A 144,179-nucleotide genomic window follows, 5' to 3' on the forward strand; every position below is an offset into this window, starting at 1 on the left:
AGCCCGGGAGGGGGGGGGGGTTCTACCCGTACAACATGAGATTGGGAGAGGCAGGAAGATGGTGGCAGAGTAAGTTGGTACAGGAGATGCTTAGGGGTACTTTGCACACTACGACATCGCAACTGCGATGTCGGTGGGGTCAAATCAAAAGTGATGCACATCCGGCGTCGCTGCCGATGTCGTAGTGTGCAAAGTACCCCTTAAAGCCAAACACATGAGGCAGTAAGGTGTGTGTAACAAGATAACATAACTGTTGCTTGATTTACTTATTCATTGCCAGAGGCAGAAGACAACGACTGAATGGGTTACTGTACCTGGTGTTCTGCTGAATGAGTTAATATTTACTTTGAAGAGGAGCGGTGCCCATCGGAGCATTGCTAGATATGCATTTATTGAAATCCTGCCTGCCTTGCAGCTCTAAACAACCGAGGGGAACTGCAGGAGAAATCCAATTTATATCCATTTGCTGACCTGAAATTCATACCGTAGCAAGACAGGTTCATCTATTGGAAAAATATTTTCGCATCCTCTGTACCATCCACACATTTCTTTTATTATTCCTCACAGTGTATTCGCATCGTACGCGGACTGTGCAGGATATACTCCGTAATTAATAGGTTCATTTGTAAATTACTGCTGTGAATATTTGGGAGACAGGCCAGTGAATAAGTGAGCGTATATAATTGCCATTTGTAACGGTAATGAAATATATACTATCTACACATTTGTAATATAAAGAAAATCTTCATCCTACTTGTTTGCCTTTTTTAGATTTTATGGTTTTGGCTTCCATCCAGTAGTTAATACAACATATAGTAGCTTTACAATCCTTTAATATACATTGGTGTGTGCTGAAATCATCACAGTAATAAATCTACACACTCCTATATAGTATTTAAAAATAATATAAAGTATATTATATAATATTATATACTAGTGTTGAGCCAAAAAATTAGCAGCACCCTGGTTCAGGGGCCAAATCAATACTTGTGGCAACCAGATCAGAGCACTCTGAATTTCTTACTACTTGGAGGTGTGCCGCCCCATGCTTGGCAGCAGCCGAGCCATTCGGATCCGGACCTTCAGTGGGTGGCTCGAGGGTTTCTGGACCCGGGAGTCCTGAAGTTACGTCAATCAAAAGGGGTTTGGTGGTTTGGGGACGTAGGTGTACGGCCGTAGCCGTGTTTGAGTTCGTGACGCCACCCATGGGATATGGTGAAGGTGGACACCACCGCTGCAGTTACGGGGCACCCGGGGGAGATGTTATGCAGCAAGTTGTTAACCCCTCTGAGGGAGAGGGATTCTGGCCCCGGGACAAGTTGGGGAGTGTTTGGGTGGTGCAGGGAGATGAGGGCCGGAGGGCACTGATGTACTCGCTATTAGTAAATACACACGAGTCTCTGATAAACCAAGGTGATGGTGGTCGGTGCCTGCAGCTGGCTGCAGTCTGATTCCCCCACCCGGTTGGTGGTCTCTGTCTTTCTCCCGCACCTTTTTGTGATGGTGGACTACCTGCGCTTGCAACTTCAGGAGTCCGCTCCCGGCCTGTGGTAGCCTGAGGAGCCCTTTTGCCCGCAGGCACTGGCCCGTGGGATCTCTGAGCCATGGCATTGGCGTTCTATCCCCCTTGTTGGGCTGTTGCCTTCTTTCGGGACTTTGGGTGGGACAGGACCTCTAGTCCTGGCCAAAATCAGTGAATTAGCTAGGCCCCAGTAGCTTCTGGACCTAGCTTCAGGATCTGAGTACCCCCCTTTGTGCTCCGGTTTCCGAGTCTGTTCCCCGGGTCGGTACCGGCGGGCCACTACCCTGTTCCGGTCCACCACAGTTCCACCGAGCTGTCTTCCTGGCTCCTGCAGACAGAGACCTCCGTCTGCCTTCTAGCCAGCAGTACCAGGGCTCCTACCCTGGCACTGGTTCAGTTTGGGTTCTCGCCTCTGCTGGAGCTGCACACAGCCCCACCCCACACACCTCTCCACTTGACCTCTAGACTTCACTTTCTGAACTAGACTGAACTTTCCCACCCCAGGCTGTCTGAGACTCCTAGGTGTGCGTCTTCCAACTGCCTGGTTCCGCCCCCTGGTGTGTCCATCAAGCACTGAGGGAGGTGACTAGAGTGTTATGTGTTTAGCTGCTGTCACCTGCTAGGGAACGGTGTAATGCGGGGACCTATCTGTGACTACCTGGCTGGCCAGGGCGTCCCACTGGCATACTAGGCACTTCATTTGATTTGTAGGTATTACTAGTGAGAGCCGAGCACGCTCGCCACTGCTCAATACTTGATCGAACATCAGAGTGCTCAGGCAGGCTCGGTACTCGATCGAGTATTCCGGGTGCTGGATTCTCTTCTACGTTATCAGAGACAACCACGCCTGGTTGTAGGTTCAGATCGGTCTTTTATAGCTTTCAACAACTCTGCGGTAATGTGCTGTCTGTCACCTAAACAAATTAGTTTCAGCAGAACCTGTTGCCGTTTCACCAAGGCAATGCTGCAGTACTTCCAGCTTGCGACTGTTATGGACGGCATGCTCCAAGATGACAATTCAGAGATGGAGGATGATGGGGTGCAGGGACTGGACTCCATCAGGGCCATAGGAGGTCACGGGCCCTGATGGAACTAGGGCATGCAATCCTCATGGTTGATAGCACACTTGCCATCCCAGGGTCGGTCTTGATTCCAGCTTTCACAAGGTTCACCCAGTGTGCTGTCAGGGATACGTAGCATCCCCCTGGCCATAAGTACTTGTCCATGTGTCAGTCGTTAAATGGCCCTACCCAGTAACTGTGTTTGTCAGGGCACAGGTGATGTTGTGGAACATGTACTGGTGTAAGGCGGAGATGGCACACTAGGAAAAATGGTGGTGGCTGGGGACCAAGTACCGAGGGATGGCTGCCATCATTACGTTGTGGAAAACCTCAGTGTCGAGAAGTCTAAACAACAACATTTCCAGGACAAGCAGTCTAGAAAAGTGCCTGTTTAGTGTTTGGGTCTGTGGGTGGCTGGATATTTATATTTTCGTTCCAAGACCTGGAATAGGGATGGCTGAATGCTGTGCTGGGACAAACAACTGGACATTATCGCTAATGGTGTTTGTGAATGTGCTATGACAGGTGCAGGGTGGGAGGTATCCATGCCTGTATCCTGGACAGGGGATTGGCAATGACGTAGCACAGGGGAAAAGGCATTGGTGTCAACTACAGTCATTGATTGTGGACCCAGACATTGAGCCCACCTATTTAGGTGTTTTGATGACATGTGCCTGAGCATGCTGGTGGTTGTAATGCTGGTAGTGCTCAGGTCCCTGCTGATCTTGGTAAGGCACAAATTGCAAATTACCATTCTTTTCTCATCCACACACTTGGCCTGGGTACTTGCCGCTTGTGTACCCCATCCGCAGCACCCCACTACCTCTTTCTGCCTGTTGTGGTGCTGCGGATTTCTCCCCCTCTGCGCTGCTGTCCTCACTCTGCATAGCACCTTGTTGGTGACTTCATCATCCACCACCTCATCTTCCACTTCCTCACTTGTTTTGGTTTGTTGACTTAACAACATCACTTATTGGGAACAGAGTCACATCATTATCATCATCATCATCTACCTCTTGAAACACTAATTACCATTCTCTGCCATCATCTTTTTTTGACAGTGGCTGCTCAAATATTTGGGCATCACTACATGAATTTCTTATGCACCTCTTGAAACATGTAGAGCGAGAGGCCGGAATCAATAAATGGAAATGTAAAGAGCTCCTTGGAATGTCCGAGTTTACTTGGGATTACTTGTCTCCTGGGAGTTGCCATGGTGGAAGGGAGTAGCACCATGGAGAGGACTATGTGGTCCAGACTCTTGGTTAATGAGACTGGACCATGTAGAAGACAGGATGGTGCTGGTAAACATACTGGAAGCATTATCTGCCATCCTACCAACCACCTGTTTCCGCTATTAATTGGGGAAAAAATGTTTTAACCCTGAAAAGGACTTTTGTTTTTATGTTGTATCAGCAGTGTAAGTATAAAAGGATTGTAAGGCAATAAACCCTGCCTATATGCCTGTAATCCTAAAATCTCCCTCCTCCACCAGCCAATAACAGTGGTTTTACTAAAGAAAGGACAGTATATAGCACTGAAAAGGACTTTTGCTTTAATGGTTCTGCATTGGTTAACAATTACTGCAATACCAATTCAACACTGCCTATATGCTTGCTCTAAAGTCAGTAATTATGGTCCATGTGGGCTGGCATTTTAATTTTAAAAAGTGAGCACACAGCAACCATGCCTTCTGCAGCAGTGCATCCAGGCCAGAATAGTGCCCTAGAAATAACGGTACAACCAGGTTGATCGATGCAACGCATATGTGATGTCGCCCAGGCGTAGTGCCGCCACCAAGTTTGCACCATTATAGCACAGGCCTTCCCTGGCTCCAGATTCAGTGGAGATAGCCATTGATCAAACTGGGTCTGGATAGTGGTCCACAACTCTGCAGCTGTGTGAATGTTTTCTCCAGTGCATATTAATTTAATCACTGCCTGATCATGTTGACTTACACACAGGATGTGGCCCAGCATTTTCATTTTAAAAATCAAGAGATGCATGAGGACAGTGGCATCAATTGCCCAACCCCCCATTTTCCCATAGTGTGTTTGCACAGCAGGGAGGTATGGTCAATGCAGCACACAGAATGTGGCCTCTGTGTCTCACATGGGTTAAAAACACCAGGCATGGTCACTTCTTAACAGCTGATGGTTTCTCACTCACCTCTGTTACGGGGGGCTGTCTGATAAGAACCTAAAGGAGTATCAGACAGTCAGGGTCCACCGTGCAAAGACTCTGCTGCAGACTATGGCAGAGTGCAATACCTCTGTTAACTCACATAAGGATATAATAAGTAAATAAAGCAATTCCTCCCTTACTTGGAGGGTGTGTGGAATGATCTCTGTTAATAATCACAGAGACAAAGGCAATGTGTGCGAAATGGCACCTACCTAGGTCCGCTCTTCTAGTGGTGCAAAAGAGACGAACAGCAGCGTAAGCCGCACAAAGCTCCTACCTGCATTCGCTCCACTAGTGTGCGAGGACACGAACCACTAGATATGGCACCTGCCTAGGTCCGCTCTTCTAGTGGTGCAAAAGAGACGAACAGCAGCGTAAGCCGCACAAAGCTCCTACCTCTGTTCGCTCCCCTAGTGTGCGAGGATACGAACAACTGCCAGACGCAGTATAAGGAACGTTACCCTAGCGGCAACGTCCACCTACGAGTCGAACCACAAGGCCAGCCAGACCATGTGCCTCAGGCACCTGCCTATGTCCGCTCCCCTAAGAGGTAAGGATACGGACAGCAGCCGAAGCTGTAAGGTATAAGAACGCTACCCTACCGGTAGCGCTCACCTAGCATAGACAGAGGAATGCCTAGAGGAACGCGCACAGAGCGTCTACTCTTATGCATGAACCAAGAGGACTGAGCGCCATGCGGCGTGTGTCAGGGTCTTATATAGACTCTGTGCCTCATCCAAGATGGAGGACACCAGAGCCAATCCGCTGCCAGAACGACAGGAGTGACGTCATGCTGGCCTATCACTGAGCAAGGCATCACAAGCACATGACCAGCGACCAATCGGCATAGAAGGTGTCAGAGACATGTGACCTCGTGTCAGCGATGATGTCACCCGCACATGTGCAATGGCTCCAAGATAGGACTTAGTCTCTGGCGCTCGCACATGTGCAGTAGCAAGAAATCTGGACATAGTCTCCAGTGCTCGCAGCAACCGTAACAGTACCTCCCCCTCAAGGGCCCCCCTCCCGGCGACGCAGGTAATCGGCAACTAAGTCGGGAGCATGGACAGCCTCCTTAGGCTCCCAAGAGCGATGTTCCGGGCCGTAACCCTCCCAATCTATCAAGAAGAACCTGCGCCCTCTAACCATCTTAGAACCAACTATGGCTCGTACCTCATAGCTAGAGCGAGAGGAATCAGAGGCAGGAGAGTGCACTTCACGAGCGTGAGGTAAAATAGCCGGCTTTAGCAGTGAGACATGGAATTTGTCATGAATCCTAAGATGGACGGGTAACTTCAATTGGTAGACTACAGGATTTACCTGTCGAAGAACCTCATAAGGACCCAGGAAGCGAGGAGCAAATTTGACAGAGCTCACTCTAAGTCTCACGTGTTTTGCAGAGAGCCACACAAAGTCCCCTGGAGAAAAGACAGGAGCCGGGCGACGAAACCGATCGGACACCGTCTTCATACGGTCCTTAGCTGCTTGGATCGACTCTTGAGTCCGATCCCAAACCTCTCTGGCATTAGTTGCCCAGTCGGCCACAAGAGGAGGAGGTGCAGCAGCGGGAAACGGTACCGGTACCCTAGGGTGTTGCCCATTATTGAGTACGAACGGTGTCTGCCCAGTGGCCTCAGCCAGCGAATTGTTAAGGGCAAATTCTGCCCAGGGTAGGAGGGAGGACCAGTTATCGTGGTTCTCAGCAACAAAGTGTCGAAGGTATATAATCATAGATTGATTGGTACGCTCAACCAAACCATTGGTCTCCGGATGGTACGCCGAAGAGAGATTCAACTCAATTTGCAGAAGGCTACAAAGATCTCGCCAGAAACGGGAAGTAAATTGAGGGCCTCTATCACAAATGATACGATCTGGCATCCCGTGAAGCCTAAAGACATGCTTGAGGAATAGTTTGGCTAGTACCCTGGAAGATGGGATTCTCGATAACGGTACGAGATGAACCATCCGGGAGAAATGGTCCGTAATGACCCACACAAATCTATGTCCCTGTGAACATGGAAGATCACCCACAAAGTCCATGCCTACCACCTCCCATGGTCTATCTGGCACTGGTAAAGGATGCAAGAGCCCAGCCGGTCTCTGCCGTAATGGACGGTTGCGAGCACACGAGTAGCAGGAACCAACATATCTCTTGACGTGGCTGGCTAAGTGTGGCCACCAATACCACCTCTCCAGTAACTCTCGTGTCCGCCTAATACCAAAATGCCCACCCACCTTTGAGGTGTGGGCCCATGACAGTATATCATTCTGTCGATCAGGCGGAACAAAGGTCTTGCCCGGTGGGATTTGGTCTAACGTCACAGGGGAGAGCGTATGAAAAACCCTGGAGGGTAGGATAAGACGAGGTTCGTCAATCTCTTCCTGGGTAGAAAGCATAGAGCGAGACAGGGCGTCTGCCTTGTTATTCTTACTCCCAGACAGATAGTTGATGGAGAAGTGGAAGCGGGAGAAAAACAAGGACCAGCGGGCTTGGCGAGGATTCAGACGCTGAGCGGTTTGTAAGTACGTCAGATTCTTATGGTCTGTATAGACCTGGAAAGGATGTTTCGCTCCTTCCAGCAAGTGACGCCACTCCTCCAAGGCTAATCTCAAGGCGAGCAGTTCCCTATCCCCAATGGTATAGTTTCTCTCTGCCGGTGAAAAGGTTTTCGCAAAGAAGAAACACGGCCTTTTTCTACCTGCACCGTTCTTTTGATACAAGACCGCACCAGCACCCACTGAAGAGGCATCAACCTCTAAGAGGAAGGGCTTACTCTCATCGGGTCTTTGAAGAACGGGAGCAGTTGAAAAGTGTCTTTTTACTGCCTCAAAAGCCTGAGATGTCTCAGTAGACCAGGCTTTGGGATTAGCACCTTTCTTAGTCAAGGTCACCAAAGGGGCCACCAAAGTAGAAAAATGGGGTATGAACTGCCTGTAATAATTTATGAATCCTAAGAAGCGTTGCACCGCCTTCAAGGAATGAGGTTCGGACCATTGCAGGACCGCAGAGAGCTTTGCAGGATCCATAGCCAGGCCCTCTTGTGAGATAATGTAACCCAAAAAAGGCAATGAGGACTGCTCGAATACACATTTCTCGAGTTTAGCAAACAATGAGTGCTCCCTTAAACGGGAAAGGACACGAACGACATCCTGGCGATGAGTCTCCAGATCAGGAGAAAAAATCAGGATGTCGTCCAGATACACCACTACTGAGGATAACAGTAAATCCCTGAACACATCGTTTACGAAGTCCTGAAATACTGCGGGTGCATTACATAACCCAAAAGGCATGACGAGGTATTCATAGTGACCGTCTCGGGTGTTAAAAGCGGTCTTCCATTCGTCACCCTTTCGAATTCGTACCAAGTTATACGCACCCCGCAGATCCAACTTCGTAAAAACTTGAGCTCCTCTCAGTCTGTCAAAGAGCTTCGAAATTAAAGGTAATGGGTATTTGTTCTTTATTGTGATTGCGTTGAGACCCCTGTAATCTATGCAGGGACGCAAATCACCCTCTTTCTTCCGAACAAAGAAAAACCCAGCTCCTGCGGGAGAGACAGACTTACGAATGAACCCCCTCTCTAAACTCTCTCTTATATAGGTCGACATGGCCTCCGACTCGGGTATCGACAGGGGGTAAACCCTGCCTTTAGGTGGAACCGAACCTGGTATAAGGTCTATGGCACAGTCATACGGCCTATGGGGTGGAAGAACCTCAGCACCCTGTTTGGAGAACACGTCAGCGAAATCCAAATAGGGTGTAGGTATGGGAGAGAGATCAGTAGATGCAACCGCAATGACCTTAGGTGGTAAGGGAAGACATCGGGACTGACATTTCGAACCCCAACTAATAATGCTGTCAGACTCCCAGTCAATGTGAGGAGCATGAGTCCGAAGCCATGGGAGACCCAGAAGGACGTCGTCTATACCCTCAGGCAAAACAAGAAAAGAAATCTCCTCTATGTGACCCTGAGACAGGGAAAGGCGCAAGGGAACTGTCCTCAATGTAATGGAGTCAGACAACATAGTTCCATTAACAACACGGACAGGAATAGGCGCCTCTAACATGATAGAGGGAATATTGTGTCCCTTTACAAATCCTGAGGACACAAAAGTACCGTCAGCTCCGGAATCCACAAAAGCCATAATAGGCCATGTATTCTCAGATAACGAGAGCTGACCTGGGATACAACACTTAGAGGGTGCAGAAGACGTCTCTAGTAACCCCCCTCTAATGGTTACTAGGCCAGGGAGTTTCCCTGACGACTAGGACACTTGTTGGCATAGTGCCCAGCCTGACGACATACGTAACATATAGGTGGACCAGACTTGCGTAATCTGGAAGACGTATGACCTAACTCCATAGGAGTGGGAGATGTTTCAGATGCTGAGGAAGATGGTAGTGGACCCTCAACAACTGGAATAGCCCGATGCTTAGGGCGTAAGGAAGAGACCTCGAGTCTACGTTCCTTATGGCGTACATCGATCCTCGTTGCTACTGTGATCAAGTCCTCCAGAGAAGCAGGGACCTCACGAGTAGCAAGAGCATCCTTGACATAGCCTGCCAACCCTCTCCAGAAGATAGGAATCAACACCTTCTCTGGCCAATCTAGTTCTGCCACCAGAGTTCTAAAAGCAATGGCATAAGAACTAGTGGATACCGAACCCTGAGATAGATCTAACAGTCTCAGGGCCGCATCATGGGTAACCTGCGGACCCATGAATACCGCCTTAAGAGCATCAAGAAAGTCTTGATGTCTCAGAGTAACCACATCAGAGCGCTCCCATAGGGGAGTCGCCCATTCTAAGGCTTTGTCCTGAAGTAAGGAGATGATAAAGCCTACTCTGGACCTCTCCGTAGAGAAGCGAGAAGAGTTGACCTCTAGGTGTATCTGACACTGACTAATGAAACCACGACATGATCTGGCATCGCCAGAATATCTGTTTGGCAGAGCAAGTCGAGGATCATGTGCAGATGTCACCATGGTCTGAGGTTTATCCTCTATACTCTTGAGCCGTGACTCAAGTACTTGTATGTAACGGTGTAACTGCTGATATTCTGCCATAACTGCCAGACCCTTGGCTCAGTCCTAATGTTACGGGGGGCTGTCTGATAAGAACCTAAAGGAGTATCAGACAGTCAGGGTCCACCGTGCAAAGACTCTGCTGCAGACTATGGCAGAGTGCAATACCTCTGTTAACTCACAGAAGGATATAATAAGTAAATAAAGCAATTCCTCCCTTACTTGGAGGGTGTGTGGAATGATCTCTGTTAATAAACACAGAGACAAAGGCAATGTGTGCGAAATGGCACCTACCTAGGTCCGCTCTTCTAGTGGTGCAAAAGAGACGAACAGCAGCGTAAGCCGCACAAAGCTCCTACCTGCGTTCGCTCCACTAGTGTGCGAGGACACGAACCACTAGATATGGCACCTGCCTAGGTCCGCTCTTCTAGTGGTGCAAAAGAGACGAACAGCAGCGTAAGCCGCACAAAGCTCCTACCTCTGTTCGCTCCCCTAGTGTGCGAGGATACGAACAACTGACAGACGCAGTATAAGGAACGTTACCCTAGCGGCAACGTCCACCTACGAGTCGAACCACACGGCCAGCCAGACCATGTGCCTCAGGCACCTGCCTATGTCCGCTCCCCTAAGAGGTAAGGATACGGACAGCAGCCGAAGCTGTAAGGTATAAGAACGCTATCCTACCGGTAGCGCTCACCTAGCATAGACAGAGGAATGCCTAGAAGAACGCGCACAGAGCGTCTACTCTTATGTATGAACCAAGAGGACTGAGCGCCATGCGGCGTGTGTCAGGGTCTTATATAGACTCTGTGCCTCATCCAAGATGGAGGACACCAGAGCCAATCCGCTGCCAGAACGACAGGAGTGACGTCATGCTGGCCTATCACTGAGCAAGGCATCACAAGCACATGACCAGCGACCAATCGGCATAGAATGTGTCAGAGACATGTGACCTCGTGTCAGCGATGATGTCACCCGCACATGTGCAATGGCTCCAAGATAGGACTTAGTCTCTGGCGCTCGCACATGTGCAGTAGCAAGAAATCTGGACTTAGTCTCCAGCGCTCGCACATGTGCAGTAGCAAGAAATCTGGACATAGTCTCCAGTGCTCGCAGCAACCGTAACAACCTCGACTATAGTGGGTTAACAAGTAAAGGTTATGTGGTCGGTGATCTGTGTGAGAACTGTTTCAACAGTGACGCAGGAGGAGGAAGAAGCAGCAGAGGGGTTGATTTGGTGGCTGGTGGTTGGATACGCCCGGTAGTCTGCTTTTTAGCGCAGTAAGATTTCCACAGTGATGCATGTTTCCTGCGCATATGCTGATTCATGCATGTATTAGTCAAATTATTTGAATTTGTGCCTCTACTGAGTCATTGTTTACAACGTTGGCAGATAAAGAAAGTTGGGTCATCCTTTGTGGTCTCAAATTAGGCCCAGGCTAGGCAACCCTTCCTGTGAACTGCAGGCAGTTGTGGCTGAGGATGCAGTGCATTTCATGGTTGCATAACTACGTGTTTGTATGGGAATTGCCAATGTAATCTTCTCTGGTTTTTTTCTCTCGCTTCTCCTCTGCTGAGCTACACAGCAATGTGCCTCTGGGTTCACACCAAGTGGGACGTAGAATGTCATCATCAGGCTTTATGTTGTTCCACTCCTCTTCTTCCTGACCTAACATCACGTACAAGTATGTGTGTGCTTCAGTTATCTGAGTTTCATCATCATCACCTCCACCCCCGGGGGTTAACGTCAGTTGACAAGGGTCGGGATCCTGCTCAGACCGTACTTTGTCCGGGCCAGGATCCAACTGACAAAGATTTTGGGCATCAGTGCAGATCCTTTCCTCCTCTTGAGTTTGGGAATCTTTGGAGCAGATCTCTGATGCCCATGGGATAGAATGCTTGACCAGCTCTGCAGACTCACTCATGTGTGGTTCCCCACATTCAGTTTGCCGGTTAGAGATTTGTGATTCAGGGGAAACAAATCTAATTGAGGTGGCACCTTTGTGGAATTAACTGTTTGTATGTTGAGGTGCAAGAAGAGGAGGAGAGCCTACTTGATGCATCCCCTCTAGCACATGCTGTTTATCAGCCTCATTTGCGAAGTTGAAATGATGTGCAGCTGCTAAAGAAATCTAGTGGTGTAGGCTGTCTAGTGACAGAAGTTATTCTCATTTCTCATGGGATAGGATGACCTGGTGTTTGATCACCAGAGCTTTGAATAACAGAACTTCCAACACGTACACCTCCAACACCCCACCTATTCACTCTTCCACCACAACTTAGTCGTGATTTACCATTCATGTTTGATGTACCCTTCCTCTTTCAAACAGATATTTCGCAACCACATCTGTCAGACACCTGACACAAAAGATGAATTATTTATTTCCTGTCTGAGTTGGCAATATTGTGAAGGCACTAAAAGGTGTCAGTAACCAGAAATGTGGTTTACTGGGTAATTTTGAGCAAATGCTCAAAAGTGCTAAGACCTTTTTGGCTAGGTCACTAGCAAATTTACACCTGGCAGTACTAACTAAAAATACCTAGAAATGTGGTAGGCATTGAGCAGGCAATGAAAAGTGCCAAGACCTTTTTAGCTAGTTCACTTGCAAATTGATAGCAGACAGTACTAACTATCAATACCTACAAATGTGATTGACTGCGTAATTTTGACCAGGCAGTGAAAACTGCCAAGACCTTTTTACCTAGTTCACTAGCAATTTGACAGCAGGCAGTACTAACTTACAATACCTAGAAATCTGATTGACCGGCTAATTGGGAACAGGTTGTAATAAATAGCAATATCTATATAGATCCTTCATTGGCAACTCTATACCTGGCACTCACAAGTACCTATCCCTATGTCTATCATTAAATGCTGATTTGTGGTGCACAGCTTTCTTTACACTCCACGTTCCTATTCTACACAGTTAAGAAAAGAAAATGGAGCTGCACGTGTCTAGCTTTTCCTGATTCCCCACCCCCTAGTTTAAACATATCTCCTCTCCCCATTCATCATATAGCACCACAATCTTATCCAAAAGCATAACATTTATTAGCAAAACATTTTTTTTAAAACGCAATCAGTGATCAAACAGAACCAAACATTTACCGACTTTTAGGGAAAGTGCCGAACAGGGTAAGGCTCGGACCGAATTTGAAATTGGCGAATCTTTATCAAACAAATTGAAGACTACATGCTACACATATTTGTATGCAATTTACAGTATTGGTTCAGTTGTTTGCTACCAATTTGCGATGGCTGATTTTCCCCTTTAGAGCATAGGCTGTCGTCAATCCTTACAAAACAAATAACAAAAAACCCTGAAAATTGTGATAACCAGTGAGGCTCGATCAGACAAGAATTAGCCATCAGGCAGGAACTGGTCCAGAGCTGATATCCAGTTGCTGTGGCCCATGGCGATGAGCAGAAGTATGCAGGGGTCAGCACTGGGAATATTCAACCTTTACAGAATCATCATGTGTTTCTCAACATAAATGTTAAAACTAATAAAATCTTGACGCATCTATAAGGGATAAGCAGGTTACCATGCTAAACACCCCCATACCATATCTACCTAAATAAAGACGAGAACCACGACTTTATTGCAGGAATGGCCACAGTTTTATTTACCATATATATGTATACCATAAACTCGTGGCCCAACATGCCACTCAATTGTTAAACTTAACCTTATACATATATACCCGTATAACCAGAAACACCGATAGATCCGTCCGAGAGGCCAACCATCATTCCTAACCCCCCGGCCGTAACCTCCAAACCGGCCCAGAGGACCACCTCGGCCGTGACCACCCGGCCCAAGGTGAGGGGTAACAACGTTCCATCGATTACCCCTACCCAGAACCTGTGGGACCTCCACCCACAAGTTCCCATCCAGTCCGAAGCCACTCCCCTTGAGCGACTTCGTACCAACAAACCGACTGTCGGTACTCCCAACCTCTCTGACGGACCTATCACCCCACTGTGACAACAACAAAATTGGCAAATCAACCTTGTATTCTCCTTTCTTCCACTTTTTTTTTTTTTTTTTTTGAAAAAACCATCACCTTTTCATTATTTTTTTTTTTTTTTTTTTTAAAAAACCATCACCTTTTCATTATTTTTTTTTTTTTAATAAACATATACATATACATATATCAGGGCGGGCGGGTGGGACACAACTTTCCGGCGACAAAAGGGGAGGTAATCAGTACACCCCCTCTCTTATACCTCCCACAAACCCCCCACCCCTTCCTTGCTCCCCTCCAATCCCCTTACAGCTCCCTTCTACCAATCCTATAGCCCCATATAATCCCTATCCATGTAATCCAATTAACCCCTTCCTAACCTTGCACCCTCCCGATCGTCATGGGGTCCATTCACCCCTATGGGGCTCACTGCCCTTCTTTTTAATTGCATGCAGCCATAGTAAGAGCGAAGAACACGGAAGCAGCAAAATGCGAAAACCCAACTTGTCAGTCTGAAAACTTCTAGCCAAGACCGTAGACATTGGAGAAACTCTCTGGGTAGAGTTTTGTTTGTGGCCTTCTGTTAGCGCCCCCTGTGGTGTACTGCTATAAAGTGTACATATAACAATACCCTCAGGCCAGTGCACTGCCACCAATGTGTAAGTCTTAAGCCTGCTTTACACGTTGCAATTTCGCATACGATATCGTATGCAATTTGCAACGCCCCCATCGTATGTGCAGCACGTTCAATTTATTGAACGTGCCGCACAAACGATTAACCCCCGTCACACGTACTTACCTTCCATACATTCTCGATGTGGGCGGCGAACATCTACTTCTTGGAGTGGGAGGGACGTTTGGGGTCACATCGACGTCACGCGGCAGCCGGCCAATAGAAGCGGAGGAGCGGAGCTGAGCGGGACGTAAACATCTCGCCCACCTCCTTCCTTCCGCATTGTGGGCTGGGAGCCGCAGGAGGCAGGTGAGATCTGTTCATCGTTCCCGGGGTGTCACACACTGCGATGTGCGCTACCCCGGGTACGATGAACAATCTGACGTTCAATTCGTCAGGAATCAACGACGTGCATGCGATGAACGGTTTTTCGTTCAATCGCAATTGCACGTCGCTGTCACACGCTACAACATACCTTACGATGCCGGATGTGCGTCACTTACGACGTGACCCCGCCGACACATCGTAAGATATCTTGTAGCATGTAAAGCGGGCTATACACTAAGATTCTAGGCAAACTTGTATCTTGCTGTGATTGTCAAGGGCTCTGCTTGGTTCTGGGAGTATTTGTTGCTTTTTTTTGTGGTGTTTCCTTTTTTATGCCGTCTTTTGGGAAGTGGCATTTCTTTTTTTTACCTGCATCTGGACCAAGATGATGAGCGCCCACAGTGTGGACCTGAGACATCTTTAAAACTGATATTTAGCCTCTTGCTGATATCTTTTTTATTTCTCCAACGCTTTATTATACTATATGAAGTAAAGCAGCTTTGTGTATTTAGCGCTGTACATAGCGGTGTGTCTCCATGATAACAGATTTAGGTCGGTGTCCCACTTGCAAATGACTTGCGCGAGTCTCACATCGGCATCACCCGGCATGGCCACACACTCTCCTGACAGGAGCAGGTCGGCTGCATATATCTCTATGCAGCTGAGACGCACCTGTCCGGAGAGTGTGCGGCTGTGGCGGGTGATGCCGATGTGAGATTCAGGCGAGTCACTAGCAAGTGTGACTCCGGCCTTATCCTCAGTCAAGATGAAGATGTTTGCAGTCTGTTGACATGGAAACACATAGATTTGCAGAAGTGCGGCATTTATATAAGAAATTTTTTTTCTAAGAGATTTTTTCTTTTTTTTTTTAATGGCAGATGCATCAGAACGATAGAAATGTTTTATTATTTATCCAGCTGCAAGACATTGTCTGTGTAAAAACAGATTGTGAGGACAAGGTTTCAATCCACATGTTAAGTCTTATCACGTCTTGCACTGTCATGTTTCCAAAACCTGTGTCATTGTTTTCACTTTGTTTTGTGGTGTTTTTTCCTTTGATTGTCCATTACCTGCACATTGTATATTAGCAGGAGACTTCTGAGCTGTCGCAGGATAGGCGCAGTCACTCTTATTAGTCACTGATATGTTGTATTTGATTGTCCACTCAGGTCCCGTCACTACCTCCCCTGCCCCTCCACTACTGCTGCTGACCACTGGTGACATGCCCAATACATGACCTTCCTTATAATAAACAACACACAGGATCTGGTGACACTGGCCACAGTTTTTATTTTACATGATCATCAGACAAAACCTTCATCTACATAATCCAGATATGATGCTGTACTCCAACCTCCGGCCTCCAGGGGTGCCACTCACCTCCAGAGGAAAGTATTCACTCACCGTCAGCTGAGATATAAAGAAAACGAGATAAGAAAACAGAGGAAACAGCAAAATAATAGAGGATAAAGGGCGCAAACTTCAGACCCCAGCATCAGGAGCTAAGAGGGGCTCATCCCTGAAATATAGAGTGGTGCAGAATGAACACAGCCCTTGACCTGTCGACCCAGGAATAAACCTATGCTGTCTTAATTACCTGTCAATGACGACTCTCCTCCAGTATTCAAGTAGAATTTCCCAGTCATTGATGTGGACAAATTCAAGTGATATCCCATCTTGACACATTTTCCATTACGTTGGAATCTAGCTCCCTGCTAGGAAAAGATGTATATTATTCTCCAGTCACCTCCAGATCTGCAATCACTATTCTGCTGTTAGATCATGTCTCATCCTTAAATCACATTCAGAGCTGAAGTCACTAATCTGCTGTAACATCATATTTTATAGTCTAGTAACATCCAGAGCTAGAGTTAGAATTTGGTTATATAACATCATATTTTATACACCAGTCACATCCAGAGCTGCAAATAAGGAATAACGTTTGGAACTCCATTCTATGTCTGAACTGGGTGCAAAAACCTAAAAAAAAATCACTATATGGAGATAAGGTATGCACACCAGTGACTATGCAAGGGGAATACATGTAATAGCAGAAACTGCTGTGTGAATACTGACATGAAAAATTCAATAGCTATATGTGAGAATGAAATGTGAAAAATGGAATCTGCATTACTGCCATGAATATATGAATAAAGAGAAATTTAGCTACTGAATTGATCAATGCAATAGAGCCCCAACACTACGCCAAAGTATTTCTCTACGTTGGGGTCCCTAGCTTGTATGTGTCCTCTCATGCAGTTAAAAAACTTACCGTGTATGGGAAGCTGAGACCCAGGCTATATATACGATGTGGATTGGCAATAGGTGTGTATGGGGAGGGTTCACAAACGAAAAACTACTAACAAATAAGAAATAACGTTTGGAACACCATTCTAAGTCTGAACTGGGTGCAAAAACCTAAAAAACATCACTATGGGGAGATAAGGTATGCACACCAGTGACTATGTAAGGGGAATACATGGAATAGCAGAAACTGCTGTGTGAATACTGACATGAAAAATTCAATAGCTATATGCAAGAGTGAATATGTGAAAAATGGAATCTGCATTACTGCCATGACCATATGAATCAAGAGAAATTTAGCTACTGAATTGATCAATGCAATAGAGCCCCAACACTACGCCAAAGTATTTCTCTACGTTGGGGTCCCTAGCTTGTATGTGTCCTCTCATGCAGTTAAAAAACTCCAGAGCTGCAGTCACTAATCTGCTGTTACATTAGGTTTTAACTTCCAGTCAACTCCAGAGCTGCAGTCACTATTTTGTTGTTACAGCATTTCTTATCCTCCAGTCATATCCAATGCCGTGGTCATTATTCTGCTGTTACATAATGTTTTAACCTCCAGTCACCACCAGAGCTGCAGTCATTATTCTGTAGTTACATCATGTCTTATTCTCCAGTCACCACCAGAGCTGCAGTCACTATTCTGCTGTTATGTGAAGTCTATGACTCCCCGACACCAATTTTCCAAAACAAGTAAATATTTGTCAGATACCTTATGTTACTTCCTTGAAAGCATCATCTGAGATAAGGAGAATGTTGTATCCTGCATCTTGGGGATACAGAACTCCCTGATATTTACTATCAGTGACTTACATTTTTAAATTCCTTATAAGAAGATGCACGGTACGCCAGGAAGGCAGCAGGATTGTGAATGCTTTCTCTATACATCAGCAGGCTTCGTGAATGACTACAGGAATCAATGTATATGACCTCTGGGGGACAGAAGACAAAAGAAGCCGGTGACTATTAAAGACTAAGAACCATTGACACCAATGAACATCTAAGAGCACTGACCCCCCATTACCAAAGACCATCCAAAAACAAATCATCATCCAAGACCAAGGAACATCCAAAAGCCAATAACTACCCAAGAGCACAGACCACTCAACATCAAGGACCAATCAAAACCAAGGACCATGCAAAACTAGGACTTTAAAAGACCAAGGACTATTCAAAACTATTCACACCCCTAAATCGGTGACCACCCAAAATGATTCTTAGGTGAAGTTCCCAGTTCTAAAATGCATTTATGACATAACATGAATTTTATCTTTGCTGTGTTATCTATGTAAACTTCAGCTTCAGTTGATTGGTGTGAGGCGAGATAGCAGCACACCCAGAATATGATGGATGTTCTGTGGTTTTCTGCATGCAGACAGTGGCGTAACTAGAGTTTGATGGTACCCGGTGCAAGCTTTGGACATGGGTTCCCCCCAACATACACTGACACATGGTAGTGACGTCACAACGTTCTTCTGCACTGAGACATTGAGCGCAGGCACAGGGCGAGAATGAAGAGGGATGGAGCGGAGCCCTCCATCCTTCATCATTGCTGTGTGCGTTGACGGGCGAAGGGGGCCTGGTGCTGTCGCTTACACCGGGCGCCCCTGACTCACCGGCTCCATAGTGACCGCGTGGTCCGCCACTAAACACTGAACAGCGCAGATCCTCTCTCACTGAGAGGAGGTGGTTGCCTCTCTGCAGGGCGGGCACCAGGCCCCTAACCCTGCCGGACCAAGTTGTGATGGTGACCTCTGCGACAGCGGTCGTTACACCCCTGCATGCAGACAAATATTCTTCACCTTTATATAAACATTTGTCACAAGCTTGCACCTTGGTCTTCACACCTGTTTCTTTTGTTTGCACACATCACCCAAAGTGAATGATCACTAAAGATCACCCAAAGCTAAAGAAAAACATAAACAACCCAAGAACCACCCACAGCCATGTCACCTCCCAAATTTGCTGATCACCCAAAACCAATGCCTTATGTAATAAGCTGTATATTACTGAGGACAGATAGGATGTTGAGCTCGGGGCTCTCGTCACACCCCGGCTGGTTTCTTCCACCATTTGGATAGAAATTTAGATGCCCGGATACATCATTTGTTCCCAAACCTCTGCGCACTGCGAATAAGAAAAAAAGTACATAAAGACACATGTACACATGTACACATATGTAAGCAGAGGTTGGAGCAAGTTATGGACGGTTGGTGGAGGTTAGAGGTGCATACGGTGGAGCAAGGTATGTAGAACTTGGAGGTCTGGAAGGCAGGAAAAAAATGTGTGGAGATAGGAGGTGTGGACACTGTAGTGAAGAATATGGAGGTTAGAAGTATGTTCAATTGAGCAAAGTGTTGCAGTTGGAGGTGTGGATTGTGTAGTCAGGTGTGGAGGTTGGGCATATTTTTGTTGGAGGTATTTAGGTATGGAGGTTGACTGTGTGGATGGGGGAGCAATGTGTGTGAAAAGTTGAGTGAGGTGTGGAGTTTGGAGGTGTGGATGGTGATTGAGGGGTGGAGATTGGTTGTGTGGAGGTTTCAGGTGTTTTGATTTGTGAGCAGGGTGAGGAGTTTGGTGGTGTGGATAGTGGAATGAGGTATGTGAAAGTTCTCGGTGTGGATGATGAAGCGAGGAGTGGAGGTAGGCAGTGTGGACGGTAGCGCAACATGTAGCAGTTGGATCATGGACAGTGAGTGAAGGGTGGAGGTTGGTGATGTGGATGATGAAATGAGATAATGGAGGTTGGAGGTATGGATGGTGGAGGTGAGTGAAGGGTGAAGGTGAGCATAGTGGAAAGAGGTTTGGAGATTAGAGGTGTGAAAGGTGAAGTGTGAGGCAGAGGATGACTGTGTGGACAGTGGAGCATGGGTAAAGGATGGAGGTGTGGATGGTGGAGCATGATGTGGAGGCTGGTGGTGTGGAGGTGTGGATGCTGGAGTAAAGAGTGGAAGTATGACATGTGGATGGTGGAGCAAGGGATGGAAGTGTGAACATTGTAACAAGTAGTGGAAGTTAGAGATGTGCAATGTGAAGGTGTGGATGGTGGAATGAAGGGTAAACAATGGAGGTGTGGTCGGTGAAGCAAGAGGTGGAGGCTGGTAGTGAGAACTGTGGAGCAAAATGTGGAGAATGGAGGTGTGGCTGATGTAGTTAGGGGAGGAGGTTGGTGGTGTGGATGGTGGAGTGAGGTATGTGGAGATTGGTGTTGTGGCTGATGGAGGTGTGGATGCTGGAGTAAAGGGTAGAGGTTTGAAGTGTGCATGTTGGAGTAAGGAGTTAAGGTTGGCAGTGTGGACAATGAAGGTGTGGATGGTGGAGTGAAGGGTGGGGGTGTAAATGGTGGAGCAAGGGGCGATGGTTGGAAGTGTGGACGGTGGAACAAAGGTTGAAGGTGTGGACCGTGGAGCAAAATGTGGAGATTGGTGGTGAGAATGGTGGAGTGAGGTATATGGATGCTGATGGGGTGGAGTAGTGGATGCTGGAGTGAAGGGTGGAGGTTAGAGATGTGGTCTGTGAAAACGGTGGAGGTTGGAGATGTGGCTGATGGAGTGAGGGCTGGAGGTTGGTAGTGTGGATGGTGGAGTGAGGTATGTGGAAATTGATAGTGTGGCTTGTGGAGGTGTGGTTTAGAGATGAGTGAACCTTTCAAGGTTTGGTTCAGGTCTGTTCTCTGCCTTTCCAGGTGTTCGACAGTTTGATGAACAAATCTGAACCCTATTGAATTAAATGGGAGGCAAAACCAAAGGCATAGACAATACCTTCAGGGGGCCCAGAAGCTGCAAAAAACAGCTCAAAGCCCAGCCATTAGCTTCCTAGACTATTAACATAAGAAATATTGAGGTGGATGAGTGTCAGGTGTAGGCCTGGTGGGCAAGGAGCCCTCATATCTCATTCAACAGCTCAAACTGCTTTTCTGCTCATCCACACTCAGGTGGTACCAATGGTAGCTTCATAGACTGTTATTGCTAGACAAATGTAAGGATAGTAAGAGAGGTAGAATAGTGAAAGGTAGGCGCATGGCTGCTAGTCTGGGAGTTCTACTGCTACAGGCACCACACAACAAGGAGACCTCAACTCCTTTTCCCCAAATTAGGGCCAGACACCACTAAAGTGGCATCACTTTCCCCAGACTACAAATAGTATTGGTGCAGTAGTCAGACCTGGGCCATGCATGAGTCACAGTCTGGTTCAGCATTTACAGGATTCAAACTAAGTTAAAATTAAGAGGTAGTTAGGTGAGGGACCAATGTAGGCCTGCTGTGCTGGGAGCTCTCATACCTCATGCAACTGCTCAAACTGGTTTTCTGCTCAGCCACACTCAGCACTCAGGTGGCACCAACATTAGCTTCATAGACTGTTTATGCTAGACACATTTAAAGAGAGTAAGAGAGGTAGATGAGTGAACGATATGTACATGCCTACCAGTCTAGGAGTCCTACAGCAGCACATAACAAGGAGAACCAACTAAGTGTCCCCATCCCCATTTCCCCACATTTTGGGGCAGACACCAGGAAAGTGCCATCAATTGCCCCACACTGCAAACAGTATAATGGCACAGCAGTAAGGTCTGGACCATGCATGAGACAGAGTCTGGGCCAGCATTTACAGGTTTCAAATTAAGTTAAAATTAAGAGGTGGGTGGGTGAGTGACTGGTGTAGGCCTGCTGTGCTGGAAGCCCTCATACCTCATGTAACAGCTCAAACTGCTTTTCTGCTTAACCACACTCCATTGGCATCAATATTAGTGTAGCGCACCTGAGACCCTTAGGGCACTACAGGGAACTGCATCCTCTTAGGGATGAAGGACCTAACCCCTGGGACTTGGAGTACCATTACCTTTTCCACTAAAACACAATCTAAATCCTAGTTTTCCTCTCCACATAGAGGCTTAACCATGTAAAGGGATGGTCACCATGGGAACGAGTCCCTGGGTATAGCAAGCCTGGTGGGAGGGGTCAGTCAGTCTGTAGTGAGTAGAGAGTCGAGCAGCACACAGGAGAGGTGTGCGGACATGCCTGAGCTGGGTCCGTGTAACGATGACCCCAGGGGCACAGGAGAGTGGTCGCCAGGACAGATACCGAGATACCGCTGGGACCGGAGCACGCACGGGGAACAGGGTCCTAGGTCAAGTGCAAGTTTATGGCTGTTTGGCAAATACCTGTCCGGTGAGGACACCTTCACGGACTTCACCGAACCAAATAATCCGGGGGCATCAGCAGTATACTAAGATCGGGGTTCGGACACTACACTTACCTCCCCGCAGGGTCCACACTGCCCGTCGTATGGAGAAGGAGACTGTACCCCACAAGGGACAGTCGGGGTCCCCAAACGCTCCACGCTACGAGGACTCAATCTACAGAGAGTGCCGGGGACAGAGCAACCTGGGTCACTACATTGGCATTAGACCTCCTGGGACCTGAACCAGCACCCCCTGGGTCCACAGTGATTAGAGACTGTTAAAGACAACCTGGATGGAGGTTATTGCCCACTACATCTCCCAGGCACAGCCCTACCTGTGGAGGGCCTACCATCACAGCTGCCACTAGTACCAGCCCAGGGAGTACCTATGTTAAGCAGCGGTGGTTCTCCATCCCTAACCGCAACCCGCAGGTGGCGTCACATGACAAAAACTCTTATCTCCCCTGTAAATACCCCTCAGGGGCCCAGACCGGGCAACGGCCACCAGTGTGACATTCCCATTTGTTACCGCTTGGGACCGAGTACCCCCTTCCCTGGGCGCTACATTAACTTAATAGAGTCTTATTGCTAGTGTCGCGGGCGGAGGGGCCGCGCTCGCTACGCTTGGGTCCAGGGCTGCTGCTCGGTGGCTCGAGGGTGGGCCAGATCCGGGAACTTGAGCAGCGCTCCTCGCCCACGAGTGAAAAGGGATGGTTTGTTTGGGGAGATAGTTCATGACGCCACCCACGGGTCGTGGTGATAATGGACACTACCGCTGCTGGTGACGGGGATCCCGGGAGCGATGGCAGGGAGCAGCTAGGATGTTGGTTCCCCCTCCGTGGGTAGGGGTTGGTGATCCTGGGGCCCGGTGGTGGTACGGGGAGGCAGGAAGGCCAGGGTGCAGGGTTGCGGGGCAGCACGGCGCGGTGCCGGATGGCACTGTTGTACTCACTCAGGCATAGATTCACAGAGTCTCTGGTAAACCAAACGGCTGGATGGACGGGTCCCGCAGCCAACTGCAGTGTCTTTGCTCTCCCCAGACAGGTTGATGGTAGCTGTCTTTCCCTGCACCATTGTAGAATGTATTGACTCCGATGGTTTCCCACTGGTAGTCCGCTCCCCGGCGTGTATGTACCGAAGGAGCCCATTTCGCCTGCAGGCACTGGCCCTTGGATCTCTAGCCTATGGCGGTGGCTTTTTATCCTCACTGTGTGGACAGTTGCCTTCTATCGGGTCCTGGGTGTGAGGGAACCCCTGGGGTCCTGGTCACTATCGGATTTGACCATTGTCGGCGGCTCCTAGCCTGGTCGGGGTCTGATGGCCCTGCCTTTGTGCTTGATACAGATCTGCTCCCCGCCTCGGTACCGGCGGGCCACCGCCCGTCCCCGGTCCTACGGTTCTGCTGACTTGCACCACCTCCTGCAGATGGCCACCACTGTCTGCCGACCTTGCTGACAGTGCCTGGGCTCTGACCCAGACACTCACAGTTTCTCTCCTTCACTTCTCCACTCCAAAACTGAACTAACTGCTTTTTCCCACCTCCAGGCCTGTGAACTCCTCGGTGGGTGGAGCCAACTGCCTGGCTCCGCCCCACCTGGTGTGGACATCAAGCTTGGAGGACGGCAACAAGGATTTTGTTTGACTGTTGTTGACTATCCAGGGGAGGGTGTGTGTGTGATGTTGTGTTTGTGACTACCTGGCTAGTCCAGGGCGTCACACTAGACACATTTAGGGGTACTTTGCATGCTGCGACATCTTTAGCCGATTGTAGCGATGCCGAGCACGATAGTCCCCGCCCCCGTGGGCAGATGCGATCTCTTGTGATCGCTGCCATAGCGAACATTATCGCTACGGCAGCTTCACACGCACTTACCTGCCCTGTGACGTCGATCTGGCGGCGACCTGCCTCCTTCCTAAGGGGGCGGGTCGTGCGGCGTCACAGCGACGTCACACAGCAGGCGGCCAATAGAAGCAGAGGGGCGGAGATGAGCGGGACGTAAACATCCCGCCCACCTCCTTCCTTCCTCATTGCAGGCGGGACGCAGGTAAGGAGATGTTCCTCGCTTCTGCGGCTTCATACACAGCGATGTGTGCTGCCGCAGGTACGAAGAACAACATCATACCTGTCGCTGCAGCGAAATTATGGAAATGAACGATGTGACACAGATCACCGATTTTTGACTGTTTCACGCTCGTTCATCTTCTCTCCTAGGCTTTACACGTTGTGACGTCGTTACCAGCGCTGGATGTGCGTCACTTTCGATTTGACCCCGACACTATCGCAGTAGCGATGTCGCAACGTGCAAAGTACCCCTTAATCTCTTCACTCCCGGCCAATTTTCGGTTTTTGTTTTTTTCTCCCCTTTTTCCGAGAGTCGTAACTTTTTTATTTTCCATTAATCTTGCCATATGAGGGCTTATTTTTTGAGGGATAAGTTGTTCTTTTAAATGAAACCATGAGTTTTACTATATAGTGTACTTGACAACAGCAAAAAAATTCCAAGTGCGAGAAAAATGCAAAAAAAGTGCAATTGAATGATTATTTTTGGGATATTTTATTCACCGTGTTCAGTATATGGTAAAGCTGATGTGTCAGTGTGATGCCTCAGATTGGTACGAGTTCATAGAAACCAAATATGTATAGCTTTATTTTTATCTAAGGGATTAAAAAAATTCAGAAGTTTGTAAAAAAGAAGTGGTGCCCTTTTTGCGCCATTTTCCGTGACCCATAGCGTTCTCATTTTTTGGCATCTATGGCTCAGTGGCAGCTTAGTTATTGCATCTCAAGCTGATGGTTTTAATGGTACCATTGCGCACATGCTATGTTTTGATCGCCAGTTATTGCATTTTGTGCAAAATGTGTGGTGACCAAAAAATGTAATTTTTGGTGTTTTGGAATTGTTTTGCCACTACACTGTTTACTAATCAGATTAATTGATTTTATATTTTGATAGATTGGGCATTTCTGAATGCAGCAGTACCAAATGTGTGCATATATATTTTTTTTAACTCTAATCTTCAACGGGGCGAATGGAGGGTGATTTAAACTTTTATTTTTTTTATTTTTTTTTATTTTTTAAAACAGTTTTTTACTTTTTTTATTTTACTAGTCCCCCCAGGGGACTATAAGGATCAGCAGTCTGATCACTCTTTCATTTTTGTTGATCACAGTTACACAGCTGTGATCACCAGAAATACTCACCTCTTGTTACTGGCAGTGCTCAGCCGGGTGAAACAGGAAGTGAGTCATAACAGTTACAGGAGTCATCACATGACCCTGTGCTACCATGGCAACCATCATCTCACAATGAACATGTCACTGCGTCGCCAATGGGGCCGGGTAAGTGAAAATTTACTGTGGCGGGGATTTAAATCACTCTGTCACATTTTGGCAGCGCGATTTAAGGGTTTAATTGTTAATTGCTGATTGTGGATCCACCCGTGCCTGTAAGGCACACATGTCAGCTGTTCAAATCAGCTGACGTGCAGGAGTCGCCACCGGCTGCCCGCAGAAGCCACCAGTGATTACACTAAGGTGGTGTAGGATGTATCACTATGGCCCATGGTCATTAAGGGGTTAAGAATAGTAACAAAGGTAAAGGAGTGAAGGTAGGTGCATGGCTGCCAGTCTGGGAGCCCTACTGCTACAGGCAACATACAAGGAGACCCAACAATGAGTCCTAATCTCAATTTCCCCAAATTAGGGACAGACACCAGGAAAGTGGCATCAATTGCTTGCCCCACACTACAAATAGTATAATGGCAAAGTAGTCAGGCCTGGGCCATGCATGAGACAGGGTCTGGGCCAGCATTTACAGGTTTGAGATTAAGTTACATTTAAGATGTGAGTCGATGAGTGACCAGTGTAGGCTTGCTGTGCTCTAAGACCCCTGCCACTACAGGCAACACACAACATGGAGACCCAACTTGAAGTCTCCAAATTTCAAAAAATTAGGGGCAGACACCACTAAAGCTAAAGTGGCATCATTTGCTCCAGAGTACAAGTAGTATAATGGTGCAGCATGGATGCATGGGACAGGGCCTGGGAGAGGACTTGGTCAAGCATTTCTAGCTTAAACATTGATCAGTAACATTTGAATGAGTGCCAGGTGTAGGCCTGGTGTTCTGAGACTCCTGCCACTACAGGCAACACCCAACTTGGAGTCTCCACATTTCAAAAAATTAGGGGTAATCACTAGGGATGATCGAATACCAAAACATTTGACTTCGCGAATATCCGACGAATAGGCCGCCACTATTCGACTATTTGTGAATATTCGATGCGCAATGTAAGTCTGTGGGAAACCCGAATAATTTCACGTTGGAACTAACGTCGAGCTGTGGTGACTGAGGAAAAGGCTGAAATGGATGGGAAAAGGCTGAAACAGTATGGGCACAGACTATAGAAGGTGCCTGACTGCATTTCTGGTGTCTTTGAATAACGTGCTCAGAGCAGCACGCGGCTTTTACGTAGTCGCCAGAACAGCTCTCAAACCAAAGTAAAAGAGGGGAAATTGATAAGAAACAGTTTGTAGTTCCTAATCACTTTAATAAAACATAAAATCAAGCTCCGACCTAAAAAAAACAAATTACTTTTGCATATGTTCATACGTTTTGTTTTTTACATTTTTCTCCCTTTTTCGATTAGAAAGGGCTCTAACTTAAACGTTATTTTGGTGTCTGTCTTGCACCTCCTTTTTTGGGACATATTTGACAGCACTTTAAAAGGTTAGCTACAATATGCCCGTTGGGATGTTGGCCTTGCCCTCCTCCACCAGCAACCACCGGCTCCAGTTGACCTCTATTCAAATGTAGAAAGGGCCACTGGCTGTCCTCAAATCTCAAATTGTCTCTCCAGTAAATCTCTCAAATCTCAGACATTTTAAGACCCTCAGGTGGGCCCTGTAACATACATTGGGGAGGGATGGCAGTCATTTATAGTTTTCTGCGTCCCCTATATCATTAGTGTGAAAGTTGGAATGCGTACTTCATAACACTTTACACTGCTATTGCCAATGTGTCCATTTGGGTGTTGGCCTTGCCCTCCTCCACCAACACCACCGGCTCCAGTGGCCCTCTATTCAAATTTATCTATAGAATGTAAGCCCGCAAGGGTAGGGCCCTCTTCCCTCTGTACTAGTCTGTCTACTGTAACTTGTATACGTATTTTGTATGTAACCCCCTTCTCATGTACAGCACCATGGAATTAATGGTGCTCTATAAATAAATAATAATAATAATAATAATTCACATTATACATTAAAGTCTGTTTTATGGACAAATAAATGCCACACTGGGACATCGAGGCTGATGTCATTGATAATGATTGCATCTGGCCAAAAGCAGGTTGAGAGCAGGAGGCATCATCGCCTGCTTCCTAGACCGCAGTTTGGGAAGCATGCAGCACCGTGGAAGTGGCAGTTGTTTCGCTCTGAGGCCCCCTTCACATGTCCGTGAAACACGTGCGTGTTTGGTCCGTTTCCGTATGTACCGGAGACACAGCCAAACATGCACCAATGTTAATCTATGTTTGAAGGCACACGTGCAGTATTTCATAATGTCCGTGTGTCCGTGATCTGTATGTGTTTCCGTTCTGCACGGCACACACACACGCGGACACCATGAAAGTCAATGGTTATGTGCGCACAATACGTGACACGGATGGATCTCTGTATGCTCCGTGTACGTTTTGTGCTTTTTTCTAGCGATGTCGGTCATTCTTTCTTTTCCTGTCTATGTCAGTCAATCTCCCTCAGTCCATCGGTCGGTCTCTCTGTCGGTCTGTCGGTCTCTCTCTGTCTTGTCTGTCCCTTTCTCGTTGTCTGTCGGTCAGTCTCCCCCCTCTCTCATACTTACCGATCCCCAATCACTGGCGCGGTGCTGCACGGCTGTTCACTAAACTCCGGCGGCTTTTCCTCTTTTGAAAAAGCCGGCCGCTCATTAAACAATCTCGTATTCCCTGCTTTCCCCGCCCACGGCGCCTATGATTGGTTGCAGTTAGACATGCCCCCACACTGATTGACAGCTGTCTCACTGCAACCAATCACAGCCGCCGGGGGGCGGGACTATACTGTGCAGTTAAAAAAATAAATAAATAATTAAAAAAAACAGACGTGCTGTCCCCCCCCATTTTAATACCAGCCAGGGTAAAGTCACACAGCTGAATGCTGGTATTCTCAGGCTGGGGAGCTCCACGTTATGGGGAGCCCCCCAGCCTAACAATATCAGCCAGCAGCCGCCCAGAATGGCCGCATCCATTAGATGCGACTGTTCTGGGACTCTACCTGGCTCTTCCCGATTGGCCCTGGTGCGTTGGCAATCGGGGTAATAAGGAGTTAATGGCAGCCCATAGCTGCCACTAAATCCTAGATTAATTATGTCAGGCGTCTCCCCGAGATACCTTCCATGATTAATCTGTAGGTTACAGTTAAAAAACAGACACACCCGAAAAATCCTTTATTAGAAATAAAAAACACTAACAAATTCCCTCGTCACCAATTTATTAACCCAAACAAAGCCCTCCATGTCTGGCGTAATCCACGGACCTCCAGCGTCGCATCCAGCTCTGCTGCATGAAGGTGACAGGAGCAGCAGAATACACCGCCGCTCCTGTGAAGCCCCACAGGTGTTGTATCGGTGCATACCTTCAGGGACTCCACGTAGCTGGTGCTGGTCACAGGTAGGGAATCTTCAGTTTTGATCGTGACGCCACTCTCAGTATTGCGGTCAGTGGGGACCGCCACTGCAGGTTAGGGGACGCCTGGGGCTGATGGTGGGTGCAGTCGGTTATAGTAGCCTCCTGAGAGTGAGGCAAGCCCCAGGGCCCGGTGTGGGTTTGTAGTACCACAAGTCGCAGAATGACTCAAACACAGTCCAAGAAGTCTTTTAACGTGTTTACTCACTGTTTGGAGGTCACGGTGAGATGCCCGGGCGACACTGTGATAACCAGGTGGAACCAGGAATTCCAGGAGGCCGTTCTGAGGGTAGCTGTCCACTCGCCTTCCTTGCACTCTTTCTGTTTTAGGAGGATCCTTTGCTTGAAGCATAGTAGGACCCCTCCAGGGAAGCTGTTACCACCCTGCTCCCCTCTCTCTGGCTCGTCTGCCGGCAGCGTGGCCTTGGTGGGATGGCTTCTGGCCCTGTCCCCTTATGGGCCTGGTGTGCTGCTTGGCTCAAGCTCTGTGTAGTCGTGGTGAGGGCATGAAGTACCCCCCCAACCTGTAGGTTAAGCAGCTCTGGATGATCTGCTGCCTGTTCTGGGGACCTAGTTCCCCTTGTGTGCTCGGATACTGGGATCTCCGTACTCAGCCACCCCTCTTTCTCTGGATGCTCTTCAGGCCGACCCACAGTACTCCGTTCTCCTCCGCTTTCAGCTACAGCACTCCTCAGGACCTGTCTGCACGGGAGCTTCTCTGCTCCCCCCTCCATACACTTCAACTTCTTCCTCTCGACCCTCTCACTTCCTCTCTCTCTCTCTCTCTGCCCTGCTTCCTAGCAACCAGCCCCTGAACACACCCCTAGCTGGGAATTGAAAGTTAACCCCTTCTGGCTACCCAAGGGTCCCCTCTGGTGATGTGGGAGGCCTGATCACTATATGTTTGTGTGTGCACCTCATCCTGGCCTTTGGAGATTACCTGGAAGCATTGCTCCCGCATGGGTGCAATACTCTGTGGTGCCTGACCAGGTCAGGGGCGCCACATTCCCCCTTAGTTATCATCAGCACGTCCTCGGGCTGCAAAGACAAGAGAAAAAAGGTAAATACAAACTTTTCCCACGCAGGGGCAATTATTTACATTTAAACATGCCAGGTACCATTCCACCACCAACCACCCACATGTCCGAACCCACCCAGAAACCTCCAGGAGGTAGGTCACCGGTCCTTTTGGTGACCAGGTCTGGGCCATCACATTCCCCAGACCTTTCCTCCAATCTTCCTCTCCTGAGGGGAGTGGTGTAAGGTAGGCCCCATAAACAGGCGTACCCGCTTCCGAGTGTTGGAGGGCAGGCCCCATAAACAGGCGTGCCCCCTTGTTGGTGCAGAGCCATGCCCCTCAACAGGCAGACTCTGGGGTTGGTACCAAGAAGGCAACTTTTTACAATGCAAAAGTTTGTGGTTAAAGCCAGTTCATAACCAGTGGTCTAACATTTTAAGAAGGTCTCACAATAGTCCTTGTGGGCACATTTCGCTTAAACGTTGCTTAACTATAACCAGGTTAAACATTACATTTCATACAGTCACTTTGAACTAAACTGTACTTTGTCTATAGCGTAATGGGAGCTGACCAAAGTTGCTGCGGGTTGATCTACGCAGTACTATACTGTCATCTGTCTGAGGTTGTGTCCTCCCACCCGATGTATGTGTCTCAATGTGAATTCTGGGTGTACTGGGTACTGATACCAATGCGTTGTTTTCTGCTTCAGCTACATTTGGCACTTCTAGGTTCTGAACAGGTGCTTCTAGGTCTCCTACTTCTCTAGATTGAGTGAATGTAATGACTGGAATAACAACTGCTCCATTGTATTGAGGCCAACTTGCTGGAAAATCTCCAAGCGCAGTATGGATCATCCTTTCTTTTGGTTCCTGAACTGGCAAAGGGTTGGGAATTTCTTCAGGGATTCTTAGTTGTTCAGGACATTTCTTTAGGCGATCTCTAGAAACGACAGCTGTTGTTTTTCCTCCATCTTTGCTGATAAGGCATGTCTTTTCATTGCTAAGCGTTGATGGTAACACAGTATAGGGTTCTTCTTCCCAGTGATTGTCAAGTTTATGACGCCTTCTCTTTCCCTTGAGAACTATATCTCCTGGCATCAAAGGAACAGCAGGTGCTTTTCGATTGTAGGCCTTTTCTTGTTTCTCACGCTGCTGAGTCAGGCTTCGCTCCACACACTCTTGTACTTTCTTGTATTGGGCTTGGCGGTTGGAATCCCAATCAGCACCTTGTAGATGGTCTTCAGGGGTTTCAACTCCCATTTCCAGATCTACTGGCAACCTCCCTGGTCTGGCCCTCATCAGGTATGCCGGTGTGCAGTTCGTGGAACTCACAGGGATGTTGTTATACATGTCCACTAGATCGGGCAGTTTTTCTGGCCACTGACTTCGTTCTTCTAGTGGGAGCGTCTTCAGAAGGTCGAGAATGATGTGGTTCATCTTCTCACACATGCCATTGGTCTGAGGATGGTAAGGCGTAGTACGGATCTTCTGGCAGCCGTATAGGTTACAAAACTCCTTAAACACTTCAGCTTCAAAGGCTGGTCCTTGGTCAGTGAGCACTTGATCTGGATAGCCATGTGGTCGACAGAAGTGTGTCTGGAAAGCTTTGGCTGCGGTTTGACCTGTCAAGTCCTTGACTGGTACTACCACCAGGAATCTGGAGTAGTGGTCAACCATAGTGAGAGCGTAGTTGTAGCCTTGTCTGCTGGGTGCCAACTTTACATGGTCCAGGGCCACGATCTCCAGGGGCCGTTTAGTTTGGATGGGCTGGAGTGGTGCTCTCTGGCGGTGCTGGTCTTTTCTTCTAAGATTGCAAGGCCCGCAGTTTCGACACCACTTCTCTAGGGCAGATCTCATGCCCACCCAGTAGAATCTTACTTTAAGTAGGGCCTCCAGTTTCTTCCAACCAAAATGGCCTGCACCATTGTGATAGGCTTCTAGCACCATCCTCGTATCCTTCTGTGGTACAATCACTTGCCACACCTTCTCATGCGTCCTCGGGTCAATGATGCTCCTGTAAAGTTTGTCTTGATAGATGAATAATCGACCCCTCTCCTTCCATAGGTACTGTGCCTCAGGTGGGGCTCCTTTGTCAAGGCTGGCGCCAGGCTGGCTGATCAGTTTCTTTACCAAGCCTACCGCTGGATCATTTTCCTGGGTCTCCTTCCAGTTGTAATGAGGTAGTGGGTTCAGGGTCACCTCTTGGCGGTTGGCACGCGACTGCCGACACTGTTTTGCTCCATGGCGATGGAACGCTGGCAGCTCAATCTCTTCAAGATCATCTACATCTTCACCCTCGTCTGCTAGGTGAGGCATCCTGGACAGAGCATCTGCGTTGCCGTTCTTGCGGCCAGCTCGATACTTGACAGTAAAGTCATAATTCGCCAGTCGGGCTACCCAACGCTGCTCCATGGCACCCAATTTAGCAGTATCCAAGTGGGTCAGGGGGTTGTTGTCCGTGAAGACAGTGAATTTGGTGGCTGCCAGGTAGTGCTTGAACCGCTCTGTGATAGCCCATACCATGGCCAGGAACTCTAGCTTGAATGAGCTATAATTCTCCGGGTTTCTTTCAGTAGGCCTGAGCTTCCTGCTGGCGTAAGCAATCACACGCTCTTTGCCTCCCTGCACCTGTGAAAGCACTGCTCCCAGTCCCACATTACTGGCATCTGTGTACAGTACGAATGGCAGACCGTAGTCAGGGTAGGCTAGGATCTCTTCACCCGTCAAGGCCCCTTTCATTTGTCTGAAGGAGTGTTCTTCTGCTTCTCCCCAGTGAAATGGCGGGCCGGAGATCTTTCCTCTCTTCTTTGGGTGGCCTACCAGGAGCTCTTGCAAAGGCGCTGCCATTTTCGTGTAGCCCTTGATGAACCTTCTGTAGTAGCCTACCAAGCCAAGGAACTGACGTACCTCCCGGACGGTAGTAGGTGTGGGCCATTCCTGGATGACTGTGACCTTCTCTGGGTCCGGTGCTACTCCTTCTGCACTGACCACATGACCTAGGTACTGGACCTTTGGCTTCAGTAAATGGCACTTGGATGGTTTCAGCTTCATTCCATATCGGGATAGCGCTTCAAAGACTTCAGCCAGGTGTTTCAGGTGGTCCTCGTAGGTCTTGGAGTACACGATGACATCATCCAGGTAGAGCAGGACGGTTTCAAAGTTGAGGTGCCCTAGGCAGCATTCCATAAGCCTCTGGAAGGTCCCGGGGGCATTGCAGAGTCCAAATGGCATGCTGTTGAACTCACAGAGGCCCATTGGGGTGGTGAAGGCCGTATTCTCCCGATCTTCCTCTGCTACAGATACTTGCCAGTAGCCACTAGTAAGATCTAGGGTAGAAAAGTAGTTGGAGGTTTTTAAGGCAGCGAGGGATTCCTCTATCCTTGGCAAAGGGTAGGCATCCTTGTGTGTTATCTGATTTATCCGTCTGTAATCCACACACATCCTCATCGTGCCATCCTTCTTCCTCACCAGGACTAGGGGAGCTGCCCAGGGGCTGCAACTGTCCCTTATGACTCCTGCCTCCTTCATGTCCTTCAGCATGTCCTTTGTGCGCTGGTAATGGGCTGGTGGAATAGGCCTATGTCTTTCCTTAATGGGAGGATGACTGCCTGTGGGTATGTGATGTTGCACCCCTTTGATCCTACCAAAGTCTAGTGGGTTCTTACTAAAGACCTGCTCGTATTCCTGCACGACCCTGTAAACCCCATGTTTCTGGTAGTCGGGTGTAGAGTCAGTCCCCACGTGTAGTTTCTGGCACCAGTCCTCTAACTGCTTTTGGGAGGTCTCGCCCTCTTTTGAGTCAGCTTGTGTCAGGGGACCTACAGGTGTTATGGCGTCATCTGAGCATGTAAACAGTTTGGCTATGGTAGCGTACCTTGGGAGTCTGGCTTCCTCCTCCCCACAGTTCAACACTCGTACAGGCACTCGTCCCTTGTGTACATCAACTACCCCCCTGGCTGTCAGAATCGTGGGCCAGTGGTCTGAATGAGTGGGCTCTAGTACAGCCTGGTAATCTTGTCCTCTGAGACCTACCGCTGCTCTACACCACATCATCATTTCACTCCGTGGGGGTATCACAATGGGGTTAGCATCCATCACCCGTACACTACCAATCTCACCGCCAGTCTGTTTTACCTGTTGCTTCCTCAGAATGATTCGGATCTCCTTTTGCAAGGCTCTTTGCGACCTGCCGTCAGCACCTTCAACAATCTGGTGAAGCAACAACAACACTTCCCCTAGGCAATTTTCTATGACATTAGTGCCTAAAATCATTTGCGGGTTCCTTTCCCTAACATCAGTGTCCACAACAATCAGTCCTTGTCCCTTCATTTCCTGCCTTCCCACCTTTATGGTTACCTCTTTGACCCCGATCTGGTCTATAGGTTGTCCGTTGGCAGCATAGATGGTGAGGGAGGGGTCCGGTGGTCGGAGATCGCCGTCCGACCAAAACCTCCGATACAGGACATGCGGGATCGTGGTGACCTGAGAGCCGGTGTCCAATAATGCCGGGGTAGGGATCCCGTCCAAGACGATGGACAGGACAGGACGTCCACCCACGTACTGATCACAGCAGCGACTTGGGCCTGATCTTCTTAATCCTGAGGACTGGCCCTCGGCCCCAGGTTTGACTCGTTTAAAGGACAGGCCCTTGCATAGTGACCTGCCTTCTGGCAACGACGACAGATGGGTTGTCCAGCTGAGTCATAGCGATCACTGCTCCTGCCTCGAGTTGGGGGACCCCTTCTCCTCCGCATCCAAGGGACGTCCTCTGGGTTGTCGGCTAGCAGGATCTGATGAGGGACTTTGGTCTCTGAGGGCAACTGCATTGCTTTCAGGATTTGTGCGACGTCCTTAGTGAGCTGCTGCACTTGGGAGGATAGCGTACTTATGGTCTCTGCTGGCGCGTTGAGTCCTTTTGCAGTCATCAGGGCCTGCGTGGAGGATTCTGCTCCTGCAGCCGTGGAACTGGCAGGGTCTGTGTCCACAGGGGGTTGGAGTGCTTTCACTGCCCGGTCTTTCAGAATGGCAAAGTCCACGTCAGGGTGTTCCAGGGACCACAGCTTCATCTGCTTCCCATCCTCAGGAGAGCGCAGGCCCCGCAAGAATTGTTCCTTCATCATCCGGTTTCCTTCCTGATCACTGACAGGGTCCACCAGCTTGAGAGCCCGTAGTGCAGCCTGCAGCCTGAGGGCATAGTCTCTTATACTATCTTGGGGCTTCTGACGGCAGTGATAGAAGTCCGTTCTCAGCTCTCCCTCCGTGCGGTGTTCAAAAGCAGCTGCTAGTTTGGCAAAGATGGTCTCAACAGAGCTCCGGTCATCATTGGCCCAGGACTCAGCTTCCAATTCTGCTGCTCCAGTCAATTGTCCCAGCACCACAGCGGCCCTCTGTTTACCAGTCATCGCGTGCATGTCTAGCAGGGTGTTGATCTTTTTCTTAAACCCGGTCAGCGTGTCTATTTTACCGGCGTATTGAGGCAGCCATTGCGCCCCTGGGGCATACAACAAGGACACTGGCATTATGGGGGCGACCTCGGCCGGCGCAGCTGCGACCGCGGCACCGGCACCAGGCGCTGCGGCGTCCAGCGCGACAGGGGCTGGCATCGCTTGGGCTGCGTCGCCCTGACCAGGGGCATTACCTCCTGCAGCGTCCATTTTTCTTCAGAAAATCCGCGCGCTCCCTTTCCACTTCCTGGGTCAGAACGCTCTCTGAATTGTGGGGATTCTGGGGCGGCCACACCTCTTCGTGGGCGGTGCTCTTCTCCCTCGCGCGGGCTGCAGCGCGCGCTTTTGAAGATGGCAATATGGCGGCGGTTCAATTTTTGCGGTCGGACCTCTGAGGCACACGGTCACCTGTCTGAACAGGTCTAGTCCTTATCCTGTTCACAGCGCCAGAAGATGTGAAGCCCCACAGGTGTTGTATCGGTGCATACCTTCAGGGACTCCACGTAGCTGGTGCTGGTCACAGGTAAGGAATCTTCAGTTTTGATCGTGACGCCACTCTCAGTATTGCGGTCAGTGGGGACCGCCACTGCAGGTTAGGGGACGCCTGGGGCTGATGGTGGGTGCAGTCGGATATAGTAGCCTCCTGAGAGTGAGGCAAGCCCCAGGGCCCGGTGTGGGTTTGTAGTACCACAAGTCGCAGAATGACTCAAACACAGTCCAAGAAGTCTTTTAACGTGTTTACTCACTGTTTGGAGGTCACGGTGAGATGCCCGGGCGACACTGTGATAACCAGGTGGAACCAGGAATTCCAGGAGGCCGTTCTGAGGGTAGCTGTCCACTCGCCTTCCTTGCACTCTTTCTGTTTTAGGAGGATCCTTTGCTTGAAGCGTAGTAGGACCCCTCCAGGGAAGCTGTTACCACCCTGCTCCCCTCTCTCTGGCTCGTCTGCCGGCAGCGTGGCCTTGGTGGGATGGCTTCTGGCCCTGTCCCCTTATGGGCCTGGTGTGCTGCTTGGCTCAAGCTCTGTGTAGTCGTGGTGAGGGCATGAAGTACCCCCCCAACCTGTAGGTTAAGCAGCTCTGGATGATCTGCTGCCTGTTCTGGGGACCTAGTTCCCCTTGTGTGCTCGGATACTGGGATCTCCGTACTCAGCCACCCCTCTTTCTCTGGATGCTCTTCAGGCCGACCCACAGTACTCCGTTCTCCTCCGCTTTCAGCTACAGCACTCCTCAGGACCTGTCTGCACGGGAGCTTCTCTGCTCCCCCCTCCATACACTTCAACTTCTTCCTCTCGACCCTCTCACTTCCTCTCTCTCTCTCTCTCTGCCCTGCTTCCTAGCAACCAGCCCCTGAACACACCCCTAGCTGGGAATTGAAAGTTAACCCCTTCTGGCTACCCAAGGGTCCCCTCTGGTGATGTGGGAGGCCTGATCACTATATGTTTGTGTGTGCACCTCATCCTGGCCTTTGGAGATTACCTGGAAGCATTGCTCCCGCATGGGTGCAATACTCTGTGGTGCCTGACCAGGTCAGGGGCGCCACACTCCTGTAAGCTCCACGCAGCAAATGAGGTGAGTAGCGCGATCAGCTGAGCTGTCACTTAGGTTACCCGCGGCCACCGCTGGATCCAGCGGTGGCCGCGGCCTGAAACTCAGGCTTTATTCCACTAGCTAACACCGAGGATTTCAAAAAAATCATCAGAAGGTAATCCCAACTGCTTTTTTTTAAAAAAAAAAATTGGGAGGATCTGCAACAGTGCATAACATGCCGAGGAGTTAAAAAAAATTCTGATTCCGCAGGGGGCCATGTGTAACACACCAAGGAGCGCAGCATCAATAAAGAACACAAATAGACACTGCCTGACCAATTGTTATAGACAGTGTAGCCTCAACAGTGGTTGTGCCAGTGCATAATGTACAAAGGCTTGAAAAATTTTGCCCTGTGTGAATGGGCCAAACAATTAAATCGCAGCAGCATAACAAGTTAGATTAGTCATGACCACTGAGGAAGGACTCTCCGGTTGTGATGGTTAGTATACCCAACTTAACCTAAAAATAACACACCGACTGCATGCGACTTGGTTAAACAAATTGGCCACAGCAGCCTTTATTACCTATTATTAACATACTAACACAAGGGGGCGCCGTCCAACGGGCGACCCCAAACACACATAATAAACAAAACATGAAAACCTTATGTAGGCCTGATCCAGAAACCAATTCCTACGCCAATATCCCTGGCCGCAACACTCCGACCCAGAGATGAGGTATTAATCACCCCACGGATTAATACCTCCAAACTTTGCAGAACCCCGTGCCTGCAATTTACCGGAACCCGGAGACACCATACCCAGACAGTGCCTCTCGGTCCAACTACCAATCCCTTACAACCGCTTCTGGACCAGACCTACCCCCGCTGCTGCGACAAACATACATCCCTTTCAACATTCTTTTTTTTTTTTTTAATATTACTTTTCCCTTTTTTTTTTTTTTTTGAACATAGCTAAAAAAACAAAACGAATTCACAAACCACAAAGGGAGGGTGGGCGGGAATCTGTCGCCATCCGGAGTCAAAAAGGGGAGGTAAGACCCCTCCCCATTACTTATATACTCCCCCCCCCTCCCCTATAGGGACCCTTTTCCACCAATCCCCTTATATCCTCCCATAATGCCCTATTTCAACTTTATTAACCCCCTCACTCCCTTCCTTCCCTCTGGTCATGTCGCCCCTCCCCCCTATGGGGTCCATGGCTTTCTTGACCACTGAGGAAGGATTCTCCGGTCGTGATGGTTAGTATACCCAACTTAACCTAAAAATAACACACCGACTGCATGCGACTTGGTTAAACAAATTGGCCACAGCAGCCTTTATTACCTATTATTAACATACTAACACAAGGGGGCGCCGTCCAACGGGCGACCCCAAACACACAATAATAGGTAACACATAATAAAGAAAACATGAAAACCTTATGTAGGCCCGATCCAGAAACCAATTCCTACGCCAATATCCCTGGCCGCAACACTCCGACCCAGAGATGAGGTATTAATCACCCCACGGATTAATACCCCCAAACTTTGCAGAACCCCGTGCCTGCAATTTACCGGAACCCGGAGACACCATACCCAGACAGTGCCTCTCGGTCCAACTACCAATCCCTTACAACCGCTTCTGGACCAGACCTACCCCCGCTGCTGCGACAAACATACATCCCTTTCAACATTCTTTTTTTTTTTTTTTTTTTGAACATAGCTAAAAAACAAAACAAATTCACAAACCACAAAGGGATGGTGGGCGGGAATCTGTCGCCGTCCGGAGTCAAAAAGGGGAGGTAAGACCCCTCCCCATTACTTATATACTTCTTCCCCCTCCCCTATAGGGACCCTTTTCCACCAATCCCCTTATATCCTCCCATAATGCCCTATTTCAACTTTATTAACCCCCTCACTCCCTTCCTTCCCTCTGGTCATGTCGCCCCTCCCCCCTATGGGGTCCATGGCTTTCTTGTAGTGTTATTATATGATAGAAGACAAAATAGTCTTGAATGAGAAACAATGGCACTTATTTGAACTTAAGAAATACAAATTTTGGGGCTACAGTTATTATTGGGTCTTGTTAACAGCCGGCCTGAGATACTCTGGGGCAATCCATCTATGGTTCATTTTGATCATCGTCAAACTGTCTGCACTTTCCGTGGATAGTCGTGTGCGAGTATCTGTTATTATTGACCCCACTGAGCTGAAAACACGCTCATACAATACACTCGCAGCAGGGCAAGCTAGCACTTCCAAAGCGTATAAGGTGAGGTCTGGCCAAGTGTTGAGCTTGGAAACCCAGTAGTTAAAGAGAACTGTAGACTCTGAAAGTACGCTGATACGGTCACCTACATAGTCCCTCACCAGCTTACTTAAGTGTTCCCCCCTTGTCATAGTTCCCCCAACCGGTATCTGATTTGAAGTTGACGGATTGTGGAAAATGGACCAGTTTTGGCACATTAGAACCCCGCCTGTGTTGCTCCTACTATGCGTAGCTCTCTCTTGTAATCCTGTTGCATGAGATGACAGGCTACCTCTGACGCCAGCATTATCTGAGGGTAATCCTTTCAACTGGTCAATTACAGCCCTCTTGAATATTTCCACAGTACAATCCTTATTTGCCTCGACAAGTAGTGAAGCGAATTTGTCTTTGTAGCGTGGGTCAAGGAAGGTACATAACCAATATTTGTTGTCTGCCAAAATCTGGACTAGCCGACAGTCATGAGAAAGGCAGTATGACATGAACTGTGCCATGTGTGCCTCACTCCAAACTGGAAACCTTTGTGTGTCACTGCTAAGGGTACTTTCACACTTGCGTTGTTTTCCTTCCGTCACAATCCGCCCTTTTGGAAAACAGCGGAATCCATTAACGGATTCCGCTGTTTCCCATAGACTTGTATGGATGACGGATTGTGTCAAAAGGACCTGCGCTGCTTCCGCTGGGCGACGCTGCGTTGCTTCCGCCCAGCGGGAGGAACGCAGCATGTAACTTTTTTTGAGCAGCGGAATTCTTAGGATTTCACTGCGCATGCTCTCTCTGGCTCCCTGCACCCGTAACTAAGGTAAATATCGGGTAACCAAGCAAAGTGCTTTACCTGATATTTACCCTGGCCACGTGTGCAGGGAACCCGACACTTCCCGCTCGGCTCCGCCCCCTCCCACACTCCACTCCGCATGTATATATACACACACATACACATACACACACTCACACTCACCTGTCCTCAGCGCCATGGCCCCGCTCGGCTCCACCCACTCCGCACTCCGCCCCCCGCACACATTCTCGGCGGCCCAGCAATCAGCTGATCACCCGGCGACCGGCTGCTGGGTGCGATCAGCTGATCACCCGGCGACCGGCTGCTGGGAGCGATCAGCTGATCACCCGGCGACCGGCTGCTGGGAGCGATCAGCTGATCACCCGGCGACCGGCTGCTGGGAGCGATCAGCTGATCGTTCACAATAGTCTGCCGCCGGTGAAACTGTGTAAAAAAAAAAAATACTGATTCCGTTGTTTTGTACGATCCGTTGCATCCGTTGTGCCATTATATGCAACACATCCGTTGCATCCGTCACACAACGCAATGCAATGGATACCGTTCAACGCAAGTGTGAAACTAGCCTAAGAATACATTCTGGCTCCCTAAACCTTCTCTCCTCCTCAGTCTGTCTCTCCTCCTCCTGCTCCTCCTCAGTCCATCCATGCTGGACAGCCCTGAAGCTTGGGTTGTCAATCACTTGGTTACCAACTTGAAAGCATTCCTGTTCTTCATCATCTTCCTCATCCTCATCCTCATGATGCTGAGCAAAGGTGGCTTGAGCTTGTTGGCCGAGGTTATGTGGATTACTAGCAACCATTGGGAAGTCTGGATCCACAGACAACTCGGGTGCATGAACACTTTGGTCAGTCAGACCATCCAGAGAGTGTTTCAATAAACAAATCAGTGGAATGGTAATGCTGATAACAGCATCATCACTGCTCACAATGTTGGTACAGTAATCAAAATTATCCAAGACATGACAAATGTCTGCAATCCACACCCACTCGGCAGTACTTATGTCTGGCAGCTGCGTCTGATGGGCATGTTCCAGCTGGAATTGGGATACTGCCCTCTGCTACTCATGGATCCTGGCCAACATATGATAGGTTGAATTCCATCTCGTAGGGAGGTCACATATCAGTCTGTGACGAGGCAAGTGTAAGCGCTACTGCAGCACTGCCAGGCCAGCAAAAGAGGGTGATGACTTGCGGAAATGTGCGCTAATATGTCGTACCTTGGTAAATAGGTCTGGTATCCCAGGGTATTTCTTCAGAAAGTGCTAAACTACTAAATTTACAACGTGGGCCACACAAGGAACGTGTACAAGCTTTCCAAGCTTTAAAGCCGCCACCAGATTACGACCATTATCGCATACTACCATCCCTGGATGGAGATCCAAAGGCTCAAGCCACTTATCTGTCTGCTCAGTTATTGCTTTCAAAAGCTCAGGTGCTGTGTGAGATTTGTCACCGATACAGATGAGCTTCAGTAGCGTGTGTTGACGCTTAGCCAAAGCAGTGCTGCAGAGATCCCAGCTGGGGAATGATGTCGACGGTTGGACACTGGCGGATGTTGAGGAGGATGCACAGGGGCCAGATGAAGAGTAGGAGGAGGAGGGAGTTGTTGCTGTGTAGGAGGCTACTGAAGCTGTGATTGAAGTGGGCCGCGCTATTCTGGGTGTGGGATTATATGGGATGGTGCCGGCTCAGACTCTGTACCAGACGCCACCAGGTTCACCCAGTGTGCCGTCAGTAAGATGTAGCGTCCCTGTCCACTTCCGCTTGTCCACGTGTCTGTGGTTAAGTGGACCTTCCCTGTTATGGCATTGGTGAGAGCCCATTTGATGTTTAGAGACACGTGATTGTAGAACGCGGGGATGGCACAACGAGAAAAATAGTGGTGGCTAGGCACAGAGTACCGATGTTCTAACACCGGCAAAAGGTCACGGAAAGCCTCTGTTCCCACAAGCCGATATGGCAACATCTCAAGGGCTATCAATCGTGCAATATGTGCAGTTATGGTTTCTGCCCTTGGGTGCGTAACGGGGTATTTTCGCTTCTTTTCATAGCTCTGTAAGGACAACTGAACAGAATGCTGGGATATATGCAGCACTAATAAGAGGATTTTTTTTTCTTTTAAAGATGGATCGCTCTCACCTAACAAAGCATTGCACTAACACTGGCCCTATAGCTGGGTCCGCATTCACTGTTTTGCAGCCTGGCGATTTATGGAGCTGCTAGTAGCTACTGACTACTGGCTTCAGCCTTTAGAAGGACTATTTAGGAGTTTGCAGCATGAACGCTATCACTTACAAGGCACTGCACTGTCACTAGCCCTATAGCTGGGTCTGCATTCACAGATATGCGGTCTGGCGACTTACGGAGCTGCTAGTAGCTACTGGATACTGTCTTCAGCCCTTACAAGGGCTATTTATTAGTTGGATCTACGAATGCTCTCCCGCACATGTACCGCCCTGTGCTCGGCCGCAGCAGAGCTGCTCGGGTCCGGGCTCATTTGGTGGGTGGCTCGAGCGCCTCCGGATCCGGGGGTCATGTCGCTCTGCAAGGGGTTGCTGGCGATCTCGATGAGGGTGGTTAGGTAGGTGTACGGCCAGAGCCGTGTTTGAGTTCGTGACGCCACCCACGGGACGTGGTGAAGGTGTAGACACCACCGCTGCAGTTATGGGGCACCCGGGGGAGATGGTCGTGCAGCAAGATGTTAACCCCTCCATGGGCAGGGATGGTGGCTCCGGGACCCATTTGGGGAGAGTGGAAGTCGGGCGGTGCAGGGCGGTGCGCGGCCGGATGGCACTGTTGTACTCACGATTACTGACACACACAAGTCCCTGATGAACAAAGTTGATGGTGGTCGGTGCCCGCAGCCGGCTGCATCTTGTCCCCCACCCGGGTTGGTGGTCCTGGCCTTTTTCCTGCACCTTGTTATGTTTGTATAGACTGCCTGTGCCTTAGCAGCGGGAGTCCGCTCCCCGGCTGTGTTTGTGTCAGTGGAGTCCGTATGCCCGCAGGCGCTGGCCCGTGGGATCTCTTTGCCTGTGCGGTGGCTTTCTATCCCCCTCGGTGGGCTGTTGCCTTCTTTCGGATCTTGGGATGGGAAAGGACCTAAGGTCCAAACCCCAATCAGTAAATTTGACGTGGTCTAGTGGCTTCTGGGCCTCGTTCCGGGTCTGAGTACCCCTCCTGTGCTTCGGTTTCCAATCGGTTCCCCGGTTCGGTACCGGCGGGCCACTATCCTGTCCCGGTCCCTTACGGTTCCACCTGGCCGTCTTCCCGGCTTCTGCAGGCCAGGCCACCACCTGCCTCCTAGCCAAGGTACCAGGGCTACGACCCTGGCACCCGTCAGTTTCTGCTGCAGACCTGTCACCACAGGCCTGCTGCACTCTACTTCTCTCCCCTCCACTGAACTGAACTGACTCAGAACTTGAACTTGACTGACTACTGTTTTCCTGCCTCAGGCCCTCTGGACTCCTCGGTGGGCGTGGCCAACCACCTGGCTCCGCCCCGGGTGTGTCCATCAAGCTCTGAGAGAGGTGACTAGGTTTTAATGTGGTTGGCTGCTGTTACCTTTTTAGGGGGACGGGTGATGGTGCAAGGGCCTACCTGTGACTACCTGGCTAGTCCAGGGCGTCACACACACAATACAGTCTATCTACACTGCCAGCTCCCCAATGACTGCATGTTCATAAAATGGCCGCTGGCTTATATAGCCCCTTTGACGCTGTGCGGCCAAGCCAATCACAGTAACACCATAACAAAGATGGCTGCGGCATTACTGTGAGGGCATGCAACATCAGATGTGTTTATTGGCTGGAAATCAGGCACCAGGAAGTCAGAAATGAAACTGAAAGTACCGGAGCGAATGCTGTTTTATTCGTCAGCTAGCGAATGGTGCAAATAGCCTGTTATGCGTCGAATACCGAATAGTGGTGAATACATTCGCTCATCCCTAATAAACACCACTAAAGTGGCATCAATTGCCCCAGAGTACAAGAGTGTAATGGCGCATTATGGATGCATGGGACAGTGCCTGGACCAAGGCCTGGCTCAGCAGTTCTAGTTTAAACATTGATAATAACAGGTGAATGAGTGACAGGTGAAGGCCTTGTAGAGCCCAAGGCTGCTGCAGCGATCTGGTGCGTTACCTTCAGGGACTCCACGGGACGGTCTGGTCCCAGGTAGGGAACCTTCTCTTTAGGATTTCGTGACGCCACTCTCGGTATTGTGGTCAGGGGACCGCCACTGCAGGTTAAGGGATGCCTGGGGTTGTTGGTAGGTGCAGTTAGAGGGTGTGCCCCCCCCCGAGAGTAGGGCTGGCCCCAGGGTCCGTTTTGAGTGGGTAGAACCACAAGGCGCAGAATGACTCAATCACAGTCCAAGAAGTCTTTTAACGTGTTTACTCACTGTTTGGTGGTTACTGTGAGATACCCGGGTGACACTGTGATAACCAGGTAGAACCAGGAATCCCAGAAGGCCGTTCTGAGGGTAGCTGTCCACTCGCCCTCCTTGCACTCCTTTTTGTTTGGGAGGACCCCTTACATGAAGTATGGTAGGATTCCTCCAGGGAAGCTGTTTCTGACCGCCGCTCCCCTTTCTGGCCCGTCTGCCGGCAGCGTAGACCTTGGTGGGATGACTTCTGGCCCTATCCCCTTATGGGCCTCCTGGTTGCTGCTTGGGCTCTGACTCTGTGTTGTGGTGGTGAGGGCGTGAAGTACCCCCACCTGAAGTTTGAGCAGCTCTGGATGATTAGCCGTCTGCTCTGGGGACCTGTCTCCCCTTCCGTGCTGGAATACCGGTGATCCCCTTACTCGGCCACCTCTCTCTGGGTATCTTTCAGGCTGACCCACAGGTACCCGTTCTCTCCCGTTTTCAGCTACTGCACTCCGCAGGGCCTGGCTAGCATGAGAGACCCTCTGCTCCCTTCCATACTCCTGAACACTCTGCTCCATACCCCTTGCTCCTCCTTCCCTTCCTGTCTGCCCTGCTTCCTAGCAACCAGCCTCTGACACACCCATTGCAGGGAATTGAAAGTTAACCCCTTCTGGATACCCAAGAGTCCCTTCTAATGGTGTGGGAGACCCGGTCACTTATGTGTTTGTGTGTGCACCTCATGCTGGCCTTTGAAGATTACCTGGAAGCACTGCCCCAGCATGGGTGCAATACTCTGTGGTGCCTGACCAGGTCAGGGGCGCCACAGTCTGGTTCTCTGAGACTCCTGCCACTACAGGCAATAGACAACAAGTCTCCATTTACAAAAAAATGTGGCTTGTTATGAGTCAGGAGGAAGCAAAAAGAGGAGGAATATTAGGCGCTTCATGCATTCAAAAAAAGCCAAACTTTAAAAGTATGGCGGGCTTTGCACGTTGCGACATCGCAAGCCGATGCTGCGATGTCGCACGCAATAGTCCCCGCCCCCGTCGCAGGTACAATATCTTGTGATAGCTGTCGTAGCGAAAATTATCGCTACGCCAGCTTCACATGCACTCACCTGCCCTGCGACCGTCGCTCTGGCCGGCGACCCGCCTCCTTCCTAAGGGGGCGGGTCGTGCGGTGTCATAGCGACGTCACACGGCAGGCAGCCAATAGCGGTGGAGGGGCGGAGATGAGCAGGATGTAAACATCCCGCCCACCTCCTTCCTTCCATATAGCCGCCGGCGGCAGGTAAGGTGATGTTCCTCGCTCCTGTGGCTTTACACACAGCAATGTGTGCTGCCGCAGGAACGAAGAACAGCATCGTACCTGTCGCGGCAGAGTAATTATGAAAAAGTCGGAGCCTGCAACGATGATACGATAAAGACGCTTTTGCGCTCGTTAATCGTATCATCTAGGATTTACACACAACGATGTCGAAAGTGACGCCGGATGTGTGTCACTTTCGATTTGACCCCACCGACAACGCACGTGCGATGTTGCAACGTGCAAAGCCACCCTAACAGTGGTGGACACACCTTTTGATTGTTGCACAACCAAGGCACTTGTTAGTAACATTAGCAGCAGTAGAAACAGCAGCCACAAATGCCATGACAAAAGGTGTCACAGACAAGGATGGGGACAATACTATTGGATGGGGACATTGCTATAGGATGGGGACAAGGTGGGCACATTACTATAGGATGGGGACAAGGCTGGGGACATTACTATAGGATGGGGAGAAGGTGGGCACATTACTATAGGATGGGAACAAGGTGGGCACATTACTATGGGATGGGGATAAGGCTGGGGACATTACTACAGAATTAGCACATTACTATAGGATGGGGACATTACAAGGATGGGCACAATACTATTGGCTGGGGACATTACTATAGGATGCGGACAAGTTGAGCACATTACTATGGGATGGGGATAAGGCTGGGGACATTACTATAAGATTGGGACATTACTACATTACTATAGGATGAGGACATTAGAAGGATGGGCACAACACTATTGGATGGGGACATTACTATAGGATGGGGACAAGGTGAGCACATTAATATAGGATGGGATCTTTAAGTCAGGAAAAGCGGCACTTCACAATGGAGCATTTGCGGTATTTTTATTGCCCAATAGTAAGCACAATTACAACATAAATGGGGAGGGAGGGGTGCAGGTACGCCGGACGACAGACGTTTTGCACCGTAACAGGTGCTTCCATAGGTCCGAATTTACTATAGGATGGGGAAATTACTATAGGATGGGGACAAGGTGGGCACATTACTGTAGGAGGGGCACCCTACTATTGAATGGGGACATTACTACAGGATGGTGACAAGGGTGAGCACATTACTACAGGATGGGGACAGGGATGGCCACATTATTACGCACATTACTATAGGATGGGGACATTACTAAAGGATGGGGACTAGGATGGGCACAGTACTATAGGATAGGGACATTACTACAAGGGGACAAGGATGGGGAACATTACTATAGGATGGGGATAAGGCTGGGGACATTACTATAGGATGGGGATATTACTATAGGATGGGCTCTTTACTATAGAATGAGGATATTACTATAGGATGGGGACATTACTACAGGATGGGGACAAAGATGGGCACATTACTCTAGGATTGGGGGACATTACCATAGGATAGGGACATTAGTACAAGGGGACAAGGATGGGGAACATTACTATAAGATGAGGACAAGGATGGAAACATTACCACAGGATGGGCACATTACTATAGGATGCAGATATTACTATAGGATGGGGACAAAGATGGACATATTACTATAGGATGGGGACATTATTATAGGATGGGGCCAAGGATGAGGCACATTACTACAAGATGGGGAACATTACTAAAAGATGTTGGCCAAAATTACTATATGGTGCTAATTGTAACACTATTAGTTACAAGAAAGGGATAAAATGTAATTAAATAAATAAATTCAAAATAAGGCATTTTTTTCACCATCAAAAATGTTTTTGTTTTTTTTTTTTTATATTTAAACAAATAATGTGCATGTTTGTTATAAACAAGTGAAAAATGTTCAAAACCAGTGATCCAAAGTTGTGTAAAAAAAGAAAAAAAAATATGGTACCAATAAAAATGTCACTTTGTCCTGCAAAGATAGCGGCCCCCCAAATTATTTTTTTTCCTCTGTGCGGCCCATACACCCAGCCGAGTTTGAGACCTCTGGTCTACACTCTGTCAGGGGACAGCCGGATGCGCTTATTTGTCAGAACACCACCAGCAGGGCTGAAGACACATTCTGAGAGAATACTGGCTGCCGGGCATGACAAAACCTCCAAGGTGTGACTGGCGAGCTCAGGCCACTCTTCCATTTTTTTAAGACTAAAATGCAAAAAGAATCCAAAAATTGTATGAAAAACTGAATATTGCTACAACTGTCAAACATATTGTTGTCATGTGATGTAATTATTATCCATTTATCATTAATGTTATATTCATGCAATTGGAAACGTATTCATATTGGGGTTTTTTTTTGTTTTTCTTTTTTCTTTTTGTTTTTTCCCCTCCATGAATTCTTGTAAATTTGTATGAAAAACTAAACATTGCTACAATTGTTAAACATATTGTTGTCATGTGATGTACCGTAATTATTATTTATTTATTATTAATGTTCTATTCATGCAATATATATATTTCTATGACTGTTTAAATTATTGGAGTTTTCCATTATTATTGTATTATCAATGATTAAGAGCGCTCTTTGCACTTGAAACGCATAAGAGAGCCACCATGCTTTTTCAAAATGTTTTGATATAAACTTTATTCTTTTATCCTGGTGCCTATCCTTCACACTTTTTTCATGGTTTACCTGTGGTCCCAGGTGGAAGGCACATGGAGCAATAGAAGTGAGTGCTGGAGATGTGTGCTTTGTTTTTGCTGCATCCTCGACAGTTGTTCACTATTGTCACGCTCTCCGGGTCCCCTGCTCTGCTCCCCGGCTCACCTGCCACGCTCCCCGGCTTCCCTGCTTCGCTCCCCGGCTCCTCTGTCTGGCGTCCCCTGCTCCCCGGTCTCCAGCCTCCATCGCCTGCGGTCCCCAGGCGGCCCGGTCCCCGCTCCCAGCGCCCGTCGGCTACTCAGCCCCAGCCCGGCTCTCCTGCTTCCTGCTCACCGCTCCCTGCCCTGGCTTCTGGCACCCGGGCCTCGCGCATGCGCATTACGGCGCGCGCGCGGTCATTGACCCTCTCTTAAAGGGCCAGCGTCCACTGACAGGAAATTGAACACACAGGTACAGGGTATAAAGGGGTTTAATGTCCAAGTGGGCGGGGCCTGTTCTTCGTGTTTCCTAAGCTAGGAGTCAGGTCTCCTTGTGTCTCTGTGATATACTTACCTATCTCTCTTCTAGAGCCGCTCCTGCCTCGCCATCTGGTCCTGCCGATCCCGAACCCCGAACGCTGACTATCTGCCATCCCATCAGTCCGTTCCATCTCTGATCCCTGTGGTGACCCGTCCTCTCGCTCCATCGGTTCCGGACTCTGCCTGACAACATCTCGGCCTCCGAACGTGAGCTCCGTCACCCGGACTACCATCAGTGACTCCGTGGTCCCAGGGACTTCTACACTCCACTCTTTTGCACGGACTGTCCTGCTACCCGTAGTGCTCCGGCTACCGGACCCCTTGCCTTCATTAAGGAGTTCGGCCCAGTGGATCCACCTCCTGGGTCTGCCTGTCCACCTGGCCCTAACAGTAAGAACAGGCCATGGATCCCGCCCAAGCACTAGCGGCCTTGCAGGAGGAACTCACACGCCAGCGTGAGACCGAGACCCGCATGCTGAACTTCATGTCTTCTGTGGACGCCCGCCTGAACACGCTGCAAGCGTCGGTCACATCTTCGGCATCTCGAGCTTCCACTGTACAATCCACGGCCACAGCTCCCGTGGCAGCCTCCTCGGATGCTTCCAGACTTCGTTTGGCCTCACCACCCCGGTACGCCGGAGATCCCAAGACCTGCAGGGGATTCATAAACCAATGCTCCCTCCATTTCAAGCAGCTGCCGCACTTGTTTGCCTCCGACCAAGCCAAGGTCGCGTTCATGATGTCCCATCTAGAGGGTGAGGCGCTGGCCTGGATGAACCCCTTGTGGGAGAAGGAGGAACCGGTGACCACCAACATCCAGGAGTTCCTGCATGCATTTCGTGGCACCTTTGACGAGCCCGGACGCGCCTCCGCGTCTGCCTCATCTCTCCTCCGGCTACGTCAGGGGACTCTGACGGTGTTTCAATATGCCATCCGTTTTCGCACCTTGGCTTCGGAACTCGGGTGGAACAATGAGGCTCTAACCGCCGCCTTCTGGGAAGGTCTCTCGGGTTGTATCAAAGATGAGCTGGCTGGTCGTGACGTGCCGTCCACCCTGGATGCCCTGATTGCCCTAGCGACTCGAGTGGATCTTCGTTTTCAGGAGCGATCCAAAGAGGTGTCCCGTGAGAGACGTCCGATACGGCATTCCTCTCCTCTGCAGAAGCCCGCCGTACTTCAGTCAACGTCATCTGGTGTCTCCGTCCACGAGCCCATGCAGATCGACCGTTTGCGGCAGTCTGAACAACGCCGAGCAGAACGGCTGGCCAAGGGCCTCTGCTTCTACTGCGAAGAGGGCACACACCTTCTACGCTCCTGTCCAGAGAGGCCGGGAAACTCCAAAGCCTAGGGTTGGTAGGAGAGGCCACCCTAGGTGCTGGGATTCTCTCAGACCCGGTTACGTGGACTGTTCAAGTGACAACGGGAGAGACGCGGTTCATGGCCGAGGCATACCTAGATTCCGGGGCAGCAGGCAATTTCATCCAGCAGGCCACGGTGGACAAGTACCAGGTGCCTGTTACTCCACTCGACAAACCCCTCGTGATTGCCTCTGTGGATGGGAGACCCCTCTCTGACACCATCTCGTGGATCACCAAGCCGGTGGAACTGCGTATCGATGCCCTGCACACCGAGAACATCGCTCTCTATGTCCTCCCACACATGTCCCATCAAATCCTGCTGGGACTCCCCTGGTTACGGACACACGAACCCTCAGTCAGCTGGGGTACTGGTGAAATCACCCGATGGGGCTCCTCTTGCCACGAGAACTGTCTGAAGACTATTCAACCCATCCGACGACCTCCGGTTCCGGAGTCCCTACCGGGACTGCCCTCGGCCTATTGGTCCTTCGCGGACGTCTTTGATAAAAAGGAGTCAGAGGTACTGCCGCCACATCGTCCTTACGATTGTGCCATCGACCTGCTCCCGGGAACTACACCACCTCGAGGACGGATATATCCGCTGTCTCCTGCCGAAACAAGGGCCATGTCTACCTACATCACAGAGAACCTGGCAAGGGGATTCATTCGGAGATCCTCCTCTCCTGCTGGAGCAGGCTTCTTCTTCGTTAAGAAGAAAGAGGGCGACCTACGCCCATGCATTGACTACCGGGGATTGAACCAAATCACCGTGAAAAATAAATACCCCCTGTCGCTCATCCCCGAATTGTTTGATCGGCTTAGAGGAGCTCGTGTGTTTACCAAGTTGGATCTTTGGGGTGCCTACAACCTGGTCCGCATCCACTCTGGGGACGAATGGAAGACCGCGTTCAATACTCGCGATGGGCACTATGAATACTGTGTGATGCCCTTCGGCCTGTGTAACGCACCAGCAGTCTTTCAGGAATTGGTGAACGACGTGTTCCGGGACCTTCTCTACATCTGTGTGGTGGTGTATCTTGATGACATCCTGGTCTTTTCTCCGGACCTCCAGACCCACAGAGAGAACGTGCAGCTGGTACTACAACGACTGAGGGAAAATCGTCTGTACGCCAAGTACGAGAAGTGTGTCTTCGAGCAATCTTCTCTTCCCTTCCTGGGTTACGTAATCTCCGATACCGGACTGCAGATGGATCCGGAGAAGGTCTCTTCCATTCTCAACTGGCCCCCTCCTTCCAGACTGAAGGCAATCCAACGCTTTCTGGGATTCGCAAACTATTACCGTCAGTTCATCCCTCACTTCTCGGCTCTGACTGCACCTCTCTCCGCCTTGACCAAGAAGGGGGCTAATCCAAAGGACTGGTCACCTGCGGCCGACGCCGCGTTTGGCTCTCTGAAGCGGGCATTTGCTTCCTCCCCTGTGCTCCACCGTCCGGAGTTAAACCGACAGTTCACCTTGGAGGTGGATGCCTCCTCCTCTGGAGCCGGAGCAGTGCTCATGCAGAAGTCCTCCTCCGGGAGGATGGTTACTTGCGGTTTCTACTCCAAGAGCTTCTCAGCGCCTGAACGCAACTACACCATCCGTGACCGAGAGCTATTGGCAGTCAAACTGGCTCTGGAGGAATGGCGCTACCTTCTAGAGGGAGCAGTGTACCCCGTGATCATTTACACGGACCACAAGAACCTGGAATACCTGCGGTCCGCTCAGCAACTGAACCCACGGCAAGCCAGGTGGTCCTTGTTCTTTGCCAGGTTCGATTTCCAGCTCCATTTCCTACCTGCGGACAAGAATGTACGCGCAGATGCCTTGTCCAGGTCATTCATGCCCATGGAACAGGAGGACGAGACATCCCAGCCCATCATCTGCCCTAGTAAAATCATTCCGGTGGCCCCTGTCACCCTGGCCCAGATACCGCCCGGGAAGACCTATGTCTCTGAGACTGACAGGCAAAAAGTGTTGCACTGGGGCCATGCCTCGAAAACAGCCGGCCATGCTGGTCAGAAGAGAACATGGAGTACGATTGTACGTCATTACTGGTGGCCATCCCTTCGCACGGACGTCGCTTCTTTTGTCTCAGCCTGCTCCTCTTGTGCCAGGAACAAGACGCCCAAACATCTGCCATATGGCCGTCTTCTGCCTCTGCCTATACCCTCAGTTCCGTGGCAACACATTGCAATGGACTTTATTACGGACTTGCCCCTCTCCTCCGGACACACAGTCATATGGGTCGTGGTGGATCGGTTCTCCAAAATGGCTCATTTCGTCCCTATGGCTGGACTGCCCTCTGCCCAGGAACTCGCTGACGCCTATATACAACACATCTTCCGCTTGCATGGCTTTCCATCACACATTGTGTCCGACAGAGGAACTCAGTTCACCTCCCGCTTCTGGAGGTCCCTCTGCAAACATCTGGGAGTGACTCTGGACTTTTCTTCAGCCTACCATCCTCAGTCGAATGGCCAAGTGGAACGAGTCAGTCAATCAGATCTTGACCTCCTTCTTACGTCACTACGTCAACGCCCATCATGACGACTGGTCCACGCTTCTTCCTTGGGCTGAATTCTCCCATAACCTCCACGTCAGTGAGTCCTCCTCCAGCTCTCCCTTCCATGTCGTTTACGGACTTCAGCCTTCCGTCCCATTACCTGTATCCTCTTCCTCGGATGTCCCTGCTGCTGATGCTGTAGCCCGTGACTTTGCAACAATTTGGGACTCTGTCAAGGCGTCCCTTGGACGTGCTTCCCTGCGGATGAAGAGACACGCAGACAAGAGGCGTCTGGATCCTCCGTGTTTCTCTTCAGGAGATCTCGTCTGGCTTGCTTCCAAGTACGTCCGATTGAAGCTACCATCCTACAAGCTGGGTCCTCGCTACATCGGGCCGTTTAAAGTCCTCTGCAGAATAAATGAGGTCTCCTACAAGCTGCAGCTCCCGGCCACGATGAGGATACCCAACTCCTTCCACGTCTCCCTGCTCAAGCCGGTTGTCCTTGGTCCCTTCTCCGCTGCTGCCAGTGCGGCTCCTCCTCCTATTGCCGATGATGACATCTATGCGGTGAGGGATATCGTGGCCATGAAAACCGTACGGGGCCGACAGTTCTTCCTGGTAGACTGGGCAGGGTATGGTCCTGAGGATAGGTCCTGGGAGCCCCGGGAGAATGTGGGTACTCCCCTGATCCGTGCCTTCCTGTCCCGGTTGCGGGGAGGGGGGTGTGGGGGGGTACTGTCACGCTCTCCGGGTCCCCTGCTCTGCTCCCCGGCTCACCTGCCACGCTCCCCGGCTTCCCTGCTTCGCTCCCCGGCTCCTCTGTCCGGCGTCCCCCGCTCCCCGGTCTCCAGCCTCCATCGCCTGCGGTCCCCAGGCGGCCCGGTCCCCGCTCCCAGCGCCCGTCGGCTACTCAGCCCCAGCCCGGCTCTCCTGCTTCCTGCTCACCGCTCCCTGCCCTGGCTTCTGGCACCCGGGCCTCGCGCATGTGCATTAGGGCGCGCACGCGGTCATTGACCCTCTCTTAAAGGGCCAGCGTCCACTGACAGGAAATTGAACACACAGGTACAGGGTATAAAGGGGTTTAATGTCCAAGTGGGCGGGGCCTGTTCTTCGTGTTTCCTAAGCTAGGAGTCAGGTCTCCTTGTGTCTCTGTGATATACTTACCTATCTCTCTTCTAGAGCCGCTCCTGCCTTGCCATCCGGTCCTGCCGATTCCCGAACCCCGAACGCTGACTATCTGCCATCCCGTCAGTCCGTTCCATCTCTGATCCCTGTGGTGACCCGTCCTCTCGCTCCATCGGTTCCGGACTCTGCCTGACAACATCTCGGCCTCCGAACGTGAGCTCCGTCACCCGGACTACCATCAGTGACTCCGTGGTCCCAGGGACTTCTACACTCCACTCTTTTGCACGGACTGTCCTGCTACCCGTAGTGCTCCGGCTACCGGACCCCTTGCCTTCATTAAGGAGTTCGGCCCAGTGGATCCACCTCCTGGGTCTGCCCGTCCACCTGGCCCTAACAACTATGTGTAAGACTTGAACTCTATTCTGCTGGTGCACGGGATGGTCTAAATAATATGTGCCACAACTCACAGAAATTGCTTCGGCCACTTAAATTGCTGCTGTTGCTAATGTTTCTGCGATGACGACTCAACATTACCGGGGTTGGAAGTCTAGAACTGGGATGCACACTGTGTGTCTCACTGCTGTCTTGGGGAAAACCATTCTTAAGATTGTGTGCAAGCTGGTTTCAATACTCCTGCATGTGTGCGTCCCTCTCCAGAGGGGAAGCATCTGGCAAAATTTACTCTTGTATCTAATAGAGTGGCAACCCATTATTCAGCACTATTTCTAATTATAACAACACATGTATTGTTGCAGCAAGAAGGCGCTCATGTGTTGGATGCTCCCATGAGGTGAAGTCCATGGTGTGTTGGTGGCGGGGTAACACTCAAGCTTGCTTCCTACATCCCCTCCCACCAACCACGGACAATGGAGAGAGGATCAATATCTTGTTCATCTGACTGTTGCTCGCCCGCCCATCAACTCTTCCTCCTCCATTTGTTCCTTAGCTCCTACAACTTCAACTAACAGTTTGCCTAGTTCCATGAACCTCCCCCTCAATTGCTATACTCCACCCTCCCATGCAATCCGTCGATGTGACAACAGTCCGAACCTTAGAGATCTTGGTATCCTTTCCGAATCCTCCCCTGCTTCCTCCTCTTCCTCTGGGACCATCATCTCCTCCTGTAGACTATTCAAATTTATCATCAGCGCTAACCATCTTAGTAGCCATTTTAAAAATATGCAGAAGGGTGCAGAGGTCTTCTGTGCCTACTCCGCCAGCATGATTTATGCCACGACCGAACTGCGTTGGCCCAGGCTTTGTGTCATGGCATACTGCATCAGGGCTCATCACTGCTGCCACAGTCGCTAAAATATGCGCAGAGTGGAACTGCACTCTGTCGGCACATTGCACATCAACCATTTAACCGGTAGACTGAAAGACCTCTGTACCGATGCAAGTCGATGAGCCGTGGGGTGTGAATGGCGGAAGTGAGCACACAGTGACTATGCCTTCTGCAGCAAAGCATCCAGGTCGGGATAGTGGCCTACAAATTGCTGTACAACCAGGTTGAGGACGTGAGCCACACAAGGCATGTGTGTGAGTTTGCCCCAATGTAAGGCTGCCACCAGGTTCACGATGTTACTGCACATGACCTTCCCTGGCTCCAGGTTCAGTAGAGACAGCCATTGTTGAAACTCGGCCTGCATAGCTGTTCACAACTCTGCATCTGTGTGACTGCATTCTCCAATGCATTCTAATTTCAACAGTACGGCGGTGGGAGGGATTCTCTCTGCACTTTTTGAATGGGTGTTACTTTAAGGGAAAGGTTGAGGGTGCAGGTTGAAGCCTTAGAGAAGGTGGAGGAGGCAGAAGCAATGAAGAAAGTGGTAGATATAGTCGTTTGTCTCGCAAGCCTTGGGGACTTCAAGACTTGTGGAGCAGTCTCTTCCCTGCCTGCCCCTGTAGTCACCTAAGTCACCCAGTGCCCAGTAAGTGAAATGTAATGCCCCTGGCCATGCTTACTTGTCCAGGTGTCAGTGGTGAAATGCAGGAAGGGGGAGGACATGCACCCGAAATGCGTTGTGGCTTTATAACATTACCAAATAAAAAAATTTATATTAGCAACATCTATCTCCAATCTGAGCAGTGCGGCCGTTACCGCGGTTTTTACACTGAACTCTTAGTGTAACATCCACACAGTGAGTTAAGAAAAAAATAAAAACAAAAAAAAACCCCTGTCTGCCACTCCTTTTACCTTTTTCCACCCCCTCCCTTCATCAAAGACTTTCTGTCAAGCTGCCACCAGGGGGAGCCGGAGCTCTGTAGCAGAAGACACTACACGGAGCAACAAGAACCAAGAAGTAGATACAGTGTGTGCTTGTACACTGCTTCACAGCACAGTTGGGGAGCAGAGCTGCGGGGCGTGTGAGGAATGGTCAGGCGGGCCGGGTCAAGCACAGTACGGGCAGAAGGAGGACCGGAGGAAAGAGCAGAAGCAGAGTAGAGGTCAGGCTGAGGTCAGTACCAGATGAAGCAACCGAGTGGGGAGGTAGAAGAGGGGACAGAGGAATGAGGGGACGACTAGGGGATGGAACACAGACAGGGCACAGGGGCACAGGCACAGACGGATCAGGATAACACTTACAGGACCAGCAATCACAGGCAAAGCAGTGCTAAGCTTATAGTCAGCGCTGGTTAACTGGAGATGTCAGTTTTTAAAGCATCCAAGCTCCAGAAGTGAGGCTCGGGAGATGGCTCTGCCCCCTAGCAGTGTGGACTGGGAGGCGGAACCGTGACACTTTCCCCCAGCTCATCATACAGCACAACTATTCTAGCCAAAGTCATAATGAGGTAGAAGAAAAGCATTAGTCCAAATGCAAAGAGTTACTGAACAAAGTCCAAAATTTACCGATTTAGAGAAAAGTGTTCGGAATCCAAACCTGAATGGCAAGGCTCGTGCTGAATTTGAGATTTGCAGACTTTATTCAAACAAGTTCTCTCATCTCTAGTGTGGCTGCTGGAGTAAAGGGTAGAGGTTGGAAGTGTGGATGATGGAGCAAGGAGTTGATGTGTGGCTGGTAGAGGGGTATGGATGTTGGAGCAAGGGATGGAGGTTGGCAGAGTGGATGGTGGAGTGAAGGGAGGAGACTGAAGATGTATATGGTGGAGTGAGATGTGGGGGTTGGAGATGTGGACAGTGGAAGGTGGGGTGGAGTTTGGTGGTAGGACTGTGGAGGTGTGGATGGTGGAGTGGAGGTTTGGATGGTGGAGTGAAGGGTGGAGGATGGCAGTGTGGATGGTGCAGGTGTGAAGGGTGGAATTTGGAGGTGTGACTGGTGTAGCAGTGTGGACAGTAAAATGAGGTTTGGAGGTGTGGACAGGGGACCAACATGTGGAGGTTGGTGGTGAGGATGGTGGAGCAAAGTATATGGTAGCTGGTGGTGTAGATGTGTGAATGCTGAAATGAACGGTGGAGGTTGGAGGTGTGGATGGTACAGCAAATACTGTGGATGGTGAAGCAAAGAATGCAGGATAGCAGTGCAGTTGGTGGAATGAGGGAGGTTGTTGGTGTGGAGATTTGTGGTTCTGCTGGTTGGGATGTGGTTGCTGGAGGTAAGGATAGAGATTGGAAGTGTGAATGGTGGAACAAGGAGTTGAGGTTGGCAGTGTGGACGATGGAGGTGTGGATGGTGGAGTGAAGGTTTGAGGTGTGAACAGTGAAGCAAAGAGTGATGGTTGGTTGTGTGGACGGTGGAGCGAGGGTTGGAGATGTGGTGCAAAATGTGGAAGTTGGCGTAGATGCTAGAGGGAAGGGTGGAGAGGGAGGTGTGAACATTAGAGAAAGGAGTGTGAACAGAGGAGCCAGGAATGCGTTGTGGTTGGTGAAGTGAGGTGTGGAGGTTGGTGGTGTGAATGGTGGAGTGGAGGGTGGACAATGGAGGTGTGGATGGTGCTGTGAAGTTAGGAGGTTGAAGGTGTGTTCGGTTGAATGAGAGGTAAAGATTGGAGATGTGAACTATGGAGCAAGGTGTGTCTGGTGGAGTGGGGTATGTAGAGATTGGTCGTATGGCTGATGGAGGTGTGGATGCTGGAGTGAAGGGTGGAAGTTAGAAGTGTGGTCGGTAGAGCAATTAATTAAGGTTATTGGTGTCGACAGTGGAGGTGTAGATGATGGAGTAGAGGTGGACGGTAGAGCAAGAGGTATGGATGGTAGAGCAAGGGATGGAGGTTGCTGGATAGATAGTGGAGTGAGGGGTGGAAATTGGAGGTGTGTTATGTGGATATTGTTGGTGTGGCTGATGGAGGTGTACACTCCCTGACAGAAGTTCTGTCGCTTATTTATGTTATGTAAATAAAAGCTTATAACCTGGTCTTAAATTGATCCATTGGTTTTATAAATTACTCTTTTGAAAGCTGAAACCCTCCCAAATTTGGTTTAGGTTATGAAAATAAAGTTGCTGCAAAGCTGAAATATTGATCATTTAATAAACACAGAAAGGTCAGATTTTGGCAAGACAAAGGTTTTTCCGCCTTGTCATATACTGCACCCAATCCTAGTTTACATCCTCACCTGTGCTCACTAAATGATCGGTTAATTAGTGGGTGTGTATAAAAAGAAACCCAGCACCCGAGACCTTCACTTGAACTGCAACTTGACCTCTGACAACATGCCAAAAATCCACCCTGCGACCAAAGCCTTGATTATCAAGAGGTTGAAGACCAGATCCATTGCAGAGGTGGCTGGCACATTTAATGTGTCTCAGCGTCAAGTACAAAGAATTAAAAAAAGATTTGAAGAGACTGGAGATGTTTTTGACAAGCTCAGGTCCGGCAGACCCCGCAAGACAACTGCTCAGGAGGAACGTTTGTTGGTTAGAAAATCCAAAGCCTGCTCCTCTTCCACTACAGCAGAGCTCCAACAGGCCTAGTCACCTTAAGTCCCTGTGTCAACTAGAACAGTTTGTAGGATTCTTTCTCGAAATGGCCTCCATGGTCGAATCAGTGCCCAGAAGCCAGCACTAAACAAAAGGCAATTAAAAAAACATGTGGCGTTTGCCAAGTTCCACAGCCTGCTAAACAGATGGACGCTGGAAATGTGGCAGAAGGTGGATTTCTCTGATGAATCTTCAGTTGAATTACACCACAGCCACCGCAAATACTGCAGGAGACCTACTGGAGCCCATATGGATACAAAATACACCCAGAAAACAGTTAAGTTTGGTGGTGGAAAGATCATGGTCTGGGGTTACATTCAGTATGGGGGTGTGCGAAACATTTGCAAGGTGGAAGGCAATATCAATAGCCTAAAATATCAAGAAGTATTAGCTACCTCTTACATTCATAAAAGGGGTCAAATTCTGCAGCAGGATGGTGCTCCATCTCATACATCCATCTCTACAACAAAGTTCCTCCTGGCAAAGAAGATCAAGGTGCTCAAGGACTGGCCAGCCCAGTCACCAGACATGAACATCATTGAGCATATTTGGGGTAGGATGAAAGAGGAAGCTTTGAAGACAAAACCAAAGAATCTGGATGAACTCTGGGAGGAATGTAAGACTGCATTGTTTGCTATTCCTGATGACTTTATGAATAAATTGTATGAATCATTGTTGAACCACATGGATGCAGTCCTTCAAGCTCATGGAAGTCACACAAAATATTAAATATGGCTCTAATAGCACCACAACTTCATTTACCAATGTTATGCAACATATCTTTGTATTAGAAGTTAATTATTTGTTTGAATTTCACATTACTTTCTGTGGGCGACAAAACTTTTGTCTTGCCAAAATCTGACCTTTCTGTGTTCATTAAATGATCAATATTTCAGCTTAGCGGCAACTTTATTTTCATAACCTAAACCAAATTTGGGAGGGTTTCAGCTTTCAAAAGAGTAATTTATAAAACCAATGGATGAATTTAAAGTCAAGTTATAAGCTTTTAATTACATAACATGGATAAGTGACAGACCTTCTGTCAGGGAGTGTAGGTGCTGGATTAAAGGATAAGGTTGGAGTGTGGATGGTGGAGCAAAGAGTTGAGGAGTTGAGGATGTTGTAGTGATTTTGGAGGTTGTAGGTGTAGACGGGGATGGTGGAACAAGGGGTGATGATTGGCAGTGTGGACAGTGGAATGAGGGTTGACGTGCGAACAGTGGAGCAAATGTTGTGGTTGGTGCTGAGGATGGTGAAGCAAGTTATGTGGAGGCTGGTGGTGTGGAGGTGTGGATGCTGAAGTGAAGAGTGGAGGTTGGAGTGTGGATGGGAGAGTAAGGAGTGTGGGCAGTGGAGCAAGAAATGGAGCATGGTGCTGTGGTTGGTGGAGTGAGGGATGGAGATTGTAGGTGAGGACGGTGGAACAAGGGGTGGAGGTTGGTGGTGTGGATTGTGGAGGTGTGGATGGTGGACTGAAGGATGGATGATGGAGGAGTGGATGGTGGAGCAAGGTGTGGTGGTGGAGTGATGGGTGGAGGTTGTTGGTGTGGATGGTGCAGCGAGGTATGTGGAGATTGGTGGTGTGGTTTGTGAAGGTATGGATACTAGAGTGAAGGGTCAAAGTTGGAAGTATGGACGGTAGAATAAAGAGTGGATGGTGCAGGTGTTTATGGAGAAGTAAAGGTTGGAGGTGTGATTGGTGGAGCAAGAGGTCTGGTTTGGATGGTGAAGCAAGGTATGGTTTTTAGAGGTGTTTACAATAGAGCGAGGTGTGGCTGGGGAGTGAAGGTTTGAGGTTGGTGGTGTTGATGGTGGAGCAATGCGTCTGGAGGTTGGTGATGTCACTGGTGAAGGTGTGTTTGCTGGAGTGATACAGTAGATGGAGGTTGGAAGTGTGGACAGTGGAGCAAGAAGTTGAAGGGTGGAGGTTGGAACTGTGGATAGTGGACCAAGGGGTGATGGTTGGAGGTGTGGACAGTAGAGCGAAGTGTGGAGGTTGAAGATGTGGATGTGAAGTGAGAGGTGAAGGTTAGTGGCGTGGATTGTGGAGAGAAGTATGTCGAGCTAAGTGGTGTACCTGGTGGAGGTGTGGCTATTGGAGTGAAGAATGAAGGTTGGAAGTGTGGATGGTGAAGAGTGGTATGTGGAGGCTGGTGGTGTGAACGGTGCAGATTAGAGATGTTTTGGTTGGAAGAAGTAAGGACAAACATGGCCAGTACTTAGTAAAGAGGTGGAGATGAAGGTGTCGGTGTAGATGACATCTACGAGTTTGGCATCTGATGCATCGAGTTTCAGGTAATTTTTGGCTCCTTCGAACAAGGGTCCAGCCGGGTCCAGTCCTACATCATGGAAATCATAATCAGTATTTTCAATAAGAAAGAAAAATCAGTAGATGGGAGGAACAAGGTGCTTCCCGCAAAAGTCTGGCACTTCAGACCACTATGACAGTGATCACTCGAATTTCGCAGGGAAATTAGAAATATGATGAATTATTCCCTTTTTAGACAAGTGCCTAGATCTAATTGAAGGAATCGAGGAGAAGGATAACAGGAGACCACTGAAATCAAGAGGCTTCAAATGTGATGCTGTTCCCATCTTCACCCACTGTTACCACCATTGACCTAATAAGGGTCTATGACACAGGCAATGAGAGTTTCACCATATTCCATCCTCAGGCTCCTACACAATACCCTTGTGTATGGGTACAGTGTTGGAGAGGATCTTCATATACTACGCAGCCAAGTAAGCTCAGCGAAACGTTGTGCAGCGGATACTGGAATCCTCATCGATCAATACTGTTGCCCTTTTGCTGCCATCTCTCTGCTACTGACCTCTCTGTTTAGTACCTACCGGTTATTCTCTGCACACGAGGATACGCTTTCTGCCCTGCAAATCCGGCAATGTGAGCTCCCAAACTGTAACCGATGATGTGCACATTAAATGAGGTCTTTTTATACATGACCTAAGGCAGGAGAATATCATCATCAAATTTACAACCAGTTGCATGTGGGGAACGTAAAAGTATTCAACCTTCAGCATATAGAGGAGCATGGCATCAGTGTCCCGTCATTATCTACTTACCTGTAGTGAAGCCAGGAACTTGGCCACCTGCACCCCCACCACACGAGCGTTACTCACAGCTTGGACATAGCTTATGAGGGTCCTGTCCCCCCAGTAGACCCCAAAACAATTTGCATCTTCAACATCCAATATATCCTGAGAAAAAAAAATAATCAAGGGCATGCAGATGAGCAGTCCGGTGACAAGACCACAGTCCCCCTATGCTACAATTATACACTCTGGGAGTGCCTGGTAGACAAATAGCAAATACCCAAAGGGTTCATTGTGAGTAGCTTATAGTCAGGGAGCCCTTACTCCTTATATCTATGGTCAGTGCAATAGGTCATCTGCCGTGGCAGAAGATAACATCTGTAATATCCACCTGAGCCACCACAGATGGCCATGTAACAACTCCAGTTCTGTATCCATGGATGATGAACTTTATTGACTTGTCTGGATCAAAGCTGGAATCCTGGACCATGGAGATATTTGTGGCTCTTATGACCTGAGAATCAGACAGATTTCCATAATTATTGCTGGTTACAATGTATCTATCATCATCATAACAACTGCATAGATTTTATCTGTCTGCATACCTCCCAAATTTGGAAGAATAGACAGATGGACAAATTATGCAGCGAGCAAGCATAGCGCTCCACAGCACATTTTGACCATTACCCTAGCCACACCCCATGTCACACCCATTTGCCATTTCTTTCTACCCTTGCAGTAGATGTTAAGGAGGTTGGTGGCAGTGATGGGCATTCAGCAGGGGCCCAAGACTGCAGAGCGTAGACCCAAAATTGGGACGGTACCATAGTATTCAGGACGGTTGGGAATTGAGATGATGGATCGGTTCCCGAGGCTCCGGTCCACCATAAAGGTAGTTGGTAGCCAGTGGCTGGATAGTAGGCCTCGAATCTCTTACCTTCTGTCGTCCCCAGAAGGTAAGAGAAGATGGGGCTTTTGATTAGCCAGGGCTGGAGCACCGTCATCTGTGTATCATGCTCATCTCTAGTTGGAACGTATGGATTTATTTTTTGTTCATTCATTCATTGATTCATTCATAGTTGTAGCAGACAAAATGTCCTTGTTTTTATGCAGCTTCACTATGTGATATCTGGCTTTTTTGTGTCTCTAGGGCTGTGTTCACACGTTTCAAAAATACTGTCTTTTTTGTTTTCTGCAGAAGTTCACACCAAACTATGTAAGGCCAGTGTCCCACTAGCGATTGCCTCGCGAGTAACTCGCGTGAGCTTCGCGGTGCATTACACTCACACTCTCCTCACAGGAGCTGCTTGGTTGTATGCATCTCAATGTAGCTGAGATGCTCCTGTGAGTCTGTGCCGGGTGATGCACCGCAAAACTCACGCGAGATACACGCGAGGAAATCGCAAGTGGGACACCGGCCTTATAACAATCTTCTCTGATTATTGCATTTTTGCAGCATTTGTTATGACTTTTCCCCTCTGCTTGATGCATTTTTGGTGCAGATGTGAAGCCATGTTTTTAAATGTTTTTTTTATAGCACAGAAAAGCTTTGATTCTGTATTTGAAAAAGTAACTGCAGTTGTATATATGAATTTTTTTAGGCTCCACCGAAAAAAGCACCAAAAGTGTACAGTGGGCACTGTTTTATGAAATCACCTCCACCTTGCTTGGACAATAAACTCCGCAAAATTTTTAGTGCAAAAGCAGCAAAAAAAAAAAAAAAAGCAGCATTTACGCTACATATGAACATGGCCTAAAACACCTTCTCTGTAGTATTAAGAAAAAATTAAAAACATGGACTAACATCGGCACCAAAAATGAATGAAATAGGGGGGGAAATGCACAAAAGAAACGCAGCAAACATGTAATTAGAGAAGATTAGTATTGCATCATGTGATGCTGACACCTGGAGAAAATCTGCAGAAAAAAGCAGCGGAAAAAATGCAGCATTTACGCTATGTATGAAGATAGCCTCAGTGTTACATTTTTATTACTTTTTTGTGCTTTAATAGAGAAAAATAATCAGTCATGCCATGTTTTTACACCATTTACCAATCACCATAATTAGAGCCCAACAAGTATAGTAAACTGCAAGTTACAGAGATAGCCATCAGATATACAGTATATATATATATATATATATATATATATATATATATATATATATATATAGATCGTGTCTTGAGTGTGTAGCTTACTATACTTGTTGCTGAATTTTTAAATAAATGAAAAACCTATGTTGAGTCCTTCCTATTTTGATAACTAGTCAAGGAAAAGCAGACAGCTGAGGGCTGAGATTATCAAGTTGGGAAAGTCCGTGGACATTGGCCCCTTCCCAGCCTAAAAATACCAGCCCGCAGCTGTCCCAGAATTAGATGCGCCGATTCTGGTGCTTTGTCCAGCTGTTCTCGATTGCCCCGGTGCGGTGGGATTCATAGTAATATTTTGGGGGTTTGATGTCAGCTATGTAATGTCATGAAGCAAAGGGGCTGGTAATGGAAAGGTGTCTATCAGACACCCACATTACTAACCCAGTGATAAAAAAAATAAATACACACAGGGAAAAATAGTTTATTTGAATAAAGACTCCCCCACACTATTTCTTAACACCAATTTATTATCAAAAATGTTCCCACGAAGCTCCTCTACCATAGTTCACCTTCCCCAAATACAGCTCCAGCGACTGTGAATAGTAGTATAGCTATTCACAAGCACCAAGTAGTGACAACAACACTTATCAGCGTTGCAAGGTCTCATTGAGTGCAGCATTGAGCCGGCGGCACTGATAATCTGATGAGAGCTATTGCCACTACCCTGCACCTGTGAAAAGCTGTACTTTACTGCTATTCATAGATGCCAGAACTGCATTCAGGGAACGTGGACTACGACGAAACTTGGTAAGAATATTTTTGATAATTAATGAACAAGGGATTTTGTGGGGGAGTATTTATTCAAATACACTGTTTTACCTTGTGTGGGTGTTTTTTTTTTATCACTAGGTTAGTAATGGGGGTGTCTTATAGATGCCTATCCATTACTAACACCAAGGCTTGATGCCAGCTGACATTACACAGCTGACATCAACCCTGAAAAATATTACCCCAATTACCACAGCACCAGGGTAATCAGAAGAGTCGGGAAAAGTGAGGAAATTGGAGCATCTAATGTGATGGGCCAATTATGTGGTTGCTGATATTTTTCAGCTGAAAGGGTCAAATAACCATGGGCTTTCCCAGACTGAAAATTCCAGCCCACAGCTGTCTGCTTTACCTTGGCTGGTGATCAAAAATAGTGGGGATCCAACACCGTTTTTTTATATTATTTATTTATTAGGTTAAACAATGTTAAAAACGTCCTTCATTGCCACATGAAATGCACTAAAGGGTGCGCATGCACAAAATGCAATATATTGCAACAGCAATTAAACAATGTCTATATGCCTGCTCTAATCTAGGCTCCTTCTCCTAGATCAACTCTCCCTGATCTGCCTCTAGAGGATAGTAAGCCGAGCATCATGCCACTTGGTCTCATATGAGACCCGATGCGTCTGACCAATCAAAGTAATGTGAATAACTAACATGGTAACAGTATAACCGTGTATGACAGGTGATCCCTGCATGTTTATTAGCTGTCTAACAACTACAAAACCTGTGAGGCAGCGACTCGAGAATGCCACTTGAGCACCCATGATGTTCAATCAAGTTATGAGTGTGCCTGAGCATCCCGATGCTCTATCGAGTATCAAGCAGTGGTGAGCATGTTCACTCATTACTAACAGCCCTGTACAGTATATAATCTGAATGTGGAGTCAGAGGCTGCAATGCAGCTTCAAGTATGCAAAATCCCTCAAATGACATCAGTAGAGCCTGTGTCTCATCACTTTATCACTCATATCATCACGCATCCTGCCTGCAGTTGTAGAGGTTGTGGGTTCAAGTCCTAGGACACTCACAACAGTAAAAGAAATTACATTTTTGCAATTTTTTAAAATAACGTTTTAGTAATTTTATAGTAACAAAATAATCTGACTCTTTCTTCACCTCTAGGAAACAGGGACATAGAGATACATAGCTTTGTACAGATGTATCTCTGTGTACATGTATAATCTGCTTCTGGATTCATTGTCTGCAATACAGCTCAAGTATACCAAATTCTCCTTTTGTTCTCAATCTGGACTGTGACGCATTGTTGAAGCTGCTGCCTGTGCACATAGAGTTCATAAATAAACAATTTTCTTTTCTGGGGAGATCAGAGAAGAGAACTGTTTATTTACATTATGTGCAGAGAGATGCTGTCCTTGCCCCTGCTCTCCCAGAACCAACCTTAAGGAGGAGGAGTTACGGAGCTGGTGAGGAGAGGTGGGAGGGAGTCAGGACAAAGCCCTGATGTGCTGAGACAGTGGGACTAAGTCGTAAAATCGGGACAGTCGATCTAAATTTGGTATGGTTGGGAGCTATATGTCTGTTCTGGGATCTCCTGTGAGATCATTAATGAGTTCACCTGTGGGATTACCAGAGGGATTTTTATAGCACTCTATATGAAATTGCTGGATAATGATGAAAAGTAAAAATATTAACTACTTTGACTTTTTGTAAGCTTGAATGTTTCATGGATGGTCATAAATACCACAGTGATCCTTCCACCTGAATGATGGAGAGAATTTGTACATGCAGAGCAGGGGAAACAGGCGAGGAGCCAGGAGTCACATCAAATTGAATGTTACCTCTGTTTGGCTGAGAACTCACCTGGAAGCCATGGCCATGTTTTTGGGTGTGGAGCAGGAAGTGCGTATTGATCATCTCTGGAGATTCCGGTAGTGGGATGCGAATTGAGTCCTTTGGTGTTAACAAAGCTGTAGTTCTGGAGTAGCATCCGAGGCCATTGAAGCAGATTTGATCAGCTGCACAAAGAACATGACAGCTGATACAGGTACTATTACTGGTTCAGAACATTAGAACATTTTGGAGAGCAATTGACTCAAATCAGATGCTGCACTACAATATTTTGGGATTTGTAGTCACAGAGCTCTGCTGTAACTTATGTAGAATTTACTTGTGTGTGATAGAGTGGGGGTTGGAAGCAGCTGCGTAATATATAGGGTATGTACAGGATGTATATGCAGAGTATAGACAGAGTATAAAGGCTATGCATATGGACAACTAGAGTACACACATATATATATATATATATATATATATATATATATATTATATATATATCTCAAAAAAATAAAAGCAACACTAAAATACCATTTTATTGCGTAAGTGTTCCCTTTATTTTTTGCGCAGTATGGATATATATATATATATATATATATATATATACTGCTCAAAAAGTTAAAGAGAATACTCAAATAACACATCCTAGATCTGAATGAATGCAATATTCTCATTGAATGCTTTCTTCTGTACAAAGTTGAATGTGCTGACAACAAAATCACACAACAATCATAAATGGACATCAAATGTTTTAACCAATGGAGGATTTGAAGACACACACAAAATGAAAGTGAAAACAAGTCAAAATGAAAATCAAAACAAGACAAAACGAAAGTGGAAACAAGTCAAAATGAGGCTCAGTATTGTGTGTGGCCTCCACATGCCTGTATGACCTCCCTACAATGCCTGAGCATACTGCTAATGAGGTTGCGGATGGTCTCCTAAAGGGATCTCCTCCCAGACCTGGACTAATGCATCCGCCAACAACTCCTGGACAATCTGTGGTGTAATGTGACGTTGGTGGATGGAGCGAGACATGATGTCCCAGATGTGCTCAATTGGATTCAGGTCTGTGGAACGGGCGGGTCAGTCCATAGCTTCAATGCCTTCATCTTGCAGGAACAGCTGACACACTACAGCCACATGAGATCTGGCATTGTCCTGCATTAGAAGGAACCCAGGGCCAACCGCACCAGTATATGGTCTCACAAGGGGTCTGAGGATCTCATCTCGGTACCTAATGGCAGTCAGGCTACTTCTGGTGAGCACATAGAGGGCTTTGCAGCCCTGTAAACAAATGCCACTCCACACCATTACTGACCCATTGCCAAACCGGTCATGCTGAAGGATGTTGTAGGCAGCAGATCGCTCTCCATAGCATCTCCAGACTCTGTCACATCTGTCACATGAGCTCAGTGTGAACCTGCTTTCATCTGTGAAGAGAACAGGGCGCCAGTGGCGAATTTGCCAATTCTGATGTTCTGTGGCAAATGTCAAGCGTCCTGCATGGTGTTGGACAGTGAGTACAACTCCCATCTGTGGACGACAGGCCCTCATGCCATCCTCATGGAGTCGGTTTCTAACCGTTTGTGAAAATTCATGCACATTTGTGGCCTGCTGGAGGTCATTTTGCAGGGCTCTAGCAGTGCTTCTCCTACTCCTCCTTGCACAAAGGCGGAGGTAGCGGTCCTGCTGCTGGGTTGTTGCCCTCCTATAGCCTCCTCTATCTCTCCTGGTTTACTGGCCTGTCTCTTGGTAACTCCTCCATCCTCTGGACACCATCACATTTTTGTAAATATTTTACATCTTTTATTTTATTTTATACTGATACCCACTCTCATACTGGTCACTAGAAGTTCAACATTCTACATAAAAATGGCTTTGGCTAGAAGAAGATTGCCATCTCCCTGAAACTGAGGGCTCATTCAGACGACCGTTCCGTCTGTCTTGTTCAGTTCTTGTTTTTTTGCGGACCTACTGATAGGACCATCTTTTCAACGTCTTTTGTGTAGGATCGGATGGCACAGGGAAGCACTTCCGTGTGCATCTGATCCTACAAAAAACACATTGGATGCCATATGTCTGTTCTCTTATTATGGAACATGTCCTATTCTGTTCCGTAATAACAGACTGTGACTCAATACAAGTCAATGGGTCCGTAAAATCCCTGGAAGCCACAAAGAACCACTTCCGTGTGACTTCCATCGGGTGCCCCTGCAGTTTGTGTCCCGCTCCTGCACCAGCCCCGTGGCTTTTCGCAATACTCGCGATACTTGAATTGTGAATGTGGTGGTCATTGAACTCAGTGATGAGCGCTGACGTCAGGAGTGCAGCGGCATCCATTACTGCAGGTAAGGTACCTCGCTAACCTCCTGAAGTCAGCACTGGTCATGCCCTGAGCATGAGCTGGGCTAACCTATTGATGTTAGCTCAGGTCACTGCACTGCTCTCCCAGCCAATTGGGAACATTCTGTTCTTCATTGACTGAGACAGTGAGTGTGGATCTTCGTGGAACCCCCCGTATTGAATTACGCCGAACCTGGATTTGTTTGTTTGTTGTGAAAGAGGGAATGTGTTGGGGACTGTTTTTTCAAATAAAAATGTGTTTGTTATCTTTTTTTTTATTACTGACTGGGATAGTGATGTCGGGTATCTGATAGACACCGTGGCATCAACCACCCCAGGGCTTGATGCCAGGTGACATTACAGGTATCAACCGCATATATTATCCCGTTTGCCACCGCACCAGGGCAATGGAATGAGCCGGGTAAAGTCCCAGGACTGTCGCATCTAATGGATGTGGCAATTCCAGCCAGCTGCAGGCTGATATTTTTAGGTTGGGGGGGCTCCCAATGATGTGGGTCTCCCCAGCCTGAGAATACCAGCCAGCAGCTGTGAGGCTTTATCTTGGCTGGTATCAAAATTGGGGGGGACTGCACACTGGTTTTTTTTTAATTATTTATTTATTGACCTGTACGATATAGACCCGCCCACCGGTGGCTGTGATTGGTTGCAGTCAGACAACTGTCACTCAGTGTGGGGGCGCGTTTAACTGTAACCAATCACAGATGGGGGAGGAGTGAATATGTATGAGCCTAATGAGTGGCCGGCTCAGGAAGATCAAAGAGCTTCTTCGGGAGCAGTGTGACAACCGTGTCGGTGATTGGTGAGTATGTAGCGTTTGTGCCTACCCCTTTACCCCAGATTCTGTTCCCCATAGATTTTATATGGGGACCAGCATCTGGCCAGATACCCTGGACTGCATGTAATTCTCCTTCTGTTGTTTTGCGGTCTGCAAAAAAAACTGAGTCACATGGATGACACACGGACCATATACAGAATGTAACGGGATGGATGCGGTTGTCACACGGATGCCACACAGATGCATCTGTGAAAAAACAAGACCGTTTTTTGCGGACCGCAAAAATGGAACGGTCGTGTGAATGTAGCCAAAGCTGTAACACGATGGCCAAACACATACAGCAGTTTAACAAGCTTCTACTTAGAGGAGACCTCACCATGGGCGACCAAAGAAGTTGAGTGTCATATCCAGAGGTTGTCTTTTCAAAATAGAAGAATGAGTGCTGTTACTCCAGAGGTTAAAGGGGTGGGGGGTCAGCCTGTCATTGCTCAGACCATATGCCGCACACTGCATCAAATTGGTCTGCACAGCTGTCGTTGCAAAAGGAAGCCTCTCCTAAAGATGATGCACAAGAAAGTCTGCAAACAGTTTGTGAAGACCAGTAGACTAAAGACATGGATTACTGGAACCATGTCCTGTGGTCTGAAGAGACCAAGATAGACTTATTTGGTTCAGATGGTGTCAAGCATGTGTGGCTGCATCCAGGTAAAGAGTACAAAGACAAGTGTGTCTTGCCTACAGTCAAGAATGGTGGTGGGAGTGTCATGTTTTGGGGCTGCATGAGTGCTATTGGCTGTGAGGATCAACAGTTCTTTAAGGGAACCATAAATGCCAACATCTACTGTAACATACTGAAGCAGAGCATGATCGCCTGCCTTCAGAAACTGGGCCCCAGGCAGTATTCCAACATTATGATGACGCCAAACACAACTCTAAGATGACCACTGCTTTGCTGAAGAAACTGAGGGTAAAGTTGCTGGACTGGCCAAGCATGTCTTCAGACTTAAAACCTATTGAGCATCTGTGGGGCCTCCTCAGACAGAAGGTGGAGGAGTGCAAGGTCTCTAACATTCACCAGCTACGGGATGTCGTCATGGAAGAGATGAAGAGGATTCTAGTGGCTCCCATGATGATGTATGAACTCCATGTTCAAGAGAGTTAAGGCAGTGCTTGAAAATAATGATGGCCCAAAAAAATATTGACACTTTGGGCACAATTTAACCATTTTTACATAGGGATGTACTCACTTGTGTTGCCACCAGTTTAAAGGGAAGGTGCCACAATTGTGATTTTGTATTAATAATTACTGAATATGGAACCAATTATTTTTAATTTAATGCAAAATTAAATTGTTTATTTAGTTTTCATTTAATTATATTTTTACTCAAACACTGGAGGCTGCCGTCCTGCATTTGCAATATGTATCCTGTGCATAGGATCTAATAGTCGGGCTCCGACCCTATCTCCTACATTATAGCTGCTTTTGTGCTATTGTAGCGCCCCTGAGACACTCAGGGCACTATAGGGAATTGCATCCTCACGGGGATGCAGGACCTACCCCCTGGGACCTGGAACACCAAGTGCCAGCAACACCCACACACACCAAAATCCTAGTTACCACCCCACACCAGGGGGTACTGCCTAGTCACACAAGGGAATGGCCACCTAGAGAGCGGAGCCTGACCAGGGAAAAAGACAGCCTGGTGGGAGGGGACAGCAGGCAGAGAAGCAGTAGTAGTGAAAGTGGGGAGAGGTGCCAGAGAGCTGGGTTATGTAATGACCCAGGGGCAAAGGAGAGTGGTCGCCAGGGCAGGTGCACCTGTGTACTGCTGGGACCAGAGCACGCACGAGGCACAGGGCCCTAGGTCAGGCGACAGTTTCAGACGGCCTGGCAAATACCTGCACAGTGAGGGGACCTGCACGGACGTCACTGACCAACAAATCCGGGGGCATCAGCAGTAAAGCAAGGATCAGGGTTCGGACACCTACCTCCCTACAGGGTCCACACTGCCCGCCGTATGCAGAAGGAGACTGTTACCGCAAAGGGACAGTCGGGCCCCAAACACTCCATGCTACGGGGACCCAACCACACTGAGAGTGCTGGGGACAGAGCAACCGAGTCATGAACTGGCACTGGCTATCCAGGGACCCGAACCAGCCGTCCAAGGGTCCGGAGTGAGTAGAGACTTTTAATTACAACCCCAGTGTGGTTTCCCTTATTATTTCACCATACATCTCCCAGCCTCAGCCCTACCTGTGGAGGGCCTACCACCACAGCTGCCATTGTCGCGGGTGGAGGGGTTGGGAACGCCGCTCGCCTGGGGATTGCTGGCGCTCGGGTCCGGTGCTTCTGCTCCTCGGTGGCTCGAGCACGGGGCCAGACCCGGGGGCTCGAGCAGCGCCTCCTCGCCCACGAGTGAAAAGGGGAGGTTTGTGGTGGGATGTCGGTTGTGACGCCACCCACGGGTTGTGGTGATGGTGTGCACCACCGCTGCTGGTGACGGGGGATCCCGGGAGCGATGGTGGAGAACAGCTAAGGTGTTGAGCCCTCCGTGGGTAGGGGCTGTTGGTCCCAGGGCCCCAATGGGTAGTAGGGAGGAGGGATAGGTGCAGGTGCCGATGCCGGTGCCGGATGGCACTGGTGTACACACTCAGGTAGACAAGAACAGAGTCTCAGAGTCTGGTAAACCAAACGGCTGGATGGACGGGTCTTCACTCTCCCAGGACGGGTTGATGGTGGCTGTCGTTCCCTGCACCTGTGTGTAAGTGTTTGACTTCTATGGATTCCCACGGGTAGTCCGCTCCCCGGCTTGTACATGTCGGGAGAGCCCGTTTTGCCCGCAGGCACTGGCCCTTGGATCTCTGGCCATTGGCGGTGGCTCTTATCCGGACGGGTTGGGCTGTTGCCTTCTGACGGGACTTGGTTGGGAATGAACCCATGAGGTGCAGACCGCAATCAAAGAATTCGACCTTTACGGCGGCTTCCGTGCCTAGTCGGGGTCTGAGTACCCTGCCTTGGTGCTTGGCTTCAATCCGCTCCCCGGTTCGGTACCGGCGGGCCACCACCCGACCTCGGTCCTACGGTTCCACAGACCTCCACCAACTCCTGCAGATGGCCACCACCGTCTGCCAACCTTGCTGATTGTGCCTGGGCTCCAACCCAGACACACACAGTCTTTCCTCCTCTCACTACCACCTCTCCACTTCAACTCCAAAACTCAACTCCACTAAACTGACTACTTTTCCCGCCTCCAGGCTTGTGAACTCCTTGGTGGGTGGGGCCAACCGCCTGGCTCCGCCCCACCTGGTGTGGACATCAGACCCTGGAGGGAGGCAACAAGGGTTTTATTTGACTGGTGTTCCTGACCAGGGGAGGGTGTGTGTGTATGTGGTGTTATTCTGTGACCCCTGGGGTCCAGGGCATCACACCATTACTACCAGCCCTGGGAGTACTTCAGCAGCGGCGGTTCCACAATATTAACCGCAACCCGCAGGTGGCGTCACACAAATGACTTTATTCTCCCCTCTAAATACTCCACATTAAAAAGCACCCAGGGCACGGGACTGGGCAACAGACACCAAAGTGACATTCCGCAGTGATACACTGCCCGGGACCGAGTACCCCTATCCCTGGATGACACACTTTGACCTGGTCATGACCATTGGGCTGTCCAGATCACAGCTCAGGGAGGAGACCATCGTCCTCTTTATGAAACCCACAGCGCATGCTGTGGGCTTCACTTTCCCCTTTGCCGAGAGTGGTGATCCAGGAATGGGGTTAGTACTTGCAATGGGGGGGGTGATCGCAGCTGACATTGATACAGTACCTGGTGTCCCTGCATCTGCTCCTCTGACCGCTCTGTACTCAGCACAAGCAGAGTGGTGACAGGAGAAGCTGCAGAGACTCCAGGCTCACAGGAGGAGGTGCCGGGAGCGGAGGTCCGGGATGGGGTGATTACCAGTGGCAGGGAGCGGGTATCGCAGCCTAAAGCCTGCTTCACATTTAAGGAGAGAAAACTCCACAACACCATACTTTAGGATAAAGGGTGGGTCCAGACTGTATTGGATCCCCACCCTAAGCACAAACTCAGTATCATATCATGCAAAGGAGGACAAGAGTTTTTTGAGGTGCAAAAGATACATACCTCCCAACCGTCCCGGATACAGCGGGACAGTCCCTCTTCTGAGCCTTTGATCCCGGGTCCCGCCCGTGAGGCTGTTTGTCCCGGCTCCACCCACCCACTGTAGCCCCGCCTCGCTGTTTCTCCCTTCTACTATTCATTACAGAGCCGAGCGCGCACCTACTCCTGTGACTGCTGCTGAGGTATGAATCACCCCCTGCAGCAGAGCGACCCCCCTGCAGCAGAGCGACCCCCCCCTGCACCAGAGCCTCCCCCCCCTCCCCCAGAGCCGACATCCCCAGCCCGGAGCTTCCCTGCAGCTGTTCTCTCTGATTCCCCGTGCGCGCTTCTCACTGCTGCAGACACACGGGGAATCAGGAAGCTGAGGAGACCGTGCAATCAGCACTCCTCTCTCCTGCAGATAGCAGTGACAATAACCTATGCAGAGTGACATCTGCAGGCTTCTATTACCGATCAGTGGTCTCCTGCCTGTGGAGCTGCTGGGTCCTAGCTTCCCAACAGCTTCAGCTCTGCTTTATCCTGGCTCCCCTACCAGTTAAAGGGAACATGTCAGCAGAAATTTCACAATAAAAGTAATAGATTCCCCTCTGCAGCTCCTGGGCTGCTTCTAGAAAGGTTCCTGTTGTTATTGTGCCCCCTTTGAGACCTACAAAAATACTTTATGAAGTCTTACCTTTTTGTATGCAAATGTGTTTTTATGGTCACGGGGGCGGGCTGTCTGGCGTCCGTTATTCCCCCTCCTGCCGCTTTACGCAGTCCCCCATTGCTCATTTACATACACAAGGACGCCTTCCTCATGTAACTGTCCTCCCGAAGTTTTGCGCATGTGAACGCTTTTTCAGGTGATTGCGCAGGCACGAGATTATGGGCGGCGCTGTGATTGTCATCAGCAGCGTTAACCAAGTACCCGCCCATAATCTCGTGCCCGCACTTTTCCCTCTGACTCCACCGTTATGCGCAAGTGCTGGCCATATGAACCATGTTACCTATTACTGCTTGCACGAGATTATGGGCGGGTACTTGGATGACTTTGCTGATGACAATCACAGCGCCGCCCATAATCTCGCGCCCATGGTAATAGGTAACGTGGTTCATATGGCCAGTGCTTGCGCATAACGGTGGAGGCAGAGTGAGAAGCGCGGGCACGAGATTATGGGCAGGTACTTGGATGACGCTGCTGATGACAATCACAGCGCCGCCCATAATCTCGCGCCCATGGTAATAGGTAACGTGGTTCATATGGCCAGTGCTTGCGCATAACGGTGGAGGCAGAGTGAGAAGCGCGGGCACGAGATTATGGGCGGGTACTTGGATGACGCTGCTGATGACAATCACAGCGCCGCCCATAATCTCGCGCCCATGGTAATAGGTAACGTGGTTCATATGGCCAGTGCTTGCGCATAACGGTGGAGGCAGAGTGAGAAGCGCGGGCACGAGATTATGGGCGGGTACTTGGATGACGCTGCTGATGACAATCACAGCGCCGCCCATAATCTCGCGCCTGCGCAATCACCTCAAAAGCGTTCACACTTTGCACAGTGCTTACTCCCGCGAGAGTGGCACTGGGCATGCACAAAACTTCAGGCGGACAGTTACATGAGGAAGGCGTCCTCATGTATGGAAATGAGCAATGGGGGACGGCGTACAACGGCAGGAGGGGGAATAACGGACGCCAGGCAGCCCGCCCCCATGACCATAAAAACAGATTTGCATACAAAAAGGTAAGACTTCATAAAGTATTATTTTAGGTCTCAAAGGGGGCACAATAGCAACAGGAACCTTTCCAGAATGCAGCCCAGGAGCTGCAGAGGGGAATCTTTTATTTTTTTTGCTAAATTTCTGGTGACAGTTTCCCTTTAAAGGGAACCTATCAGGTGCAATCTGCACTCAGAGCCAGGAGCAGTTCTGGGTGTATATTGCTAATCCCTCCCTAACTGTCCCTGTATACACTAGCATAGATAAAGGCATCTATAGAAAAAGTATTTTTAAAGAGCTTATATCTTATGCTAATTAGCGCGGGGACTAGTCCCAAGGGCGTTACTTCACTTGGCTAGTCGGCTCATATAGCGTGTTAGTACTCACACAGGGGCGTAATAACATGCTAACATGCTATGCGAGCCGACTAGCCAAGTGAAGTAACGCCCTTGTGACTAGTCCCCGCGCTCATTAGCATAAGATATAAGATCTTTAAAAATATTTGTTCTTGATCTCTTTATCTATGCTAGTGTATACAGGGACGGTTAAGGCCCCGTCACACTAAGCAACATCGCTAGCAACATCGCTGCTAACGAACAACTTTTGTGACGTAGCAGCGATGTTGCTAGCGATGTTGCTGTGTGTGACATCCAGCAACAACCTGGCCCCTGCTGTGAGGTTTTTGGTTGTTGCTGAATGTCCTGGGCCATTTTTTAGTTGTTGCTGTCCTGCTGTGAAGCACACATCGCTGTGTGTGACAGCGAGACAGCAACAACTAAATGTGCAGGCAGCAGGAGCCGGCTTCTGCGGAGGCTGGTAACCAATGTAAACATCGGGTAACCAAGAAGCCCTGTCCCGCTCTGACGGTCGGCATCTCGCGCGATTTCCCTGGTCACCTGACGCGTGCGCCGACAACGTGACTTCCGGGTTCGGACACATGGAACCGCTACTTAAAGCCTGGTGTCAGGGGAGAATGGTAGGAGATGCCTCTTCCCTGACGAAGATTTCATTAAATTGAAACGTACGTAGGCTCCTCTGAGGCCCCTCTCTAACGGAGGCCCCCCCTTCCATTTTTTCCACCAGTTGATGCGTTTGGCTCTTCTGCCACTATCTACAGCTTGCCTGCGCAGGGGTCCCTACGGGACCGTGGGTAATGTGGTTATATGCAATGCATTCATGGCCATACCTTTGTTTCAGGCTATGTTGTAATATAGAAGCTCATATGTTATGAATGCTTTTCTGACATGTAACCCTGTCTTTAATCTCATGTATTGCATTTATGATTGTGTCTAATGCCATATTACACTGCAGAAGTTCGCATGTGCATCAATGCGGTCTGCTTGACACGCAAGCTCTGCATTTTTCCCTGTGACTCGCAGTGTATGGCTGTATTATCATGAGCCAACATGTCACAGATGGTTTGATTATCCACCACATATGGGGGGTCGCCCGTTTATTACGTTTATTACTTTTAACATGTTTTTATGATGTTCTGGATGTTTATCCTCACAGTGTGTTGAATAAACTTTTGTATATCTTTTGCACCTCAAAAAACTCTTGTCCTCCTTTGCATGAGCCTGCTTCACATGTTGCAATTTCGCATACGATATCATATGCGATTTGCAACGCCCCCATCGTATGTGTGGCACGTTCAATTTGTTGAACGTGCCGCACAAACGATTAACCCCCGGTCACACGTACTTACCTTCCATATGACCTCGATGTGGGCGGCGAATGTGCTGTTTCTATTTGTTTTAGTTAACACTGTTATTTAATGTTTTTCATGCTTGTCTTTGCTGCCATCTACTGGTCAGACCTTTCGGCTCCTCTGTTTCTTTTGTCCAGCCCATGGGAGTGTCTGATGACCCTCTTGCATCACATCCTGGTATGTTCATTCCAAACCAGAGTTTGTGAGAACAACATCCCTTATTGGATTGGAGCTACTAGGAGCAAAGTCTTCTGACCACGTAGTAGCTTCAGAGGCAAGCATCACTGGAGAATTACAATGCCAAGTACTTGGATTACTGCACTCTGCATGTCCTAACCTTTGGAGAAAATAAACCACCATTGTTTCATCTCAGCATGTGCATGTTTCACTCTGGAACCCTCTGGTCCTGTCTGCCCCACCTATAGGAAAAACGAAGGTAAGATTCTCACAACCTCTCACAACTACGCACCTTCCATCGCCTTTAAGTGGGGACAGAACAGTCAAAAGACTGCTTAAGAGCCCAAAGCAAAAACTGCTGGAGAGCCCAATCAGTCAGAAGACTGATTAAGAGCTCAATACCCCGGCTACAGATCCCTAAGAACCCTGTAACTTCCCATGTAATCTGCCTAGCAACAAGCCTTGTGCACTAGTCTGCCTGCACAGTGCATGCCTGGACAAGCCTAAGGGGAAGCTCCCCCATCTGCCATGTCCTGTGTCACCTCTGCTTGCATTGTAAAGGGACAGTTTATGCACCTGCTGTTTCCCTCTAGCCATACTACTTCTATAGACTTGCAATACATTATACCTCATTACTGCACATCGCTGCACTGCGAACCCCAAGTTTTGCTAAAGACACCTTGGGAATCTCATCAGGGAGTCCTTGCAGAGCTGCACAACGATTTTTGGACCCCTATTCAAAAGTCAAGTTTCTTAAAGAGACAGTACACCTTAAATCAAAATGGCCGAAAAAGACCTTGGACAGTTCCCCACTGCTGAAACAGAGCAAATACAATCTGATACTGTCCGTTATGAAGCCCAGGAGGCAGAGCCCACGCTTTCAGCAGACCAAGTTGTCCGACCGAAGCGCTCTTCCAAACCCACGATAAAGGCCACTGAAAACTATCACACTATGAAAGATGAGCTATGTGAACACCTGGAGGAACAGTGGGAACGAGTCACCTATTACATGTCAAGACTTGAATCCTCATCAGGTGATGCCACATGCTTACAAACCGCTCTGGAACGGCTGAACACAGCTCATGAAAGATAGAAGAGACTGTCAACAAGGTACATTACCTTTCTAAAAGACTCTAAAATTGATGAAGCTCTTTCAGACCTAAGCAAGGCAGAAGAGGTAGACAAGGAAAGAGATGCCAAGGTGCAAGATGCCATAGACAAGGCAGAACACCGTATCTCTCACCAGCAAGAAACCAGATCACACCGATCAACCTCATCTAGACGTTCCTCTCGGTCATCCGGGTCATCATCCTCAAGAAGTTCAGCCCTGAGCGACAGGATACTAGAGTTCCGCATAAGAGCAGAGGAATCCAAGGTGAGACGTTCCTTCACAGAAAGAGAAGTAGAGGAAGAAACCAAAAGGACAGAAGCAGAAGCCCTTGCAAGAGCAGAAGCCGCTAAAGCAGAAGCCAAAAGGACAGAAGCAGAAGCCGCTAAAGCGGAAGCCAAAAGGGCAGAAGCGGAGGCTCGGATAAAGATTCTTCGGTCACAGATGGAAGAGGAAGTTGCGCTAGCTAAAGTGAGACTACTTGAGCAAGCATTGATCCAAGGTCCTGATCCAGCTCACTCGCCACCACTGGAAGCAGACAATCCAGTTGATCGCACAAGAGACTATGTACTGAATCAGTTACCTGTAGCAACCCCGGTTTGCAGTACCGTCCAAGCCGACAACACCGAAACCTCCAACTTACCTCTACCAGTGCCAGTGCCACCTAAAGCACCCGAGAAAATTAATAACAGTCACCAGAGGTGCACTCTCAAACACAGTCACCACGGCAAGATGGCAACCAAGTGTTTCCTGACCCACTTCCACAGCTCAAGCAGCGGTCATCAGAATCTACAGAGGCTAAACCACAGCTCAACCCTGCAGCAACGTCATTTTACCCAGGAACATCTCATCCATGCACGCCAGGCAGTCCATACACCCCAGGGGCATCACGAGTCGTCGTGGCAACAAGTGGTGAGAAATCAGATATGTCTGAGTTTGCCAGGTTCATGGTGAGCAGAGAGCTAATCAACACTAGTCTCACGAAATTTGATGATCATGCAGAGAGCTACAGGGCCTGGAAAGCAACTTTCAAGGCAGCCATTGCCAATCTCAACTTCACTGCAGAACAGGAGCTCGACCTCCTGATCAAGTAGTTGGGCCCAGGCTCTACAAACCGTATCAAGAGCCTCAGAACCGTCTATGTGGGACAAGCAGAAGCAGGTCTCGCTGCTGCATGGCAGAGACTGGAACGCACCTTTGGCAGCACAGAAGCAATAGAGAAAGCCCTATTCAAGAGACTGCAGGACATCCCAAAGATCAACCTTAAAGAAGTCCACAAGCTTCAAGACCTAAGTGATCTGCTCATGGAGCTGGAGCTTGCTAAAAGAGATCCTCGTCTGTCTGGGCTGTGCTACCTGGATACAGCCCATGGAGTGAACCTAATCGTGGTAAAGCTGCCATACAGTCTGCAGGAGAAATGGGCAACGTCAGACTCAAGGTACAAAAGAATGCATGACGTCACCTTTCCCCCATTTATTCAGTTCTGCAAGTTCATCGACGAGCAGGCCCAAATGAGGAACGACCCCGGCCTCGACTTCCTAGAGTTCAACACTTCGGCAGCTGCAACATCATCATCAAGGTATGAAGGTGCCATACACAAACGCAGAGACATTAAGAACACTGTGAGTGTTAGGAAGACTGAGCTACCATCACCTGCAGCACGCACAGATAAACAGAACACCATCTCATCACGAGATAAGTCTTTCAATCAAGAATGTCCCATCCATAAAAAACCGCATTCACTGAACAAGTGCAGAGGGTTTAGATCCAAAACCCTACAGGAGTGCAAGAAAGTCCTCACAGAGCTTGGGATCTGTTTCAAATGCTGCGCATCACTTGAGCACATGGCCAAGGACTGTAAATCCATCGTCAAGTGTGAGGAGTGTCATAGTGAAAAACACGTTTCAGCCATGCACCCAACCCAGCTAGCTAGAGGCACACCGGCTGCAGTCACCACCACTCCCACTCCAAGTCATGGCGGGGAGCCCAAGAATCAGACTGACACCACCACAGCCGTCTCCTGCTCATGCTCAGAGGTATGTGGAGAGGGCTAAACACAGCAATATATTCACATATTGAGACTAGAGATGAGCAAACCTGTTCAATAAAGGTTCGCCAATTTCAAATTTGCTACTAGCCTTATCCTGTTCGGCTCAGGCTCAGTAACCTGAGCACTTTGCACAAAATTCGTCAATGTTCAGTTTTGTTCAATCACTGATTGCATTTTCCAAAAATGCTTTTCGAAAACCATGCTATGGTATTAGTAGGATTGTGGTGCTATAATATGAATGGGGCGATGTGTTTAATAAGTGGAGGGGGTGGGGACTCAGGAGAAGCCCGAAACACGTGGTGCCATTTTTTTTCTTAACTTTATTTGCAGATGTTCCTGCAGCCAATGACGGCATAGAAACCATCCACAAGATCAGACACAAGGGCTTGTGTCATTGGCTTACTAAGTCACATGTCCATCTGCATATAAAATGCGGACATGTGGTGTCAACGCCATTTTGTGAATGTTAAACATTAGAGAAGGTGCTGCCGCTGGTGCTTCTAGACAGGTAGCTTAGCTAGGGGTTTAATGATAGGTAGTTGACATAGACAGGAGAGCAATAGTGTAGAATAGGGACCTACAGTGTAGAAAAATGTGTGCCACAAATCGGCATTTCATGATAGAAATAGGGATTACTACTTGTGAGTACCTGCTAAAGCAGGGGTCTCAAACACGCGGCCCATGGGCCGCATGTGGCCCTTCAGGCGGCTTCTTGCAGCCCGCAGGCCCGTGGACCCAGTAAAGATGGCGACCGGTGCAGGGGCTGCAGCTGCCAGCTATTTATTTCAGCTTACAGTTTTGCCTTTGCCGCGCAAAGTGAAGTTCTCGCTGCAGAATGCAATAACAGCCGCCTGCCAATCAGAGGCAGGCACCTGCTGCATATGACTTCAGATGCTTGCCTGTGATTGGCCAGTGGCTGTTGTGTAGTGAGAACTGCTCTGCACGTGCCGGCAGAAAGTTCAGCGGTAACAGCAGCTGTGACCATTACCGGGTCCACATGGCTACGTGCCACCGATGGAGGATAGGTGAGCAGAATGTTTTATGTGTGTGTATGTGTGTATGTTTCTGTTGCTGGCTAAGGCTGCACAGGGTATGTGTGTGTGTGTGTGTGTGTGTGTGTAGCTGAACAGGGTGTGTGTGTTACTAGCTGAGGCTGAACAGAGTGTGTGTGTTAACTGAGGCTGAACTGTGTGTGTGTGTGTGTTGCTAGCTGAGGCTGCACAGGGTGTGTGTGTGTGTGTTTTGATAGCTGAGTCTGCACAGGGTGTGTGTGTGTGTGTGTGTGTGTTAGCTGAGGCTGCACAGGGTGTGTGTGTGTTGCTAGCTGAGGCTGCACAGGGTGTGTGCGTGTGTGTGTGTTGCTAGCTGAGGCTGCACAGGGTGTGTGTTGCTAGCTGTGGCTGCACAGGGTGTAAGTTCGTGTGTGTGTGTGTTAGCTGAGGCTGCACAGGGTGTGTGTGTGTGTGTGTGTTTTGCTAGCTGAGGCTGCACAGGGTGTGTGTGTGTGTGTTGCTAGCTGAGGCTGCAAAGGGTGTGTGTGTGTGTGTGTTGCTAGCTGAGGCTTCACAGGGTGTGTGTGTGTTGCTAGTTGAGGCTGCACAGGGTGTGTGTGTGTGTGTGTGTGTGTGTTTTGCTAGCTGAGGCTGCACAGGGTGTGTATGTGTTAGCTGAGGCTTCACAGGGTGTGTGTGTGTTGCTAGTTGAGGCTGCACAGGGTGTGTGTGTGTGTGTGTGTGTGTGTGTTTTGCTAGCTGAGGCTGCACAGGGTGTGTATGTGTTAGCTGAGGCTGCACAGGGTTTGTGTGTCTGTTTGTGTTAGCTGAGGTTGCCCAGGGTGTGTGTGTTGCTAGCTGAGGCTGCACAGAGTGTGTGAGTGTGTGTTTTGCTAGATGAGGCTGCACAGGGTGTGTGTGCGCGTGTGTGTGTGTTAGCTGAGACTGCACATGGTGTGTGTGTTGCTAGCTGAGGCTGCACAAGGTGTAAGTTTGTGTGTGTGTGTGTGTGTGTGTGTGTGTGTGTGTGTGTGTGTTAGCTGAGGCTGCACAGGGTGTGTGTGTGTTTTGCTAGCTGAGGCTGAACAGTGTGTGTTAACTGAGGCTGCACAGGGTGTGTGTGTGTGTGTGTGTGTGTGTGTGTGTTTTGCTAGCTGAGGCTGCACAGGGTGTGTATGTGTGTGTGTGTGTGTGTGTGTTAGCTGAGGCTGCACAGGGTGTGTGTGTTGCTAGCTGAGGCTGCACAGGGTGTGTGTGTGTGTGTTTTGCTAGCTGAGGCTGCACAGGGTGTGTGTGTGTGTGTGTGTGTGTGTTAGCTGAGGCTGCAAAGGGTGTGTATATCTGTGTGTGTGTTAGCTGAGGCTGCACAGGGTGTGTGTGTGTTGCTAGCTGAGGCTGCACAGGGTGTAAGTTCATGTGTGTGTGTTAGCTGAGGCTGCACAGGGTGTGTGTGTGTGTGTGTTTTGCTAGCTGAGGCTGAACAGAGTGTGTGTGTTAGCTGAGGCTGCACAGGGTGTGTGTCTGTGTGTGTTAGCTGAGGCTGCACAGGGTGTGTACGTGTGTGTGTTAGCTGAGGCAGCACAGGGTGTGTGTACGTGTGTGTGTGTTAGCTGAGGCTGCACAGGGTGTGTGTGTATTAGCTGAGGCTGCACAGGGTGTGTGTGTATTAGCTGAGGCAGCACAGGGTGTGTGTGTTAGCTGAGGCAGCACAGGGTGTGTGTGTGTTAGCTGAGGCAGCACAGGGTGTGCGTGTGTGGGTGTGTGTGTGTGTGTTAGCTGAGGCAGCACAGGGTGTGTGTTAGCTGAGGCTGCACAGGGTGTGTGTGTCCGTGTGTGTGTGTGTGTGTGTGTGTGATTACTACAAGAAGACATGCATGGGGCACATTAGCACAAGAAGGGGACCTGCATGGGGCACTTTACCACAAGAAGGGGACCTGCATGGGGCACATTGCTCCAAGGTGGGACCAGGATGGGCACATTACTACAAGCAGGAGTCTTGCATGGGGCACATTACTACAAGAAGGGGAGTTGCATGGAGGCATATTAATACAAGAAGGGGAGCTGCATGGGGGAACATTAATACAAGAAAAGGACCTGCATGGGGCACATTGCTTTGTGGTGCTTATTGTAAAACTGTATTACTTACAAAAAGGGGAGAAAATGTAAAAAAAAAAAAGATTTATATATATATATATATATATATATATATATATATATTATACACACATACAAAAAAAGTACACATTTGTTATAATAGACAAATGAAAAATGTTCAAAAACAGTGATTCAAGGGTATATAGAAAGAAATAATGGTACCATTACCAATGTCACTTTGTCCTGAAAAGTATGCGGCCCCTCAAATTATTTTTTTTCTGTGTGCGGCCCATACACTTATCCGAGTTTGAGACCCCTGTGCTAAAGAGATGCCTGTAAACAATGTAAATACTTATTACTGCCTGCTTCAATTTAGGCCTCAAACTCATTTTTTTGTATTGTTAGTAGAGATGACCGATGTTCGAGGCTTGAGGTTCGCCAATTTCATGTTCGAGTGATTTTGGGGGGTGTTCGAGACGTTCGACGAACTCGAGCTTTTTGCTAAAAGCTCGACAGTTTGAGTAACGTTCGAGAACGGTTCGAGCACCAAAAACGTGGCTTTTCACAGTAAGGCTATGTGCACACGTTGCTGTCTGCATGTGTCCTGCGTGCCTAGCACAATCCCTCTCTCTTTTCTACTCACCGATCACGGGCGTCTCGCTGCATGGCTGTCACAAATCTGCGGCGTCTTTTCCTCTTTTGAAAATGGCTGCCGCTTCATTATTCAATCATTTATTCCATGCTTTCCCCGCACACCGGCGCCCATGATTGGTTGCAGTCTGACACGCCCCCACGATGAGTGACAGCTGTCTCACTGCAACCAATCACAGCCGTCGGCTGGCGGGTCTATATCGTGCAGTAAAATAAATAATTACAAAAAAAAAAAAATGCGGTTCTCCCATATTTGATACCAGCCAGGATAAAGCCGCACGGCTGGAGGCTGGTATTGTCAGGATGGGGAGCGCCACGGTATGGGGAGCCCTCCAGCCTAACAATATCACCCAGCAGCCGGCCCGGAATTGCTGTATCCATTAGATGCGACAGTCCCGGTACTCCACCCAGCTCATCCCGAATTGCCCTGGTGCGGTGGCAATCGGGGTAATAATGAGTTAATCATGCCAGGCGTCTCCCCGAGACACCTTCCATGATTAAACTGAAAGTGAAAGTAAAGAAACACACACAGCGAAAAATCCTTTATTTGGAATAAAAGACAAAAAAAAAACCTCTTTCATCATTTTATTAAAATCCCCAAATACCCCTCCAGGTCCGACATAATCCACACGACACTGTCAGCTCTGCTACATGAAGACGACAGGGAGCGTTCTGTGTCCTCTCCACGTAGCACCTGAAGTGAACAGCGCTGTAATCTGAGACTTCAGTCTGCAATGCAGAAGTCAAGATTACCAAATCTCCCTATGTTTTTCATTAGAGCTAGTGGCTGAATGGTTACAGTGCTTGCCTAAGAAGCATTAGTTCACAAGTTCTAGCCCCAGCCGTCCCGGTAAAAAATTTAATTTATTTTTAATTTGAAATCAGAATTTTTTTATTTATAATTCTAATTTAATTTAATTATGCACTGAGGGGAGGAGTCGGACATCAGCTGTGAGACGCGGGACACACCTCTAAAATCTGAGCAGTTCACGGAATGAGGCTGCATTGCTCTCTCTCTCTTTCTCTCAGTCATATAGTCTCTTTCAGTCAGTTAGTCTCTCTCTCTCTCCTCTCTTCTCTCTCTCTCTCCTTTTCTCTCTCTTCTTTCTCTCTCTTCTTTCTCTCTCTCAGACCTGGCAGTGATCAGCTGATGCGGTCACCTGACGGAATCAGCTGAAACTATAAGTCGAGCGGTGAGGGCGGCTTTTTACCGCCCAGCCGGCTAAACTACCAGCTGATGCTGTCGGACAGGAGTCTGCACAGAAGTGTGTAGTTTTGTTTTTTTTTGCACTGATGCATCATCTGATTGTATAAAAGCCGTTTATACAATCAGCTGCTGTGTCATGTGATTCAGGCCCTTGAATCTGACACATCATCTGATCGCTTTGCCTTCCAGCAAACCGATCAGATGATATTGCAGCTGCAGAACTACAAGACTTAGCATACTCCATCCAGGACTGTATGCAGGAGTTTTTTGCCCACCAAAAAAATGACGTGGGCTTCGCCATATTTTTGTATACAAGCCAGGTTCAGCAGGCAGGTACGGCTGCCCCCAACCCCCAGCTGCCTATTTGTACCCGGCTGGGAACAAAAAAAATAGGGAAGCCCTTTTTTTAATTATTTCATAAATTTCATGAAATAATTAAAAAAAAAAAATCGACATGAGCTTCGCCACATTTTTGTGTCCAGCCAGGTACAACTAGGCAGCTGGGGATTGGAATCCGCAGCGCAGGTTGGCCCGAGCTTTCTGGGCCCCTCTGCTGTAATTGCAGTTTGCAGCCGCCCCAGAAAATGGTGCTTTCATAGAAGCGCCATCATCTGGTGCTGTATCCAACTCTTCCAGCAGCCCTGAAGCCGGGTGGCTTGCTGGGTAATAATGAGTTTTTACTAGCTAGTATTCAGGTTCAGATTCTTAATGTCAGGCAAGTTTGATCCAGCCATTAAGAATCTCCAATAAAGGGTTAAAAAAAAGACACCACACAAAGAAAAAATACTTTAATAGAAATAAATACACAGACACATTAGAGACTCCATGTTTATTAATCCCTCTCATCCCTCCATGATCCATGGTCTTCTGTCTTCTTTCTCCTTCAACCCATGCAGCTGTGCTACATCAGACAGCGCTGCATGGGAGGAAGGACGCTGCTGCTCCCTGTGCAGTCTAATCACTCAGTCAGTGAGCAGAGGCTGCAGGCTGTAAGCGGTGACGTCACCGCTGACAGGCGGGTTGCTATAGCAACGGTGATCTCCGTTATTGACCGGCTGTGGCAGCCGGTGAATAACGGAACGGGGAAGCAGAACAGGGAAGCCGACCATGTGCCAGAGCATTTCACCGGTATACGGAGATGCTGGAACGATCACCGCGTACCAGAGAGATGCAATGACAGGACCTAGCATGACATCATAGCCATGTGACCAGTCTGTAGCCAATGAGATAATAGACACGTGACTGGTCACATGCTTTTTTTGACGTCACGGAAGGTCCTATCATCAGTGCTGGTTATCGGGAGGACGCAGCGATTATCGGAAGGAAAAGCGGCGGGAGACAGAGTGCAGGATGCGTCGTGGGGACCTGTAAGTGTTATGGCAATGTTTATTAACTGTATGTGTACATTTATAATGTGTTTTTATGTGTTTGTGTTTGCCTGCCATTGGTTTCAATGGGGCTCGAGAGCTTCGTCGAACCGAACTCGAACGGGGTCTCCGTCGAACCAAACCGAACTCGAGCCTTCAGAGGCTCGCTCATCTCTAATTGTTAGTAGTGCCTGCTGTAAATTGTTAGTGAACTAGCTAAATACGCCTTGGCAGTTTAGAGTTCATTATACAAATTATGCAATGACCCACATTTCTAGGTATTGTTAGTTAGTAGTGCATGCTGTAAATTTGCTACTGAACTAGATAAATAAGTCTTGGCACTTTTGAGTGCATTGAGTGCATTGACCCACATTTCTAGGTAATGTTAGTAGAGATGAGCCACCCCCCTAGTGTTTGAGTTCGGTTCATCGAACGGCGGGTGTGTTAGTCGAACCCCATTGAAAACAATGGCAAGCAAACACAAACACATACAAACACACAGAAAACACAAAAAAAAGGTTCAGCTTACCAGCGTAGAAGTCACAGGACAAATCAGGAGGTGCACGGATCGATCCAGATGAGCCAGTTCTGGTATGAAGTACGTATACACAGAGTAAACTCCTTCTACGGTGTTCAAAAGTGAAATTACGCAGAAGTCCTTATAGGGCAAGGACATGTGACATACACAGCCAATGACACATGCCTTTGCTTGTGTGCAAAAAATGCACTTTGCTGTGTGTGTGGGTGGCTGACAGCTTGCACCGCCCCACTGTTCGAGCGGTTAGGAAAAAAAAAAATAGAGAGCGCTATTATTTCAGGAACCCCCGCCCCCTCCCCGTAGTGTCCATGCATATAATTCTGCAGCGATTTGGCAGCACATGTGAATGTATTGTGATGCAGAATGTATGCGCGCTGGATGCTTGCTCTGCCATTTAGCTCGGCTCCATGGCCACTGACAGCAGAAGGTACTTTCACACTTGCGTTCAGCGGCATCCGTCACAATGTGTTGAGTGACACATGTGACGGATGCGTTGTAAATAGTGTGATATAAAGGCAACGGATTCCTGGGAAATAACACGCTGCGTTAAGCCGAGAGAGAGAGAGCGCGCGAGTCCCCATCATCACCGCACAACCGGTACTACCGCACTCATCATCACCGCACACACCCCGGCACTACCATCCCCATCATCATCACCGCACACACCCTGACACTACCGCCCCCATCATCATCCCCGCACACACCCCGGCACTACCATCCCCATCATCATCACCGCACACACCCTGACACTACCGCCCCCATCATCATCCCCGCACACACCCCGGCACTACCGCCCCCATCATCATCACCGCACACACGCAAGCACTACCGCCCCATCATCATCTCCGCACAAACGCAGTCACTACCTGAGTGAAGTCTCCGGTGACAGCCTGGCTCACTTCAGTTGTTGCGTGGAGCTGACACAGAGCGGTCGTGTTCTACGGCGTTCCCTGTCAGCTTCATGTAGCAGAGCTGAAAGCGTCGTGTGGATTACTTTGGACCTGGATGGGTGTTTGGGGATTAATAAAGTGGTAAATGAGGGGGGGAGGGTTTTGTCTTTTATTCCAAATAAAGGATTTTTCGTTGTGTGTGTTTATTTACTTTCACTTACAGGTTAATCATGAACGGTATCTCGGGGAGATGCCTGCCATGATTAACCTAGGACTAAAGGGTGCTTTACACGCTGCAATCTCGTTAGCGAGATTGCTAGTGAGCATACCCGCCCCCGTCTGTTGTGCGTCACGGGGAAATCGCTGCCCGTGGCGCACAACATCGCTTACACCAGTCACACGGACTTACCTTCCCTGCGACGTCGCTGTGGCCGGCGAACCGCCTCCTTTCTAAGGGGGCGGTTTGTGCGACGTCACAGTGACGTCACACAGCAGCCGTCCAATAGAAGCGGAGGGGCGGAGATGAGCGGAACGAACATCCCCCCCCACCTCCTTCCTCATTGCGGGCGGCCGCAGGTACGAGGTTGTCCTGCAGTGTCACAAATAGCGAGTTGTGCTGCCGCAGGAACGACAAACAACCTCGCTACTGACCAGACAACGATTTTTGGTAAATGAACGACGTATCACAGACCAATGATTTTTGCCTCTTTTGCGATCGTTTAAGGTCGCACATAGGTGTTACACGCTGCGATGTCGCTAACGACGCCGAATGTGCGACATACATACAAACATCGTGACCCCGACGATATATCGTTAGCGATGTCGCAGCATGTAAATGGCCCTTTAGTGGCAGCTATAAGCTGCCATTTAACTCCTTATTACCCCGATTGCCACCGCACCAGGGCAATTCGGGATGAGCCGGGTAGAGTCCCGGGACTGTTGCATCTAATGGATGCGGCAATTCCGGGCGGCTGCTGGCTGATATTGTTATGGTGATGGGCTCCCCACAACGTGGCGCTCCCCATCCTGACAATACCAGCCTCCAGCCGTGTGGCTTTATCTTGGCTGGTATCAAAATTGGAGGGGACCGCAGGTTTTTTTTTTTTATTAATGATTTATTTATTTCTTTTACTGAACAATATAGACCCGCCCACCGGCAGCTGTGATTGGTTTCAGTGAGGCAGCTGTCACTCAGCGTGGGGGCGTGTCTGACTGCAACCAATCATGGGCGCCGGTGGGCGGGGAAAGCAGGGAATACGAGATTGAATAATGAGTGGTGCCATTTTCAAAAGATGAAAAGCCGCCGGAGCTTTGTGACAGCCGTGCAGCTGATCGGTGAGTATGAAAGAGAGGAATTGTGCTGGGGACGCATGCAAATATGCAACGTGTGCACATAGCCTTACTGTGAAAAGCCACGCTTTTGGTGATCGAACCGTTATCGAACGTGAAGCAAATCGTTTGAGTTCGTCGAACGACTCGAACATCGCCCAAAACAACTCGAATTTGAAATTGGCGAATGGTTCGATTCGAATATCGCTCATTTCTAATTGTTAGCAGTGTCTGATGTAAATTTGCTAGTGGACTAGCTAAATACGTCTTGGCACTTTTCATTGCCTGCACAAAATGATGCAGTGAACTACATTTCTAGGTATTGTTAAGGCCTAGGACACACGGCGATAAAAATGGTGCGAGTGGAATGCAATCAAAAAATTGCATTCCTCTCGGACCAATATTATTCTGTGTCAGCACCCATCAGCGATTATTTTCTCAGCCCTAATCGGACTGAGAAAACAGTCGCAGCATGCTGCAAGTGGAATGCGATCTTGTTCCACTCGCACCGATGCAAGTCTATGGGGCGAGAGAAACATTGCAGTGCTCTCGCGTTACACCAGTGTAACGCAAGAGCAGTGTGATTCTCGCATCAGCTGGCAATGGAGGAGATAGAGATAAATCTCTCCCTCTCCTTCACAGCGCCGGCCCTCCCCTGCGCAGCGCCGGCCCTCCCATCCGCAGCGCCGGCCCTCCCGTCCGCAGCAACGGTCCCTCCCTCTGCCCCCCGCGGCCCCCCCTCCACAACCGTGGTCTGATTGCACGATCGAACCACAGTCTCATGACACTCGCATGACGGCTCCCGCTGTGCTGCAAGCGTGCGCAGAGTGTCATGCGAGCACTCGCACAAATCCCCGTGTGGCCTCGGCCTAATACTGCATGCTGTAAATTTGCTAGTGAACTTGCTAAATACGTCTTGGCAATTTTGAGTGCATTGACCCACATTTCTGGGTATTGTTAGTTAGTTAGTAGTGCCTGATGTAAATTTGCTAGTGAACTAGATAAAAATGTCTTGATTAGTGATGGGCTATACACTATAAAAGTCCGGATCCGCGCGGTTTCAAAGGTGCCCAGGTGCTGAACCCGGGCCCAGGATTCTAGATAAAAATTAAAAAGAAAATAAGAATTAAGTGATCGCTTCATACCTACCGAGGCTCCATCGCGGCTGTACACTGCTCCCGCAGCCTCGCTTTTCCTTTCTGGGCCGCTCATCATTGCTCATCCATATGTACTGCTTTGCCACCCCACCGGCCGTCCTGGTGTCTGTGATTGGTTGCAGTCAGACTTGAGCCCAGCCTGAGTTACAGCATCTGACTACAACCAATCACAGGCGCAAGGACGGTCGGTGAGCGAGAAAAGCAGTGCAACTGCGGGTCAATATCGTGGTTAAAAATAAATAAATAAAACAATTTGTATGGGGTCCCCCCATATTATGGTACCCAGCACAGATAAAGCATATAGCTACAGGCTGCAGCCCCCATCTGTGTGCCTATCTTGGCTGTGTAGTAAAATAAGAAGAACCGCTTGTGGATTTTTTAAAAAAAAATAAATTAAATAAACAGCTTGCAGTTCTGCCCAATTTTGATACCCAGCGATGATAAAGCCCAATAGCTGGGGGCTGCTATTCTCAGCCTGGTTATTAGGACCCTACCAGGCTAAGAATAGCAGCCTACAGCCACCCCAGAATTGTCACATCCATGACAGAATTGTCACATCCACCTGAGCTGTATGTTCCACCCCATGATCTGTATGGGGCCCTCATCCTGAGCTGTATGGGCCCCCACTCCTGAGCTGTATGGGCCCTCTTGGAGCAGTAGGTGCCCCCCCTTGAGCTGTATGGGACCCTCAGAGCCGTATGTGCTGCCACCCCAGAGCCATATGCGCGGCCCTACAGAGCCGTATGTGCGACCCCCCAGAGCTGTATTTTCGCCCCTACCCCCCCCAGAGCCGTATGTGCTGCCAACCCAGAGCCATATGTGTTGCGACCCCAGAGCCGTATGCGCTGCTACCCCAGATCTGTATGCGCTGCCACCCCAGAGCCGTATGTGCTGCCACCCTAGAACCATATGCGCTGCCACCTCAGAGCCATACGCGCTGCCACCCCAGAGCCATATGTGCTGCCACCCCAGAGCCATATGTGCGGCCCTATAGAGCTCTATGCCACCCACCACAGTAATGTGTATGCCCCCCCATAGCTGTATGTTATTCCAGTAACATGTATGCACCTCAGTAACATGTATGCCCCCCAGTAATGTCTATGTGATGCCCTGGCAAAACCAGGTTGTCACAGAGCCTGCACAAATCCACCAAAATGCAGGCCATTCTCCTTTTTGGCACCAACACAGTCCCCACACGGGTATACACCAGCCAATAAGGCCTTAGTGACCACCCCTACCCCATGACAATGGGAGGGAACAAGACAGGACAATGAAGTGGAGGAGGAGAGCAGAGCAGTCTGTGTCAGGGAGAGGAAGAGAGAGGAGTGGAGAGCTAACAGGAGGGAGTTGGCGCTCCCTGGAGAGCGTGGTAGTCGGGGGTTGGAGCCCCGGACCACCGGACGACTGGACTAGCAACGCTGACTAGGTGGCAATGAGGGCCACAGGTGACGGAGATCCGGTCGCGGGGAACCTGAGGTAGAGCGGGACAGGGTTGTAGCCCACCGGTGCCGAGAGAGGGGATCCGGTCCGGAGGTCGTTTCAAGTGGACTAGTCTAGACAAGAGAGACAGACAGAAAGTGCAGGAGAAAGGGGCCCTGGCTGTATATCTGCGTGCGTAATCCAGCACACTCCTCCAGAGGCTCCCGGCATCTGGTCTTGGTTTACAATAAGGACTCTGTGTGTTTACCGAACCTCCAAATCATCAGCAGCTCATCCAGCACCACGACAACCGAACTGTGAGTTTCCTGCTCCCTGCAATCCCTCACAATACCCTGGGCCCCGGGACTACACCTCCCCTACCCGTGGAGGGGATCCCACTTTGCTGCCCCGCTCCATCAGCCCCGGGCACCTACATACAAGGCAGCGGCGGTGTTACCATCCCTCACCATAACCCACGGGTGGCGTCACTGACAAAGACTCTGTCCCCTGTAAATAACCCCTTTTCACTCGTGGACGACGGACGGCTGCGTGAGCCCTGGATCCGGCTGCCACTTGAGCCACGACCACTGCCCGGATCCGAGTGCCTCGAGCGGCCCCCCGGTTGTGATCTGTCCCCCGCCTGCGACATCTATGCCCCCAGCTCCTACTGTTATTTATATACTGTGGCCCCCAGCCCCTCCTGTAATGTATATACAGCAGTGTCAGTGTGCTCCGTGTGCAGCCATGTCTGTTAGAGACGGCCACCAATTAGCGTGGCACAGCTACATGCCCAAGAGATGCTGGACGGGAGACAAGTGGGGAGGTGAATGAGGCTGCTGCAGGCTTCCCAATATTAGAAATATCTCTAACGTGTCAGTGTGTGTATGTATGATGTACAAATCTATGTATGTTGATGCATATGACTGTGTATAAATGTATGTATATTCCTATGTATTTTTGTGAATTTGTCTTTAAATATGTATATGTACGTATGCTTATATGTGTATGTATCTGTATGTGCGTGTCTGCGTGTGGATGGGGCCCACTGAGACTCTTTTGCCCGGGGCCCACAAAAACCTGGCGCCGGCCCTGTATATAGATATAGATATATATATATATATATATATATATATATATATATATATATATATATATATATATATATATATATAGTACATGTGGGATTATATACAGGTTATGTATAGAGTGTATTTATACAGGGTATACGACGGGGACAGACATCCGCTTGCTTTGTTACTTTACCCTGTAAGGCTGTAGAGATGGAAATTAGGATGATGATGGCAGTGATCATCTAGGAATAGATAAGATGCCATTATACACTTATATACACTTTGGGGTTCATTCACACGTCAGTTTTTTACAATGGGAGCTATTACCTATATATGGGTGTTAGCAGCGGGTTATTGACGATACTCACCAAGTGTGCAGCAATAAAGGTTCATTTATTCAGGAACAGTTAGGAACAAGCATAGTAAGCTTAATAGATTGCAGGAAATCATTTCTATGTGTCTCTGCAGCGTCTGCAAGCAGCTTCCTTTCTCATGGACGCAAGGATGGTTGAGGTTAAATCCCAGTGGCTAGAAGGACGTTGGGCATGGCTGGCTTAGATAGTGGGTGTGGCTGACATCTTTGGTGGGCGTGGTGAGGTTTCTTCCCATCCACTATAATCATACAAGGGGGAGATTTTCCCCCCCTGCAGCCCCTCCAACTGGGGGTCTTACCCCTAGAACCCCACTTCTATTATAATCAACTCAATGCCCACATGGACTTAGAAAAATAATGCTACTTCCTGATATCAGCTATGTTGGAAGAGGCCACGCCCCCTTCTGGTCACATGGGCATGACGTCAGCATAGGTCCTTCTTTCCACTGGCATTTAGACGCTACCACGCAAGGATCAGAGTCTTTTTCACATCCTCTTCTACTGAGACCTTCTGGAGGTTTTTTTTGTTGTTAACAACTTTATTCACAGGATATAAACCTAGCAACTAAACACTCATAGGTTATGTGCCCACACTACAGTTTTGTTTCTCCAGCGAAAAACACACTTTCTGCCAGAAAAGTGCATCCAAAAAATCCATGCATTTTTGCAGCATTTTGGTGTGTTTTTGATGCATTTTTACCTGCGCGTTTTTGTTAACATTGTCAATGGCAAAACGCAGGGAAAAACGCAGAAAAGAAGTGACATGCTGCTTCTTTTTTCTGCACCCAAAACTGCAGTCAAAAAAGAAGCAACATGCGCACAGCCTTTCAGATTTCTCATAGACTTTGCTGGGGAAAGTCATACATGCAGTTTAGGGCCACAAACTGCACCCAAAACTGGACTAAAAAAGCAGCAAAAACATAGGGAAAAAAAGCAGCATGCGCACAAGGCCATAGACAGGAATGGAGTTGTTGCACTACACATATTCCAACAATGGGACTCTTCATATATTCGTGTATTTTCGCCGACTGATTTTCAGCAGAGTCTCAGATTAAGCTCAGCAATACAAATCTACGGGTTTGGGAAAACATTGGACAGCATCCGGATGCCATTTGTGTGACTGATATAAGGAGGTGGAGAAAGCTCCATCAGTGGCTTTGTTACATCTGATAAAAGCTTATAAAATTCTGACCAACTGCTGCTGAACCTCGCACTAACTCACTGATGTGTGAATGAAGCCCTTGACTACACACATTATATCATCTGCGCATTAGTCGCCATTTGTAGAATGATACTCACTGTGGGTCCCAGATGTGGGATCGTATCTGATAGATGGACACAAGTCTCTGGGTTCAAAATAAAGAGAAAAAATGAAAATATATATAGAACACGAAAACCCAAAAGTACATGGTGAAACGTATGTGCCCCTCAACATCTGAAAACTCTGTCAGGCAATACGTGCTTCATTCAGGTAATGCCTCAAAGTCTCCATTATCTTATGTTCCTCCGATCGCTAAATAGTGAGGTATGAATCTGTAGCGCCCCTGAGCCACTCAGGTCACTACAGGGAACTGCATCCTCTAGGGGATGCAGGATCTACCCCCTGGAACCTGGAGTACCAGTGCCGATACCACCAAAGCACAACCAAAATCCTAGTTCCCCACTCCACAGCAGGCATAGAGGGTTAACCAAGTAAGGGGATGGTCGCCATGGAAAGGAACGAGTCCCTGGTATTAGCCAGCCTAGAGGGAGGGGTCAGCAGTCAGTAGAGAATCTAGAGAAGGGTGGCACACAGGAGTGGTGTGCGGACGTGCCTGAGCTGGGTCTGTGCGATGGTGACTCGGGGGCAAAGGAGAGAGGTCGCCAGGACGGGTACTGAAGATACCGTTGGGACCGAAGCATGCACGGGGCACAGGGCCCTAGATCAGGTGCCAGTTCTACACGCCTTGATAAATACCTGCCCGGAGAGGACACCTTCACGGACTTCACTGAACCAAATAATGCGGGGGCATCAGCAGTAAACTAGGATCGGGGTTCGGACACTTACCTCCCCACAGGGTCTGCACTGCCCGCCGTATGGAGAAGGAGACTGTAACCCAAAAGGGACAATCGGGCCCCAAACGCTCCATGCTACGGGGACCCAACCAACAGAGAGTGCCGGGCACAGAACAACATGGGTCACTACATTGGCACTGATACTCAAAGTGACCTGAACCAGCAACTCCTGGGTCCAAGGGAGTAGAGACAGTTAAAGACAACCTGGTGTGGTCTCCATTATTATCCCTACCTGTGGAGGGCCTAACACCATTGCTGCAATCACCACCAGCTCTGGGAGTACCCACATTTAGCAGCGGCAGTTCTCTATCTTTAACCGCAACCCGCAGGTGGCGTCACGTGACATTAACTCTTATCTCCCCTGTAAGTAACCCCCTTTTTACAAAAGAAGCCCCAGGGCACGGGAACGGGCAACGGCCACCAGAGTGACATACCCAATTGTTACCGCCCGGGACCGAGTACCCCCTTCCCTGGGCGCGACAAATCATTGCTCCAGAGGACATTGTGTCTTACATGACTTCCAGCTTAACGACATTGTCTATTGGAGTCTGATCCATGCTTTACACTGCATCTCAGCTTCACAAACACATAGCGCTCATTAATAATTTCATTTCAGCTGTAAGGGGTGTCAGAGATTAGCCCACCCTTGCATTAGTAGCTGGCACACGAGTGTTTAAGGTTTAATCTATGTGTTTGGTGTAAAATGCCACCAGGTGGCAGGCTGGCTCAAGTATCGCAGTCCAGGCACCTGGGTTGGTAGTGTAGGGTTAAAAGGGGAGGAGGACACGTCTCTATAAATAGGGCAGTGTGTGGAAAGAGGAGTAGGAGAGCCCTCAGGAATAGGAGTATACAGAAGAAGCCACAGTAAATACAGACTTAATTACGGATCTTAAAGGTCACACCTGGATCACGAACACTCGGGGACCTGCACGTAGAGGTCTGTTGAACCAGAAGCGGGTTTGGTCAGTCGGTCTTGGAGGCGTCCATTTCCTGGAAGTAATAATACCCAACGAATCCCTCTGCAATCTCAAAGGTCAGTTGCGCCCTCAGGTGTAGGGTATGCCTTGTTCCTGGCCTAAGCACGGACAAAGGAGTGTGTAGCGCCCCTGAAGCCATCAGGGTGCTACAAGGTTCTGCATCCCCACAAGGATGCAAGCCGACCTGTTAACACCTGCACAGCAAGGGGACCATCAAGGACCTTGCTGACCCTAAAAATCCAAAGACTCAGTGGCAAAGGGATAAGACCAGAGACTCCAACCCCACAGGGTTCACGGTACCGTCAGGCAGACAGAAGTGGACAAACCACCGGACGGGGACCCCCAGTTGCTCTACGCCACAGGGACCCATTTACCCGAAACAGGTGCAGGGGAAGAAGGTATCAGAGTACTGAACTGGCACTGGGACGAAGGGGACCTGGAGGTGAAACCAGCCGTCCTCGGGTAACCTGTTACCATCAACCAGCAGTGAGTAAAAACCAGTTGCACTATACCTCTGTGTGGACTGCCTTCTTCCAACACCCGTCACAACACCCATCCTCTGGGGCCCGGACCTGCTTACAGAGGGCCTACCATCCAGGCTGCAATTAACACCAGCCCCAGTAGTGACATTCTCTAGCGGCGGCTCCACATATATAGCCGCAACAATACAAGTGGCATCACGTATGAACACTAATCTAAAGCGGGCTTTACACACAGCGACATCGCTAGCGATGTCGCTGGTGAAAGCACCCACCCCCGTCGGTTGTGCGTCATGGGCAAATCGCTGCCCGTGGTGCACAACATTGCTAGGACCCGTCACACATACTTACCTGCCTAGCGACGTCGCTGTGGCTGGCGAACCACCTCCTTTCTAAGAGGGCAGTTCGTTTGGCGTCACAGCGGCGTCACTAAGCGGCCGGCCAATAGAAGCGGAGGGGCGGAGATGAGCGGGCCGAACATCCCGCCCACCTCCTTCCTTCCTCATTGTGGGCGGCCGCAGGTACAGTGATGTTCCCCGTTCCTACGGTGTCACACATAGCGATGTGTGCTGCCGCAGGAACGATGAACAACCTGTGTCCTGCAACAGCAACGATAATCGGGATAGGAACGACTGGTCAACGATCAATGATTAGGTACATAATTTTGATCGTTAATGGTCATTCCGGTGTTTCACATGCAACGACGTCGCTAATGAGGCTGGATGTGCGTCACGAATTCCGTGACCCCAACGACATCTCATTAGCGATATCGCTGCGTGTAAAGCCCCCTTAAATCCCCTGTAAATACACCCCATTACAAAAAGGGCCCAGGGCATGGAACCGGGCATCGGCCACCACCGTGACATTCCCAAGACATACAGTATACTGCCCGGGACCGAGTTCTCCATATCCCTGGGCGTGACAACCCTTTTTCTGGCGCTGTGAACAGGATTGAACTGGTATCTGTAAAACCAGGTGAATTGTGCCTTAAAGACTGTGTTTCATGGACTGTACGTTATTGTTTGAAAAACCGCCGCCGTTTTGCTGTGAAAAATAACTGCGCCACAGCAGACCAAAAGGCATGAAAAAGAAAGCCCTGCCCCCTGGGAGTATCCGGAATGTAAAACGAAACCGGAAGCAGGGAGCCCGGAAGCCCTGCACCAGAATGCCTCCAGGACTTTATCCAGCAACATGTCTGCTCCAGGTGATCGTGCCAGTGCACCAAGTCAACCAGGGACCTGGACCACGGAGAGGCTAGAGGCAGAGGTCCATCCGCTGTGCTGGACTCTGTGAGCGGAACACCTGCAGCGAGTTGCGATTGGAAGGCGGAGATGATGGAAGTGGTGGCAGCCATGCGGGCTCAAGAGAGTAGAGCACCGCTTGACCAGGCTGCACCGACCCAGCTACCGGAATCTGTCCTCGACCAGGCCATGTCACTGCCAGAACCAGAGAGACCAGAAACGGTTGCATCACCATTTCTGCTGGAGAAAGGCAAAGTGGCCCCAGCTTCCCCTGCCAGACCAGAAGCGGTTGCATCACCTCCGCTGGAAAAGGAGCAAGCACCCTCTAATCCAGTGACGGCAGCCCAGACGATGACGTCATCGGGAGCCACGGAGGAGACCGCCGCCAGTGCTGACGACTGTCCCCAGGTACTGTATCCAGTTGCTGTCGGGGACCCGGCAGCGAGCTACCCTGAACCAGGTAGCGGGAAGTCAGCAGTTGTCACCTGGGAGCGGGCACGGGTTGAAGAGGACATCCGTGGACCAGGCTATGATCACCCAGTTGGCTCGGGAGCGTGAGCAGCGGGAAGCGCGGTGGGCACAGATGGAGGCCAGAGACCTCCAGGAGAAGCAGCACCTACTGTGCCCGGGGCCTGATGTACCAGGGTGTTGTAGAATGTTTCAGCATTAAAAGGGATGGGGTTTCATTGCGGAGCCCGGCCTGAAGGAGGGAGTCTTCATCTCCCGCTGGTATATGAGACCCCATCTCCCCAGAGGACACCCTGACAGGGATCTACATGTGGGTGACAAAATGGCCTACACCCAGCACTATGGAGAGCGGGGCTGGTACGCCCTTGATGTGGAGGTCCTTGCTGAAAAGCCAGCCCCCGCTATCACATCAGCACCAGTCCCCCAGCTGCCACCAGGAGGCAGTGCAGGTGCACTAGACCAGTGCACACAGACTCTAAGTGCTGATCCCAGGAGGCCAAGTGAACCAGATGGCCCCTATCCAGCAGCTTGGTAGCCGTTACCTGCTATGCTACCAGTTTGTTTGTTTTGTTTAATGTTGAACTGTTCCTGATTTACAATTGATGAAAAATTGAAAAGTTACCAGTTATGTGTTGATAAAAATGGACCCCAGGCTGCAGGACTGGCAGCAGCCGAAAACTCTTGACCTGTACAAAGATGCACCAGTTGTGCATCACCAGCGTACCACCAGTGGACCCTATTAAGCACCGCCATCAAGGAGAGGCCGGGCGCAGGAAAGGTCCGGGACAGAGATGGTCCGGACCTGGTCACCAGCGGAACCAGTGACCTGCCTCCTTAGAGGGTTCTGGGACCAGGATCTTTGGGTGGTGGGTGCAAGGAGGGGTACTCCAGTTGAAACGTTTAAGTGATGAACCTCCCCTGCGAGGGAAGACCTGTTATGTTTATATATTAAAAAAATAAAAGTGTAACCAATTTCCCTTGCAGCCCGAGAACGTGCTGGAATTAACCAAGGGGGAATGTAGCGCCCCTGAAGCCATCAGGGTGCTACAAGGTTCTGCATCCCCACAAGGATGCAGGGCCTACTCCCTAGGGACCCAGAGACCCAGTGCCGGTAACACCAAAAACCCAGGTAATCCCAGTTTTCCCCAACAATCCCCCATACAATGGTACTTAGCTAGGGTCGGACTAATGGATGGCCGCCTAGAGGTGGAGCCAGACCAGTCCACTAGTTGATCAGGTGGGAGGGGCAGACTGTGGAGAAAAGTCGGACAGTAGCAGGCGAGGAATGAATGTGGAAGAGAAGCGACGTCCTGACTCAAGTTAACGGTAACCTGGTACCCATGAGAGTAGTTGCCGGAGTACAGTGGAGTACTCCCGGAACTACGCACCGACGAGGTAAAGAACTCTTGGACAGGAAAGAGCTTCAAGCCGACCTGTTAACACCTGCACAGCAAGGGGACCATCAAGGACCTTGCTGACCCTAAAAATCCGAAGACTCAGTAGCAAAGGGAGAACCGGGGACAGGACCAAAGACTCCAACCCCACAGGGTTCACGCTACTGTCAGTCTGACAGAAGTGGACAAACCCACCAGTTGCTCTACGCCATGGGGACCCATTTACCAGAGACAGGTGCAGCTGGGGAAGAAGGTACCAGAGTGCTGAACTGGCACTGGAACGAAGGGGACCTGGAGGTGAAACCAGCCAGCCTCGGGTAACCTGTTACCATCAACCAGCAGTGAGTAAAAACCAGTTGCATTATACCTCTGTGAGGACTGCTTTCTTCCAACGCCCATCACAACACCCATCCTCTGGGGCCTGGCCCTGCTTGCGGAGGGCCTAACATCTAGGCTGCAATTAACACCAGCCCCAGTAGTGACATTCTGCAGCGGCGGCTCCACATATATAGCCGCAGCACCGCAAGTGGCGTCACGTATGAACACTAACCTAAATCCCCTGTAAATACACCCCATTGCAAAAAGGGCCCAGGGCACGGAACCAGGCAACGGCCACCACCGTGACATTCCCAAGAGAGACACTGCCCGGGACCGAGTACCCCATATCCATGGGCGCGACAAGTGTAATGCGTGGCTTAACCGGTGCGAAAGCAGTCCCTGTGGGTGGGATGGAGCGGCCCAATAGACTTTTGATTCCGCCCGTGTGAGCGTGACGTCAGACAGAGGGATGAGGGGCCTAGTGGTGTCCTATGGAGCCCAGGTGCCAGGAACGCGGTCGGCTGCTAAATTGTGTATTGTGAAGGAGGGTGGAATTAACCCCAGTGAGACCAGTGATGGTGCTTGTAAACAGAAAGTGAATATGATGGCTGTAGAGGAAGGAAGTGTAAATGTAGAAGCAAAGACTGTAACTGAAGAGAAGAAAAGAAGTAAACTATGGTTGTGCAAAAAGAACTTTGTGAAGCGTGCCTTATTGTCTCCGGGTGAACGTGGAGTGAAAGAACTGGCTGGAAGTCATCCTTTAAGTGGCGTGGTCACAGGAAGGCAAGGGGTTAAGAAGCGGTTACGCTGCAACCTGGTGGTGACCCCTGATACACAGCTACCATTGCTTGACCCGTGCCTCCCACACAGCTGCAATATACTGTCTATTGGACTCAGGTCATCTGAAACCCCCTCCTAATTTTAATTAAAGGGAATGTCAGCAGGTTTTTACTCCCCCATCTGAGAGCAGCATAATGTAGAGACAGAGACCCTTATTCCAGCAATATGTCTCTTACTGCGCTGTTCGCTGTCATTTTAATACAATCAAAGTTTTCTCTGCTGTAGATTTAGCAGTTATACAGAGCTCATGAATATGATGGACTACCTGGCAGAATACCAAGTAGTCCTCTAATGGTAATCTACTGCTGACTAATAGTGATTTTATCAAAACTACACTAAGCAGCTCACTAAGTGACACATTGCTGGAATCAGGGGTCTCTTCTCCTACGTTATGCTGCTCTCAAATTAGGTGGCAAGAACGTGGTGACAGATTCCCTTTAAAAGCTCCTGCTCTGTCCTCCCCATGCTTTACTCTGCAGCTCTGCTTCTCTTGTCCGGATTCTGCAACAACAAAAAAAATCAGTGGAAGTGACATGCCTGGGGGTTACTCATTACCGAGCCGGCTCTGTGCTGCTCTTTGGATGTCACGGCGTCAGGGCCTAGTTCCGTGACCCCGGCAGTGTCGTTTTAATAAATGGCGGTGGGGATAATTATATGGGATATGTCGTGATGCCACCTGTGGTATGCGGCCAGATACCGGTATGTGCCGCCGCTGCTATTCAGTTCCCTGGGGGTCGGTGTAATGCAGCTGAGTTGGTATAGCTCTCCACAGGTAGAGCAGGGCCCCAGGGCTGTTGGGAGTAGTAGTGTTTTCAAATGATGGATTAACATTGGGGTGCAGAACTGAGGACGCCGGCAATAACTGGACAACAGAGGGGCCGTAGTTTCCTCTACCTTTTACTTAGTAGTAGATGATACAGGCCCGGGAGACTTGTCCAGCTAGCAATGGATGTCCGGAGAGCCTGGAAGAAATTGAGAGGATCCACCTAGCCGGGTGGGTTCAGAGGCGTTCCTTCTTGCGCTGATGTGTGGGTCCCTGCAGCTTGAAGCTACGCTGTAACTCTCTTCCTTGTGTCAGTTCTGGTTCTCACCCGTATGGCAGGCAGCGCGAGCCTTTTACTGGTGCCATTTCGCTGATCACGGCTTCTGGCTCTCCTATGCTTCTGTGCCCCGGGCACTCTGTGGGCCAGAAGACCTGTAGTCTCCTGCCCTCCAGATTCAGCTCTGGGGACTTCAGAACCCACACAACCACGGACTCCGGTGTCTGGTACTCTGCGCTCGGCCCTGAGGAAGCTATGGCGCAGCTCCCTTCTTAGTGACCATCTTCTCTCTACTCCTGACTTGTTCTGCTCTTTCAGTTTCACTTCTGTGTGTGTGTGTTTTTGTGTGTGTGTGTACTAACTCCTCCTCCAGGCCAGAATGCATAGAGAATCTCCCCAAAAACCGGGTTCTTGAGCTCCCCCTTCTGGTCTGGAGTTAGGAATTGTTGAGTGTTGGTGCACCTAGCATGGGAGACCCCCCTCTTGCTTCCAGGTATAACGTCATTCCCTGTGAGGAGGGCAATGTTACTGTGGCAACCGGACCACTAGGGTGCCACAGAAGTATCAGAACAAGTGGAGGAGCCATAGGGCAAAGTATAAATGATAAGGACCTTCCATAAATCACGTTTTTTAGGACTACCATAGATCAGAGTATTCCTCTATAAGACCCTCATAGATCACAGCCCCTTCCCATATTCCTCTTCGGGACCTTTATAAATCACAGCCCCTTTGCCATATGCCTTCTAAGGACCTCTATAAATCACAGCTCCCTCCCCAAGACCCCCAAAGTTTAACAATGGTTTTCCCATGAGCCCCTTAAATCTCAGACTCTAGAACCACCATGAACATAAGTCATGTGGTAAAGGGTGACAATGAGGGTCAGGTGTAAATTATCCATCTGTACTGTTCTCTGATCTGTGGAAAGCTGGGTGACAAACCTGTATGGACTATGGATTCCAGAAGGTCAGAGACTACAACTTCCAGCAGTGGCAGCTGCAGGGAGTGGACCATAGGTGAAGAGAGCCTAGGTCTTAAAGAGAACCTGTCAGGATAATTTTAACTAACGACACTGACAGTCCAGCTGTAATTAAAATGTAGACTGTCCTGTAAAGAAGGGCAATGAGCCCCATAGGGGTGAATGGACCCCATGACGATCGGGAGGGTGCAAGGTTAGGAAAGGGTTAATGGGTTTGCATGGGATGGGGGATATGTGGGAGTACAGGATTGGTAGAAGGGAGCTGTAAGGGGATTGGGGGGGGAGCAAGGATGGGGTGGGGTGTTGTGAGAGGTATAAGAGAGGGGGGTGTACTGATCACCTCCCCTTTCGTCGCTTGATCTCTGTGTCCCAGGACGTACTGCTGCCTCCTGCCATGGCTGCCCTTGCTGAACTGCTGGAGATGGTGCGGGGGGCCTCCGAGGTATTAGGTGTGGATGCCCTGAGGCAGCAGCTGGCAGCGGTCTGTGGGGCTGGAGCGGCGCCACCTGCTGTACCAGCGCCCGGGCCGATGCTACGTGCTCGGCGGGTGCGACCGCCGGAGCGCTACTCCCCCAGCGGGAGGGGGAGAATACGATCAAGGAGCCCCTGCGGGGACCCTCCGGAGCAGCGGCGGAGCCCTTCCACTCACCTAGGGGAGCAGCCGGCCACCGGGAGGAATCCGCTTCGGAGATCCCGTGGGTCGGGGGTGGGCGGAGCCTCGGCGAGGCCCACTTCCGGTCCGCGGCCTGCGCAGCATCGGACCGAAGCAGGGATGACGGCAGCCCCCAGTGATGTGCCGGCTGGGGGTGGCGCTCGGCGTGCCGGATGGCCGGAGGAGACTCCCTGCAGGCCGCAGGGGAGAGCTACAGGACGGAGGACGGGAGCGGATGCGCGCGGCGAGGGCAGGAGATCGGAGGAGGGGTATGGTGGCCCGCAGGCACGGAGGAGATCGGTAGTCACGGTCCCCCCCGGCGAGGAGCGTGCTGGGGGAGGGTCCCGGCGAGGAGCAAGCTCGGCACGGCCTTCCTGCAGTCGGCAGGGAGAGAGCCCTCTGAGGACGGCAGGAGAAGTGGCGGCGCAGCAGGATGGCACGACTACAGCGAGGAAAGACGGCGGCAGGGCGCCACGGCGGGAGAAACGGAAGAGGTCAAGCAGGAGTCGCCCGGACGAGCAGGGTGCGGTGACCGTGGGGGTCGACGGCCGCCAGGTGCGGGCTGTCCCCTCGCTGGTCCCCCCTGAGGATTTCGGCAGCGCATCTGACTCCAGCGAGGAAGAAGGAGCAGCGGCGGGTCGGATGGAGCGGCAGCAGGAAGATCGTGGCACGGCTGTTCCGGGGTCGGCGCAACGGCAGCCTGGTGAGCAGACAACAGAAATGTTTCATGCTGTGGGTAGTGCGAGCGGGGGCGGGGGTTCCGTCGCGGGACGCGTTGCGCTGGGGGCGAGTGCGGTCGGGCAGTCTGGTTTACCGGGTCCGGAGTTTTGGGGGCAGCTTATGGGGGTGTTGCAGGGGTTGTCTGCGGAACGGGTTAGTCGGACTGGGCCTGGGGCTCCGGTGGGGGCGTGGGTGGGCCCCACGGAGGTGGTGCGGACAGATGCGCCGGTGCGCGAGGTTGCGGCGGGGGACCCGACCTCGGCGGCAGGTACGGGACAGGAGGCAGGTGGGGCGGCTTCCGGGGGCGCAAGTAAGGAGGCGGAAAAGGAGAAAGAAAAGGAGGATGAAGTTGTGCGCTTGGATGATAGGGCGAGGAGTGAAATTTATGTGTGTTTTGAAGGTCAGTTAGGGGTTCATTTGAAAAAGGAGGTGAGGGAAAAGATTTGGAAAGGGGAGTATGTGGAAATTTTTTCCCTGCTTCCCTTGGAAAAGTTTAATTTGGATAAGGTAAAGCCCAGTGATACAAAAAAGGAGAAGGAGGATGAGGAAAAACGGAGGTATAGGTTGATTCCGAGGACGTTTACTAACTGGCTACAGGCCTTTGCGATCTTAGCCAGCGTGATCGGGGAAAAGGAGCCGGAGCATTGTTCCGCCCTATTTGGATATATGGATGCGATAGGGGAAGCGTATAGAGTATACGGCGGTTTAGGGTGGTTGAGATATGATGAGCAGTTCCGGCAACGGAAGGCTCTGTGGCCGGGAGTCCAAGGATATTTCTTTGTGGATGCGGTTAATGACGGCGCCGGTTCAGCCCTTTCGAGGGGGTGCCGGGAGCCCGGGTGCGAGCGGCGGGTCCTCGGCTGGACAGAAAAAGGGAGCTTGTTGGCAGTATAACGAGGGACAGTGTAAGTTCGGGGCCTCTTGTCGGTTTAAACACGAGTGTTCCGGATGTGGAGGGTCCCACCCTCTGGCCAGGTGCTTCAAGAAAGGGAAAGGAAAGGCGGGGGATGGATCTGGAAAAAGGGAGGACGCCAGTGAGGGTCGAGGCGATGCTTCCCTATTTAAGTAGATACCCGGATGTTCGGGCGGCGGAGTTGTTGGAACGGGGTTTTACAGAGGGCTTTCGGATTCCGTTTGAATCTGAGGCGCCGGTGTTTCGCCCGGGAAACCTGAGGTCCGCAAAAGAACATCCGGCGGTGGTGAAGGAAAAGCTGCAGAAGGAGGTGGAGTTGGGAGGGATGGCGGGCCCATTCCAGGACCCGCCATTCTCCAATTTACGGATTTCCCCCCTTGGGGTGGTTCCTAAGAAGGAGCCGAACAAATTTCGGCTCATTCATCATTTATCTTATCCGGCGGGATTGTCGGTGAATGATGGGATATCACCGGAATTGTCGGCGGTATGTTATGTATCGTTCGATAGGGCCTTGGAGCTGGTAAGGGTAGCGGGGCGGGGGGCCCTGATGGCAAAGGCGGATGTGGAAGCAGCTTTTCGTTTACTCCCGGTGCATCCAGAGAGCTTTCATCTCTTGGGGTGTATGTGGGATGGTGAATACTATGTGGATCGTTGTTTGCCGATGGGCTGTTCCATTTCGTGTGCTTATTTTGAGGCATTCAGTACATTTGTGGAATGGGTAGTCAAGGAGGTGGCAGGAGTCCATTCGGTGATTCACTATTTGGATGACTTCTTTTGCGTGGGTCCGGCCGGCTCTTCGGTTTGCTCCTTGTTGTTGTTTACGTTAGAGCGGATCGCGCGGAGCCTGGGTATTCCATTGGCAAAAGACAAAACAGAAGGGCCGGTGACGGTTTTATGTTTCTTAGGTATCGAAATTGATACACTGGCAATGGAATGCCGGTTGCCGGAGGGGAAGCTGTTGGATTTGAAGGCGTCGGTGCGGTTTTTGTCTCAGGCCAAGAAGGTGCGGTTGCGCGAGTTGCAGTCAGTGCTCGGAAAATTGAATTTCGCTTGTCGCATTATGCCAATGGGGCGGATATTTAATAGGAGACTGGCGGGCGCAACCGCGGGGGTAAAAGCTCCAAATCACTTTGTCCGAGTGACAAAAATGATGAAAGGGGATTTGTTGGTGTGGGAGGAGTTCTTGGACCGGTACAACGGTCGGACCCTTTGGATGAGCGAGGCAGTGTCCAATAGCCAGCTGGAATTGTACACTGATGCTGCTGGGGCGACGGGTTTTGGAGCAATTTTTCAAACACGCTGGTGCGTGGGAAAGTGGCCGCAGCGTTGGGTGGAAGCAGGTTTGGTAAGGAATTTGGCGCTGTTGGAATTGTTTCCCATTATTGTGGCGGTGGAGTTGTGGGGCCCTGTTTTTGCTGGAAGAAGGGTTTGCATGCATTGTGACAACATGGCGGTGGTGCATTCCATCAACGCACTGTCGGCAAAATCCCCGCCGGTTGTGGGGTATTTAAGGCATCTCGTGTTGCGTTGCTTGGAGTTAAACATTTGCGTGGTGGCTCGGCATGTGCCTGGGATTCACAACGAGGTGGCTGATGCGCTATCACGGTTTCAGTTTTGCAGGTTCAGGAAGCTGGTGCCGGAAGCGGACGCGGAGGGAGAACCTTGCCCGAACTGGCTGTGGGACCTGGCATCGGTATAGCATTTGAGGGAATTCGGAGATCGGTGTCTGAGGCTACTTGGTGCCGATATCAGGCGGTATGGAAGGAATGGGCAGAGTTGGAAAGTAGGGAGTTCATGGAGTCGGGTTACAAGGGTCGAGTATTGGGGGTACTGATGTTAATAAGTGGGGATTTTTCGGAAGGCAGGTCGGTTTCGGTGATTGGTTGCAAGTTGGCGGCGTTGGCCTTTTTGTTCCAGATGCAAGGGGTTCGGGACGCAACTAAGGATTTTCTGGTGCGACAGGCAATGAAGGGTTTTCGGAAAGGGGCTCAGTCGCGTGACTCTAGGCGGCCAGTGTCATTGCCATTGTTGGTGCGTTTAGTGGGGTGTTTAGGGGAGTTATGTTCGTCTCCTTATGAGCGGGTGTTGTTTTCGGTAGCTTTTGTACTGGCGTTTTTTGGGGCCTTTCGTATTGGCGAATTGGTCAGCCCGACTAAGCAAGCGATGGGTGGTTTGCTGTTGGGTGATGTAATGCTGGGGGAGGATAGAGTGGAATGTCGGCTTCGCTTTTCTAAGACGGATCAGAGGGGCCGGGGGCGCTTAGTAGTGTTGTTCGCTTTATCGGGGCACCAGTTGTGCCCAGTGTTACGTGTCAGAGTTTTTAAAAGTGCGCGGCGGTTACCCTGGTGTTTTTCTTAGACATGCGGACGGATTGGCTTTGTCGCGGTATCAATTCAATGCGGTGCTGAAGATGGCTCTAGCAAGGGTGGGGGAGGAGCCACGTGAGTACGGGTCTCACTCTTTCCGGATTGGGGCGGCAACGGAGGCCGCCAGGTGGGGTTTGAGTGAGGACTGTATCCGGTGGATTGGGAGGTGGGAGTCTTCCAGGTTCCGTTTGTACATTAGGCCTCACTTGGTCAGGTGATGGTCAGGGGTGGGGGATTCAAGGTTGGTGTTTGATGCCGGTTTTGTGGGGCAATTTCTTGTTCTGTTGCTGTTTTTATTCGTGGTCTTTGTATTTTAGGTCCATGTCTTGTGTGGATCCTCGGGCACTCCTATGTGTATTGGGGAGCGTTACGGGCGGATGTGCGACGTGACGGTCGGCAGCTTGGAGTGTCGGTGTCGGAAGCTCGAGTAAAGTGGCTCGGTATTCGGGGCATGACCTGGGGTAGAGTGCGCCCTGAGGTGGCTTATTATAGCCGGATGATCGGGTCCCTGATGTGTTAATTTTGCATGTGGGGGGGGAACGATTTGGGAGTGAGGTCGGCGAGGGAATTGAAAAGGGATATTAAGCTGGACCTGTTGCATTTGTGGAGGGCGTTCCCGGGCATAGTTATCGTTTGGTCAGACATTATAGCTCGGGCGCAGTGGCGTTTTGGGAGGTCGGTAGACCGTATTAATAGGGCCCGGAGCAAGCTGAACCGGGCTATTGGCAGGTTTGTGGCGAGAAATGGGGGGTTGGTGGTGCGGCATAGAGAATTGGAGGAGTCCACGGAGCAGTATCTGAGGAGAGATGGGGTTCATCTGACTGATGTGGGTCTGGATTTATGGATGTTGGGTTTGAGGGATGGCCTAGAGCAAGCACTGGGGGTGTGGGGGGCTCGGGCCAAGTAAGGGTGTCACTTGGCCGGCCTGTGGCGGGGTGATAGGTCCGTCTGAGAGGTTGGGAGTACCGACAGTCGGTTGTTTGGTACGAAGTCGCTCAAGGGGAGTGGCTTCGGAGTGGATGGGAACTTGTGGGCGGAGGTCCCGCAGGTTCTGGGTAGGGGTAATTAACGATGGAACGTTGTTACCCCTCACCTTGGGCCGGGTGATCACGGCCGAGGTGGTCCTCTGGGCCGGTTTGGAGGTTACGGCCGGGGGGTTAGGAATGATGGTTTGCCTCTCGGACGGATCTATCGGTGTTTCTGGTTATACGGGTATATATGTATAAGGTTAAGTTGAACAATTGAGTGGCATGTTGGGCCACGAGTTTTGGTATACATATATACGGTAAAATAAAACTGTGGCCATTCCTGCAATAAAGTCGTGGTTCTCGTCTTTATTTAGGGAGATATAGTACGGGGAGGTGTTTCTGCAGGATAACCTGCTTATCCCTTATAGATGCGTCATGACCTAATGTGCCAATATGCCAAAGGTGAGAAATCCAGAATTGAAGTTGTCTGCATATTAGGCTGGTTGTGCAGTCCGTGCATGTAATATCGTCATAACGTGACCCACATCAGAGGTCAAATCCCCTGGTTGTCCCCTCTGTCTCTGCTTTAGTTGCTGGGGTGACATGGGGCAGAGAGGTGGCAATACTGTGTAATTCCTGGACTTTTGGTGCTGCTCAATCAGGAAACTATGGGGTTTGTTCCTAAAGCGGGCTTTACATGCTACGATTTCGCTACAGCGATCTCGTTGGGGTCACAGATTTTGTGACGCACATCCGGCCGCTGTAGCAATGTCGTAGCGTGTGACTCCTAGGAGCGATTTTGGATCGTTGCAAAAACATCCAAAATCGCTCCTCGTTGACATAGGGGTCCGCTGCCAGTTATCGCTTCTGTCGCTGGGGCGACATTGATCCTCGTCCCTGCGGCAGCACACATCGCTACGTGTGACGCCGCAGGAACGAGGATCATCTCCTTACCTGCCTCCGGCCACAATGCGGAAGGAAGGAGATGGGCGGGATGTTACGTCCCGCTCATCTCCGCCCCTCCGCTTACATTGGGCGGCCGCTTAGTGATGTCACTGCGACGCCAAACGGACCGCCCCCCTTAGAAAGGAGGCGGTTCGCCGGTCACAGCAACGTCGAAAAACAGGTAAGTATGTGTGACGGGGGTGCGCGATTTTGTGCGCGACAGGCAGCGATATACCCGTCGCACACAAACGATGGGGGCGGGTGTCATGCTAGCGATATTGGGCCGGATATCGCAGCATGTAAAGCCACCCTAAATGTTTAGATTGCTCCTATCTGGGCAGGGCAATCTTCTATTCAAAGGGAATATGTCAGCAGCTTTTCCCTCTAATCTAAGAGCAGCATGATGCAGAGGCAAAGAACTTTATTTCAGTGACCTGTCACATAAGGGTGCTTTACACGCTGCGACATCGCTAGCAATTGCTAGCGATGTCGAGCGCGATAGCACCCGCCCCCGTCCTTCGTGCGACATTTGGTGCTCGCTGCTGTAGCGAATATTATCGCTACGGCAGCGTCACACGCACATACCTTGTCAGCGACGTCGCTGTGACCGCCGAACAATCCCTCCTTCAAGGGAGAGGTGCGTTCGGCATCATAGCGACGTCACTACGGCGTCACTAAGCGGCCGGCCAATAGAAGCGGAGGGGCGGAGATGAACGGGACGTAACATCCCGCCCACCTACTTCCTTCCGCATTGCCGGTGGATGCAGGTAAGGAGATATTCGTCGTTCCTGCGGTATCACACAAAGCGATGTGTGATGCCGCAGGAACGACGAACAACATCTTACCTGTGGCAGCAGCGATATTCAGGAAAGGAGCGACGTGTCAATGATTACCATTTTTTAATGATTTTACGATCGTTGATCGTCGCTCCTTGGTGTCACACGCTGCGATATTGCTACCGGTGCCGGATGTGCGTCACTAACAACGTGACCCCGACGATATATCGGTAGCGATGTCGCAGCGTGTAAAGCACCCTTTACTGGACTGCTTGCAACATTTTTATCACCTGTAGATTATCACTAGAGCTAGTAAACCTGCCGCCACCACTGATTGGCAACTTTCTGCCTGTGCATAGTTATTAAAAATGTTTTACAAATCTTCCAAATTACTGGCTGACCTGACTTAACGGTACTTTACACGCTGCGATATCGGTACCGATATCGCTAGTGAGCGTACCCGCCCCCGTCGGTTGTGCGTCACGGGAAAATCGCTGCTCGTGGCGCACAACATCGCTTACACCCGTCACACGTACTTACCTGCCTAGCGACGTCGCTGTGACCGGCGAACCGCCTCCTTTCTAACGGGGCGGTTCGTTCGTCGTCATAGCGACGTCACTAAGTGGCCACCCAATAGCAGAGGAGGGGCGGAGATGAGCGGGCCAAACATCCCGCCCACCTTCTTCCTTCCTCATTGCCGGCGGGACGCAGGTACGGTGAGTTTCCTCATTCCTGCGGTCTCCCACATAGCGATATGTGCTGCCGCAGGAACGACGAACAACCTCGCTACTCACCTGTCAACAGTTTTTGGTGTTGGAGCGACCTCTCCAATACCAACGATTTTTACCTCTTTTGCGATCGTTTTAGGTCGCTCAGAGGTGTTACACGCTGCGATGTCGCTAACGACGCCGGATGTGCGTCACAAACACCTTGACCCCGACGATTCATCATTAGCGATGTCGCAGCGTGTAAAGCACCCATAAGAAGGGGGCAGGTGTCGGTGCCTCCACGGAGTTCAAGGGAATCTGTTACCAGGTTTTTTCTATGTAATCTGAGGACATGATGATGTAAGGGTTAAAACACAGAATTCAGCGATGTGTCTCTTATCACAGTGTTTTCTGTTTTTACTTATAATGAAGGTTTTATCACTATTTGATTATAATCAACTTAAAATTATAATTATCATTGCCAGGACGGCTAGTCCCACCACACCTGCTCCTCTTATAAGCAGCTCACTGTCAATAGACAATGTACATAGCGAGCCTGGTGTGGGTGTGATTAGCTTTCTTAACTCTGCTTCATCCTACAGTTAAGAACTCTGATTATGTCATAACTGCTGCACCCAGTAAACTAAGTGATACATCTTTGGATCCAGCGTTAGTGATGAGCAAGCACTACCATGCTCCGGTGGTTGATACTCGAAACAAGCAGGTCGGACTCTTGGATGGGCCCGACTCGAGAAACAAGTATAATGGAAATCAATGAGAAACTCAAGCATTAAGGCCCCGTTACACGCAACGACGTAGCTAACGATATATCGCCGGGGGCATAGATTCTGTGATCCCCTGGAAAACCCAGGTAGTCACAGAAAGAGTTAAACCTCCCTGGTACCACCTGATCCCACACTGGTACAGTGAAGCAGCCGCACCCCCCCCCCCCACAGTGTAACTAAAGGAGCATGAGGAGTTGAGTCAGTCGGTGGAAGGAGGCAGAGGAGTGCAGACAGGGGTTGTAGCTCCTGTGCTGCAGGGGAAGTGAAAAACAAAAAGCAGAAGTCTTGGAGCTGAAGTGGAGAGTAGGCTCAGGAGAACCCGTAATGGACTGGGGCAGGGTAGTGGCCTGCCGGTAGTGTGCACGGGACCCTGGATTTGTGCAAAGAGAGGACTTCCCCTGTCCGAAACAGAGAAGGTGACTCTTAAGGTCCAGTCACACTAAGCAACTTACCAGCGATCCCAACAACGATAGGGATCGCTGGTAAGTTGCTAGGAGGTTGCTGGTGAGATGTCACACTGCGACGCTCCAGCGATCCCACCAGCAACCTGACCTGGCAGGGATCGCTGGAGCGTGGCTACACAAGTTGCTGGTGAGCTCACCAGCAACCAGTGTCCAGCCACACGTGCAGAGAGCAGGGAGCAGCGCACACTGAGCGCTGGCTCCCTGCTCTCCTAGTTACAGCACACATCAGGTTAATTACCTGATGTGTGCTGCAGCTACATGTGCACAGAGCAGGGAGCAGCGCACACTGCTTAGCGCTGGCTCCTTGCTCTCCTAGTTACAGCACACATCGGGTTAATTACCTGATGTGTGCTGCAGCTAAATGTGCACAGAGCAGGGAGCAGCACACACTGCTTAGCGCTGGCTCCTTGCTCTCCTAGCTACAGCACACATCGGGTTAATTAACCCGATGTGTCCTGCAGCTACATGTGTACAGAGCAGGAGCCGGCACTGACAGTGAGAGCGGCTGAGGCTGGTATCAAAGGTAAATATCGGGTAACCAAGGACAGGGCTTCTTGGTTACCCGATGTTTACATTGGTTACCAGCCTCTGCAGAAGCCGGCTCCTGCTGCCTGCACATTTAGTTGTTGCTGTCTCGCTGTCACACACAGCGATCTGTGCTTCACAGCGGGACAGCAACAACTAAAAAATGGCCCAGGACATTCAGCAACAACCAACGACCTCACAGCAGGGGCCAGGTTGTTGCTGGATGTCACACACAGCAACATCGCTAGCAACGTCACAAAAGTTGTTCGTTAGCAGCGATGTTGCTAGCGATGTTGCTTAGTGTGACGGGGCCTTTAGCTGGAGTGCAGGAGAGAGAGAGGGCCCTGCTTCTTGTACCGAGTGTGGGATCCGAACACCCCCGTACCAAAGGCTTACAGACATCGGCAATTTCTGGTTAAGTACAGGACTCTGTGTTTCCTGACCCTCCACATCAATACAGCCTCATCCAACACCAAACCGAGCTGTGAGTGTACTATTCCCTGCAATCCCTGCCACCACCACAACTCCCACTGGGCCCCGGGGCATCCATCCCTACCCATGGAGGGTTAACAACATCCAGCTGCCATCCCAATGCCCCCGGGAGACCCCTCAATGGCAGCGGTGGTACCCCATTTACCACATACCGTGGGTGGCGTCACGTACAAACTTTCCAAAATCCCATACACCATAACCCCCTTTTCAATTGAAAGGACCGCAAGACCCCCAAGTCCGGAGACCCTGGAGTTACCCACAGAAGGACCGGATCCGAACAGCTCGGCTGCTGAGAGCGGGGCGGTACAATTCCGTGACGCAAATCCGGCATCGTTAGCGACGTCGTTGCGTGTGACACCAACGAGCGACCGTTAACGATGGAAAATACTAACCTAATTGTCCATCGTTGACACGTCGTTCCTTTTCAAAAAATCGCTGCTTGTTGAGGAAGCAGGTTGTTCGTCATTCCTGAAGGAGCACACATCGCTATGTGTGACACCTTGGGAATGACGAACTACAGCTTACCTGCGGCTGCCAGCAATGCGGAAGGAAGGAGGTGGGCGGGATGTTACGCCCGCTCATCTCCGCCCCTCTGCTTCTATTTGGCGGCTGCTTAGTGAAGCCACTGTGACACCGCACGAACAGCCCCCTTAGAAAGGAGGTGGTTTGCAGGCAACAGCGACGTCGCTAGGCAGGTAAGTCCTGTGTGACGGGTCCTAGCGATGTTGTGTGCCACGGGCAGCGATTTGCCTGTGACGCACAACCGACGGGGGCGGGTGCTTTCACCAGCGACATCGCTAGCAATGTCGCTGCATGTAAAGCCCCCTTTATTCTGAAAGATCTTTCGAAAAACTGCTTGAGATTCCCATTACCATCCATTCTACTAGGTACTCGAGTTGAGCCCATCCAAAAGTCCGACCTGCTTGTTTCAAGTTCTCAGCACCTGAGCATGGTAGTGTTCGCTTATCACTATTCAAGGTGTCTTTTCCTACATTATGCTACTCTCATCAGATGAGGTAGCAAAAACATGGTGACAGACTCCCTTTAAGGGTACGCTCACACGAGCGTGAAAATCGGACGAGTGCAATGCGAGAAATTCTCGCATTGCACTCTGACCAATGTTAGGCAATGAGGTTGAGCTGTTGGTCAGCTTTTCTCGCATCCAGATTCTGGATGCGAGAAAAGCGGCAGCATGCTGCATTTTGCTGCTACCGCCGTATCTCTCGCACCCATTCAAGTGAATGGATGCGAGAGATACATCGGACTGCACTCGGATGTTATCCCAGTGCAGTGCGATCTACGCACAGGCTGACAATGGAGGAGATGGGAGGATTAACCCCTCCCTCTCCTCCGCAGCGCCTGCACTCAGCTTCACAGCTGTGACCCGATCGCAAGATCGGGTTACAGTCGCATGACACCCGGCTCACGCTCGCAGCAGAGCCTGAGCCGGGGGACATTAGCATATCGCATCCGATGCTCTCGCATCGGATGCCATACGCTCGTGTGAGTCCAGCCTAAGGGAACATTTCTTATCTGACCTGGTACTTGTGCAGCCTGATTTAGTGCCTCCTGTTACTGTTGAGGTCTGTTGTTGGAGTTGGAGCAGAGCTATCACAAGGTGCCCTGTCTCTCACTCATCTGCACCCGTGTGCCTTCTTGTCCCAAACGTTTCCTTCCACTGAGAGGAATTATGACATTGGTAATCATGAACTGTGGACAATTAATTCAGTTTTGTGGAATGGCACCACCTTCGAGATGGTACCAAACATAAAGGCACAAATGTCACAGAGCACAAACAGAAACAGCAAAGAGACTGAAACCGAGACAAGTAAAATGGGCACCTCTGTTCTCTAGGTTGGACTTTATGGTGACATTCAGACCTGGTACTAAGGCCAGTAATGCCGATGACCCATCCTATAGTTAGTGCCCATCTCAAACTGGATGTCAAAGTATCTCCCCATTTTCTAGATCTGGTTAAGGAGATCCTTAAATCTAGGTCTATAGTATTGATGAGTGAGCTCTACCATGCTCAGGTGCTTGGTACTTGAAACGAGGAAGTCGGAGGCTTGGACGGGCTCAATTCGAGTACTGAGTATACTGGAAGTATATGGGAAATTCAAGCATATTTTTGGAAGATCCTCTTGAAAAACGCTTGAGTTTCCCATTGAATTCCATTATACTTGGTACCCGAGTTGAGCCCGTCCAAACATCCCATCTGCTTGTTTTGAGTATGGTAGTGTTCACTTATCACTAGTCTATAGCCCATTTTCTAGTGTCTCCTGCCATATTTTGGTGTTTATACCCAATGTTCCAGTGTCTCTGGCCTGATGCCAAGGTATATACCCTATTTTCTAGTGTCTTCTGTCTGAGTCAGGGGTCTATACCCCATTTTCTTGTGTCTCCTGCTTGAGTCCAACATCTATACCCCATTTTCTACTGTATACTGCCTGAGTCCAAGGTGTATACCCCATTTTCTAGTGTCTCCTTCCCTGCTCCGGCATCAATACCCCATTTTCTAGTGTCTACTGCCCAAGTCTGGGTCTCTACCCCATTTTATTTTTGTATTTCTTTAGCTTTTCAATGTAATAATTGAATAATAATACTGTATATCTGCATTAAAACGATGCTTCTTACAGATTTAGACATGAGGTTTGTTGAACCTCCAGTCATATCCCTCCTCCCTGGTATAATATTACTTTAATGTTAGGTTTCATGTTCCTTGAGATTGTGGGGTGTTCATAATTGACCTCATCTTTTTTGTGGATGATCTTATTTGGATTTATTCACACATCTGTGTGTACTGTATGTGTTCTAGTAATTTTTTATGGATGGTATATTATATTCTAGCCACTTTTTCACATGTCATATTTTTACAGATGGAGGGTCCTGAAAAAAAGGATAACAGAACCACAGCTCATTTTGCTCTGGACTTGTAGATCTCTTGGTCTGGAAATGTGAATGCACAGCCATATATGAGGTATCTATGTGCTGTTCCCACTAAAGCTGATATTATTTCACCCATATTCTTGATTCTATTGTAGAGCCCAGCACTGGGGATACTCACCGGTAGATGGCTGTGAACCCTCACCTTTATGGATCCGTTGGATCAGGAACTTACTTTCAGTGTCATGGACAGGAGGAGAGATCTGAAGTCATCAGGATGGAAGTGTGCAGAGAGAAAAAGCTGCATGAGTATTAATAGAGTAGCATGCAAATGAGATGAGTCTAATGTACACATCATAAATGGCAGGACTTCCTCATTGGCTGGAAAAAGTACAAAAAATATAAGCTCAAATTTTTCACTCACTCTCAGCTGATATGCTGTCCCATCTAGAACAACTTCTCACTATGGATTAATCTTGTCTACAGAATCCTGCCATCATAAGAACAAATACAGATGTCCAAATATAACAGTCCACTATGAACTCCACAGCTTTATAAGCACATAGGCTGATAGGTTCAAGGCCGTGGCAAGTCACATTGTGTAATATATAGACTTCTGTCCACTAAGAGAGTGTGACCCAGTAGCGTAGCTAGCGGGGGGGCAGAGGGTGCGGTCACCCTGGGCTCCGTGCTCAGAGGGGGCCCACTCGGAGCTACAATACAGCTAACTATATCAGTGACACTGCACCTTTAAATATATCGGCTTGGCCCCGTCACAAGGTTTAGGTCCTATCATACAGCAGCGTACTGTGTGTGCAGAGGATTCCTTGCTGTTCTTCCAGGACCTGTGCCGGCTCCGCCTCCCTCTTCCTCTGCTGCACACGGAGCGCTGGGCTGATGGTAAGGCTGCTTTCACACTTGCTTTGTGAGGCATCCGTCACAGTGCATTGTGTGACACATCTGACGGATGCATTGCAAATAGTGTGCTAGTAAAGGTAACGGATTCCTCTGAAAGAACGTTTTGCGTTTTTTTTTGTTTTTTTTTTAATGTTTTGCCGGGAAAGGAGATTTGCATGAGGGCGGGTCTGACTGCAACCAATCATAGGCACCGGAGGGCGGGGGAAGTAGGGAATGTGAGATGGAATAATGAGCGGCCGGCATTTTCAAAAGCAGGAAAAGCCACCAGAGTAGTGTGACAGCTGTGCAGCGCCGCGCCAGTGATCGGTGAGTATTAGAGAGGGAGAGACCAACCGACAGAGAGAGATAGAGAGACCAGGAGTGATTTTAAACAATTTAGATCATTCTGCTGGACATGCTGAGCATGCTCAGTAGAACGTGACGGAATCCATCAGCGGATTCTGCCGCTTAGCGCATAGCAGCGGAATCCGCCACCATAGACAATCATTAGACACATTGGCGGATTCTAACAGAATCCGTCAAGGTGCGTTATTTTAACGACCCAAAACTCGCTACATGTAGCGTTCCCTCTGCCCGACGCTGCGTCAAAATAACGACTCAGCGTCACCCAGCGGATGCAACACAGACACTTCCGTTACAGTGCGTCGCCAATACAAGTCTATGGAGAATAGCAAAGTGCGTTAACGAACTGCGCTATTCTCCACAGTGGCGGATTGCGCTGAACGCAAGTGTGAAAGCGGCCTAAGACGCAGAGAGGATCTAAGATTGTGTGCAGCGAGGAAGGGACGTAACTTACTGTGGTGACAGGTGGCAGAGTATTCATTACTGTGCAGTGTGGGGGCCCGATACCATGTATACAATGAGGTGATGTGTGTGGTGGAGGGGGCTATTACACTGCAGTGTGGGGGCCTGATAACATGTATGTAATGAGGTGATGTGTGTGGGGGAGGAGGGCTATTACACTATGCAGTGTGGGGGGCTGATACCATGTATAACACACTATAAGAAAAAGACAGGGATCACATGTACTGCCCCGGGGCTTGGCTGGCAGCCGAGACGCTCGGATCCGGACTCGTCGGTGGGTGGCTCGAGCGCCTCCGGACCCAGGGGTCACATCGCTCTGAAGGGAAGCTAGCGCTACGTGAGGGGGGTGGTCTTCGATGGGGAGGTTCACGGCCGGGGCCGTGGTGTGTAAGGTCCCCGGTTCAGTACCGGCGGGCCACCACCCGTCCTCGGTCCCTATGGTTCTATCGGCTGTAATCCCAGCTCCTGCAGGCAGCCACCACTGTCTGCCTCTTTGCCAGAGGTGACTGGGCTCCAACCCAGACACCTGGTGTAGATTTTGGCAGGCCTGAGCACGGGTCTGCCCTCGAACTTGACTCCACTTCACTCCACTGTCAAGACTAGACTACTCTCTACTGTTTTCCCGCCTCCGGGCCTGTAAACTCCTCGGTGGGCGGAGCCAACTGCCTGGCTCCGCCCTCCTGGTGTGAACATCAAACCCGGAGGGTGGTGACAAAGGTTTGTAGTTTGGCTGCTGTCACCTTTTAAGGGGAGGGGTGTGGGTGCATGGAACTACCTGGGATGACCTGACTAGTTCAGGGTGTCACACTTACCGGTTCCTAAAAGCGGCACACAGCAATCATTCTTACCGGCTCCAGTCCCGATCAGCAGCTAAACAAGCCAGGGAGGCAGAAACATGAAGGAGACCAGAAACTCCAGAGGAAAAGTGAGAAAAAGCCCTCTGAAGCTGACACAGTTCTCGGCGGCAGATGGCTTCCAAAATGGCACTGGGTGGTCACAGCGCGGCCTGTCAGCGCTGAAGATTAGATCCCCTCGCAGGCTGGGTGAGTCCGAGGATGGGAGCAAATGGACCCAGGCTGAGAACAGACCCCGGGAAAGTCCGGTCTCACGGGGGGAGGACGACGCAGACTGGGACAGTACAAGGGAGCAGACAGGACAGGGGGATGGGGGCACACCGAGGCCTTTGAAATCCAGTCCCAGGCCCCCCCCCCCCACAGCAGGCCTGCAGGCCACAGGCTGCAGCACAGAGAGAAGCGGACAGGATATGGATGAAAGAGTCTCAGAGCCACTGACAGAAGTTACCATGTGGAAGCTAATGGCTGAGCTAATGTCCTCATTTAAAAGGGACTTGCAGAGTATACTCAGATCTTTGCAAAAGGACATCACTGTAATAGAGGAGCGCACATCCCAAATAAGAAAACAAGATGGCAGAACTTACAACTAGGCACAATGAAGTGGTGGACTCTGTGGTATCTATAGATGAAGAAATGGATGCACTGAAGCCTAAAATAGCTGATATGGAAAATAGATCACGCCGAAACAATGTTAGATTGAGGGGTATTGCAGAATCGGTTAAAACAGATGACCTTAAAGAATTCCTCACAGATTAATTTTCCTGTCTGGCTCCGGAGGCTACACAGTTGGACCTGGTGCAGGACAGAGATCACAGGCTCCCTAAACCGAAACAATTGCCCATAGAGATGTCATAGTGAAAAAATTTTTTCTTCCATATAAAAGAAAAATTACTGGAAGCAGCCCGCAATCCACCCTCACTGCCAGAGCGATTCCAAGGCATTACTATATTCACTGACCTGTCAGCAGTCACCCTAGCCAGCAGAAGAGCTTTTATAACAAGCACCAGAACCCTCAGGGAATACAGCATCCCATACAAGTGAGGTTTCCCAGTAAAGTTAATCATTACTAAAGCGGGGCATAAGCATGTGGCAAGCAGCCTGGAACAAGCCCTTCAACTTTGCAAGGAATGGAATCTACCCATCATCACCAAGGAACACCAAGGAAGAAGTCCCTCACCACGCCAAATCCGAGAAGAATGGTCCGAAGCCTAAGGGGCACTTTACACACTACGACATCGCAGGTGCGATGTCGGTGGGGTCAAATTGAAAGTGATGCACATCCGGCGTCGCAGGCGATATCGTAGTGTGTAAAGCCTTATTGATACGTTTAACGAGCGCAAAATCGTCGTAATCGTATCATCGGTGTAGCGTTGGTCATATCCATAATTTGGAAATGACCGATGTTACGATGTTGTTCCTCGTTCCAGCGGCATCACACATCGCTGTGTGTGAAGCCGCAGGAGCGAGGAACATCTCCTACCTGCGTCCTGCAGGTCACGCCAGCTATGCGAAAGGAAGTGGGCGGGATGTTTACGTCCCGCTCATCTCCGCCCCTCCGCTTCTATTGGCCGCCTGCCGTGTGACGTCGCTATGACGCCGCACGACCCGCCCCCTTAATAAGAAGGCGGGTCGCCGGCTAAAGCGGCATCGCAGGGCAGGTGAGTGCATGTGAAGCTGGCGTAGCAATAATGTTCGCTACGCCAGGTATCACCATGATATCGCAGCTGCGACGGGGGCGGGGACTATCACGCTCGGCATCGCAAGCATCGGCTTGCGATATCGTAGTGTGCAAAGTGCCCCTAAGACTGATGGAAATCTGGCCAATGCAAGGCTAGTTTCTGGCTTATTATGGAACAAGACTGTTCAAGATCAGAGGAAGGCTGAAGTGACTGTTGGTTAATAACCTCGTCATTTGTTCCTCCATGATGCATCCCATTAATCTCCTTTTTTGCCTAATCTCTCCGTTTGGGGCTATTGGAGTGTGGTGTCCACCGTGGCATGGACCCCAGTCCCTCCAGGAGCTCAGACCTGAACATTGACCTTTTTATTTTTTTGTTCCCTTCTGAACTCTTTTTCTTTTTTCTTATTCTCTTTCACCATTCTTAGCTCCTCCCCTTTTGAGTTTTTTTTGGGGGAATTTTAGGAGCTTCACACAGTTTTTATTTTCTCAGCACCATGTTTGGATTTTGGTGCCTGGCATGGGAAGCCTCAGTTGGCGTCCTGTATTTTTTCTCAATTGAGCTTAGTTGATTGTTTTAAGTTTACCAGTTATGTTATTTTGCAGATTGAGAAACTCCCAGTCTGGTTTGTGCAGTATGGACTGGGAAGCAAGTGTAGCGGGCGGTGGGGCGCTGCGCTCGCCAACGCTCGGGTCCGGCGCTGCTGTTACTGCTGCTCGGTGGCTCGAGTGGTGGGCCGGATCCGGGGACTCGAGCGGCGCTCCTCGCCCGTGAGTGAAAAGGGGGATGGTTTGGTTTGGGGATGTTGTCCGTGACGCCACCCACGGTTGTGGTGAGGTTGGGACACCACCGCTGCTCTAGACGGGGATCCTGGGAGCGATGACAGGGAGCAGCCGAGATGTTTTTCTCTCCCCTCCGTGGGTAGGGGGATTTGGTGGTCCCGGGGCCCGATGATGGTGACTGGAAGGTGGATGGCGGGGTTTGGTGAGGTGCAGTGTCGCGGGAGGACAGCGCGGTGCCAGACGGCACGATGTTACTCACTCAGCCAATGATGTAGACGGAGTCTCTGGTAAAACAAACGACTGGATGGACGGGTCCCGCAGCCGGCTGCGATGGTCACACCCGGTAGGTTGGCGGTGACTGTCTCTCCCTGCACCTGTGTCGTGTTGTCGGCTCCGATGGCTTCCCACCGGTAGCCCGCTCCCCAGCGGTGTATTTCCCAGAGGAGCCCCTTTTTGCCCGCAGGCTCTGGCCCTGGGAACTCTAGCTGTGGCGGTAGCTGTATTTTCCTTCACGGTTGAGCGGTTGCCTTCAGTCGGGTCTTTGCTGCTGGGAAACCCCGGAGGTTCCCGTCGCTGATGGATTTGACCGGTTTAACGGCGACTCCAAGCCTGGTTGGGGTCCGTAGGCCCTGCCAAGTGGTGCTGGCTTCTCTTCGCTCCCCGGTCTGGTACCGGCGGGCCACCGCCCGTCCCCGGTCCTTACGGTTGTGCGTCAATCACCCTCGCCTGCAGACGGTCACCACCGTCTGCCAACCTTGCTGTTTCTGTGCCCGGGCCACGTACCCGAACACGGCCAGTCTGCTCCACTACCACTTCCTCACTCTCCAACAACAACTGCCTTCCTTTTCCCGCCTCCAGGACTGTGAACTCCTTGGTGGGTGGGGCCAACTGCCTGGCTCCACCCCACCTGGTGTGGACATCAGCTCCTGGAGGGAGGCAACAAGGATTTGTGTGTGTGACTGATGTGCCTAACCGGGGTGTGGGGTGTGTTGTTGTAGTACCTGTGACGTCCTGGCTTGTCCAGGGCCCCACACAAGCAATATTTTTGTGAGATGGACGTGTGCACCTGTTATCTGGACACTCATACTAGGTTATGTAAGATAACGTACCTTTCAGCAATTATTTTCTCCACATATTCCCTCTTACAAAATTGGGATAATGAGCCTAAAGGCCACTTTGCACACAGCGACATCGCTAGTACCTGCCCCCGTCGGTTGTACGTCACGGGCAAATCGCTGCCCGTGGAGCGCAACATCGTTAGGACCCATCACACATACCTGCCTAGTGACATCGCTGTGGCCGGCGAACCGCCTCCTTTTTAAGGGGGAGGTTTGTTCGGCGTTACAGCGACGTCACTAAGCGGCCACCCAATAGAAGCGGAGGGACGGAGATGAGCGGGCCGAACATCCCGTCCACCTTCTTCCTTCCTCATTGCGGGCGGCCACCGGTACGGTGATGTTCCTCGTTCCTGCAGTGTCACACATAGTGATGTGTGCTGCCGCAGGAACGACGAACAACCTGAGTCCTGCAACAGCAACGATATTTGGGAAAGGAATGACGTGTCAACAATCAATGATTAGGTAAGTAATTTTGATCGTTAATGGTCGTTCCTGCGTTTCACATGCAACAACATCGCTAACAAGACCGGATGTTCGTCACGAATTCCGTGACCTCAACAACATCTCGTTAGCGATGTCATTGCGTGTAAAGCCCACTTAAGGCAGGACAAGGCAACTATGTAAATCTCCTTGATGGTGGTTAGATTTATGTCTATTAATGCTAAAAGGTTAAACTCATCATTTAAAAGGTCAGAGCTGTGGAAAGAGGCACTCCAAAAGAACATAGATGTGTTATGCATCCAGGAGACCCACTTAAACAGCGCTGACACTTTTAGATCCGGACACAAAAATTTCCTACATACCATAGTGGCACCTGCAAATAGCAAAAAGGAGGGGTGGCAATAGCTGTGAGAGACACAGTGGCCTTTTCCCAGGATGAACAAATTTTAGATCCTTTAGGCAGATTTATAATACTAAATTGCCTGGTTAATAATATCCCATAGACGATTGTTAATATACTGTATATGCTACCAACAGGCGACAGTAAACATACATTCATAAAATTATCACCAAAGCCTGTAAGGTTAAAAAAGGGTCCTTCATTATAATGGGAGACTTCAATTTAGCATTATGGCCAAATATGGACACCACATCCAAGTCAAAAAAACTCAAACCTAGCCCACCCACAAAATGTCTTCACTTACATGAGCTATATGACATATGGAGACTAAAAAACCCAACAGCATGGGATTGCAAATTCCTCTTTAACCCCCACAACATATACACAAGAATTGACTACTTCTCGGTAGACAAGGCAGTGATACCAAAAGTGCTGAATACAAAAAAAACAAACATAACCTGGAGCGATCATGCCCCTATCACACTAGACATAGAGGAAAGCTTTACAACCGCTACATCCCAGATATGGCGCCTAAACACATACATATTGAACTATCCTTCATATACAACTCAAACACAACAAGCCATTCAAGATTACTTTGAAATAAATGATAATGGAAATGTCTCAGACACAACATTTTGGTGTGCACATAAGGCGACCATGAGAGGCCATTTTATGAAAAAGGCCTTGCATTATAAAAAAGTTTATCAATTAATGATTATGTGACGCCCTGGGCAAGCCAGGGGTCACAGGTCATCACATCACCACACCCTACACCCCAGTTAGGAACACCAAAGCTAACCCAAAATCCTTGTTGCCTTCCTCCAGAGGCTGATGTTCACACCAGGGGGGTGGGCCAGGCGGTTGGCTCCGCCCACCGAGGAGTTCACAGCTCTGGAGGCAGGAAGAACCAGGCAGATGAGTTTAGGAGGAGGAAGTGAGAGGAAAAGCAAGTAGTGAAGAGAAGGAAGTAAAGTGGTAAAGGAGGACAGTAAGAGTGGTGACAGGAAAGAAAGAGTGTGAAAAGCCTGAAGTAGTCCAGCTGTGTGCAGGACGGAGTCAGCAAGGTCAGCAACGGCGGTGATTGTCCGGACGGGTGACCGTTTGGAAGTTCCTGGAAGGACCGCGGACGGGTAGTGGCCCGGCGGTCTGGAGCAGTGTACAAAGGACAGTCAGCACCAGGGCAGGGGCCTCTCGGACCCCGGCAAGGCTAGGAGTCGCCATAATTTGCCAAATCCGTCAGTGAAGGGGACGTAGATCCCCCAACAACCAAGTCCCGATTGAAGGCAACAGCCCAACCATTACAGTAGAGACACCGCCACCGCCAGGGCACCAGTTTCTAAGGGCCAGCGCCTGCGGGCAAAGAGTAGAGCTCCTCCGGTCCAGCTTGAAGCCGGGGAGCGGGTTACCGGTGGGAACCCATCGAGACCATCAACAACATCAGGTGCAGGGAAAAGGGACATCACCATCACCTACTGGGGAAAGCAAGTGCAGCCGTCCGTGGGAACCGTCTTTCCAGCCGTGTGTTTTACCGAGAACTGTGTCAACGTCTCAGGCTGAGTGAGTACCACAGTGCCGCAAGGCACAGCGCTGCCCCCGCCTCCCTGCGCCCACCAAGCCCTGCATCTCCCACCTCACCACTGGGCCCCGGGATCACCAACCCCTACCCACGGAGGGGCAACACAACAACTTGCTGCTTCACACCATCACTCCCGGGATCCCCACACCGAGCAGCGGTGGTGCTAACAAATCACCACAACCGTGGGTGGCGTCACGGACAATAAACCATCCCCACACCCAACAACCCCCTTTCACTCACGGGCGAGGAGCGCCGCTCGAGAACCCCCGGGATCCGGCCCACCGCTCAAGCCACCACTGAACAGCAGCAGCCGGACCCGAGAAGAGGGGTGAGCGCAGTGCTGACACCCTCCTCCCCACCCGCGACAACTTGGCATCACGAACAGGATCTTACCGCTCTGCCGTCTGGTAGAGGTGCGCCTTGTCACCGCCGGAGGTGTCCGGCAGAAAAATTTCAGAAGCCGCCATCTTTGGCGCGAAAAGTTCCCGCTCGAGCGTCTTCTCGAGTAGCAGAAGCGCGAAGGCCAAAACCCCGCCCCGAGTGAGGAGGGGCCAGAAAGAGCTAAGGGGGACGGAAACAAGATGTCTGCGCCCGACGGAGCCGCTGGAGGAGCGGCGGTCGCAGCCGCAGTGGCACCCGTGGATGGGAACGGGCCTGCCCAGGCCACGGTGGTGCTAGCGGGAGGTGCCGCGGCCCCCGCGCTCGCTCAGGTGATGCCATTCTCCTTGCCCTATGCGCCCGGAGCTACCTGGCTACCGCAGTATGACGGGAAACCTGACGCTTTGCAGGTCTTCCGGAAAAAGCTTAACCCGTTGCTAGAACTGTACCCCCTGACCGATAAGCAACGTGCGGCGGTAGTGCCAGTTAACCGGCGCGGCTGAGCAGGAGGCGGAGACCTGGGCCGAGGGGGACCGGCTCTCTATAGCCACCATCTTTGAGAAGCTACAGACTGCCTTTGAGACCCGGACTGAAGCTGAGCTGAGGATGCAGTTTTACCAGTGCCGGCAACGGGCTGTGGATAGCATTCGGGACTATGCTTTACGTTTGCAGACCGCCCTCCGCACGCTTAAGCGGGTGAATCCTATCAATGAGGCGGATAGCAACAAGATGTTAGTAGAGCAATTTGTGCAGGGGATGAGATCCCCCGAGGATCGCAAGCAACTTCGGCTGTGGGCCCTGGAACACCCTGATGTGGACTTTGCTGTGTTAAAGGAACGGGCCATTAAAGCACTAGAGCCCCCAGCTGCAGAGGTCCTGGAACCTGCCCCGTGGCCCGTCGAGACGGCCCCCGTTGTGGCGGCCTTTGCCCTACCAACCTCTCCAATACCTGCAGCCCCAAGCAGCACAGTGGAAGAACTGGCAGCCCAGGTCCGTCGCATGGACGGAGACCTCGCCAAGATCCTCGCTGCACTCCAACCTTTGACCAGATCTCAGCCTTCAGCACAGATACAGCTTGCTGACAGCCCCGAGGATGTTCCCTGGATGCAGCGGAGAAGTGCTAATAACCCGCGGAGCAGACCTCCAATGTGCTACAAGTGCCGTACGCCTGGTCATTACTTCCGACAGTGGCCGTTAAACGAGCAACCCCTGGGGCCCCGGGCCAATCCTCAGGAGTAGAACATCGTGGCCCCCCGGACTGGCGGGACCGATATATCGGGGCCCGCCCCATCATCCCCGTGGCTGTGGATGGCATACCAGTGATGGCTCTCTTGGACACTGGATCACAGGTAACCACCATACCATACACGTTGTACCAGCGGTATTGGGGAATAGACGAGCTGGCACCCCCAGATAATAGTATAACGCTAATTGCTGCTAATGGACTCCCATTGACCCAGGTGGGGTATAAACAAGTGGCAATGACAGTGGGGCAAGCTGAACTGCAACACCAGGGTATGATTGTGATCATGAATGAACCCAGTGATCATAACCCGAAGATAGTGCTGGGAACCAATGTAATGGAGCACTGCATGGCTGATGTGTTGACCTTATTGCAACAGCTAGCCGCCACAGCAGCGGGAAGCCGGCAAAGAGCTGTGCAGCGTGAGATCCGAGCTCTGATGTACCGCCAGCATGTAAGCTCAACAGGAGGAGAGATTGGTGGAGTGAGAGTGATGGATGTTGCTCCATTGACTGTGCCCCCTAGGAGTGAGATGATGATTTGGTGTAGGGCAGCAGTAGGGCCTCAGGGGCGTGACTACCCTGCCATGATGGAGCCCATGCCCTCCGAGCACTGGCCCACTGTAATGGCCGCCCGAGGGGTGGTGGATGTAAAAAAAGGGAGAGTGCCTGTGAGGGTGTTGAACTGTGGGGAGGAAGAAGTCAGGCTTCCCCGGTATGCCACCATCGCCAAGCTGCTCACCCTGGATCCGCACACCATTCCTGAAGCCAGTCCCACCTATCACCAGCACTCCCCCGCCTCAAGGGGTAGTAAAGGAGTGGCACCAACAGCTACACGTGGGTACTGACGAAACTCCTACACATCACAAAGCAGGGGTGTACAGGGTGGTGCAGGAGTATGAACAGGTTTTCAGTAAACATCCACTAGACTTTGGGCAGATCAAAGGCGTCCAACACCACATCCCCACCGGTGAACACCCCCCTATCAAAGAGAGGTACAGGCCTATTCCCCCTCCACATTACCAGTGTGCCAAAGATATGTTGAGGAACATGAAGGAGGCAGGGGTTATTCGGGACAGCTGTAGTCCCTGGACCGCTCTGTTGGTACTGGTCAAGAAGAAGGATGGTACCATGCGGATGTGTGTGGACTACCGGAAGATTAATCAGATAACCCATAAGGATGCCTACCCACTGCCTCGTATTGAAGAGTCTTTGGCTGCACTGAGAACTGCAAATTACTTCTCTACCCTTGACCTCACCAGTGGGTACTGGCAGGTGGCCGTGGCCCGGGAAGATCGGGAGAAAACCGCCTTCACCACTCCGATGGGGCTCTGTGAATTCAATAGTATGCCGTTCGGGCTGTGCAACGCCCCAGGAACCTTCCAACGGCTGATGGAGTGCTGTCTGGGACACCTAAACTTCGAGACCGTCCTATTGTACTTGGATGACGTGATTGTTTACTCCCAGACGTATGAAGCCCATCTGGAGCACCTGGCCGAGGTGTTCGCGCCCTTGCCAAATACGGGATGAAATTGAAGCCTTCTAAGTGTCACCTGCTGAAACCTAGAGTGCAATACCTGAGGCACGTGGTAAGTGCAGAAGGTGTCGCCCCCGACCCTGAGAAGATCACTGCCATCCAGGGCTGGCCGAGACCAACCACAGTGAGGGAAGTAAGGCAGTTTCTGGGTCTGGTGGGGTACTACCGGCGCTTTATCAAAGGGTACACGAAGATGGCTGCTCCCATGCAAGATCTCCTCGTGGGACAGACCAAAGGTGGTAGGTCCCTAGGGGCCCCACTGGTGTGGGAGGAGAAGCATGAAGAATCCTTCTGCCAGCTGAAAACGGCTTTGACTGGGGAAGAGGTCCTAGCGTATCCTGACTATGGCTGCCCATTCATCCTCTATACCGACGCCAGCAATGTGGGACTGGGAGCAGTCCTGTCCCAGGTCCAGGATGGGAAGGAGAAAGTGATAGCTTATGCTAGCCGGAAGCTTAGGCCAACCGAAAGGAACCCCGAGAACTACAGCTCCTTGAAGCTCGAGCTCCTGGCATTGGTATGGGCTATCACAGAGCGGTTCCGCCACTACTTGGCTGCAGCAAAATTCACCGCCTTCACGGACAACAATCCGTTGACCCACCTGGACACAGCCAAGCTGGGTGCATTGGAGCAGCGGTGGGTGGCCCGGCTAGCTAATTACGACTTTACCATCAAGTACCGAGCTGGCCGTGTCAATATTAATGCTGATGCACTCTCCCGAATGCCCCATTTGTCAGAAGAAGGGGGCGAGGATGATGACCTCGAGGAGATTGAGTTGCCTGCATTTCACCAGCCACCAACTGAGAAGGTACAAATACACCAACAACGGGTGGAGTTGGATCAACTGCCCAGTCAAGAGTGGCAGGAAGCTCAAAACCAGGTGCCGGCTGTCCGCCTCGTCAAGACCCTGGTGGAACAAGGTGCTGTTGGAATGGACCCTGCCGCTCCAGCTGAAGCCCAGCGCTTGTGGAAGGAACGGAAAAGGCTTTATCTACATCAAGGGAAGCTGTACCGTGAGCTGATCAACCCGAAGACCCATGAGAAAATCTGCCAGTTGGTTACTCCCCAAGCTGATGTGGCTACTGTTTTGCGGGCATACCATGATGGTGCCGGACACTTCGGGTGGAAGAAGCTGGAGATGCTGTTGAGAGAGCGGTTCTACTGGAGTGGGATGCGGGAGTCGGTAGTGGCCTGGTGCCGAGAGTGTGGTCCTTGCACGCTGAAAAGGAAGGACGAGGCCAGCCAGAGGGCGCCCCTACACCCAATCATCACACATCAACCGCTGGACGCCCTAGACCATGTCAAGCTCACCCCCAGCAGAAGTGGGTACGCCTACGCGTTGACCCTCGTAGACCACTATTCAAGATTCATGGTGGTTGTCCCCGTCAAGGACCTAACTGGTCGAACTGCTGCTCGAGCGCTCCAGGCTTATTTCTGCCGCCCACATGGATATCCAGAAAAGGTGCTTACTGACCAAGGCCCGGCTTTTGAGGCAGAGATGTTCCACGAATTCTGCCAGTTGTACGGTTGTAAGAAGATCCGGACCACCCCTTACCATGCCCAGACCAACGGCATGTGTGTGAAGATGAATCACTTGGTCCTGGGACTCCTCAAGATGCTACCGCTGGAAGAGCGGAGCCTGTGGCCGCAGAAGCTACCCGACTTGGTCGATATGTACAACAATATCTCTTCCAGCTCGACAAAGTGCACCCCAGCATATCTGATGAGGGCTCGTCCCGGCCGCCTGCCGGTGGACCTGGAAATGGGGTTGGAGGCCCCGGAAGCACTCCCGTCGACAGCTGAATGGGAAACTCGGCGGAGAGCACAATACCGGCAGATCCAGGAGTACGTGGAAAAGAACCTAAGTCGAAGTCGAGAACAGCAGGAGCAGCAATTCAACCAGAAAGCGTCTGCGGCCCCTTTCCAGCCAGGAGATGTGGTGTTAAAGCGGAAGAGGAAGACCCACAAGCTGGATGATCAATGGGAACCAATCCCATATGTCATACAACCCACAGGATGGGAGGATGGGAAGGCCTACCAGATAAGTCGTGATCAAGGGGGCACTTTGGCCACGGTTTCCCGGGACCATCTGAAAAGGTGCCCACCAGCATTGAGGGCAATGGCTGACGTACCAGTTCCTCCACCAGCAGAGAAGGCAAAAGAGGTGATCCACACTGTGATGGGTGACTTCCCAGCAGACTGGCCTATGCAGAACGGCGCGGTGATTCTTCCAGTGATACTGTTCCCACAGCCTGTGGATGAAGAAGTGGTGGAAGCGGTCAACCATGAGCCAGAACCAGTGCCAGTGCCCAGGGATGAATCTGTGCCCAGCTCCCCTACACCTCCGCCTGCCCCACATGATAGCCGGGAGGAGGAACCGATTGTTCCCTCTGCCCCACTGCCTAGCCACACTGACACCGGACCCCGGAGGTCCACCCGTCCCAACCTAGGTAGACCCCCACTTAAGTACAGGGAGACCGTCCTTTAAAAGGGGGGGGGAAAGGTGTTTGTCTGAAGTTGTGTTTTTGTTTGAATGTTTTGCAAATGATGAAAGTGATCAACTGAACAGTAACCAGATTGTCTACCAGTGATTGAACCGGCCGGAGCCGGCACCGTTGTCCCCGTGGGGACCGTTTGAAAGTTGTTCGCATGAGGAACTGCTCATGGACAAGTCCGTGAACTTGCAGGTCAACCACAAACGTTAAGTGGCTTGTAAATAAGTTGTTTGCCGTTACCGTTTCCGCAATGCCGCCTCCGGAGAGGCAGGTTGGAGGGAGGGCCCTCAGCAGAGCAGGCTGGGGCCCAGCCACCAAAGGAACCGGTGGCTACCCTCTGGAGGGGAAGGACAGATCCCGCTCGGGTAATTGGTGCTGGACTGTGGGTCAAGGGGTGCTGCCTGGGTTTTAGGGGCAGCATCAGGGCCAGGTTGCTTGGGTGGGAGAGAGCGGAAACCGTAACAGTAAACCGTTATGCAACGTTTAAGAAATGTGCCTCCCGTCATGGGAAGAATTATTAAAAATGTAAATATGTTACCGTTTACTTTTATGCATTTTCAGAAAAATAAAACCGGTGTTGGACGGGCAGCCCGCGGACGGTCTGCATTTTGCTAAGGGGGAATGTGACGCCCTGGGCAAGCCAGGGGTCACAGGTCATCACATCACCACACCCTACACCCCAGTTAGGAACACCAAAGCTAACCCAAAATCCTTGTTGCCTTCCTCCAGAGGCTGATGTTCCCACCAGGGGGGTGGGCCAGGCGGTTGGCTCCACGCACCGAGGAGTTCACAGCTCTGGAGGCAGGAAGAACCAGGCAGATGAGTTTAGGAGGAGGAAGTGAGAGGAAAAGCAAGTAGTGAAGAGAAGGAAGTAAAGTGGTAAAGGAGGACAGTAAGAGTGGTGACAGGAAAGAAAGAGTGGGAAAAGCCTGAAGTAGTCCAGCTGTGTGCAGGACGGAGTCAGCAAGGTCAGCAACGGCGGTGATTGTCCGGACGGGTGACCGTTTGGAAGTTCCTGGAAGGACCGCGGACGGGTAGTGGCCCGGCAGTCTGGAGCAGTGTACAAAGGACAGTCAGCACCAGGGCAGGGGCCTCTCGGACCCCGGCAAGGCTAGGAGTCGCCATAATTTGCCAAATCCGTCAGTGAAGGGGATGTAGATCCCCCAACAACCAAGTCCCGATTGAAGGCAACAGCCCAACCATTACAGTAGAGACACCGCCACCGCCAGGGCACCAGTTTCTAAGGGCCAGCGCCTGTGGGCAAAGAGTAGAGCTCCTCCGGTCCAGCTTGAAGCCGGGGAGCAGGTTACCGGTGGGAACCCATCGAGACCATCAACAACATCAGGTGCAGGGAAAAGGGACATCACCGTCACCTACTGGGGAAAGCAAGTGCAGCCGTCCGTGGGAACCGTCTTTCCAGCCCTGTGTTTTACCGAGAACTGTGTCAACGTCTCAGGCTGAGTGAGTACCACAGTGCCGCAAGGCACAGCGCTGCCCCCGCGTCCCTGCGCCCACCAAGCCCTGCATCTCCCACCTCACCACTGGGCCCCGGGATCACCAACCCCTACCCACGGAGGGGCAACACAACAACTTGCTGCTTCACACCATCACTCCCGGGATCCCCACACCGAGCAGCGGTGGTGCTAACAAATCACCACAACTGTGGGTGGCGTCACGGACAATAAACCATCCCCACACCCAACAACCCCCTTTCACTCACGGGCGAGGAGCGCCGCTCGAGAACCCCCGGTATCCGGCCCACCGCTCGAGCCACCACTGAGCAGCAGCAGCCGGACCCGAGCAGAGGGGTGAGCGCAGTGCTGACACCCTCCTCCCCGTCCGCGACAACTACTGATTTACATAACAAACTGGCGAACCTACACAGATTAAACAAGTGTCAGACATTCTCGGCTAGAAGAGCGTCAGATATATCAGCCATACACAACCAGTTACATGAACTGAACTTACACAAATATGAACATGAAACACGAAAACTCAAATTGTCATACTATTGGCAAGGCAATAGGCCGGGGGCATTACTGGCCAGACAGATTAAAGTACAAGCAGCAAAATTTCGTATACCTTATTTGAAAGCCCCAAACAAAGGGAAAATAATGGACCTTAAGCAAATTACTAACGAATTTGCTAAATATTATGCCACTTTGCATAATTTAAAAGAGGATACCCAGACCCACCAACCAAATAGGGACGAGATACTGGCATTTTTGAAAACAGTGAACCTTCCAAAACTGTCTGCTATGCAAAGAGAAAGCCTTTCCAAAAAATTTACAGTGCTGGAAATCAACAAAGCTATAGATACTTTGAAGCTGCATAAAGCTCCGGGCCCAGACATTTCAAATGACTACTATAAGAAATCTAAAAAGATGATTTCCCCATATCTCGAAAAGCTGTTTAATGAGGCATCAAGGAAATGCTCCTTTCCTGCTGAGATGCTCATCGCTTACATTATCACCCTACCCAAACCGGGGAAAAATCCAGATACCCCGGAAAACTGTAGGTCAATCTCATTACTAAACACATATAAACTGTATGCCAAAGTGATATCATTAAGGCTTCTTAATATCCTGTCTGAGCTCATTCACTATGATCAGGTCGGATTTGTAAAACAACAGACAAACTAGTGATGGAACCCGACGCCTTATTGATCTCATTGCTGAGGTGGAGTTGAGTCGAATACCTTCCCTGCTCGTGTCTCTGGATGCAGAGAAGGCGTTCGACAGGATTCACTGGTTCTATATGAAAGAGGTATTAGAGTGCTTTGGATTTGTGGGGGCCAATTTTGTCATCCATGTTGGCGCTATATTCCCTTCCTTCAGCTCAGGTATATTTATCTGGACATCTGTCCCCAGGGTTTTGTATAACTAATGGAACGAGGCAGGTTCCATTATTTGTTCTATTGATGGAAACATTTGCTCAGGCACTTAGGGTACCTTCACACTTAGCGATGCAGCAGCGATCCGACCAGCGATCTGACCTGGTCAGGATCGCTGCTGCATCGCTACATGGTCGCTGGTGAGCTGTCAAACAGGCAGATCTCACCAGTGACCAGTGAACAGCCTCCAGCCAGCAGCGACGTGCAAGCAACGCTGCGCTTGCACGGAGCCGCCGTCTGGAAGCTGCGGAGACTGGTAACTAAGGTAAACATCGGGTATGGTTACCCGATGTTTACATTAGTTACCAGCGCACACCGCTTAGCTGTGTGTGCAGGGAGCAGGGAGCTGCGCACACTGCTTAGCGCTGGCTCCTTGCTCTCCTAGCTGCTGTACACATCGAGTTAATTAACCCGATGTGTAATGCAGCTACATGTGCAGAGAGCCGGAGCCGGCAGCACAGGCAGCGTGAGAGCTGCGCAGGCTGGTAACTAAGGTAAATATCGGGTAACCACCTTGGTTACCCGATGTTTATCTTAGTTACCAGCCTCCGCAGCTGCCAGACGCCGGCTCTTGCTCTCTGCTTGCTTCATTTGTCGCTCTCTCGCTGTCACACACAGCGATCTGTGTGTCACAGTGGGAGAGCGCCTTTGAAGAAAACGAACCAGGGCTGTGTGTAACGAGCAGCGATCTCGCAGCAGGGGCCAGATCGCTGCTCCTTGTCACACACAGCGAGATCGCTAATGAGGTCACTGCTGCGTCACAAAAAGCGTGACTCAGCAGCGATCTCGGCAGCGAGCTCGCTGTGTGTGAAGCACCCCTTAGAGAGGGGAGAGGAATCTCGGGGATCACGGTGGGAGATATGGAGAACAAAATAGGCTTCTTTGCAGATGATGTCATTTTATGTGTCACAAAACCCGAGGTATCTTTACAACACATCTTTAGGTCCAATGTCCAATTCGGACAAGTCAGTTACTATAAAGTTAACATGAGTAAATCCCTGATACTTAATATGGGTATTTCGGAGGACATTAAAAAGAACCTGGAAGCTGAATTCCCACTGACCTGGGTAACGGATAAAATCTCCTACTTGGGTATACAGTTGACTTTTCCGATTAAAAACTTAAAAGTTAATTACTCAAATTTGCTGCAAAATATAACAAAAGAGATGCAAGCATACCCTAAAACATTAGTCTCCTGGATAAGCCTTGTTTCCATAGTTAAAAGGATGATCTCGCCCCGGGTTTTGTACTACTTTTGTATCCTACCTATTAAAATACCAACGTGCACCCTAAACAGGATCCAGTCAGACTTAACGAGCTTTATATGGAACCGTCAAAAAGCGAGAATTTCGGCGAAACGTCTCTTCATGTCAATATAAGCGGGAGGTTTGGGATGTCCATGTGTACGAGCATACTACCAGGCAGCACTGATGGACCAGCTCAGATATTGGTGGAGGGGAGACTCATCTGAAGCTTGGGTAAAACTGGAAACACAACTAGTGAAATACCCCTCTATGGCCTCATTTATGTGGCATCTCCACCTATCGAAAAAGGTGAAGATTCCAGACTATCCAACAGTGCGGGCTGGTACAAATATGTGGCTATTGCGGAAGATTGGTCATAGGTTAATTCCTACGAGAATTAACAAGATTCCTCTCTCGGCCATTGGTAGAGTAATTCCCTTTGCTAATCTACATGAGTGGATATCCGAAGGCATATCCACAACAGGTTGCATTATTAAGGGTTTGGACCTAATGAGCTTCTCAGATATCATCGACAAATTTGGAATCCGTAAAATATTTTTATAAATATCTTCAAATCAGGCACCTAATATCCGGCATAACATTGGAGCAGGACTCCCTAATATCCAAATATGAGAATTATTTTGTAGTCAATCAAGATTCGGCTAAAGGGATCTCGGTGGCATATAAGGCCCTGAACACAGTGCAAGTACCACACTCTCTACCATATGTGAAAAAATGGGAAAAAGACTGAAGCCCGCTTTACACGCTACAATAAATCTTACGATGTGTCAGCGGGGTCACGTCGTAAGTGACGCACATCCGGCATCGTAAGTATAATTGTAGCGTGTAAAACCTCCATGCAATTGCGATTGAACGAAAATCCGTTCATCGCATGCACGTCGTTCATTCCTCAAAAAATGAACGTGAGGTTGTGCAATGTTCCTGAGGCAGCACACATCGCAGTGTGTGAAACCCTGGGAACATTGAACGACAGCTTATCTCCGTCCGCGGCTCCCGCCGACAATACGGAAGGAAGGAGGAGGGCGGGATGTTTACGTCCCGCTCATCTCCGCCCCTCCGCTTCTATTGGCCGGCTGCCGCGTGACGTCGAGGTGACGCCGAACGTCCCTCCCACTCCAGGAAGTGGACGTTCGCCGCCCACATCGAGGTCGTATGGTAGGTAAGTACGTGTGACGGGGGTGAATCGTCTGTGCGGCACGTTCAACAAATTGAACGTGCCGCACATACGATGGGGGCTTTGCAAATCGTATACGATATTGTATGCGAAATTGCAACGTGTAAAGCAGGCTTGAGATACTCGTTACTTGGAAGAACAATGGCTGCATGTTTTTCAATTGCATAAAAAGATGTCGCATTGCATTAATCACCTAGAGACCTCCAGAAAGCTTCTTTATAGGTGGTACTATTCACCAGTAAGATTAAACAAAATCTTCCCGAATTCCCCAGATATATGCTGGAGGTGTAAGGCTATGTGCGGACGTTGCGTCGGAGTACCTGCAGTTTATTCTGCACGTTTTCCTTTCCTTGGTTTTTGACCAAATGGCTTTTGACAATTTTTTAGCGCTAAAAACGCATGCGTTTTTACCGCGTTTTTAGTGCGTTTTTAGCGCTTTTTACCTGCGTTTTCACCTGCGATTCTGCAGATGCGTTTTTCAGATCAAGACACTGAGAAATAAAGTTGATTTAGTCAAAAAGAATGAAAAAAGAGAAAAAAAGTATAAAATTTACTTTTAATACAACTATATGGGAAATTATCAATTTTAATGAAAAAATAGTGGTTATGCACATTTTATCAGAAAAATAGGTGAAGTTTCAATTTTTTTAACATTTAAATTTTCGGTTATTGTGTGTGTGTAAAGGAACATTAGAACCCATTAATTTTTGTCCAGAAAAGCATGCGTTTTTGGAGCCAAAAACGCAGTGGAAAAGCAGGTAAAAAGCATGAAAAACGCAGGAATTGTGCTTTTGGTTGCGTTTTGCCATTTCTCATTGACTCCAATGTTAAGGAAATGCTGCAGAAATGGCAAAAACAACTGACATGCTGCTTCTTTTTCAGCATGGTTTTTGAGCACAAATATGCAAATTAAACGCTGCAGAAAAAAAAGAAAAGTGCAGACAGGATTTCTGCTTTTCCCATAGACTTTGCTGGCAATCAAAAACGCATGCGTTTTAGCGCAAAAACGCTGCTGCCAAAAACGCTGCAGAAACGCTGAAAAAAACGCAACGTGCGAACATAGCCTAAGAATTCCCCAGGTTCGTTAATTCACATATGGTGTGAATGTGAAATAATCCAACAAGTTTGGAAAGAGGTACAACAACTACTGAGCAAAATTCTGGGCTATGCTTTCGACTTGGGACCGGGAAAGCAAATGGAAGCAACCGCTGGTACCGTCCATTCAAGAAATCATAACGAAAATGCAGCACAATTTTGTATTATGGAACACATGGTTGCATGTAGGAAGGACAAAGGCTTCTAGCTCGAAGTGTCTTAGGGGAAATGGTTAGACTTTTCCAGACTCTCGTGCCATTAAACAGCTGTTAAAGTGAATAATCTCTAAATTAGTTTAGTGTTTAGTGTGATGTATAGCAGATTGGGAGAAATGCTTCAGAAGGGAGGGGGTCCAGTTATAAAAGGATTGGATATCAACTGAGGAGGAGGGGGTGTCTTTCACAAATATTGCGTGACGCCCTGGACAAGCCAGAACGTCACAGGTACTGCAACAACACACCCCACACCCCGGCTAGGCACATCGAAGTCAGACAAAAATCCTTGTTGCCTCCCTCCAGGGGCTGATGTCCACACCAGGGGGTGGAGCCAGGTGGTTGGCCCCACCCACCGAGGAGTTCACAGTCCTGGAGGCGGGAAAAGGAGCAGAGTGTAGTGGAGAGGAGTTGGAGAGTTGAGGAGTGAAGTGGTAGTGGAGCAGACTGACAGTGTCCGGGTGCGTGGCCCGGGCACATACAGCAAGGTTGCCAGACGGTGGTGACCGTCTGCAGGAGGGGCTGATTGACGTGAACCGTAAGGACCGGGACGGGTGGTGGCCCGCCGGTACCGGATCGGTGAGCGAAGAGAAGCCAGCACCATTCGGCAGGGCCTACGGACCCTGACCAGGCTTGGAGTCGCCGTAAAACTGGTCAAATCCGTTAGCGATGGGAACCTCTGGGGTTTCCCAGCAGTCAAGAACCAATTGAAGGCAACCGCTCAAACCATGAAGGGAAATGCAGTCACCGCAAAGGCTACAGTTCCCAGGGCCAGAGCCTGCGGGCAAAAGGGGCTCCCTCAGCATCCATCCAAGCTGGGGAGCGGGTTACCGGTGGGAAGCCACCAGAACCGAGAACATAACACAGGTGCAGGGAAAGGCAGTCACCGCCAACCTACCGGGAGAAGAACCACCGCAGCCGTCTGTGGGACCCGTCCATCCAGCCGTTTGTTTTACCGGAAACTTTGCATTCATCATTGGCTGAGTGAGTACCACCGTGCCATGCGGCACCGCGCTGCCCCGCGACCCTGCACCCCACCAGGTCCCGTAACCCACCTTCCATTCCTCCCTCACCGGGCTCCGGGACAACCAACCCCCCTACCCACGGAGGGGAAAAACAACATCCAAGCTGCTACCTGTCATCGCTCCCGGGATCCCTGTCCAGAGCAGCGGTGGTGTCACAACCTCACCACAACCGTGGGTGGCGTCACGGACAATAAATCCCCAACACCATTACCCTTTTCACTCATGGGCGAGGAGCGCTGCTCGAGTCCCCGGATCCGGCCCACCGCTCGAGCCACCGAGCAGCAAGCGAAGCAGTAACAGCAGCGCCGGACCCGAGCGTGGTGAGCGCAGCGTCCCCTCCCCGCCCGCGACAACTTGGCATCACGAACAGGATCTTACCACTCTGCCGTCTGGTAGAGGTGCGCCTTGTGACCGCCAGAGGTGTCCGGACGAAAATTTTGAGAAGCCGCCATTTTGGGCGCGAAAAGTCCCCGCTTGAGCGTCTCCTCGAGCAGTGGAGGCGCGAAAGCCAAAACCCCGCCCCTGTAGACGAGGAGCCGGAAAAAGACTAAGGTGGATGGAAACAAGATGTCTGCGTCCAACGTTACCGCTGGAAGATCAGAACCTGTGGCCGGAGAAGCTACCTGACCTGGTCGATATGTATAACAACATCCCTTCCAGCTCTACGAAATGCACTCCAGCATACCTGATGAGGGCTCGCCCCGGAAGTCTACCAGTGGACTTAGAAATGGGGTTGGAAGCCCCAGAAGCACTCCCTTCAACAGCTGGATGGGACACTCGGCGGAGAGCACAGTATCGACAGGTCCAGGAATATGTTGAAAAGAACTTGTGCCGGAGACGGGGACAGCAGGAGCAGTGCTTCAACAAGAAGGCGCCTGCTGGTCCCTTCCAGCCTGGGGATGTAGTGCTGAAGCGAAAAAGAAGGACCCACAAGCTGGATGATAAATGGGAAAAGACCCCGTATGTAGTACAGCCCACTGGATGGGAGAATGGGAAGGCCTACCAGATCAGCCGTGACCAGGGGAGGACTTTGGCCACGGTTTCCCGGGACCATCTAAAGAGATGCCCACCACCATTGAGGGTAGCAGCTGAAGCTCCAGTTCCCAGACCGGCAGAGGAAGAAAAAGAGGTGATCCATACCGTGATGGGTGATTTCCCGGCAGACTGGCCTATGCAGAACGGCGCGGTGATTCTTCCAGTGATACTGTTCCCACAACCCGTGGATGAGAAAGTGATGGAAGTGATCGACCATGAGCCAGTGCCCAGGGATGTACCTGTACCCAGCTCCCCTATGCCTCCGCCTGCTCCACACGATAGCAGGTGGGAGTAACTAGTTGTTCCCTCTGCCCCACTGCCTGCCACCACTGACACTGGGCCCCGAAGGTCCACCCGTCCCAACCTAGGTAGACCCCCACTTAGGTACAGGGAAACTACTCTTTAAAGGGGGCGTTGTGTGTTGAGTGTGTAGATAAAAGTTTGAATGATAAGATTGAATCAACCGAAGAAGTTATCTGATTGGAACCGTGATTGAACCGGCCGTTGCCGGCAACTAGTCCCCGTAGGGACTTTCTACAACCGTTGCGTAAGGAACTTCTTACGGACAAGCCCGAGAACTTGCAGGGCAACCACAAACTTGTGGGATGTAAATAATTGTTGGCTTTCCACCGTAACCGCCCCCGGAGAGGCAGATTTGGAGGATGGGCCTGGAGGAAAGGGATGGCCCAGGCCCGCCACTACCGTAACTGGTGGCGATCCTCCGGGGGTTCAGGGGTCCCCATGGACGTGGGTCCCCTGAAAGAGACTGAACCCACTCGGGCAACTTGGTTCTGGACTGGGGTCAAGGGGTGCTGCCCACTTCTTAGGGGCAGCATCAGGGCCAGGTTGTTTGGGTGGGAGAAGAGCGGAAGCCGTTACCATTTAATAAACCTATACCGTTAGAAACGTTTAAGAATGTGCCTCCTGTTATGGGAAGTTTGACCAAAAAAAATGCTTGTGTTTTGAATGTGTTTTTACTTTTTTACAGTTAACAAAAATAAAACCGGTGATGGACGGGCAGCCCGCGGACTATCTGCATTTTGCTAAGGGGGAATTTGGCGCCCTGGACAAGCCAGGACGTCACAGGTACTGCAACAACACACCCCACACCCCGGCTAGGCACATCGAAGTCAGACAAAAATCCTTGTTGCCTCCCTCAAGGGGCTGATGTCCACACCAGGGGGTGGAGCCAGGCGGTTGGCCCCACCTACCGAGGAGTTCACAGTCCTGGAGGCGGGATAGGAGCAGAGTGTAGTGGAGAGGAGTTGGAGAGTTGAGGAGTGAAGTGGTAGTGGAGCAGACTGACCGTGTCCTGGTGCGTGGCCCGGGCACATACAGCAAGGTTGCCAGACGGTGGTGACCGTCTGCAGGAGGGGCTGATTGACTTGAACTGTAAGGACCGGATCGGGGAGCGAAGAGAAGCCAGCACCATTCGGCAGGGCCTACGGACCCCGACCAGGCTTGGAGTCGCCGTAAAACTGGTCAAATCCGTTAGCAAAGGGAACCTTCGGGGTTTCCCAGCAGTCAAGACCCGATTGAAGGCAACCGCTCAAACCATGAAGGGAAATGCAGTCACCGCAAAGGCTACAGTTCCCAGGGCCAGAGCCTGCGGGCAAAAGGGGCTCCCTCAGCATCCATCCAAGCTGGGGAGCGGGTTACCGGTGGGAAGCCGCCAGAACCGAGAACATAACACAGGTGCAGGGAAAGGCAGTCACCGCCAATCTACCGGGAGAAGAACCACCGCAGCCATCTGTGGGACCCGTCCATGCAGCCGTTTGTTTTACCGGAGACTTTGCATTCATCATTGGCTGAGTGAGTACCACCGTGCCGTGCGGCACCGCGCTGCCCCCGCGACCCTGCACCCCACCAGGTCTCGAAACCCACCTGCCATTCCTCCCTCACCGGGCCCCGGGACAACCAACCCCCCTACCCATGGAGGGGAAAAACAACATCCAAGCTGCTCCCTGTCATCGCTCCCGGGATCCCTGTCCAGAGCAGCGGTGGTGTCACAACCTCACCACAACCGTGGGTGGCGTCACGGACAATAAATCCCCAACACCATTCCCCTTTTCACTCATGGGCGAGGAGCGCCGCTCGAGTCCCCGGATCCGGCCCACCGCTCGAGCCACCGAGCAGCAAGCGAAGCAGTAACAGCAGCACCGGACCCGAGTGTGGTGAGCGCAGCGTCCCCTCCCCGCCCGCGACAGCTGCGTTTCTGAATGTGAGTAAACCGTGATCATGGTGTCTGTGCGGTCCGGGTGCAGACGTTCATCCATCCATTTAATTTCATCTTAATGTATTAGTTATATGTGCTTAAATATGATAAAGCTTACCATCTATTTTGGTTTCTATAATCATTCCTAATATGTCAAAAGAATTGGGTTAAAGGAAATGTTACAGCATGTACTTACTATTGTTTAAGAAATACCGATAAATTATTTGTTACAAAGATCCTGGTTCTGTATGTTCTGAGCTATGTACTGAGCCGAGTCCTCATCCTCTTCTTTTATTTGCCATGTAGGTACGGGTAATGCCCGTGATGCCACCTTTGTTCTGCGTTCAACACTGATTATATTTATTCTGTATTTCCAGACTTCTCGTTATAGTCTCCAAGAAACATCAGCCTGAGGCTAAACAATAAAATGCAATCAATAGATGCTATTTGTATCTGTGTGGGCTGTCATGTGGCCATTCTATTTCAGTGTACAGGATAATAAGAGGCATGAGAAGACAGCAGAAAGAAAAGCCTGGACGCCTGCCCTGAAAGGGCTCAAGGCAGGGCAACATGACTGAGGAGGGATGCTAGGCCTGAGGATTAGCAAGGGGTTAATGTGCAGGGTATTTTGTGCGGGAAAAGTGGGAGGTGGAGTTATAGGGCTGTGGGGCCATGTAATTGGTCAGGGGGTTGCTAGTGTAGGGGAGTATATATAGGGCTGGATTAGGAGGTGGGAGGTCATTCATTACCTGAAGACGTCTGGAATTGTTTGGATCCGAGAGATGGTGGGAATCGTGGCACAGATGAAGAGGACCAGCACGTCCAGCAGCGGATGGAGAATCAGCTGCAGCGATGGTCCGTGGACGTCGGCGGCGCTGAAGATGGGACCACTCTGCCTCCGAAGCGGCAGCGACTACTGAGCGCCTCAGCCCGGAGACGACTGCAAGGAGCCGGCAACGGGAGAGGAGCCCCAGCGGAGGACCCACGGCAGCGGTGGCGGACCCAGGAGACGGGACATCGCGGGGCCTGGGCCGGAAGTCGGGCACAGGCTGCAAGGCTGCGGGGCGGTGAGTGCTGTAGCCGGCTCCCCTTCACTTCCGGGTCGCAGTGGCCGGTGGTGACGTGCACGTTATGGGGGCGTGACCCGGCGCGGTCACCTGACCCGCTGCGCTCACCTGACCCGCTGCGCTCACCTGACCGGCTGGGCTCACCCGACCCGCTGGGCTCCCCCAACCCGCTGGGCTCACCCGATCCGCTGGGCTCACCCGATGCGCAGCGGTCATGTGGGGCCGGCGCGGTCACGTGGGGCCGGCGCAGTCACGTGGGGCCGGTGCGGTCGCGTGCCCTTTGACGTCACATCCACATGGCTCGCTGGGCGGTCATGTGCCCGGCATCATCCAGGAGGCGTGGCGTGCACGTCGGTGCGAGGCCCTCTGATGGCACGGTCACACGGCTCGGTGACGTGTCAAGTAACCATCAGCAGCAAGGAAGTGCGGCCAGCACATCCATGCAGGGCCTGGCCAGCAGGGGGTTCACGGTGGATGTCGTCCAGCGGAGTAGGTGAGTGATACCCCTGATTCCACCCGCTATCCAGATTGCAGCACGGGGGTCACCGTAGCGACTGGGCGGCGCGGCCTCATGACCCAAGGCGCAGTTATGGGGTCAGGCGTTGCATTTAGGTGCCCCTCCCCCCGGCGTTGAAGTCACGTTGCCCAACAGGGGGCGGTCATGCGATCGGCTGCATATTCCGGAAGGTGCGGCCTGCGCAGCCGCGTAGGGCCCGGCCAGCAGTCCAGCGGTAGCACGTGATGGGGCAACATCGCAGGAGGGCTACGGCGCGGGGGTTTGGCGTGACAACCTGGGTGGCGCATCCGCGTGACCCGTGGCGCGGTCACGTGGTCCGGCGTTGCCGTCACGTGCCCCCGGCATCTGGTGCAAGATTCAGGAGCTGCGCCCTGCTCAATTGCGCACGGCTATTGTAGCGGATCTAACTATGGATACAGATTCCCACAGGCGGCTGAGCGGCTGGAGCGCACCCCCCCCCAGTTGTGGCTTCGAGCCGGTGACCTTTCGCCAAGCGTCCCCGGATGGCTGGTTAGTCCGGGCGCTTTCGGTGCGGCCCAGGAGGGCTGCATCCTGCGTCTACCTGTGGAGAAGATGGCGGTGCTCGACGCGGAGGACATGCGACGGCTGTTCCGTGGGATTCCATAGAGTCAGCCTAGTAAATTAAGGCTCACTTAAAACCTTGTATTAATGCTTGGATTAGGGTGGGTAGTAAGGGTGTCGATACGTATGATTTCGGGTGCAATAGGGCGGTAGTTTGTTTGTCAGCGGGTTTCGGCAGGAGGTTGGGGGCCCTGTTACAGCGTTGAATTTTGTACGGGAGTGGTTGCTCTGTAGTCCCGGATGCCTTGTTATGCACTTCATGAGCGTTGGGGTTTTTTCATGATAGGGTGTTGTAGCGGGGTGGGGGTCCCCCAGGACGACAAAGAGGCAGTGACCCAAAAAGTCCAATTAACATCAGTTTATTTAAAGCTGCCGCACAGGAATATACGTCTTTCAGGAT

At 50.3% G+C, this 144,179-nt stretch overlaps 1 protein-coding gene across 1 annotated transcript; it reads right to left on the reverse strand.

Moving 5' to 3' along the window:
- Positions 1 to 16,080: 16,080 nt before the first annotated feature.
- Positions 16,081 to 116,741, reverse strand: LOC142310107 (pancreatic lipase-related protein 2-like). Its single transcript, XM_075347580.1, has 10 exons — positions 116,654 to 116,741; positions 66,407 to 66,561; positions 62,053 to 62,175; positions 61,692 to 61,826; positions 61,461 to 61,572; positions 60,830 to 60,949; positions 19,075 to 19,191; positions 17,878 to 17,996; positions 16,358 to 16,472; positions 16,081 to 16,170 (listed from the first exon to the last, which is right to left on the reverse strand). Exons 2-10 carry the CDS (start codon positions 66,458 to 66,460, stop codon positions 16,157 to 16,159), a joined length of 909 nt encoding a protein of 302 aa, XP_075203695.1. The 5' UTR covers positions 66,461 to 66,561; positions 116,654 to 116,741; the 3' UTR covers positions 16,081 to 16,156.
- Positions 116,742 to 144,179: the final 27,438 nt, after the last annotated feature.

The sequence above is a fragment of the Anomaloglossus baeobatrachus genome, chromosome 5, assembly GCF_048569485.1.
Source record: "Anomaloglossus baeobatrachus isolate aAnoBae1 chromosome 5, aAnoBae1.hap1, whole genome shotgun sequence".
Classification (NCBI taxonomy): domain Eukaryota; kingdom Metazoa; phylum Chordata; class Amphibia; order Anura; family Aromobatidae; genus Anomaloglossus; species Anomaloglossus baeobatrachus.

What these genes read in the sequence shown, in the direction of transcription:
- LOC142310107 (XM_075347580.1), bottom strand. Translation starts at nt 66,460, where the DNA reads ATGATCAATACGCACTTCCTGCTCCACACCCAAAAACATGGCCATGGC. An exon ending in TCGTGTGCAGAGAATAACCG is followed by an intron (nt 60,950 to 61,460) that starts GTAGGTACTAAA and finishes TCCATGATGTAG; the next exon opens with GACTGGACCCGGCTGGACCC. An exon ending in CTTATAAGGAATTTAAAAAT is followed by an intron (nt 16,473 to 17,877) that starts GTAAGTCACTGA and finishes TTTTCCTAGCAG; the next exon opens with GGAGCTAGATTCCAACGTAA.